We start from the raw sequence: 144,179 nt of genomic DNA, 5'->3' as shown, positions 1-144,179 counted from the left end.
CAGCATGTCGTTAATGCCATGTCTGAAAATGTTGAAGCAGCACATAAAGATGATGTATGGTACGTTGATTCAGGTGCTTCGAACCACATGAGAAGTCATGGGGGAGTGGTTCAAGAAGGAGATAGACCAAGTTTTATGGAAACAAGGGATGACATTGCTCATCCAATTGCCCATGTTGGAGATGTGCCATTGTCTATGCAGGATGGCAAAGTGAAGTACCTTGCAGATGTACTTCATGTTACGAACATAACAAAGAATCTGGTTTCAGTTGGCCAGATGATTGAGCAGGGTTTGCAGGTTCGGTTTAACCCTCTTGGTTGTTATGTTGAAGACTTTAAAGATAAGTGCAGGTTGGTTGCAAAAGGTAATAGAGTGGGCAGAATGTTTACATTGAATGTAAACATTCCTGAAGTGAGTGCTGCTATGTTTGCAAATGGTTCATGAATTGTTGCAGACACAGACATTTGGCATAAAAGAATTAGACATGTGAATGTGCAGAGAATGAAGTCTATGCAGGAATTGTGACAGGGCTGCCAAAGTTTAAAGTTAAAGGTATGCAGAAAATATGTGAAGCATGCCAATTTGGAAAGCAAACAAAGCATGTATTTCCACGTGACAGAAATGTGAGCAGAAATGCACTAGATGTTGTGCATTCAGATGTATGGGGTCCTATGTCAAAGACCATGTCTATGGTACTATGTGACATTTATTGATGACCACACAAGGAAAGTGTGGGTATACTTCATGAAGAAGAAGGGTGAGGTGTTCGCTCATTTTCAGAATTTCAGAGTTATGGTTGAAAAGCAAACAGGGAAACATGTAAAGTGTCTAAGGTCAGATGGAGGGGGAGAGTACTTCTCCAATGAGTTCTCTGAATTTTTGAAGAAGAATGGTATTCAAAGACAGATTACATGCAAATACACTCCGCAGCAAAATGGAGTTACTGAGCGGAAAAACAGGCACATTGCTGAGATTGCGCGAGCATTGCTAGGAGAGAAGAATATGCCGCATAGCTATTGGGATGAGGCTGTTTCTACAGCAATTTACATCATGAACAGGACTCCAACTCCAGCCATATATGATGTAACTCCACAGGAGAGGTTTACTGGCAGAAAACTTGATTTGTCTCATCTGAAAGTCTTTGGATGCATTGCATATGTGCATGTGCCAGATGAGCTGAGAACTAAGCTGGATCCAAAAGCTGAAAAATGTGTGTTTATTGGGTATTCCCTTGAGCAAAAGAGATACAGGTGTTATAACCCTGCTACACGTGAGTTGAGGGTAAGCAGGGATGTTGTTTTTTATGAGATAAGCAGGGATGTTGTTTTTGATGAGATGAGCAGCTGGTATGCTACTAAAAAAGAAGTTGTTGGGGCTGAAGTGAGTGAAAATGTGGTTGCATAAAATGCAAGTCAGCAATCACAGTCTTTGTGAGTGGACCAGGAGAGTCCTCATCTAGTGTTTCAATTGATAAACCATCGAGTGGCAGGCTGCGTCATAATACCAGTCCTACAAATGTGATTAGTACATCACATAAAGGCAAAGAGAAAGTGATTGAGCCCCTTAGTATACCTGACGTTGGCACATATGCCAAGCTGATCTCTCCTGCTGAGAGTCTCTCCTTGACATAGTGATAATGCACCTCAATGTGCTTTGTGCGAGCATGAAAAACTGGGTTTCTCGCAACTGCCAATGCACTATTGTCAGTGTAGATAGAGGTGGCAGACTCCTATCCAACACCCAAGTCATCCCCCATAAGCCGTCTGAGCCACACACACTCAACCGTAGCTGTGAAAGCTGCCCTGTACTCAGCTTCACAACTAGAAGTGGCCATAGTAGGTTGCTTCTTACTCAACCAAGATATGCATGAGCTACCGAGTATGAAACAAAAACCACTTTTTGTGGACACTCTTGTGTCATAGCAACCAGCCCAATCTGAGTCCGAAAAGGCATGTTAAAACTAGAGAGAGAGATAGCCAAGAAAAGCTCCCTCATTGATAACCCTCGAAAATCCCGATGAACCAGTCCTCATGGACATAACAAAAGAGCTTAGGGAAAAAGTCCAAAAAGTGTCACAAACCCACAGGGATGAGAGATGTAAACAAACCAGGAATCCAAAGGATGATCTAGGATATATCAAAATTGAAGACGTTCTTGAGCCTCTTTGGATAAGGAATGAGGGATGGAAAGTAATGACGGATCCATCTTGATGGGCTGGACAAGATCAACTGGCAGGCCACCCCCTTCGTTTCCACCTACAAGAAGTTTCACGTGGATGTATGCCAATGGGAAAACAAGGCCCGCGGCCACCAACCTGCACAAGCGCAACGAGCCAACATTGGTGGGACAATAGTTTGAAATCGATAAAAGTAAATATTCTGTGGATTAGTTAATACTACATCTCCCCGCAAAATTCCCATAATGATAGTGGGATCAGCATCACGCTCAATATTTTGCTTAATAAGGGTTGGTTCACCTAGGCTTAGGTCCTCAGATAGATTTATATCATATTGAAGCAATGAGAGGGTTAGTGTAGAGAAAAATAGTGTTTAAGAGTTTGAGGAGGGGGAGTTACTGGCAATTGGACCTATCTTTGAGGCTCGCTCAAGGAGTAGGTACATTTCATCTATAGACTCTTGTCTTTGACTTTGGTCCTGTATGGCCAGTTGTTCCAATTCTTGTAGATGGGAGTCATTGGTGCTAAGGAGGTTTAATATGGTTGTTTCTCGGACCATCCATGCAGCATCCAACTCCTCGAAGTGCCTTGTTGCTTCCTCCTGCGCACGTCTGGCACTAGCCTCTCTTTCCTGAGCTTCTGTGATTCTTTGAAGTCTTTCAGTAGCCAGTCTTTGACTATCTTGTAACTGTTGGGGGACTTGCACCATCGCCTTCTTGCTGTGCAATGACCATTCTCTACATCTTAACTTGATTGGTGCTAATGGTATCATTAAGGGCGCTCACCTTCTTTGCATGTGCCTTATTTGTCTGTTCCCTTTCTTGTTTGTTGCAAGTGTATAGCTTTGCTTTCTGCTTCCTTCACACTTAAGGATAACTGTTGGATCTGGCTTTGTAGCTCCTCCTCTTTGGCCAGGGACGTATGTTGGAGCTCTTGTACCTGCTGGGCATGAATGGTTGTTAGCTCGTGGTTGTGGGTAATTTCCTTCTGAAGTTGCTCTTTAGCCTGCTCCAGTTATGCCTTAAGATTTGTATTCTCTTTAATTCTTTGGACAATAGTTTGACTCAGAACTAAATTATTATTTTCCAACGCTTTGTACTTGGCCTCTTGCTCCTCGATGGCCTTTAAACTCTTCATGATCACATCTCGATGTGTGGACTCTGTTGCTGTCAGGTGTTCTTTTAAGGTTTGTACTTGTGTTGGACTCTTGAACTTGCTTCCAGAGTGTAGCATTACAATCATGAAGCATATGTGTTGTGAGGAGATGGCATCGCCATACTCATTTCTGCTGCTCCCAAAGTACTGCACTTGTGCCCGTTGCCCCTTCCAATCTAGCATGCGGCAGGTTTAATAGCCCATCCAAACCTTCCATAGTTTCCTACAAGAATTGTTCATAGTCTATATTGTATAGGAATGACAGCTATGGTATTCTTTCTTCGTCCTCCAGACGCCTTCTTTTGCTCGGACTGGGTGTATCTTCATCTCTTGGTCTTTTACCTGTATCCAGTGGCGCTGTGTGCTGAATCTTTCACTGGGATCGATGTTGCTATTTCAAGTTCTCAAGATTCTTCAGTTGGCACTACTTCTGTTGTTGTCTCTATCTCCATTCCCGCAGGTGTGTCTGTCATAGTAGAATCCTTGAGCGGAGACAGGTTTTTGAATATTAGTTGTGGGCTTTGAGGAGGAGTTATCTACTGTGTTTCTTCTTGTGTGTCCTCACACCACTTACAGTGGCTTCTTGCTGTTCAAGTACTTCTTGGTACGATTTGATCTTGGGCAATCAATCCGTTATGTTTCCTCAGCCACATATGGAATGACGCCCCTCATCTTTCTTCCAGGCTTCTTTTTTCTTCCTTTCTTAATCTCCTTCATTATAGCTTTTGTTTCCATGAGGACAGCTTGTCCTTCTTGCATCTATGTAGCAGTGAGTGCTAGTTGCTCTAAAAGGAGTGCCAATTGCATTTGCTCTTCTAGTTCAGGTTATGGAAGGGTCCTCTGAGCTTGTGTCATGAGGTATGGGTTGCATATCTTGGATTGATGTGCTTTGAGATAGTTCTCCATTTCCCAGTGTATGTAGTATACCCAGTCCTCCTCCTTCTCTTCATGGACTTTTGTGATTTTGTTCAGCAGTACCCTGTTGTATCGGTCCACTGGCTTCACTTGCATGATTAAAGACATCGCCTTGCATGCCTTCTCTGTTGCTTCATCTCTGATGTTCTCATATTCAGCTCCATTAGAATTATAGGAGCTCTTATTCAGCTCCATTAGAATTATAGGAGCTCTTATTCAGCTCCATTAGAATTATAGGAGCTCTTATTCAGCTCTTATTCAGCTCCATTAGAATTATAGGAGCTCTTATTCAGCTCCATTAGAATTATAGGAGCTCTTATTCAGCTCCATTAGAATTATAGGAGCTCTTATTCAGCATAGCATCCAGGGGCATCTTGTCAAAGGCATGGGCCTGTATCTTGACTGGTGGTGGGAGCTGTAGAGCTTCACGGATTAGATCTTCAGTGATCAGGACCTGCTCTGTGGTTCCATCAGCCTTCGTTATTACTGTACCCTGCTTGGTGGCTTTGTCATATGTATTTATGTATTCGATATTCCTGGGAAGAACCTGTGCCATTCTACCGAGACCCACCTTCTCTAGTTTGTCCTTTACTTCTACCTCTTCCAGAATCTGGAGGCACTTCGGGCTGTGATACTATGCCACCTTTCCATGTGCCGTATGTATCACCTTGCTGATGATGGCACCATGGAAGGCTTGGGCGTATGGGCCCAGGTAGTTCATCTTTGGTCCCTATGGTGTTGGCCTCTTCTTCTGGCTCACCGAGGAGCCCATAGCACTGGCCTGTGTTACCGTGGGGGTCTCTGTGGCTTATGGGTATGAGGTCAACATCTGTACATGTAAAAAAGATTAGTCTATAGACTGGTGGGTCATGTACCACCAGTCTATAGACTGGTGGGTCATATACCACTCCCTACCGTTGTTTTTCTTTTTCTTTTTCTTTTTCTTTTCTTTTTTGTATAAATGGAAAGAAGGTTAATTGTGATGAGAAGGGTGTTAGTGGTGTGAGAAATAAACAAGGTGTGTGAGTTGCGATATTGAAGAGGTCAAATTATGTAACGTGAAGGTGCAGGTGTTCAAAACCGTGAAAGTGTAGGTCGTGAGGAATAATCTCGTGAGTCGAGGAAAACCCGTGAGATGGATTTCCGTGAGAAGGAAATCCGTGAGATGGATTTTTGTGAGATGAAAATCCATGAGAGTTAATAGCGTGAAATGGATTTCCGTGAGATGGGAAATCCATGAGAGTTAATAGTGCGAAAGTTAATAGCATGAAATGGATTTTCATGAGATGGAAATCCATGAGAAGGATTTCCGTGAGACGAAAATCCGTGAGAGTTAATAGCGTGAAAGTTAATAGCATGAAATGGGTTTCCGTGAGACGAAAATCCATGAGAGTTAATAGCATGATAGCTCAGCCACCAGCAGGTGTTGGGATGCCCAGACCAGAAAACAAAGTTTGCAGGCTAAAGAAGGCATTGTACAGGCTGAAGAAGGCATTGTACGGGCTGAAATAGGCCCCAAGGGCATGGTATCACAAGATAGACCAATTTTTCAAAAATATTGGGTTTATAAGAAGTGCTTCTGATTCTAACTTGTATGTTCTAAAGGCATGGAAAGATTGTTTTGGTTGTCTTGTATGTAGATGACTTACATTAGGGAAAAAGGGAGCTCATTTTGGGGCCCTGTAAGAAATTCACTATTTTTTGATTTATTTCTCTCCTAAAAGACCTCAAAAATAGTAAAATATGGAAACGTGGCTCAGAGCTGTCAGTAAGGACTACCGAACTGTCAGTTCAGAAAGGAATAAGATAATCTTTTGTCTAACTAACACGATTTTGCATTAAATATCTCCTTAGTGATTTCATGGATACCGCCACACGGTCATGAAGTATTTATGTTTTGTTTTTCTTATAGATTTGATTAGTGCATGTTGGGATGATACCACCTAGTGGAGTTTAGAGCGAACGCAGAGCAAATAACAAGAAATCGTTTGATGAAAATGAAAGACGGTTGTTTGATGTGCAATGACTTTATGTGCCTGCTGAGAAATTCAATCGATTATGATCAAAGTTTGAAAAGATGAAAAGAAAAGAAAAATAAAGAAGCGCCCAAGCTCCCACCTCAATGCATGAATGTCCCAATTAGAGTTCGAAGAAGCGAGGATGGATGCGATGCAAGAAGATCAATTGTGTTTAAGCACACGATGGAAGGCTATCGCAAAATGAAAGAAAAAGGAAAGATTTTCGAATTTATGTCTTAGCCGTCAGACTGGGCGGCTACCTTAATGAAGAATGTCACATGTCATCCTACGAGTGGTCCGTGAAAAGTAACCGTTTCACGGCGTGAAGCACTTTGGACCAGTTCATGGTGTGAACTGTTTTGGATTAGCTCACGGTGTGAACCCTTTAAATTGGTTCATGGCGTGAACTTTTTCGGATCATGAGTGTGCAAGATTGATACCTTCTATTTTTCTTCATGCTTAGACATTCGCACATGCATATAAAGGAGTGAATGATACCCAGTTTTACCTTGTATCCATTTTGTGACTAATGGATACCTTGATCTTTTATTGCCATGTGAACTAAGGCGACACCTTGGCACTTCTAGGTAGATGTTGTTACATGCGTTTTAGTTCCGTGTGGGAGTGTTTGATTCTTCCCTCCACCCAATTGAACAGTTTCAGTACTGAGTCATGTGGATTGGGGATTTTATCCGTGTCCATTTGCTGAACTTCTTTTTTTCTTCCTTCTTCGTAGTTAGTGTTGAGTACTCCAAAAATCTGAAATCTTGGACAACAGTGTCAAAAAATTAGACTTGTTTGTTCTAGATGATATTCCCGAAACACCGGCCAACTACGAGGTGGTAGCACAAAGTTATTAATGGATTATAAGCCATGGGTGGCTAGAAGTCTACAATACTCTCTAGCCCTTAAACTTACGTGAGTCTTCTTTATATCACCCTTTTGGTATTCTAAAACTATACCATAATATCTATAAACATTTAGAATCCATGTTAACCAGTGTCCTTTTACACTTTTGATAACACCCATATTGAATATCCTAACATAAGTCCTAAGGATATAACTGAGCGTCAAGATTTTATGAAATCCTACAAACCTAGCCACCCACCCCTCTAGCTTAGGCCATGATTAGGAAGACACACCAACGTCATTATTTACCTAGTATATTCTAATGTAGCTAGTAAACTACTTAATCCATATCCTAATGCACCGCCTACTAACAAGTCTCAATCCGACTGCATTTTTTCTACTCTTTCTCAACATATAGAATTTTCCACTAACCCTCTCGCCCCCAAGGAGATACCAGCACCTGACCCGTCTCCCCTCCCAGGCAAACTCAAGAAGTAAGACATACTCTCCCCCAAGACGAAATTGAAGCTTTCATTGATGATACCATTTTGGAGTCGTTGTCTGGTGTAGAGTATGAAGGCTTCATACGAGCTGGCAATCCTCTACTAAAGCCAAAGCTAATGTTCAAGGTGTTAATATAAATAACACCATTTGAGCCGACTCGAAGGATTCTACCAGAGGCCTACTCCGATGTCACGCCAATAAAATAACATTATGTACCATACCCTCTACGAGCATCTCGCCCAGACTTAGAAGAACTACTACCTTTGGCTGGAGAGGGTACATTGTGGTCTAACGTGGTCCAGCAGACCAAATTAGCCAATCCACAATTGACCGACCTACTGGAAATCCGAGTAGTTACATTTATTATCAGTTATTGCTTCCGCAGGAGGTAGGTGGAGGAAAGCTCACCCAATCCACACACAAGGGGGCTATGCAACAATCGTCTCACAGATGATGCACAAGTTAGAAGATTTTGGAATACAACCAGACTGGAGAAAGGAATTCCTAACAATTCTAGAATACAGCCATGTGTATATGTGTGCGCCACCAACTCAATGAGTTGATCCCTTGTACATGCCACTAAAGAGAAGATGGACTCTGTTGGAGTTTCAAGAGGCCAAGCAGCGAGACTCGCATGTCTGTTATAGCTTCCCAATCTTCATGCCAGCAACATTTACAGACATAAGGGAGCAAAGAAAATAGATGCTGACTTGGATACAGGCATGGCGCTGTATCCCAGACCCAGCAATAGTGGCCAGTGTTAGATTCTTAAAATTGCTCGTGGTCATGATTGATCAACCTAAGGAACCATATGATGGATATGAAGCTGAACAACTGCAAATCGACATGAATCAAGGTCCATCTAACACGAGCATGATGTTGTACTATCATTGCCTAAGATGTCTTTCTGCCAATGCATGTCACATTCGAGGACATGGTGGACATAGGGTTCTGGAGATCACACTTAGCATTCAGAAGAATCGTCAAAAAGCTTCAATCATGCCAAAACTTTTACCGTCATGAGTTCAGTTTGACTAGATCTTTTGACCTCAATAATAGGTTCTGAGGACAGAACCTACATCAGGTAGGGAGGGATGTTAATCCCATTTTGGATTAACAAGTATGCTCCTTCAATTATGGACATTAATAAGTCTCATGTAAAGACACTATAAAAGATGTACATTATGAGATATTGGCCACCCAAGGCCTTAAGTAAGTTTTGGGTGCCCAAGTGTGAATAAGGGCCAAATGTATAATATAAGGCATTTTCTCATAATGAAAAGACACAATCCCCCTTTGTGCTATTGAGAGCTCCTCTTTGTGTCTTGAGAGAGATTGAAAGAGAGAATTCTAGCATTTGTGCCTCTTCTATTCTTGTATGTTTCATTCTTGTGTGGGAGAGTGAGAGAGAGTGATTGCCTTATGCGACAGTGCGAGCGACTCTACAATGACAGCATGGAGGTGGAGCAGCTTGGAGGTTTGGATCTTAATAAGTGAGCTTGGAGGCCTCAAGGGACTCAAGTTCAAAGCATTGGTAAGTGCCCTACTATAGTTGTGTTCTATTGTTCTTCCTTTATGTGAATGCATTAAATTCCCTCTTGGAGGTGTGGTATCCCCCTATAACAATATTTGCCACATGTTTTTGGTGGCTATACTCATTGCCTTGCTCCTCTATCTAGGATTGCAATCGTGGTCATGACCTTCAACTTGATTAGAATGGTGGCATTCATATCATCTCCTTTAAAAAGGAATTACCCACTACATTGACATGCATGTCTTTGTACACCTTCAACAGTAGGTTTTCATCAGTTTCTTAGTCATTAGTCTCACTCAGGTTTCCTCCTACATGTCCTTTAAAAATTATTTACCCACTACATTGACATGCATGTATTTGTACACCTTTAGTAGGTTTTCCTTGGTTTCTTGGTGGTTAATCTCACTCACTTCTACTACTGGGCTTAAGCTGATTTTTCATCCATTGGTGGACCTCATTCCAAGTTTCTGGTTTCCTTTTTAAGTATTCCATAGTTCCAAAGGACAGAGAGGATTTTTCTCAAAGCGCTCATTTCTTATTTAAGCTATAGCCTTATTGAAGGCACATTGGCTATGGTCATTGGTCATGTAGCACTCTTAGGTTTCCTACTTCTTCAAGCTCTAAAGGCTTCCTCTTTGTTTCTAAGCTCTTTTAGCACTTCCTCGTTTTCTTGTTGTTCTTGAGTGGTCCTTTGGTAGCTGATCTTTTAGCACTTCAATTTTTTTTGTCCTGATGAGTGGTCCTTTGATAGGTGACCTTTTTGTCCTGATGAGTGGTCCTTTGATAGGTGACCTTTTTGTGATTCTTAGCTCGAGATGTTGCCTACATGAGATACTTCTAGGATTGTCTCTAGAGGTCTCAGTGTAGGAATATTTTGTGGAAACAACATGATTGGTCTTGTGGGTCCCTTTATTTCTAGTTGGGTCTATTGTACCGAGTCTTGTTCTTCACGTAATCTCGAGATCTCCTCTCTCGGGTTAGGGTATTCTTGTAGCTTTTTAGAAAGGGGTTCCTTGTCACTTTGTATCATACTTCCATAGCTTTCTTGACCATTTCCAAGAGCTTGACTATCCTATCCATCAGGATGGATCCAAAAGCTTTTTAGGAAGGGTTTCCTCTTGTTTTAGTCACAGTTTGTATCATGATTCCACAACTTTCTTAGCCATTTCTAGGAGTTCATCTATCCTATACATCAAGATGGATCCGTCATTACTTTCCGTCCCTCGTTCCTTATCCAAAAAGAGGCTCAAGAACGTCTTCAATTTTGATATATCCTAGATCGTCCTTTGGATTCCTGGTTTGTTTGCATCTCTCATCCCTATGGGTTTGTGACACTTTTTGGACTTTTTCCCTAAGCTCTTTTGTTATGTCCATGAGGACTGGTTCATCGGGATTTTTGAGGGTTATCAATGAGGGATTCTCTCTATCTATTACCATCTCTAACTCTCTCTCTCTCTCTCTCTCTCTCTCTCTCTCTCTCTCTCTCTCTCTCTATGGTAGTAGATAGAAAGAGTGAGCAAAGATATGTATATATATATATATATATATATATATATATATATATATACATATCTTTGCTCACTCATATATATATATATATATATATATATATATATATACATATCTTTGCTCACTCTTTCTATCTACTACCATCTTTATATCTCTCTTCTCTCTCTCTCTCTCTCTCTCTCCCTCTCTCCTACCATCTCTCTCTCTCTCTCTCTCTCTCTCTCTCTCTATGATCAACATATTACATTCGTTTATGCATACAAGTTATGTGTGACATTTTTTCTTGTTGCAATTTTTCTTTTTTACCCTCATGTCAAGAGACCACATTATTTCGGCAAATCAAATTCATTTAAACGAATTTCACATTCAAGAGGACAAAGATGTAGTGAGTGTCCAAGAGTGATCAATACCATCATTATAAAAGCCACATAAATTGAAAACAATACAAGAGAGACAGGCAGATAGTGTTTATGATGCCCATTGAATTCGAGAAAGATTAAGACAAAGAAAAGGAATTTCACTTACACAATAAAAAACATGAAAATTTTGAATGCTTTCAAATTTCAATTAAGTAAAAACTATCTTACAAACTCAATTCATTTAGAGTAAACTTAACTACTACTTTATTTTCATCTACACAAACTACACGCAATCCTCTTGAATGAGATTCCTATGTAAAATCTCCACCACTAGCATATAGGTCAAGTACTAAATCCGATTCTCTTATGAAGGTATTTAGAATCAATGTCCATAGCTCTCTATCTCAATGCATTCCTCCTACAAATATCACCATTATGTTAGTATGAATGTAGTGCCATCAAATAATACATTCCTACAATGGGTACTTTTGAATCCCTTTAAGTCGTACCTGGCAAAACCCTTCCATCTATTGATTTCTTCCAAAGGGTAGGACGGCTAATATCATACTCAAAATCTAGCTTGGGATGCTCAATTTTGTGCTCTCCTAGGAGGCTTGTAAAATGGACACGCATGAGATTATAGGAGGCCTGATCAAGTGACACAATTATAGTGATTACAAATGCAATTAAGCATATATTATTAAAGCATGCAAATAACATGAAAATATTATGGTTCACCATAGATCCACAAATGCTCCCCACTTCAATGTTACAACCTACACTAAGAAGGTACCCTATTTTGTATCCCTTTGCATTTGCCTTGGAGCACATTTTTGTCACTTGATACATTGATATAACAAGTGCATCATTACAATGGATACAAGATTAAAAAACACTGCTCATTGCCCTCTGTAATGTAGTTTATAAACACTTTGTAAGTATGGTGAAATATTATTCCGATGCAATCTATTATCTTTAAAATCACTCACCACTAACCTCATTCCATGTGGGGGTTGTGTCTATATTAATACCAAACACAAGTGCACCAATGGGGGTAGCTTCATGATTATCATGTGACAGCCTATGCTTGAATCAATTCCTTGAATTTTGAAGGTGTCCATGATAGAGCAACATTACCTTGAAGGGCTTTGTGTGAAGGTTGATATATTCTTCATTTACTTTTGAATTTCTAATGGCCCATCCCATTTTGATAGGGTTTTTGACCAATGTCTTTGTTTTTCCTTGTGTCTAAAGTCTCAAAGTAAAGAAAAGCCATTTTGTAATTGATTTGCTGAAAACTCAATTGTTATTAGAATAGATATTAATATATATTCAAAAGTAAGCTTACTATTTTTTTCTCAAAATGGATTATTAAGAGATGGATGTTTCTATACGATCGTAGCAACAATATCGCAACCAATGTATAGTGTATGCTGGCCTTCTTGTGTAAACAATTAACTTTTGGTGAATTTCCTATACATTAAATGAATCCATTATACATCAATAAACATTCTCCAACTGTACTTGGTTAGTTTGACATGCTTACACCTTCCTCTAGTGCGTTTCTATTTTTGTGATGAGCTTCATGCCATACTTCTCAATTTAATGCCATAAAACCTCAATTTTTAACTAAACATACCATTGATCTCAGTGCTAGTTGTAAGCAAAAATAAGATCAATAAGCATTGGACCATACCTAATACACCACAAATGTAGTTAAATAATATATATAAATAAAATGAAAGGGCATGATAAGCAAGGGGACAACCAAAAGGGAGGAGTGTTACTATCGGGAGGAGGGGGCAACGACTGCCCCTCGGGAGAGATGATGGGCCAATCCTCTCCTTGGCTTATATGTATATGTATACGTGTATATATGTACATACATACATACATACATACATACATACATACATACACACAAGGTTGCTTCGTGCGCTCTCACTTTTTCTCTAAGCTACCCGCACTAAGCTCTTGTCTCAAGGACCTTTTCAATCAACCTGCAGCCCTCTAGCTAGAAACCCCCTCTTCTCCATCTAGGTAATCATCACATATATTCACAGCACTAAGAATATAAGAGCACAAAGACATTTCATCACACACCCACCCAAGGAGCCACAACTCCACCGAGCATGCACATGAATATCTATGAGGCCACAACCTCTTCACAGCAAGCACTTCAGCTCATCAGGCTTTACATATGATATCAAAGAATATACAATGTAACTTCAAATGCCTATGCTCTGCTGAATCCCACACCCTCTTCCTAGACACCACAAGAACTCCTTCCCTGGCGCCACGCAGGTGTGGACCTGCTGAGAGTAAGCCTCCTATCTCTGTAGGTCACTACGCAGGTGTAGCCCTGCCGTAGTTGTCTTCTCTCTTTGTAGGAACCCACGCAGGTGTGGACCTGCTGTGTTGAACCACCTCTGCAGCCCGTTCCCTACAATGAAGCTTCCAGCCCTAGAGCCATCGCTTAAGCCCCATGGCCTACTTCAATCTGTATGTTGACGTTGCCTGTGCCAAGCCACGACCTTGCAAGCCCTCCTTGCCTTGCCACAGCCCTGGTTGAAGACGCCTCAAGCCCACGACCTCCCTCTGGGGTGTAGAAGCCCACGATTGCACCCAATCGCTCACGCCTTGCACCAATGAAGGCCACGGTCTGTTTTGCTACAGCCGGGTCCTCAATGAGCACACAGTTATGCCACAGCACACACACGATCAGCACCACGGCATCAGTAAGAAGAAGGCGATGAAGACACGGCTGTTCTAGAGCAGCCCGCCATGGATAAACAGCCCGCGACCTTCAACGCCTGTGCGCCTAGCTCTGCGGATGCATCAATTAACATATTACCTCATCAATGGTGCACGCTTGCTCCGATTGCCAGCCGATTAGCGCTTCGCCCTCTCTCTGACATGTGCACTTCCCAGCCCGTGTGTTTTGCAACCGTCCTCCTTCGATTATGCCCAACCAACTCCTCCATTTAGTTGTTGGTCGGTTGGTGGAGAGGTGTCCCTTCACATCTCCAAGTTGGCCGCCGTCCATTCCAAGGCGCCCACCTCCTAGTTGGACATAGTGCCTCCACACTTTGCCCTTTTATCATGTCCAGCCAATATCCCCTTTTGACCGGATGGGTATGATGTCTCCACACCACGCCCTTGTGAACCTCAATTGCTTGAACCCCTAGTGAGCTCCCTAGGGCTAGTTCACATGCAGCTTCATACGCCTAGCCATCCGTTGCCAAGACGAAGCTCCATACCTACAGCTCCTCCGTTGGCTGCAGTAATGCGAGAACATTGTCCCGCGCGTCACTATGTGACCTTGCAACGAGCGTCCTCGTTACATCTCCCCCCTCGATTCCGGACCTCCTTTCCGGCGAGGCCGAATGATCGGGTGTTGTAAATTATACTGATTTACTATCTACTCGAACCTCCACAGAGTGGGGGCCTTTTGCCACGAATCCTCTTCGTTGCCTTTGCCTTTCCACCTGCAGAAATAGGTCCTGTTTGGTCCTGACTGGTTCCACCAGTCCTTATGCTTCAGAATCTGCTCCAGCTCGAAACCTTCCCCACGATCAAGCACCAAGGCTGGACCACGAACCGCTACCTTCCGTTGAGGGTCGTCATCCTTGGGTGCGGCTCGGAGCATGGAAATGTGGAATACGGGGTGTACCTGTATATGAGCTGGCAGCTCCAACCTGTATACAAGATCACTAATCTTCTCCACAATCCTGAAAGGACCGTCATAGCGCCGGGCTAGACGATCTGTCAAACCTGTAGGCAATGTAAAATGTCCTGGATCCATCTTTAGATAGACCTTCTCTCCGACGGAAAACACATCATGTCTCCTCTTCTTGTCTGCATACTTTTTATACCTGTTTTGAGCTTTCTCCAAAGTCCTCCTAGCCACCTGTAACCTCCCTTTCCATGACTCCAAGAAACTTCCACCTGAGGGTGCTGCCCTGGCCACAGGCTGCACAGCGAGGTCTCCGGGTGAAAAAGGTTGATACCCGCAGCTAAGTTCAAATGGAGAGAACCCAGTAGAGCTGTGTCGGTGAGAGTTGTATGAATATTCAGCTATGTCCAAGAACTGCGATCAGTTCTGTTGATCCAACTGTACATAATGCCTTAGGTAGTCTTCAAGGATCTGATTGATCCGCTCTGTTTGTCCATCCGTTTTCGGATGATAGGATGAGCTAAATTTTAGCATGGTACCTGCTAGAGCAAACAGAGTACTCCAGAAGTTTCCTGTAAACTTGGAATCTCTATCACTTACTATCTCCCTAGGTAGACCATGATACTTAAACACCCCTTAAAGAAGTGTCTGGCTGTATCCTCAGCCTCACATGGCGAACCAATCGGGATGAAGTGCGAGTATTTGGTGAGCCTGTCTACCACCACGAATATGCCTGTATACTGCCCTGAAGGAGGCAGACATGTTATGAAGTCCATGGAGACACTCTCCCATGGTCTCTCGGGAATCTGAAGTGGCTGCAGCAAACCTGCAGATCTCCTCCTGTCCGCTTTATCCTGTAGACACACATTGCAGGTGCGTACATAGGCATCTACATCTTTGTCCATGAGCGGCCAGTAGAACGATTGAGCCACCAGCTCCAAGGTCTTCTCCTGTCCAGGGTGTCCAGCCCACATGGTATCATGGTGCTCTTGCAGGAGCTCTCTCCGCAAGCCCCCAGTGGCTGGGACATAAAGGCGTCTCTGTTTGTAATAAACCAGCCCATCTCGCACAGTCACATGCTTTACCGGCTTCTGATCTGAACCTGTCAGGTAAGTTAGAGCCAGTTCATCCTCCGCATAGCCATTCCTAATGGCTTCCAGCAGCTCATATGATGACAGGATTTGGGCTGAGGCCAAATGAGCTCTCCTGCTCAAAGCATCCGCCACCACATTATCCTTCCCGGGCTTGTACTTCAACTCAAAATCAAACCCTGCCAGAAAATCCTGCCACCGAGCTTGCTTCGGTGTAAGCTTTGGTTGTGTCACAAAATAAGTCGTTGTGACATTATCGGTGTACACTATAAAATGCTTCCCCATCAGGTAGTGCTTCCATACCCGAAGGCAATGCACCACCGCTGTCATCTCCTTTTCATGAGTGGGGTACCTGGTTTCCCGATCAAGAAGCTTCCTGCTCTCATATGCTACTGGCTGCCCATTCTGCATCAGCACGCCTCCCACGGCATGGTCAGATGCATCAGTATGCACATCGAACGGCTCTTCGAAATTGGGCAAAGCCAAGCATGGTTCAGATGCTAGAATCTCCTTGATTTTGTCGAAGGCTACTTGGCACTTCAAGGTCCAGTTCCACTTATGACTGGCTCTTGTCAAGTTAGTAAGCGGGGTTGCCAAGCCCGCATATTCATCCACGAATATCCTGTAAAACTGTGCGAACCCATGAAATGACCTGACATCAAACACCGTTATATATATATATATATATATATATATTAGAGATATATATATATTAGAGATATATATATAATATATATAGATATATATATGCATGTGTGTGTGTGTGTGTATGTATACATACATATATATACATAATAAATAAATAAATAAATATATATATATATATATATATATATATATATATATATAGATATATATACATGTGTGTGTGTGTGTGTGTGTGTGTGGATATACGTATATATTCGGGAGCTCAGGATATGGTCCGCCACCCAACGACTATTTTCTACGCCCCTCGAAGATGGTCATTGGGGAAACCATATTCGGGCGCTTCAAATATGGTTGCCAAACATCCATATTTTGTGCCCCTGAATACCATATTCAGGGGAAGGGGGAGGGGGGTTTTCCCATCTCCCCTCTGCACTTGCCCACCCCCCACCTTTTGCCCTACATATAAGGGATGGATTAAATATTAGCAACATGGAGGTATCACAATTACTGGAACACATACATCCCCCGGTTCAATGTCAAAGGTTAGTTTAACTCCATATAAATTTTAATTGCATGATTGTGATTCTCAACACGATTTTAAATAAATTGTTAAGTTATCCATTTCTCTTCTAGATTTGGTGGTACGTACTTTTAGAAGCAATAGTATAGTATAAGGTGCGGAGTCTAGCATTTTAGATTTGAAGAGACAATGTGCTTTTTAGTTATTCCATGGCTAAGCTTTCAATGAGTCGAAGAAGTGTCGACGTATTTAAAATCTTACATGGCTAAGATTTGGATGAGTTGGAGAGGTGCTATGTATTTAAAATCTTCCATGGCCAAGCTTTAGATGAGTCAAAGAGGTGCCACGAGGCCTTCCTCAGCTTTAGACTTAGTGAATTGTATGCATCAAAAAAGGAGACAGTGATTTAAAAAAGTCTTGGGTTTACTTTGATCACGTCAAGCATGTGCAAGGATGGACAACAACAATGGCTATGCATGTGTATGATCCAAGGTACACTATGGTCTTATAGAACTCCTAAAATCTGTTAACTTCTTTACAAATGTTACAACTATTATATGATGATGGCATGCAACTTGCAAGAGCTTTTGATAATTACTTCTTGTTGTGAAAGGCAAGTTTTATTGAGGGGAGATGATCAATGATGTTGTGGTGCACAACTGCTTTCCCAAACCCAAATGTTTAGGGCTTTATGGCCGATGAGCCAGGAACTAAGGGTAGTAAGGATAGTCTACAATAATGGACTAGAAAATAAATTACAAGGTTGTGACCAGTCATGTCTTTTTCATTGGAACAAAGCTTAAATATCTATACAATTCAATATGTAGTCAAGAATTTTCAAGACAAGCACAATCGACTTTGCTGCATCAGTGGCATTGTGCATTTAGTGAAGAAGAGACACTTTTGAAGTACATACATGTACATAAGATCATGGTGGATGAACGGGAAAGTTACCGATGAAAACTTATCAGCCCATGGAGCTTAGTTGGTGGCATATAAGATACCCCCATTAAAGGCAGCACCTTGTAGGGGCAAGTATTACTTTTCTTGTTTTCAAAACATAGAGCTTACACTTTGGATCCTCATATGTTAATCTTTTGTTATAGGATGTGGATGATGCCACTTTCTCACACATGCCAACCCACCAATCTATCTGAAACAAAACATGCAAGCTACTTGGTAGGAGAGGGTTTCAAGGGAACCATCAATTTATATGATGCTACTGTTTCAGATCTTGCTAATGCCCTCTTAAAATCCATAAAGAAGCATAATTTCATGTAAGCAAAATATCATGGAGCAGGCCCTACAATATGTCAAGGATGGTTAGTTGGCCAAGATGGTAATGTAAGAAGAACATTAAAAATTGTGGATGAGGTGTTCCAACTCCTTCTTTCTATGGTATGAGAGACTATGTTCAGTTCATGTGGTTTTACAACAATAGCATGGATCACACTTGGATAGTATGTAATACTATCTATCAAAATCACCTATATAAGACCCCTAGTTGTATGGCCAGTTTGCTGGAAGAGACATAAACCTTACTTTTGATGAGATCCGAGCACTCGAGGAGGCTAGAGGATTTATGTTGCAAAAGAGATTACATCAAGAAGGAAATGATGCAGCCCATGTGGCATATCAAATATGGTGACTAAGAGGATAGATTCAAAATTTTTAATATAACTATTGTCTTTCGAGAATTTGGTCATAAAGGCCAGATAGAGGGAAGTGTTTATAATTGAGACTGAGGAATCACTACTACAAAGTGAAAAATATAGGGTGACGATGGTGGAAAGGATGCATCATGCACATGTCCAGATTTTTAATTAGGGTTAGGGGCTGGTAGATCATACTTTTCATGGAAGTACCTATATTTTATATATTTGTGTATTTTTTGGGTTATATGTTTATACATCAACCCACTCTAAAAAGGAGAACCTCATTAGAATGTCTAGCACTATGTGAGGAGGAACAATCTGAAAAGGAGCTCTTTTAGTTGGTATCTAGTTAAATGACAATATTAATGAGAAAACTATTTTTTTAGAATGTTTGCTTTGGCAAATTTACATGAGAATGCGTACATAGATTTGAACTCACACACACACACACACACACACACACACACACATTATAATGTGATATTGCTAGTATATAATGTCCTTAATATCACGTCACTATCAATTTCCTCTCTATGAAGGTATACATACTTTTCACTTTTTTAATATCTTTATAGGAAAATTGAACTGATACATGTTAAATGGTCTTTAATAGCTCTAACCTTATATATAATACTACATTATTGCTCATTTTTTCATGAACTTCCTTGAAATGTTATTTATGAAATTACATTACTTCTTTTTTCATGCACTTCCTTGAAACAAGGTATTAACCACTCTATAGATCAACATGGTTTTGCCCGCTCAACCTATCGTAAGGCACTTTGCCATCTTACCCACTCGAATGGGCACTTATCCTTTTGTAAGATGGTGTTGAGACATATAAAGCGCCCTTATCTTGTGCTTGATGTCAAATAGGAAAAGTCTAACGACCCCATGTATATACTTGCATTAAGACTTATAATAGAGGATGGACCATTTTTAAGTTTAGCTGGCCTAGTGTGAAAACTAATCACTTGTATATGTGTCATTTTTTGACCAATAAGTAATACATAATTATTCTCTTGGAATAGAATACTTTTGAGCTCCCCCTCTTCTCTACTCTTGCTTGCTTATATGCTATTGGATTTATGCATGTTAGATGTATGCTTGCTTAAATAGGTTTACTTGTAGGTTTCCCTTTTCCATTAGCATCTTCTTTCCGTGCTTTATGTGAGAGAGAACCACCACAAAGGACCATCACTATTTGCCTCCATCTAGGCAAAGAGAGCTCACCATTCCTCCCATTGGCAACAAGGAGCATTCTGGTGTGGCAAACGGAGTGAGGATGTGACAAACGAGCTAGTGCACCCACATCGGGAAGTTACATTTGTAACTTGAAGGCAAGGATCAAATGACACATGATTTGGCAAAGGCTAAGGTAATCTCTTGACTTGAACATATTTGGCATCACTACCAGGGGCTAGCCTAGGGCTTACATCTATCCATTCCAAGCTATTAAGATTATCTAATATTGCCCAATGGTTATTATAGGATGTCACACTCTGAAAAACATATGGTTTTGGAGTCATGGATGTGTTTAGTTTATTGTTTTTTATTTTTATTTGAAGTTTTTTTACATTAGGGCAATCTTTTTTCATATCTTGGAAGGAAAAAACCTTGGTTTCTTAGTGAAGTGCATGCCAACATTACACTATCATAGTAATAACAATTGATGGGTGCCAAGGCTCATGAACTTCACCATGGACTAATTTGATGGGAACACACTAGTTTGGATCCCAAAAAATAATCTCAAAGAAGCCCAACAAGCCCTCACAGAAGAAGAACCAAAAGTGAGGGGAAAAATTAATGTAAAAGAAGCAAGCATACAATAAAGAGGTGGGTACTTAATATATTGTTACAAGCTTAGGGATATTATGAGAATATACTCTCATTTGGTTGCCTAAACAAGCTCCAATCTCTCTCCCTTGGAAGGCTCCCCAGCAACAACCAAAGAAAGGCAAACACCAACTAGGGAACCAACCATTTTCACCCCTAAAATTCAACTAAGGTGTGTTAAAAGACTAAGGATAATATCATTATGTGGGTGCCGAAACAAAGCCAATAGAAGGAAACCTACCAAGGATTGTTGGACCAACTAAGGCACTAGCCTAAAAGTCAACTAAGGTGTGTTAAAAGACTTAAAGATAATACCATCACGTGGGTTCCCAAACAAAGCCATAAGAAGGAAACTAGGGATTGTTGATCAACACATTGCACAAAAGCCTCAAATAGTCTAGTGGCCAAAAGATAAGCAAGAATATCATAAGAACCTTCTCCAAGCAATGAGAAATGTCCTTAAAAGGAAATTACAAGGGCAAGAAAAATATATATTTTCCCACCACTCTAAAAGTGAAATAAATTTTAAAAACATACCATTAACTTCATATCTTTTGCAAGTGGAACCACAATAACCTACAATTAAAAAGGATGCAACACTCCAAGGACCTGCCTCACATGATGGAAATGCTTCAACTTCATTAGCAATCTCAACCCCAATTCCACTTAACACATTTGGCCTTTCAAGAATGTGGGTTTGTTGGCCTTTCAACCATGTGGGTTATGACCTCAAGAATCCTCTAATTTTTGCTAAGTTAGAGTGGATTTCTTCCATGGTTAAAAATAGATTATGTTTATTCCATCACTCCCATGAGACAAATAATTGAACAAATTAATCAATATAAAACATAAAAAAGGTTAATATTAGAAGCAAAGTTGTATATAATCCCCCCATCTTATCACACAAATCCACTCTTAAACACCCAAATAACATTCATAATCACACAAAACAACTCAAATTATACTTTAGAACACATCTCCTTGATATTTTACCAAGGATTACATACAAAGACAAGATAGAGTGAGAATAATGGAATATTTTTGGGTAGAAGATAGCTCTACTCCCTTACCTCATATTCAAGACTAATTAGTCCCTTGGCATCAGCCCCATTTGTTCATCTCAAGGACCTTCTTGTTCTCTAGCAAGGAACTATAGTGCTAGTGGTTAGACCACTTGTCTTGGATCATGGAAGTCCCTATTAGAGAAGCTAAAAAGTCAAAGGGGTGTGTCAATCCCTCTTTTTTGAGTCCTTCCTCTACTCTCAATCAACTAAGCAATCCTTCTAAAAGGCAATGGTAGAAATCTTGAACCACATTCTTCTCCAACCATGCTCAATCACACTCTCACTCAAGCTAGTAAGCATGCACACTCATTCTATCCACACACACAAGCATGCATTCTATAATCAAGTAAGAAAGAAGCTAAGAGCTCAAGAGAAGAATAAAGCTTTGCACTTGAGAAATGATTGATTCCCCATTCACATTATTAAAAGCTATATATATACAAATGGGCTTTGCCTAACCACACCTAAATGAAGTGGGTTTTCATTGCCTATCTCTACCCATATATACAAATGGGCTTTCCTTGACCACCCAAATGAAGTGGGTTCTCATTGCCTATCTCTACCCATATATACAAGGCTTATGCTGGCTTTTGAGACATCATTGGGCCCATGACCATACATAATGCGAATTAATCCTAGGCTAGAGGCATGAATTTTAGATGTACGAAAAAGAGTTAATCGTTTATCTTGTAAATACCTAACTCAACCACTTTTGGCATAATTGAAAATGTCATGGCCAAGTTGTATTTAATGCACTTGGCCAAATTAGTTAGGCTCATGGAAAAGTGTTGTAAAAGCTTATAATCATGGAAAAACTACAATACTTGGGCAGCCATCAATATAAGGGAGTAATGACCTACGTAGCTTAGTAAATTTTATCATATGTATATTAAGTTTAGAAATTTCATAAGTCTTTATTAATCAATTCATAATCACAAAGCACTAACAATTCATTCTCAGACAACTTTATGAAGAGTTAAAAAAAATGTAATTCAGATTTCTCATCAACATAGAAACAAGAATGCAATAACAATACTTCTCTATACATGTGTGTGTGAGTGGGGGGGAAAAAGGACCATACACAAGAGGTGGCAAAATTCTTTTCTTGAAATCAACTTGGTGTGAACTTTTGCATTGTATGCTCTCCAAATATCGATTGAAGTGGATTGAGTGGTGAGAATGCCTTGACCCATGGGATGAGTCTTTCGTGTTTTATTTTCAAGGACTAGTATCCTTGTGTATATAGATTTTATTGGTTTCCTAATCGTGGACTAGCCTTCTATCTCTCATATAGGGACTTTTGAGGATCATGGTATATGACCCTCTTCTTTCAAAATCCATCACCAAAAATGTGTGGTGGAATATTAGCTCAAAGGTATTAATGTTTGCATCCGAAAGGTTTAGCTGTGTTCTTTTTGGAAAGCTTGACTTCTTTAATAAGGTTTGTTCACACCCATAGAGGGTTTTCACACTAACTAACTAACTCCAAAATACCCACAATACTCCCCTTTGGAGAGTGATGGAGGTGATGACTAGTAGCCTTCAATAGTCTCTATACACGAACACTATTGAAACAAGACATGTTTTCGCTATTAACTCAAAGGCTCATGAGAATGGCTCAGAGTCATAAAAGTATGGCTCAAAGGCTCATGTAGCATGGCTCAGTGTGAGGGATTTAGAGGTCAAGTCCTACCTCGAGAGATAAAGACAACCAACATCATCATACCAAACCAACCACCCCCATACCCCCCTCTTGATTTAAGCAAGGTAAAGAGGGAATGATGGAGCATTATAACATGACTCAAAACATAATAAGAATTAGAAAATTTTAGAATGTTCAAAAACTTCCCCTTGAGCATCGGTGAGAAGAGTAGTCTCTTTCACATTTCCATGAAAACTTTGTTGTGGAAACACAAATGCTTGGACCTTCCATGGCATTGCAAAAGCTCCAATTTAATGTAGGAGGCTTGAATTTCTTCATATTTCAGAAAAGCCTAAAATTAAAAAAAACAATAAATTAGTAGCTTCAATTTGATGGGTGTTGTTGGGAAACTTCATGATGTGCGTTTATGCTTCTACATGGTGGTTGGACTTACATTTGCTTCATAGCCATTGTAGGAGTTGCATTTTTTACCAAGTGAGCATAAAGTTTTGTTGTAGGGCATAGTGGAACATCAATTAGCCTTCTCTTCTTTATGTTAATGGTTTTAGGTTTCAGTAATGTGCTTGCACTTAGGCTTCCCCAGAGGACTACCCTACTAGCTACAGTTAAGTTGCTATGCCGCCTTAAAGGTCAATTTGTTGCACTGAAGACATGCTATGTTTTTGCTCTATTGGCTACCTTGATGATTCTTATCTTTTGTTTGCAGATATCTTCTAGGAGAGCCTCCCTTTAGTCTTGTGTTTGGGATTGGATGCTACACCTATGGACTGGCTACCTTTTGATGGTGCTTTTTTTGATATGGTGTGAAAAAATGATAAGAGATGGCTGTGGGGCAGCAGGACCTCATGAAGAGGTACATGTGACATCATATAGTTTTAGAAAAGAAAATTCAACATAGGCTGAGAAAAACACAGAGCTTCATATGGATAAAAAAATCATATCATAGCATGAGAAAAATGCTTCATATGAGAAAAAAACACACAAAGGAGATGGCTATGGTGGCTTTGATACCATGTTAGCATTCATAGTGCTAGGATGGAGCATGTGCAAAGAGAGGGATAAAGGATCAAGCCATGCCTATGGATGGAGGATAGCCATGGCAAGTGTGTGTGTGGAGAGAGAGAGAGAGAGAGAGAGAGAGAGAGAGAGAGAGAGAGATGACAAATCTCAAGAGAGAAAGACTACATGATACTCCATGCTATCATAGAGAACCACCCAAGTATATGTTATCATAAACCACCCAACAAGTAGATGCTTTTAGGCATTAAACCTTATCTTTTGACCTAAACTTTAATAAGAGTTGCTCACACTCATAGAGGGTGTTCACACCAACTAACTCTGAAATACCCAAGATAAGACATCAAGCCTTATCTTTCAACCTAGACTTTAATAAGGGTTGTTCACACTCATAAAGAGTGTTCACACCAGCTAACTCCGAAATACCGAATAGGGTGTATTGTCATTTCCAACAATTATTCTAGATCAAGTTTGCATCAAGGGTTTCACTCTAGTGAAATGGGTCTCTAGCGCTTCCTGAAGAAGGTCTGAAACTGATTTTACCACGTCTATTCTACTCAACCTACAAAAGTACATTTTTTGAGTTTAAAGTTTTTTTTTTCAATAGGTTGGCTTGTGTTGTCTCATGTGTTTAACTCATGTATGTTGACTCGTGCCTCTAAAATCATGTCTTGAGGTGTATGTGTTGAGGTTCACGTCTCTAGGCTCACTGCTTATAGGCTCACATCTATAGGCTCATGCCTTTTTGTATGAAATATGCTCACGTACTTTATTTTTATGAAATATGCTCACGTACTTTATTTTTATGAAATAGGCCTAGCTAGGGTACATAATTTTATGTACTAGGCCCATGATAGGATTAGTGGGTAACAATTATACTTTAATGTCCCAATAGGGCTACCTGGGGTACATAATTTTATGTACTAGGCCTATCATAGGATTAGTGGGTAATAATTATACTTTAACGCCCCAATAATTACAAAAAAGCATAAGAATTTCCCTTGGAAATTATAGCTATTGGTATAGATATTGTATGATAAGAAAATCCTTAAAAGACCTGAGTAGTATGTCCTTACAAGTATTTAATGTAGGACCCTTAATCACCTCTCATCAAGTTCAAGAAACCTTCAAAAACTCCAAAAACCAATCCAAACGAGCTTTCGGGTGGTTGGAAGACGTAAGCCCATAGTCTTGTAAAAAAATACGTGACTCAAACACGTGAGTCAACACACACGTGGACAAGAGCCGTGAGCTGTGAGTCAACACACACGTGGACAAGAGCCGTGAGCTTTGAGTCTAGACACGTGGACCATGAGCTAGGAGACATGAGTTTAGAGGTAGGTATACCTAACATTATACCAGCAATTACTCATCCTAGTTATTATATGTAGGGTTTTTTGAACTTGATGGGAGGCGATTAAGGGTCCTCATCGTAGTTATTATATGTAAGTAATTAGGTGTTTTAAAATTATTTTTTGTTAGTTTTGCATGCTTCTAAGCTATTAATTCATACAATGCATGAAAATATATGAAATTTGTGAAAAAAAAATAAAACGCATGAAAAATATACAACACATGAAAAAATATAAAATGCATGAATAAAAATTCACTATCCCACTCTAATCCACACCTAGTAGAGCTTAATGCTTATGTTTTTGGAGTGGATTCCACTCCTAATCACAATTATTAAGCTATTTCTTGGTTTAATATACAATGAAATCTACGCCTTGTGGGCTCTAATCATGCAAATCACCAAGAAACCGGGGTTTTCCTCTTCCAAGATATAAAATTAAATGCCCTAATGTAAATAAACTTAAAATCAAAATCAAAAGCAACAAAATCTCTAAAATTATATATATTTTGGAGTCTGACCTCCTAATCAACACTAGATAATATTGGATAATCTCAAGCTGGAATGGGTGAATGAACAAAACTAAGTTCTAAGCTAATCTCTAACAGCAGTCCCAAATATGTTCAAGTCAAGAGCTTACCTTAGTCTTGCCAAAGCATATGTTGTTAGGTCTTAACTTTGAGCCGTAAACTATAACTTCCCTATGTGGGTGTGTAAGCTTGTCGCGTCCTCACTCCTTTGTCACATTGGAAAACAAATGTCATAGTAAATGCTGCTCTGTATTCAACTTCACAGGAGGACGATGTTGCCACACTGGTTTTCTTCATACTAAGCCAAGATATGCATAAATTGTCAAGAAAGAAGCGGTTTCAGGATGTGGATTGTCGTGTATCATAGTCACCTTAGAATCATTCAAGGCCTATAGTTCTAAAGCACCCCCCTTGGCATAGAACAATCCAAGATCTTGATTGCCTTGCAAGTATCGGAAGATACGTTTAACTACTTGCATTGCCAATGAAAGTCACCTCAAAATCATTCAAGGCCTATAGTTCTAAATCACCCCCCTTAGCATAGAACAATCCAAGATCTTGAGTGCCTTGCAAGTATCGAAAGATATGTTTAACTACTTGCATTGCCAATGCTTAGTGCTAGGCAATGCATAAAATTGAAAGTTGTGACACACCATACTAGATGTTTAACCATGAGTTGCATAAATAGATTAGGCATCCATAACAACTTGATCGTAAGTTGTTATGTCAAACGGTTAGACTAAACTTTACATCGGGTTTCATTGGTGTAGAGATTGTTTTACAACTTTCTATATCAAACCTTTTGAGCATTACCTTGATGTATTTTGATTTCTTAGTGACTATACCATCATTTTACTGTATAAACTGCATACCCCAGTAGTAGTAGTAGCGTAAAAGACCAAGATTTGACATCTCTTAATTTGAGGCAAGGTCAACCTTGAAAGCTGTAATGAAATCCTCATTAGTGCCTATCACTAGCATATCATCTACATAGAACAACAATAAGCAAATCTTGCTTGACCTCGTTCACATGTTGTCCACCATAGAACTGTCCAGTCAAGTAGGCATGAATCTTTTAGTACCAAGCTCTGGGAGCTTATTTTAAACCATATAAAGGTTTATTAAGCTTGCATATATTTTGTCATTGACTAGATTGAGTAAATCTAGCTAATTGATGTACATAAACTTCTTCTTGCAAGTCACCATTCATCAATAACGACGTTTTGATATCCGATTGATGCACTTTCCATGCATGATGATGGAAGCAATAACAAATTGGATACTAGATCATATTGGAAGTGGGAGAAAAAGTGTCATATGAATCAATACATTTCTATTAGGCATAACTTTTGCAACAAGTCGTACCTTGAATCTATCAAACAGATCCATCTACCTTTGAAAATCCACTTAGTACAAATAGCTTTCTTGTTAAGTGGTATATCCACTAAATCCCAACAAGTACCATTTTTTTGAATGGCACGAATTTTATCATGTATGGCCTTCACCCAATTGGTATCTTCTTGATCCTCTTCAAAAGATTCAGGTTTGTCTACATCATGTAAATAACTAAGAAATGTAAACTCAACAACATTCGCAAACATATGCTAAAGAAGTGCTTTTAGCACCAAATCTGGTTCTACTCTACAACAAAGGAGTATACAATTGTTATCCTACAAGGTGCTTCTAACCCATCTAGGCATAAGCCTAGATTCATTGATTGCAGAACTTTCAACATTTACTGCATCTTCTAACTGATGTGAAGTCGGTGCATCGAATCCTTGAGCATTCTCCCTTGCAACACAAACAAGGATCAATAGGTCAAATCTATGGAGAATTAACGAATACTAGCATAGGTAGTAACCCATCAAACATGTCTAGGGAATTAGCATAGGTATGTTTATTGAATTCCATAATTGGATAGAGAGAATCCTCTACATCCCTATTGACAATAATCTTCTTTGTAAGAGGATTGTAGAGACGACAACCTTTTCTTTCAACACTATAACCAATAAAATGCATTTCATTTCCTTGTCATCAAGCTTAGTTCTACTTTGTGCTAGCAAATGTACACATGCCAAATAACCAAAAACATGCATGTGTTCAATCTTAGGTTTTGGATTAAACCAAGCCTCATAAGGAGTGATTACAAAGCTTTAGTGGGGCACATGTTCACATAGGTAGCACAAAGAACTTCTTTCATCCAAAAATTGTGTGGGAGGTGCTGATCTTTAACCATGCATCACACTATCTCCATGAGAGTCATGTTTCATATCCTAGCAACACCATTTTATTGTGGTGTATAATGAGTTGTACGCTAATGCTTAATGCTTTTTTATGCCAAACAATACAATCTTTAAATACATTATATCCCCCCCTATGTCTGAATGGAGAGTTTGAACTTTTAAGCCAGTTTCATTTTTAACCATAGCAACAAAGTGTTAAAAATAAAAAATACCTCTAATTTTTCCTTCATAGGTAAGACTAGTTCTACTTTCTGTAGTCATAAATGAATGTAATAAAGCATAAGTTTTCGTAGAAAGAAATAGTCCTCATAGGACCACACACATCACTGTGTATGTGCTACAATTTGTGATCAGCTCTATGTGCTACATTCTTTGGGAAAGGTTGGCAAGAAAGTTTGCCAAGAATACATATCTTGGTGGTGGATCAAGTTGAGGAAGATCCTCTAACATCTCATGTTTTTACAAAAGCATCAAACCACCAATAGAAGTTTAGCTAAACCTAGCATGCCACAACTGGGCATCTTTCATTGCATTAGAAGTGTTGCCAGACAAGCAACATCACACTTGTCACATACATGTCTAATTCATATAAACCACCAGTGGTTAAAGATCTAGTAATAAGTACAATCTATTTATCTTGTTCTTTATCATGGGACAATGTATTTATCATTTATAAATTAAACATTGATACCCCCCTTGTTAAAGTGGGCATAGAAAGCATATTCTTTTGAATTCCTCGATCAAAAAGTGTATTTTGAAGACAAAGATCCTCACCACTAACTGTAGTGAGAACTATCTCACCAATATCTTTGATTGGGTAAGAGGCATTGTTGGCACACACACACTCGTAACCACCTTGTGCAATCACCAAATAGTTGATCAAACTTCTTTTAGAAGTTATGTGCTTAGAAGGACCACTGTCAAGAAACCAATTGTCAGTGGGACAATTGCACTGAGACATGCATCCTCTTTAGGATTAGGACTATATAAAAAAACCATTCGTGAGAAGTCTTCATGGACAAAGACATTGGTAGAGTTATCTTTTTATTAAGCTCTTATTACCAGAGACAGAACTGCTAGAATCTTTATTATATTTCTTTTTCTTCTTTTCCTTATTTTGAAGTTTGAAGCAATTTTCAATTGCATGGCTGAGCTTTTTTGTTGAAAACAATACACCAAAATATCATGCATGTGATGTTGGGGATAATGGCATAAGGTTTAATGGTCTATTAGCCTTAGAATAATTGGTAGACTATAGTCAAATGGTATCCAAGGGGACATAAACTAGGTGCCTAGCTCAAGTGGAGGAGGATCTCTCTTGAATTCAAATCTAGGTATTGGGTGTTCACTTCAAGCTTTTGTTAGGGTTTTTTTTAGGGGTTAATCATACCCTAATATCTTATACTCCATCCTATATAAGAGGATCACATATAATGCATGAGTACACACCTCTATTATTTTATTATTTGTGTCATTATGCTACTGTTTTCCACTTGTTTTTCGCGGTTCCCCGATGAAGCTGAAACTGAACGTACGAATAGATGAAGTGCTTCGATAGAATTTCCAGTAGACCCAACCTCATTCTCTGGCTTGACTATCGATCGCTAGATAGAGGAGTGTTACTTCAGGGCCCAGGCGGCGGGGGACCCGACCCCGATAACAGGCTTTGAGAGATTATCATGTGATTAGCCAATAATCTCTCTCTCTCTCTCTCTCTCTCTCTCTCTCATTTAGTTTGTTCAATGCTAGCACAATGAGCTCCATCATATTTCTCATGCCTCCTTAATGATAACATGGTATCATGGCTAGATTTTACTCTCCTAAGCTTACATTAGCCCTTGTTTATCATTTTCACTAATTAGGATTAGTGGCTCATCTATCTCCATGAAAATCATCTTAGGTCATCTTCTCCACCACAACCCATTGGAGTGAAGATCTTAGGATTAGTAGTAGCTAATCTATCTCCATGAAAATATTCATCTTAGGCCATCTTCTCCACAACCCATTGGAGTGAATATCTCTCCTTCCACACTCAACCAAACCCTGCATTTTCTTTTGGGTTCAACGCGAATCGTGCCTATAATAGCCTAGAGGAGTCAAAATTATAGTCATCCTCTTCTTTTTTTTTTTTTGGGGGGGGGGGGAATCATAAAATCAGCCTCCTCCCTTTAGTAGCTATTGTGAACATGCTAGTGAGCTCAAATTCACGAATGGCAATGGTTGAGAGAAGTTGGGCTGACTCTGTGCACTCCATAGAAAGCTACATTGCTTAAACATATATTAATCTATGTGTTTTAAGATTAATCAAGTGTTTTAAAGCTTCAACCCCATCTACTTCCATTTCTAAATCATGTAATTGAAGCACTTGATCTAATTGTTTGAAGAAGCTCCTCAATTCCATGCTCCAATGTAATGTAGTTTGGCTGCCCCAAAACAGTCAGTTTTCTCACTAATCCTTATCCTTGAAGGATTAAAACTTGATTAACATAGTTTAATCATGCCTTCATCATGTGAATCTTCTAATGCAAAACATCTAAAGCCCAAGAGGAAAGGCAAGAAGTCAAAAACCAAAAACTCAATAGATAAAAAATCATGGTACTATCATTATGTCAAAAGTTAAGGTTTTTTTGAGTTTTTGTCTTCTAAAATGCACCTCTATGGTGATGAGGGCTTTTAGTTTCTAGCATTTCATCAAAAATCTCCGTGTAGTAAGGGTTTAGACACTGCCCTTGTGTTTCCAAATCTAAGAGGTAAGACCTACCCAAAATGATGGCTAGTTCAACTAAACTCTATAAATTTGAAGGGTATAGTTTTCACACACAGCAAACTAAAATTAAGTTTACCAATATGAGAAAAGGGTTATAGGCTGTAACCAACAAGAAAGAAAAAATGCCAAACACCAGGGACGAAAAAATCGTATGGATCAACAAGGATGAGAAGGCTTTGGCTATCATAGCCTTAGGACTCAGTGACATTTATATCCATCACATAGATGGAAAGGACTCATCCAATGAGGCTTGGAACACCTTAGACACTCTCTTTGGGGCACAAGCAAAAACTAAAAAATAAGCCTCTTAATAAAAATAAACCCAGGAGAGTCACTTCTGACTCACCTAAATTATATGAAAAGTATTCTCACCCAGCTAGCTTGGATCAAGAGAAGAATATTGAAGAAGACGTAATCATAGCAGTCCTTGGAGTAAGTAACATCTTTTAGCACTCTCACTAACTTTCCAGCACCAAATCTGATAGATGTGGAAGCATCCCTTTTAGAAGAAGAAATCAAAGTCAAGTAGAGGCAAGGCAATTCAAATGGTGCTTTCTTCAATAAAGGAAAATAGTTCTTCAAAGGATAAAATGAAAAGAAGGACTTCCCTAAGAAATCTTGCAATTTTTGTGGGAAACCAGAGCATGAGGAAAAAGAGTATTTCTTTAGAAACAAGGCACAAAAATCTCTGCTTGCAAGGACAGATAGCTCAAGTGAAGAAGGAAAATAAGATAAAGAAGAAGGAGCCTCATTGGAGGCTAACTACATCGAGGACCATTGGGCTTTTTAGACTGCCTACCTGTAGTCACACCTAGTGAAATGTAAACATAACTAGATTCCTCATCATCCTTTTGGCATTGTAAACTACCATGAGTAAGACCTACAGGCACTTGGATGGTCATCATAACCAAAGTTATAAACAGTAACTAGAGCTAGCATTGTTATCTTAGTAGCCATGGATATTTTGTTGAGGGAGGGTCTTGAAACAATACACCAAAATATCATCCATGTGACATTGGTGATAATGGCATAAGGTTCAATGGTCTATTAGCCTTAGAAGAATTGGTAGACTATGGTCAAATGGTATCTAAAGGGGAATATTCCAGGCACCTAGCTCAAGTGGAGGAGGATCTCTCTTGCACCCAAATTTAGGCATTGGGTACTCACTTTAAGATTTTGTTAGGGTTTTGTTTAGGGACTAATCATACCCTAATCTCTTGTACTCCAAGCTATATAAGAGACTCACATCTAGTGCATGAGCACATACCTCCATTATCCTACTCCTTGTGTCATTATGCTACCTATTTAGATTATCATGTGATTCGCAATAATCTCTCTCTCTCATTTAATTTGTTCAATACTAGCACAATGAGCTCCATCATATTGTTCAACCTGAGAGAGTCACTTTCTACTTTCTCATGCCTCCTTAATTCTAACATTTTTGCAATATTCAGCATGTCAACTTCTTTAGTTATTTAGAATCACCCTTATCCTCAAAAGTTTTGTTTGAATTGGTCTTCCACTCAAATATCTTGCCCTTATCCTTGGCTGTTAGAGGCCTAGTCATTGCTAACACTCTTAGAGATATTCTTTTTGGACTGTTCTTGTTTCTCTTGCAATAGTAAGCTAACAAACTCCTCATAGGTAAGAGGGGCTGCATTGCCTCTCAAAGGAAGTCGGAGGGAAGTAAACCTAAATAATATTCAAATAGAGTGATGTCAATCATTTCCTTTTCAAGAATAACTTCATCAATATTGAGAAGTTTCTCTCTCAAGTTTTGTAATTTTGTTAAATGTTCATTCACGGATCCCTTTTCTTGCATATTTTCATTATTAAGGCAATCCTTGCAGTATTTTTAACATGATACATAATTTCTAGAGTGTTCCAAGTAAGCATGGATGTTTTGCAAGAGTGAATATGTAGAGCAATATACTTTTTAATTAACAAGGCAATCAATGCTAAAGTTTGAGCATCATGTGAATTCCATCTTCTTTGTAGTTTGAGGAACTTGAGGCTGAATTTGTTGACCTTGAACCCTTCGAGGAGTAGCAGGAGCAATTTTGCCAGAGTGGGGACTGACATAATCCCATAAGAGCCAATAAGGATACTTCTAACCATAAAACTCCAAAGGGAGTAATTTGACCCATCTAATTTTTTCTTGTTAGAAAGAATGCCAAACAAATCATTTGCAAAGTTGTTGGCCATACATGATTAGTGCTACATTTTAGAAGAAAATATGTAAAAAAAAGCTTGAATTGAAGTCAACATATATGCTACTGAAGTCAACACAGATGCTATTGAACAATTTGCAAATTGCTAAAAATTAGTAGTAGAATCAGATGATCCTTGAAAAAGTAGAATCGGTCAATCATCTCACAAAAGGTCGTATTGTGGATAGCAGAAAGTAGAATCAAATGATTCAAGAAAGTAGAATCAGTCGATCCAAAAAGTAGAATCGAACTATCCCAAAAAGTTGAATTAGTCAATCTGAAAAGTAAGGTCAGGCAAATCTCAAAATGTTGAATAATAGCAAAAAATAGAATGAGCGGATTCAAGAAAGTAAAATCGGTCGATTCGAATAGTAGAATCAAACTATCCCAAAAAGTTAAATTGATCGAGCCAAAAAGTAGAATTGGACGATCCTAAAAAGTTGAATTAGTCGATCCAAAAAGTGGAATCCAATGATCCTAAAAAGTAGGATTACAGAGGTTGGATTGTTGAGGTAGGAATCACTGGAGTAGGATCATTGCTTTTGGAATTGATTAATTAGACAAAGTGAAAATTAGAATCAGGTTAACGAAAAGTGGAATCGGTGTTGAACCAAGAATTATGGGTGATAAAATAGGAATTATTGATCAAAAAATGGAATTGATCAATTCGAATAATTGGATCAGCTGATTATAAACTTGAAATTGTTTATAGATTAAATTGATCACTAATTGGGCGATTCTATGTGCCTACCACGTGTTGCTTGTGCTGGTAAAGCGTAGTGGAAAGGTAGGATTGGATCATTTTGACGCTTATGTTGCTGAAATGACCCAAATATGGGACGTTTCAACTATTGTAATTTTATTCGATTGTGGGGAGTTGAATCGCTTTTGGAGCTGCTCACTAACATGAATCAATTTGCAAAAGTGTTGCGCTTAAAGTGGAAGAAACTTAAACAAGAGTTGATTAAAGAAGAAACTTAAACAAGAGTTGATTAAAGAAGAAACCACCTCCTTCACTATTCACAATGGTGGAAGCTTCAAGCTATGCTGATAAAAACTAAATAAAATAAGCTATGAAAAGCATGAACACAGTGTAGAGAAAATCATAAACTAAGCTATGGAAAGCTTGAACACAATGTAGAGAAAACCAAAAGTTAAGCTAGAAAAAAGATTTGCTCTGATACCACTGGTTAGCTCACACAGAATGGAGAAATGGATTCACCCACACACAATGCTCAAAGACAAGAACACAAGGGTGTAGAGTGTGAGAGAGAAGGGCAAGCTCAAGGGAGAGAGATAAATCTCTCTATAAGTACAAAAATGAGTAGCAACTCTAAATTGAGGGAGAGGTTGCTTATATACTAGTTAACCCTAAGGTACCCGTTCACACCTAGATGGATATGAGAAAAAACCTAGTGGGATAAAAGTACCCATGGCATAAATATATGTCCTCACAACATAGGACTACCATATATCTAGCACCAAGTACCAGTTTTTTTTAATTTCATCCTGCATGGCTTTCACCCAATTTGGATCTTGTCGAGCCTCTTCAAAAGACTTAGGTTCATCTACATCATGTAGAGAACTAAGAAATGCAAACTCAACAATATCTACTAAGTAAGTGATTCTAGCAATGGATCTGGTTCTAGTGTGTAAAGAAGCAAATAATTTGCTATCCCTTCTAACCCATCCATCACAAGATGCCCCAAATGTTGCCATCACAGCAGCCATCAAGTTCCTTGACACCATATGCATCTGCTTACACATATCTACTTACAAGACTTCAAAGAAGAGAAGGGCCCCATCATGTAGTGGCACAAATATGATGAATCACATGTGCAATATGGCCTCACCTTTGACATCAACCTCGGGCCCTCACTTTGCCAAATCTATGGGCTTTTTGCACGCATCCAATTTTTGAGAGCATTCAAGATGCAAGAGATATTCCTGGACAATAAGATGCCGGATATGAGAGTGCATGCTAGGAGAGTGCTGACAGCACTTAGCATGGATTATGAATGCATACATGCATGTTTAATGTGATTGTGTATTATTTAGGGGTGTTCACAAAGATGCAACCCAATGTTCGAAGTGTGGTGAGTCTCTTTACCGCAGTGATATGAGGGTGTATGCTAGGAGAGTGTTGATGGCACTTGGTATGGATTACGAATGCATGCATGTGTGTTCAATGATTATGTACTATTTAGGGGTGTTCACAAAGATGCAACCCAATGTCAAGAGTTTGGTGAGTCTCTTTATTGAAGTGATTTGTATGGTATGGTGGTTCCTCAAAAGGTACTAATGTTTTTCCTATCATACCCCGCATTCAATGCATGTTCTAAAGCAACTCTATTCCTAAGCTCACGCATGCCATGCACATAACTGCTCCACTAATGGAATGATGAGAAGAGAAGTGGTCGGAATTCAAGGAGGAGCCACATGACAACACATAGAAGAGAAGTGGTCGGAATTCAAGGAGGAGCCACATCACTTATACGGCTTGGATTGGAAATGGATGGATTCAATCCATTTGGTCTCAAATGAACTTTCATACGCATCCAATTTTAGGAAGCATTCAGGATGTGAGCCTTCGAAAGGATGTTCTCATCCAAGTTCATCCTTTTGGGCTGCAACTTTGTACTCACCTACAATAACAATGGGACACCACTCTAACATCTAAAGGTGGTGCAACACTTCCATATAATGAGGTCGTCTCGTGAAGATAATCTGAGGATCCTCACATCAACATGTCCTTCATTCACAGCTTCCAAAGACAAAAGCAAGTCTAGGGAGGGGGGAGATTGTTAACTCTTTTCGTACCTTCGAAATCCTTGCATCTATCCTAGGATTAGTTTATATTATGTATAGTCATGGGCCCAATGATGTATCAAAAGCCAGCCATAAGCCTTGCATATATGGGTATAGATAGGCTATGGGCACCCACTTAAGTTGGCCGACTGGGCAAAGTCCATTTGTACATATACAAATTTTGATGTGTGAATTCAATCATTTCTCAAGTGCAAAGATTTTTTCTTCTCTTGAGATCTTACCTTCTTACTTGCTTGTTTGTAAAATGCATGCTTGTGTGTGTGGATGGAATGTGTTGAGTGTGCATGCTTGCTAGCTTGAGTGAGAGTGCTATCCACCATCCCTCACTGCCAATCAAATGCAAGTGGTCTCCATGCATGATTCCATAAGAAACGTCCCACACCCATGTTCTCTTGTGAAGAGAGCACTTTGATGTGTGATCTGAAACTACTAAGACGGATTGTAAGCTAGTAGAAGCTAGGGAAAAAACTCACAGTGTGATGACCGATAAACTTTGTGGAGAAGGGGTTATTCGTGTATCTATATAGGAATACATGAGGCAGCCATCACACGACCACATAGGTCCATGGTCATAGTCAGTGCCATCATCTACAATGTAGACTTGCCCACCTCCCACTGTCATTCACACCGTCATTTAGGCTCATCTTGGGCCCCATTTGGACCCCACAATATTAGCACATGTCCAAGAGTAAAGTCTACCTACTTTATATGTTGACCGTTATGAGATAACAGTCTACCAAATCTAATCCAATCCGTCTCTAAATCATCTGGCCTCCTAGACCACCTTCCCGTGTAAATATTGGGATGCCCCAGGTGACGCCGCCGCCATCTCGTGGGGCTACTCAACTATGGCTACTCTGTACAAACATGAGCTAGCAAGTGCCTAGATAATATAATCTGAGAGTGGAGTAATGATATCCCAACACCCCCCTCAATATCCACTTGAAGGTGAACTATCTCTATGATCTAATGCTGAGTCATTGAAGATGTCACTCCATCTAGTCTCTGCTAAGAGCCTTTATGAAGATGTTTGCACAATTCTCTATTGATTGTCGTTGATGGGGTAGTAGGCCATATGGACCTCTCTAAACATGATGAGCTTTTGCACAAAGCGATAAAGAATCCCAATGTGTTTTCATGCAAGCCTACAACACACGATTCTAAGCAATGGTGGCCATGCAACTTTGGTTATCACATTACAACGTTGTGGGTTGCTTCTACACCACTCCCAATCAACCACAATGCCTCACATGATGCAACGCATGCACTATTGTACATATCCTTTGTTGATAAGAGTACAACAGTGGGCTATTTCTTACTAATCCAAAAAATGCATCTCAAACCAAGAGAAGAATATAACCTTGTTATTAGCGCTGCCTGGTGTTTGAATCACTTGCCCAATCTAAGTCACAAAAGCCACTGTGGATCTTGCTTGCAACATAGGTGATGTTGTACTCCTGAGTACATTGGATGCATAACACAACACCCACATACTTGCTTTCCAATTATTCTCATGAGGTTTATTGAAACTTGCTCAAAACACCAATAACAAAATTGATGTTTGGTCTGGTATTATACAAAAAGATAAGACTACCAGCCGGTTTTTCTGTATAAGGTCTCATCCACAAGGTATGAAGCGTTTGGTGGTAGACAGCTTCAGATTTACCTCCTCTATTGGGGTACAATTGCCTTGCATTCCATCACGCCAAATGCCTTGAGTATCTTGCCTACATATTTCTGCTAAGAGATGTAAATGTTCTCTAGCTTCTACCAAACCTCAATCCCCAAAAAATAATGCATGAGCCCAAGATCTATCATCTCAAACTCTACATTAAGCATCTACTATGTCTTCGAGACTTTTTTCTAGTGATCCCATGTCAAGATGAGGTCATATACAAAGAGGTCAAGATGAGGTCATCTACATATACTTTCCCTGCTCACAAAAAACATACAAAGTTTCATCAAAAGGGCTATGTAAAAGACCAATGCTCACAAAATAAGCATCAATCCTCTAGTGCCATGCTCGTGGGGCCTATTTCATCCCATAGAGTGCCTTCCATAACCTACAAACTTTAATTTTAGAATCAAAAACCATGAACCTTGGTGGTTGCTCCCCATATATACCTTCTCCTCGAGATTCTAGCCAAGAATAGCAAATTCTACGTCCATTTTGGAGAATATGTCACCCCCCTATGCCACCAAGAACAATGCGGATAGAAGTTAACCTGACTATTAGAGCAAAAGTTTAAAAGTCAAAGCCTTCAACCTATGTAAAACCTTTGGCATTTAGCTGCACCTTGTAATTTGTCGAAGTTATCATAAGATCCGTATTTTACCTTGTAAATCTACTTAGTGCCAGTTACCTTGCGTCATGGACGATTTACAAGGTCTCAAGTGCACGTTTTTTAGGATGGAGTCATATTCTACTAGCATGGCTACCATCTACTTCGGATCTACTTGTGCTTTTACAAAGATGGCAGGCACCTAAATCCTCTTAAAACCGTCATGAGATCGAAATTCACAAGATTCTTTCGATCCTTGTTTTGCTCTTCTAACCTTCTGGATCCACAAACATCTTGAGGAACATCCTCGATGGCCGGAGGTTTTGCTCCATCCAAAAGGTGCTTGCACCACTTAAGAAATGGCTTACCCTTTTGTGACACATCATGCTCTTGTTCTTCATCTTTAAAATCCATCTCTATAGGAAATGGTACGAACTGCCCTTCATTAAAATGCAAGGAAGTTTGTGCTATACACGGAGGTTGTGTTGCTCTAGTGATTTCCTTGTTGCATGATGATGAAGAAGAAAGCAACATGCTAGAATACCACATTGCCACTGAGTATGATCTTTTGCCTGAGGATCATAGACCGGATATTCCTCTGACTCCATGTTGTAACCCAAGAAGATGCATTTCTGGCTTTTGGCATCCAATTTGGTTCTCTAAGCATCTAGGAACATGTGCATATAACATTCACATTCAAAAACTATAGAGTATGCAGCTGAAGGTTTCTTACCCGAGTAGGCCTATAACGGAGCCATTCCCTTTGACATCCTTTGTGACACTCATGTTAAGAATGTATCAGCCATGTTTATTGCCTAAGTCCAATTGGATTTAGGTAGATTCATGCCATTAAGCATATTCCTTGCCTTCTCCACTTTCAGATAACTTCAATTTCTTGATTTATAGCATTATTTATAAGTTTCAATATCATCAAACAATTATTCTTACATCTTGACATATTATCTTTTCATACATTTTTATTAAATCATGAGGTTCAAAAGTGGATTTTCATATAGTTGATGATAAACATCACAATTGTGTGTTATCTTGTGATAAATCTCTACCTCCTTGATTCTTAAAGCACCATCAATTCATCTTTGCATTGATTGCACTTGTTTAGAGGGAGATTTATCTACTTTTATATCTTCATTTTTCTTTAGCCACTTCCAAGTACAATGTTCTAAACATCTATAAGAAAAACCTTGTTCCTTGACCTCTAATGAAGGAGTTAGAAACCTTGGCTCGGACCTCTCAAGTTTCCATGTGAGGTTAGGTTCCCTCCTGTTTTTTAAAGGTGAAATTCCTTTTAACTAATCCTCTAGGCTTATCCGAGCCTTGTCCCACTTTGCCCTTCCTCTTTGTATGATTCTAGATGTATACAAGTTTATGGTTTCTTCCAAAGATTTATAAGGGCCCTTCTTGTCCTCCAATTTACATTTTGAGTTGAGACCCTCTATGAATCCTATTACCTAGAATCATCCACCATTTATAAGGATAGCTTCCTCATGATAGACTAGCTTCCATCATTGATCCTTTGGCAAGATTTTCCTCAACCTATGGAAGGTAATAATAGAATCTTCTTCACCATTAGAGTTTGGGGGGTTTCAAATCTTTATAAAGGTTTGATGAAAGGGTGAGGCTAGAAGCGGTAGAAAGCTTTCAACCAAAAAGGCCTGCGCCTCAATATTAAGGGGTGTAGCCTTATTAGTTCAATATAAAGGTCTAAAATGTGTTGTGCACGTATGTGGAAACGATGCTAGTGTTTTTACGGTGCAAATGGTCTTGTGTTGCCGACTGGTGAGAGATGGACCCGCGCAAGCATATCAGCCATGTGTCGGTACTGGTTGCTAGCTATATTGGGCTGGGTGCTCTTGCAAAGAGTAAAGCACAAGAAGCAAAACGACATGAGCTTATGACTGTTGTGAAGGAGGAAAGCATTAAGTACAAAGCTTGTAAGAAAGGTCAGAAGGGTGCGTATTCACTCACAGGTTCACTAGTATGACATAACCTGAGAGATAGAGAGGACTTCCTTTTGCCATTAACCACCCAACCTTGCACTTAGACCCTCATTGCCTTCCCATGTAAAGTATCTCGACTCTTGCCAATGAGGTGATAGCTCAAGTGGTGAAGGTGTGCCTAGGATCAAGAGGTCCTAGGTTCAAAACCCCCTTGTGCTTCCTCAATGGCGGCATCGCCTATAGGCGGATAATTAAGAATCTACAGGCAGTGAAAAATCAGTAACTATGGAAGGATCTTGGACCCAAGGCTAGTTGGGAAAAAAAAGGTACCTCGACTCTTCAAGGTAGGGAGTCCATATGCCTCACATGGTAGTATGTTAGTCTTTCCCTAGTGCCCCCCAATGTTGATCCTTTCACAGGTTAAGCCTTAGGTTTCCCAAAGCATTTATGTTCCTAGGGAAATCCCATCAATACACAACATGTAACATCCAACTGCAACCTTCATACGGACGGTAATTATAACACTTCCGTTCGTATTTGTGTAAATGATCTTTGGTTACAGACAAGGGTGTTCTCTCCAGATACCTCTTAAAAATGGTTTCAAGCTTTTTTTCACAGGCAGATGTTGGCATAGAGGACTTCTTAATATCACTAGCATCTCTAAAGGTGTATGCAATCACAAAACGTTTCAAACCTGCAGCCAAATTCTACCTACATTAATGTCAATCCTAGAGAGAGTTTCTTGGCACACGCCACACAAATAGCTTGTAACAATAATCTAGCATTTGATGCCCAAATTTAGCCATTTTCTCTTGAAAAAAAAATAAAAATCATAGCTTCACCCAAAAAAAAAAAAAGAACTAGCCCCACGGAAAGCAGAACATATATTATAATGTACAAATAGATGAGAATGGAGTGGCTCATGGAGCTATACTAAAAAACAACTCTGTGCTGCCTTCCGTAACAAGTAATCATGTCTTACAAAATGAGAATCGAAAGCCATCTGTAGCATGAGCATAACAAAACCTGCTTTTCCTCATCATGCATTGTAGGAATTTTCATAGCTCTTCATTATCATCTCCATCTCTTGAATGCCTGGACAAAACTTCAACCAGCTAGAAAAAAAGGGGGGCTGAATTCAGGTCTTCTAAAAACTGGTTCTCCTTGAGAACTTGGAGCCACTCGTGCTCCTGTGAGAGGCTCACTATCTGTTTCAAGGGTGAGGCTCATTCAAGTGGTGTGGAATGTTGTAAGCATGTAATCTCAGTTGCCTCCCAGATTCACCAACACAAATTTGCAGAGACTTTAATACAGGGTTGGCCTTGCACCATCAATTTTTTTTATGCTTTCGCTTACTTGCGTTTTGGTGTTTTGAATACGCGTTTTGGTGTTTTGAATACCTGTTCCTTTTGTGTGCTCTTTCTTCTTGAGAACTGACTTCTTCTTCTTGCAATGTCTTCTTTGCTCTGTTTCTCTTTTTATTTCCTTTCTTTGGCCTCATCTGTTCACTATCAAACCCACCCCGTGGAAAATTTTGCTCTACTGCAACTGCATGTAGGTTCTTCTGGCTTTCCTGCATATACATATGCCCACGCTCATGCCAATAGGATACCTGTGACACAGATGAGAAACCCTTTTGTTCTGATGGTGTAGGAACTGAACTTTTTCGCGCAGCAAGTTTCTCATCCACCCTCACAATGCGTGCAAGCAGACCAGATTGCATTCTTGATTCACCACTATCACAGTTGGTAAGCAATCTGTGGGCCAGCATGAAAGCAAACCGCACCTGCAATAATCCCGGAGTCAGAATACAAAAAAGACAATCTCACCTTTGTAATGAAAATAAGAGAACCCTTTTTCCTACTCAAAGAATATCACAATCTGACCAAATGTGTATCTACATTGGAAGACATTCACGTACAGAACCCTGATTTGTGCTTCTTGACTTGTGAACTTAATGACAGCAGGAGATCAACCAGCACAGGAAAAATGTCCCTCAACCCTAGGCGATAATAGGTTTGAGGACAATACATTTGAATGAATCCCACACAGTTCAGTCAATCGAAAATCACAAGGCGAGGGCAGGAAATTATAGGTGAAAGGCAGGCTTTCAAAATCTGTGGTTCTTGAGATTCTTGGAAAGCTTTATATCACATGGTTTCAAACGCATGGTAGCCAGAAAAATGCTCCCAAAAAATAAGTTATGACCACTTGAAAATAGGGTTACCAGTTGTAAAGAAGAATTTGAAGCATAGCCAATGAAGATGCATTTCATCTATTTTCCTCCTCTCATCCGGTACATTTACATAACCATCAAAACCAAACACTTTCAAATGAGATATCTTAGGTTTGAATCCCAAGAAAACCTCCTGTGGAGTCAAAACCTCCTGTGGAGTCAGCCTTTGTTGGTGCCCTATTTTGAAGGTATGTGGCTGTTTGGACAGCTTCAGACCAAAAACTATCTTCAGGAATTCTTGCCTTTAGCATGCTTCTCGCACATTCAAGAAGTATGCGGTTGTTTCACTCCGCTACTCCATTTCGTTGAGTATATGCTGTTGTGAGTTGACGATGAATGCCATGCTCTTTACAATAATCATTGAATGCCTTTGAACACATTCAAGAAGTATGCGGTTCTTTCACTCCACTACTCCATTTTGTTGAGTAGTATATGCTGTTGTGAATTGATGATGAATGCCATGCTCTTTACAATAATCATTGAATGCCTTTGAATTGTATTCTCCACCTCTGTTCTCAAAGCCTTGATACGCCTTCCAAGCCTATTTTCCAGCTTTTCCTTTAATTCTTGAAAGCATTCAAAAGCTTCCAACTTGTGCTTAAAGAAGTAAATCCAACACTTAAGTCAGTAATCATAAATAAATGTAACATAATAAGATGATCCTCCAAGAGATCGTGTTGGTGAAGGATCGCAAGTATCACTATGAATGAGATCAGGTACTCCTTTTGACCTATATGCTTCATGTTTAGGAACAGAGACCTTGATTGCTTTCCCATCATACTTGGCTCACAAACACTTGAATTTGACACTTCTTTGGAAGTCCCATGACCATACCTTTGTCATGAAGAAGCTGAAGATTATCACAGCCTAAATGCCCAAATCACTCATGCCATAATTGATTCATGTCATCTTTTGAGGCCATCAAAGCATGCTGGTCCAAAATAGTGTCCAGCTAGTAGAGCTTTCTAACATCTCTCACACCACAAGCTACAACCTTGAAGTTCTTCTTCATGTCTTTGATGAGGCACTAATCATAGAACTGAATCTTCATGTCTTGATCTGCAATACAGCCCATGGAAAGCAAATTTCTTGCCGAGTTGGGAATTGGTACAGCATCCTTGATGTGACCTTTCATACTGGATGAAAGCTGAGTTGGTATGTCTCTATACCCTTCAACCCCTTGAGCACTATCATCACCAAGAATCACATTGGTTTTACAGCCCTCTACCACAAAGTTTGAAAACCAATCTGTACGATATGTCACATGAGAGGATGCCCCCGAATCAGGAAACCACTCACCATCATGTGTTGAGGTTTTGATTGCCATGAGAAGGACCTCAGCCTTTTGCTCTCTTTGCCCAACAAAATTTGATGCTTGCCTTCCATGATTGTGGAAACTTTGTCCTCTTGCTCTTCCTCCATTTCCTTGTGCTTGTTGCTTGATGTGGCATTTCCTCTCGATGTGTCCATCTTTCCAACAATAATAGCATGGACCTTTGCTTTGGATTGCATTATTGTTGGATAACCTGTAATTTCCTCTACCTCTAGAGTTGAAATTGAATCTTTGTTGTTATGGCTGTCCATATGATGACTTCTCACCTTGGCTTTGCATGGGACGGTTGGAAGAAAATCTGAAATTGCCTCTTCCACTACCACGTTCTCCTCTTCCTCTTAGAAAGTTTGGTCCCACATTATATGCTTCTTCATTCCCCTTGAACCCTTTTTTGGGGTCTTGCCTTTCCGGGTCATCTCCTCTTGAAGTAAGATACCCAAAAGCTCTTCAAAAGATGGAGTGGCTTCACGAACTCAATAGCTGCTAGACACTCCTTCTCTTTAGGTGTTGGTTCCTCATCATCAATCGACGAACCCTCTTTTACATCGATTGCCTTTCTTCTATGGGTCTTCCGTATGAGAGTATATAAAGCCTTTTTTCCAAACTGCTCTTAATTTCCTATAGGTCCTTTCAGACAAGAAAATTCTTCGTCTTTAACTTCCATATCTAATAATTTTACCATCCAACTTGCTATTCTCTAGGCAACACTAGGGCTTCAAGCTTCTCACCCATCTTCACAGGTTTGCTCACTAAAACAAGGGAGCAAGGTAGAGTATCTTGCCGGCAATGTGCTTGAGAAGGGCCATGGTCTCACACCAAACTTGAGGCTTATACGGGCGGAACACACAAAGATTTGCACGTTTGCTAATTCGGGCTTGTTTTTGAGGGGTTCTTTTCTCTTTGTTTCCCATCTCCAAGCCTCCAAATTGTGCTCACTTAGCTTGTAACTAGGGGAGAGGACACTTTTTTTTCGTACACACCCGGGGCCCACTCAAGTGGGTGGAGCCGATTTCCCCTTCCAACAATTAGCCAATTATCATGGTCGGGCAAGGGCCACGTACCATCGGGCAAGAGCCACGAATTAGGCATCCCCCATGACCACCGCGATGAGTCGAGCGCTAGAACAGCACAGGGGACAGGACACTTGTCGTCACCCTAGCTACACTGACTTCCCAATCCGGGGGGGGGTGGAATGGAAAGCTTGTGTGAAAGCCCCATTGTTTTTATGTTCAAATGGAGAAAAATAACCCAAAGCATGCTCTATGTTTGTATTTGCAAGTCGTAGGTCCGCACAAATTTGGGTAACCGGGCACTTCAAAAAGCTGTGTTACCACTTATATAAAGAAAAAAAAAATTGTGGGCGCCCGATCCATTAATAAAGGAGTGTCCTTGTTTTTTTTCCCCCCTCTACTCTGCCTGGTCACTCACCTTGGGGGCACCACCCTACGTGTTTTTTCTTTCTTTGTCCACACTGCCTACTTTATGGGTTTGCCCACACCTAAGGTTTAATAACCTTAGGCTTATGCCTTTAATAAGGTTTTTTCTTTTTCAAAGAAAAAACAGCAGTAGTCGTCACCTTCACACCTGCACCGCTGCCTTCTGTCCTCCACCTCCTCGCCACGCAGCTTGCATAGGAGAAGACTCCATGGTGTTGCGCTATAAGCAGTCGCTAACACCTGCTGCTCGAAACCTTGCTACATGTGCAATCAGCGCTTTCATCTCTTGCACGAATTACACCAGCAGCCAGCGCAGCCCCCTGTACGCAGCCCCTTCTCACCCTCTCTAGACACTTACTGAGTGTTGAAGGTATGTTAGGGACCATCTATTTGCAGAGGCCTTGTGGAACATTATGTATGCAGATGCAGAGCATATAGTGTCATTAGAGAGACATACACCACCATCTTCAATGGACATCCCTCGCTCCACCAGATCATGGAGTCCGTAGACCAGCGCAGATTTGGCCAATTCTTGCTAGAGACACAACGCCACAGAGAGACACTGATACGGACTCATACCACACGGAGAGGTTGTCGACAGGTCCAGCTCACTGATTTCTTCCAGAGATCAATCCTAGTGCCTACCCTGGCACAGGAGGGGGTTACACTTCAGCGCGCTGCGGACCTCCGAGCCAGACGGAGACCGAGAGCACCAAGCTACCAGACTCCCAGACTACATCAGAGGGAGATCACAGAGATACGGGCTCGACATCAGCACCATATCCAGGAGCGGCTAGCTCACTTACACTCACACCCGGAGATCATGCTCCGAGGTATTTTTGCCTCGCCATCGCCTATGTATCACATATTACACCCCATTATGGTACTGGTTGGAGCCAGACAGATCTGCATTGCATTCTTGTATACCCTACGCATATAGGTTGCATACTGAGCCTCTAGCAGTAGTGCTCCATCCATCACACCCCCCCACTAGCTCAATACTTTTATAGTTTATTTCATGTTCAGTTTGTCCTTTTTTTTTCTGGACATCAAGAAGACATTGACAGTTGTACATTGATTTGTCTCATAGGTCGAGTTCGGCCTCTAGTAGACGTTAATACAGCTTTCTTTCTTTCTCTCTCTAGAGAGAGGGCATACGTGCATCAGGGCAGGCAGGGTTCAGGAGAGGTTTCTCCACTCTTGACCATATCTTGACACTCAGAGCTATTATTGAGGAGGGCAGATTATATGGCAGGAGGATTTATTGTTGCTTTGTGGATTTCCGCAAAGCTTTTGACACAGTACCGAGAGCCAGACTAATGCGCAGACTACAGGAGATGGGAGTGCCCACAGAGCTGATTTGGGGAATCATGGCTTTATACAGGACAGTTGTGGGGCAGGTACGTACTACCCAGGGTATATCTGAGATGGTTCATTCCACTATTGGGGTGAAACAGGGCTGCCCCCTTTCCCCTACCTTATTTGGGATGTATGTGGATGAGGTTTCGGACTATGTAGAGCGGGAGGGTGACAGAGGAGCACAGCTAGCAGGGACATGGATTCCGCTGTTATTGTATGCTGATGATATTGTGCTGATCTCAGATTCTCCAGAGGGGATGCAGCGTCATTTGGATGCATTGCACATGTTTGCAGAGGACAGTGGATTGTCTGTTAACCTTGGTAAAACCAAGGTGATGGTGTTTAACACCACAGCACAGTGGGTTAGGAGGTCAATGCCCACCTTTACATATGGTCAGGAGACAGTGGAGTATACAGATGCATATACTTACCTTGGTGTGGTTTTTAGTGGCCCACTATTTTCCTTGAGGAGAGCAGCGGAAACCAGATTGACCAGAGCTTATGCAGCATTGGGGAGACTAGAGAGGATGTGTTCGCAGGTTCAGTTTCAGGAACCTCGAACAAAGCTGTGGCTCTTTGACACTTTGGTCACTTCAGCCATGCTGTATGGAGTGGAGATATGGGGACCCTCAGTGGATCACCACAGCCGAGCTGGTAGCACTGATGGATGGAGACGTATGGAGAGGTCCTTGGTTTCTATGATTTCCCGGATGATTAGGGCCAAGGCCTCCGTACCACATGATATTATCCGTGCAGAGATGGCTGCCCCCCCATTGGTAGTAGAGGCACTCACTCGATCAGTCTCCTTTATACATAGCACTTGGGCTCTCCCTAGAGACAGATATGCTCGCTTAGCCCTGGAGTCTTCACGACAGTTGGCATCACAGGGAGACGGATCATGTTAGTATGCACAAATGACAGCTTGGTTCCAACTGCATGGCTTTAGTATGGACAGGCTACCTCCATTTCAGTACTCCCTGGATGCACCCTCCCTCTCTCTCACACGGGCAGAGATTACCAGACTTATCAGGCAAGACTTGACTCAGCTGGACACTAGGAGGACATGGATACAGCCGACACACGAGCTTGGTACGAAGATGGCTTTCTATAGAGATCATCTTCTCCAGCTCACGGAGGATGGGTTTGTGATTAGACCCAGCTACATGGATACTCATCTTTCTCATGGGGTACGGTGTGCTATTGGTCAGATGCGCACATCCTCACACCAGCTAGAGATTGAGACTGGCAGATTCAGAGGAGTACCAGCTGAGGCCAGGATTTGTCAGCTATGCCAGATGGAGCCAGAGACAGAGTTACATTACATATGTCACTGTCCAGTATATTATGAGATACGAGGCCGTTTTCACTGCCTGTTCAGAGAGGGCTTTGGACCACTTTCTAGAGTCATGAGATACCAGGATCAGAGATGCCTCGGATTGTACTTGCTGGAGCTGCGTAGACATAGAGAGGGTCTCCTGAGAGGGAGGGGATCAGAGAGGGAGAGACACCTACAGAGGCAGATTACAGACTTCTTTCGACCAGAGATTGAGCAGTCAGGTCAGCAGGCATTGCAGCTAGCCCCAGAGTACAGCCGCACCAGAGGTACACTGATTGATCGGGCTATAGAGCTGGGGCGGTCCAGGCGCCCCAAGATGAGAGGCCCATCTCGACACCGGCGGAGACTACAACAGAGGATCAGGATCATACTAGCACGGCATGGGAGACGTCCAGTCAGAGTACTCACCATGGAGGACATTGAGGATATCCGCCATCGACCGATGAGAGACATCTTTGGATAGTGATGTGTATGATGCTTACCTTTGTTGCTGGAGTTTTCCTCCTAGATGTTATCCATTAGGCGTTCCTGGTACCGTACTTTTCCTCATAGTTGTTTCAGTTTCAGTTAGTTGTTTAGTTGTTTTTAGCTTTCCTTACACAGACATTGTATCAGATCCACCAATTGTTGTAACCTTTTTGGTCTCATAGGTCATTTTGGCCTTTTGAAGACGTTAATATATCATTTCATTTCATTTCATTTCTCTCTCTCTCTCTCTCTCTCTCTCACACACACACACACACACACACACACACATGGGGCTGAAAAATCTCTTCAAATTTTCTCCCATGGGGTTTTACAGAATTGCTCTCAGCAATTTCTTCTCCCACGAGCCTCAGAAAAATTGAACGTTCTGATACTAATTAAATGTCTAAAGATTCAGATTAATGCTTGAGCAATTAACACCATAAACCTTTCAATACTGCAATTAGACAGTTGACGGAGAGAAAGCACCATAGATTGCATGAATGAATGTATGATTACAATTGCATGTGTTAGAGAACGTACCTCTTCATGGCTGAAAGTTATTAAATGAGTTCACACCAAATAAATGTCCTAAAGTCGCTTCTAATGTCCATGCATTGAAAACTTGAATAAAACACTAATAAAAGAAAATGTTTTATGCATTCTATATGTCATCTCACACAGCCCTTGACAAGTGCCACACAATTCTTCGTAGTTGATCTGTGAATATGTGATCTTTATATCCATCATATATAAGAATGCGAGGCTAAACAATCTATGCCATGCTAGGGTTTCTCCACATTTGTGTGCTTGAGAGCTGAGTTAGGGTTAGAGTTTTGATGCCAAGAGGCCTTGACATTAAAAACGTGGTTTCTATTAGAAATGTATATATCAATGGAAGGCGGTACAATTTTGTTTTGTCTTTCTTTTTCGTGCCAAGAGATTGCGAGAAATCTTACAATCACCTCAACCCCTTATCTTTCCCATACTTTTGTTACAGGGGTATAGAATGTAATCATTTGCAACCATTCTGTGGTGCATCTTTGCAATCATTGGTGCATTTGATTTTGGTTTTCAAATTATGCCAAGGATCACAAAATCTAGGCCATTCAAATTTAAGAAGCATGTGACTCAGACGCCCAAGTTAGAGTTTTAAGAACAAGTGATCCAAGAATTGGTAGTTCATGTGTTCCATTGAAATTGCACTTAAGAAAGATTTGCGGCTAAGTACATCTGCTACCACATTATCTTTCCTAGGGCAGAATTTGATGTCGAAGTCATATTCTTGTAGAATTTCAATCCATCTCCTTTGACGCATGTTGAGGTTAGGCTGGGTGAAGATCCACTTTAGACTTTTGTGGTCAGTTACAAGCTGGAATTTGCCTCCCAAGAGATAATGTCTCCATAATTTGAGGCAATGAACATCTGCTAAGAGCTCTAAATCATGGGTGGCATAATTTGCTTCAGCTTGCGACGAGAAGTATAAGCGACTGGTCTTCCTTCTTGGCCTAAGACAACACCAAGTGCTAGACTACTGGCGGCATCAGTAACCACTTCAAATTCCTTGGTGAAATCAGGAAGTTTCAGGACTGGGGCAGAAGTAATAATGACCTTGAGGTGTATTTTCCTCTAACTGAAGAGGAAAATACACCTCAAGGGGAGGAATCTGTGCTTGTTGCCATCTTGACTCAACGTATTCATGCTCTCTATAATCCACTAAATGCTAATGGGCTGAGATCAAGGTCTTTCTGCTGAAACTGCATTAAACATCGGACTGTAAAATTCTGGATATTTTGTTTTGGTCTAAAGGCACACAAAGACCTCCATCTTCAAAGCTACTGACTTGGCTATATAGCAAAAATATGCATGATCCCAAGACAAATGTTGTGCAATGCATTATCTGTGCAAAGGTTAAGGATTACACCTTCTGGAAATTGAATGAGTTTTTGGCAATATCATTTGATGGGGCCTGCACATAGAAAACTGATTACCTTTTGTTTTGACAAATCATTCATGAGGTAGGTATAGCACAAACTTATGAGATAGGTGTCTTACTTGAGGATCCTCTACAGTCAGCAAATGGGGTTTCTTTGCATCAAAAAATCTACAGTAACAAGAATAACAGCACCATGGAAAAAACCATATCTTAGGAATTTGGAGGTGAAATCCTCGTCAATACAGACCATGCAGAGAAAATAGATGAACACCAAGCTATGGAAGAAAAAAACACAAAAAAGGGGGAGCAGTTTTCTCTTTCAAAAGATAAATGTCTAAGACTATCTTTGATTGCATCTAAATCAAGCAGATGCAACTGGAATTAAAGGGCAGTTTAATCTTAACTGCCCCAAGGCTCTGACTACCATCACAGTATCACACAGTACCGTTCAGAAATACAAATTTGGGACAAATATTACCCTCTTTCCTTCTTCTTGAAAAAACATCCCCCATCTCTGCACGAGATGCCAACATCTTTTATATTTAGAGAACGCCCATAAAATTCAAGAAATTCTATCTGCACTCAGCCAAAAGAGAAAATTGAGCATTCTTTAATACAGTTACAGAATGAAATTATATTAATAGCCTGCAAAAATTACTAAAATACGAAACATGAACCTCCAAAAAAATAGTGTACAAGCTTGGAAAGACCAGGATCTCCAACATGCAAATGATATATGATGTTGCAAGTACGTAATACGTGGTTAAGAATATCACCTCAACCCCGGAGGCCAAGGAGGCAAAAGCAGTTTCCTTGTCATGCTTCAAAAGAAGAGAATACTTGTACATAGAGTACATAGAGTAGAGGGTCATAATGGGCGTGGCGACTGAGCCCCCCCCCCCCCCCCCCCACCCTCGAGCCGCCCCTCCCTTCGTAAGGTTCAGCACCCCCGCCCCCCCCCCCCCCCCCCCCCCGCGTATCTGTGCGCCCCCCTCTTTGGTTGTTTTCTTTTCTTTTCTTTCTTTTCTTTTCTTTTTTTCCATCTCTTTTTTTCCCTTTTCTTTTTCTTTTTTTTCTTTTTTCTTCTTTTTTCTGTTCTTTTCCTTTTTCTTTTCTTTCTTTTTTTTCATTTTTTTCTTTCTTTTTCTTTTTCTTTTTCTTTTTTTCTTTTCCTTTTTTTCCCCTTTTTTCTTCTTTTTTTCCACTTTTTTCCATTTTCTTTTTCTTTTTCTTTTTCTTTTTCTTTTTTCTTTTTTTTCTTTTCTTTTCTATGCCACCCCCTCCTCTTTACCCTTCGCTCCTGCCGCCCTGCCTTGCCATTCTTCCTCTTCAACTTTCAGCCCTTTCTCCCCTCCCAGGCAGGCCAAGTTTTCAGTTTCTTCGGGGTTTTGTCGCTCATTTCAGCAAGCTTCAGTCTATTTCTCAGGACGACTCCATGGAAGCCGCTCCGTCATCCCCGACGCCGCCGTTGCTTGGATTTCCTTTTCCAAGCTGATCTTTAGATTCTCACGACCGTTGCCTCATTAGAGGCCTCCACCTTGGTTTGCAAAATTGTCGGTAGCTGCCCTGCGCACGGACAGCTCAAGGATCTTTTACAGGCGAGCCTCACTGGTGAGCCTGCAAAGATCACCGATATTCACCCTCTGGGGTGCAGATACTACCAGGTGGAGTTAGACTCGCCAACGGCGTCAGAACCGAGTCATGCTGCTAAGTCCCCTTGCACTACGTACGGCACAGGCCTTCTTTGCACGGTGGTAGCACGGTTTCGATCCTGCGTCTCGCCCTCTAGCTGGCATGTCGGGCTTCCCAATGACGGTTTGTTTCCCAGGCCTTAGGAAGGAGTACCTTCCTCTTCTCCCGGTGATTGGTGGTGCCATTGGGAGAGTGATGGAGCACCCCCCCCCCCCCCCCCAAAACTACTGCCTCGGCCCTCGCACAGGCAGCTGGGATTCCATCGGGAGAGTGATGGAGCACCCCCCCCCCCAAACTACTGCCTCGGCCCTCGCACAGGCAGCTGGGATTCCATCTCTTCGCAATTGTGTTGCCTCGCCAGATACTGTACCGCATTGTATATCTCTTCCTAGCCTCTGGGGCGACCCCATCTAGCAACGCGTGGAGTATTCAAGCCTTCCAGGTCAATGCTTCATTTGCAGGCAAATGGGTCATTTAGCCAGAGCTTGCCCTCGGCGGCGGTCCAGGAGGCCGCCTCCAATGGTCCCTCCCCTCGTTTCTCATTCAGATCCTCACCAGGGGGCAAGGAGAGAGACAGATTCTCAAGCCCTAACTGCAGAAGACCTTGCTACTGACGAGTGGCAGACAGTTGGCCCGGGCCCAGGCCACCAGCCGACCAGCAAAAATGAGCGCTGCCACCACGCGTGCCAAGCTTGCAGAGCTCAGGAGGATTCGGTTCTATCAGAGAACCGTTTTGAGCACTTATTTCAGCACCTTCCCGTCGGTGATGCGCCCTCTCTAGTCACGGAGCGGGCCCCTCCCGCCCCTTGAGTGTGGGGGCCGATGCCTTGTCGAGAACACCCCCCCCCCCCCGCCCCCGGACCCTACGTGCTCAGTGACCCCGCAACCTACCTCTTTGATAGATCTCTCACAGTAGCACCCCTCTCCGGCCTCTCTGCCTACCCCGCCTCCTCCTCCATCCTCGACACCGTCTGTATCCGCAGCAGTTCACTCTGCCCCACCCCCCCCCCCCCAATCCGCCTCTCTAGAGCACTCTTGTCGCCCCCTAGCAGCCCCCAACCCGGAGCGGAGGCAGCCAACGAGCTCCATCCGCAACTTGATTCACCGCTTTTCTGAGCCGGTTGAGATCACCATTGCTGCCTCCCCGGTGAGAGTGCTCCCGCCAGAGTCCCCAGGCGGGGTCCCCAAGATCTTGGGGCAGCCTATGGATTATAGTTTCTTCTGCTATCTGCCGACGGAAGGGACTGATATGTTTGAGGAAACAGTAGCCCCCATTCTGGTATGTGTGGTTTTTCACCACTCCAGACCCACTACACCAGATGGTGCGATGATCTTCTCTTTCCCATTGAGCGTAGCCCCAGGGACGGAGTGGGATTCTAAGTTGGTGGCAGCCACCATCCAGGGACAGGCAGTTGAGCTTTCCCACCATCTCCACGATCTTCACATCACCGACATTCTCACTCATTTTTGACCTTTGGCTAGGATGGAGCTTGGGGAGGTGTTGCTTTTTGTATTCATGCAATACCTCTTCCCCCTTCTTACAGATACCTCCATTGTGATCGATGGAGTCCGGAGTGCACTTTGGTCCCAAGGTTGTCGTTCTCTCTCATCGTCATGGCTCTCCATAGCAAGAAAATGCACTTCCTCTCCGGAGCCGCTCGCGCTCAGACAGAGTGGCGTCACATGGAGGACAAGATCAGTGCCCACCTGCCACGCCTTCGTCCCCAGACGGATTGTGACTATTCCCCGTCTAAACCCTCGCCCAAGGCTCTTCCAGTGTGGAGGGTAGTTCCGCTAGTGCCACATCACACAGAGATTGATATGAGAATTGTCTCATGGAACATTCAGGGTTTAGGGGGGCCTCAGTACATCCAGAAACAAGGCATCCTCAGAGGCAAGCTTCAGAGAGCCGTAGTTGGGGGACCCATCGACATTTTATTCCTCCAGAAGTATCACCTCTCAGAGGGGTGCATCCACCGATGCGGGAAGATTCTTCCAAGCAGGAGTCACACGTTCTGGTCCCCATCCTTCGGCCCCTTAGGCACGTAGGGAGGCGTGCGTGTTTCTGTCAGCAGTGAGCAGTTGTTGCCGACAGTGACACGCTCAAGAGTCATAGTCCCGGGGCGTGCCCAGTGGGTTACCATTCTAATCGGAGAGGATAGCGTTGGCTTCCTCAATGTTTATGCTCCGAACGCCGCTGTAGGTAGAGCCCTCTTTTGGAGCACAGTCCGACAGGCCCTCACCTAGGCTGACTTTTGGTGCTAGGGCAGTGACTTCAACATGATAGAGGCAGCAGAGGACAGACTTGGAGGTGGCACGACCAGAGTCTCAGGAGCAGAGTATCCGACCTGGGAGAAGATGATTCTAGCACTCATGGGACAGGACCCTTGGCATATTCCAGAGTTTGGGCGTAGCCTTGGGAGCCTTAGCTTCTCGAGATCGGATAGGAGCACCACGAGCCCCAACCTCTCTAGACTAGACAAGTCTTATGTTGATGAGTGGGCTTGTAGCCGCGGGAGCATGATCAGTATCCTGGCAGGCACTACCTATTCTGATCACGCCCCGGTTATTTTGTCCTTAGAGGGCCCCTAGATGCATGAAAAGCGTGCAAGCTCGAGGATTCCGGACAGCCTCATTCACGACCCCGAGATATGCAGCAGGATAGCACAGATATGGGCAGGATCAGACTTTATCTTAAGCTCTGTTGTGTGCACATTGGACTTGGGCCTAGGGGAGATCACCAGTGTCTTGTAGGAGGCAGCCCAGAGCCGATTGGAGGGATTCCACGAGCAGGAGAGGAGTTTGAGGAGTCGTCTAGCCTCTTTACAGCGGCTTCAGGAGAGGTCCTCAGATAGCCAGTGGATCGAGAGTCAACTAGCTGCTACCCGCACGGAGATCAGATCCATCGAGGAGAGGAGGGTGGAGTACAGGTATCATGCCAAGGCTTCATTTTGGACTCAGGCCGGTGACGGAGTCACAGGGGATTTCTTTGAGATAGCCAGCCCCCATAGGAGGAGAGATGGCATCCGGAGGCTGGTGGCACGCGAGGGAGGTGGTTCCCCCTTCTCTTCGGTCCTTCTTATTGACACCATTCACTGCCAAGGAGTTGGCAGAGGCATTGACGGCAATTCCTAGGGGCAAATGCCCCGAGCAAACGGGCTCCCAGTCTTTTTCTTTCTTCGTCATTGGGACACCATGGAAGGCGGCCTTCGAGCTGCCTTCAATGAGATCATGATCACAGGTGCCATGCAAAGAGGCTCTCAGAGGGCTTGATTCACTTGATTCCTAAGGAGGGTGGTGACAGATTGGAGATCCGACAATGGAGACCCATCATTCTTCCAGGTGGCGAATGGGCCCCCAGTCTTTCTTCGTCATTGGGACACCATGGAAAGCGGCCTTCGAGCCGCCTTCAATGAGATCATCATCACAGGTGCCATGCCAGAGAGGCTCTCATAGGGCTTGATTCCCAAGGAGGATGGTGACAGATTGGAGATCCAGTAGTGGAGACCCATCATTCTTCTAGGGACAGCCTATAAGATCTTGGCCAAGGCCTTTAGCAGGAGACTTCAGCCTTTCCTCCCATTCTTGATCCATGACACTCAGACCGGCTTTGTTCAGGATCGGAGCGTCTTAGACAACATCTTTACCTTCTGGGAGGAAATAGCTTCGGCTAGGATGCGGCAGCAGGACCTCATTGTGCTACTACTAGACTTTGAGAAAGCTTATGAGTGGGTAGATTGGAGCTTTTGGGAGGGCACGATGAGTCCGATTCGTGGAGTCTCAGGATTTTACTCAGCCTCCCACAACTAGGTTCTCATTCAAGGAGCCCGTGGCAACAAATTCCCCCTTTCCCGCTCGGTTCGACAGGGCTGTCCTTTGGCACCTTACCTCTTCTTGTTCGTCGCCAAATAGTTTTCTCTTAGCCCAGAAGACCACGCTTCAGGGATTGCGGCTTCCCCTCCGCACACAGGAGGAGCTGCTTGATTCAGAGTTTGCAGATGACACAGTAGCTTTCCTTTCACGAGATGTTGGGAATCTCCAAAGATTCGCGGAGGTGATAGAGATGTTCTGCCGCACATCAGGAGCGCAGATTAACTGGCACAAACCTTGTGGATTTTGGGTAGACTCAGCACCTGCCCTGACTTGGCGGCCAGTTGAGGCTTTCTAGTGGATCCCAAGGGGCACTTAAGTTCGTTATCTTGATTGCCAAGTGGGCATTGATATCTCTCCCGAGCAGCAGCTCACCCCGCTACTTCTAAGTATTCGAAAGAAGCTTTTATACAGGAGTTCAGTAAGGCTTTCCCTAGCATGCAGAGTGGTGGGTGTGGTGAACCAGGTACTTCTTGCCACCATGTGGTACATCACTTCGTGATGGGCCCTTTCTCGGGCATGTATTGGCCAGGCACGACGATTGATCCGGAACTTCTTATGGGCTGGCAGTGAGACGGGAGGCCAGCCAGGGCCAAAGCGGCATGGAGAGTGATCATTCAGCCATGTAGTGAGGACAGATTTGCAGCCAGCTTACTTCAAGCTTGGGATCACCTCAGGCCGGCCCTCAAACAAATAGCCCCAGTAGCCTCAGAGGAGCGGCTTCGGTAGCCTTTGGTCTGGAACCACCTGATCCGTCCACCCAGTGGCCACATGTTGGGGGCCCGACCGCACGTATCATGGGGCGCCTTGAGCATGGGACCTGCCAGGTCTCTTGGAGATTGGATCGCACACAAGCAGCTACCCCCGAAGGTGCCGGAGAGAGGTCTGACAAGGGTCCGGGGTAGAGATAGGCTCAACATCGACATCAACTAAGCTATCCCTCAGTAGTAGCTGACTCCTATGCCAGACCCGACCCTCCCAGTATGGCTAGGCATGTTTACTAGACACGATATTCTCATCGCGGTCCACGAAGCAGATGAGAGCAGTGGTCTGCTCAATTTTTCTATTGGATCCCATGGCAAACTACAAAGACCCGAGCTTCCCTTAGAGGATTTCAGTAGCTACACCTTGCAGAGGGCGAGGGTGATTGTTTTCGGGCACACGAGCGGCACATAGACCCAGCACCGGCCAAGGTGGCCAAGGAGAGATTCTAACGGCTATGGATATGGCAGTGCCGATCCCTCACGTGCCTACAGTGGGACCCGGGAGAGTGGACTTGGCATGACACCCGCAGATCCGGAGGAGACTCTGGATGCCCTCTTCTTTGCATACACAGCGCGGCTAGGCCACAGGATCCAGATGCCAGAGATAGATGGCACCCCGACAGCAGCAGCACATTGGCAGTCACAGGGCCTCTCACAGCGCTTCCTTTCAGCTTTATGGAAGAGGCGTTGGGACAGCTTTCGGCCTAGAAAGATCACTCTCTTTCTTTGGTTGATGGCACACAAGAGTTAGGCGGTCGGTACTTGGCTGGTAGTTGGGGGTCGGCCAATAGCTTGCCCGCAATGCGGCCACCCTCAGTGACATTGTCTTTCGGATTGCCCGAAGGCCCACCAGATTTGGCAGCAGATTCTCCACATCTTCACTATGGATAGGGCATTGACCCGGATCATCACATGGAGCACTGTTGCTTGGGCCACAGAGGCTGGAGTGGTCAGGGCTTATGAGGAGGATGGGGGAGGGCTAGCCCTTCACGTCTCTTACCATCGTATTACAGCAATACCAGTCACAGCCCCACCTATAGGCAACTGGCGGCCAAGCTCATGCCAGAGATGGGAGGTTTGTAGTAGCATAGCAACCTGGCACATTTGGCGAGCTAGATGCAGCGAGGCCATCGAGGGTACCCACACTCCGCCGACTGAGTCCATCAGGAGCATATGGCTCGATATCATTCACAACCTCCGCGGTCAGTGGGGGAAGTTAAAGGGAGGTTTTGACCGCATGCAGAAGCGGTGGGAAGCTTTCTTGAGGCTTTGGAGGCCTGGCCCATTTCTCACAGATAGAGGTGGTGACCCCACTTGGCATTACAGACCACCTGTGTGGTTGTCCCCCTCCCCCTGTATGAGACAGCCTTCTCCTCACAGAGCGGCCAGCCGGAGGAGAAGTGTCTCTTCCCATTTTCATCATTTGTTTCCCGCCCTTAAATGAGGTGAGTTTGTATTTAGCCCTTCGTGGTTGTATCTAGCCCTTTGTGGCTGCTTTTTCATTAACTAATAGAAGGATCTTTGCCTCTAGCTCCTTGAATGAAAACTTGGCTGTGTAAAGCCGAGTAGAGCCCAGAAACACCTCGGACCCCCTCCTCAGGGAATCCCATCTGGTATATCATCCCCTCCAGAAAGCTCCATCTTAACCTTCTTGCCAAATCTTGCCAAAATAAGAATCAGTTTTGCATAGTCCCAGTAAATGATAGAAATCACTGGTTACGTAAGTAAAACGTACCTTATTAAGTTCATCCATGCAATTAAGAGCATTGGCGATCTGATTTCGATTTACTGAAGGGTATCTCATCTCAAAATCAAACTCTTTCATAAGCTTTGCCCACCCACCTTTACCCTTAAGATGATTACGATCAAACACAAACTTCAAAGGTTTCGGCGATCTGATTTCGACTTACTGAAGGGTATCTCATCTCGAAATCAAACTCTTTCATAAGCTTTGCCCACCCACCTTTACCCTTAAGATGATTATTATCAAACACAAACTTTAGAGTTCCACAATCTGTTGTGATTTCAAACTTGGCTCCATATAAATAGTGCACCCAATCTTTTAATGCGTGAGTAACAACATACCACACCTTCTCAGAAACAGAGTACTTTAATTGGACAGGAGAAAGACCAGCAAGAGGTGAGATACAACATGATGGGGAAGAGAACCTTGTTAACCACCACTGCCCCTCCTGCAAAGGAGAGCCGAGCACATGAGCTTCTAGCAAATGCTTGCAAAGATGGGTCACCACCTGCTGTTCTGGAGATACATTGAAACCCACATGGCAGCCAATATATCTCACTGGACTTCCTCTAGGAATCCACCTGAGCCACACCCCTTTGCTACCTAAGCTGCTTCGAGATTCTATCTGGTTCGCAGCAATTTGACATAAGACTCTCCAAAACATACTTACTAAATAGAAGAGGCAACACTGCATGGTGGTCAATCTGAGACCCTCAGTTACAGAACTGGATACCTTGAGAGGTCTTACAACAACAGTACAACTTTCCCGATTTGATACAGAAATCTTGAATTCCAGATTTGACATGGTTCAAAAAAAGCTTTTGATTTCTTAAATTTCAAATGGCCCACAGTGCTTCTGCTTTAAAAATATTCTATATCTTATGAGTCTTCCCACATACATCACCATGTGAAATCTCCTTCCAAGAGAATTTAGTACTGTGAAAAGGAATTATTAGGCATTGAACAAAATCCCACAATGATTTTTTCCTTTGGAAAAAATTTAATTTCTTTATGTTGATATTCACATATTTATATATTTACTATTTTCCCTTTTTTTACATAAAAGAAGGAATAAATGGATAACATACCAGCAAGACTCCCAAGTTCTGCTCTAGCCTACTTTGTTCATGTGAATGTCCATGGATCAGTTTGCTTGCATGCGTCTAAGTACTCCCACACCAAAAAAGGGGAAAACAAGAAGTCACCATTAAAGAAAGTAGCGAAAGTTAGCAATTTGAAAAGGAAAAGTATGTGAATCTTAAGAACCTACCTGAAGATAAGTTAGAAGCATCACAAGCAGAGCATAAGAACCAATGCCACCACTATAAACCTGTCCACCACCAGATTACATTCAAATAAAGTATGCCATTGTTTAAAAGAAGCTTTTGCGGCCTAAGTTCGCAAACTTTGGATAGTAAAAAAATAAGGTAAACCCAAATCACTTTTAAAATCCTCTATGTATGAACTCAAGCTAAAAAACATGGAATCACAGAGAACACAAACAAATAATAAAAGAAATAAGAGGAGCATGGGCTGATGAACGTACACAGGGCTAATAATGAATCCATCATAGGAAACTAAAAGGAAGTGCTCTCTACAGAACTGGAGTTTCGTGGAGAGCTCCGGTGGGGGCATCCATGTGCGGCTCCTGCGGGAGGCTGTGAGTTCATGATGAATAAGGCCATCGATCTCTTGCCGGGAGATGCAAAAAAGGTGAGTCAAGACTATACTCGAAGGGGGGCTGAAGGCCATGCCGGTCAAACCAGCTCAGTACCTGACCACCCGCATACTAGGATGTGCTCTGTCCCTCTCGTGTAAGCCCCATGGACAACTCAAGGGCCACCAACCATGGGAGGTGGTCTCCATCCACTGTGTATACATGATGTATTTGGGCCATGCTCTGAAAAAGAAAATCTTTCACCAGAAGAACACTCCAAACTCAGCCACGATGATCTCAAGTGGTGCTGATGGCTTACTCCAGATCATGCGTGAAAGCATCATCACCAGCAATCTCTTTCCTCCTCCAATCCTCTTCTCCTAGATCTGGTCCCCAGAAAGGGGCACCGTACATCAGTGCTGCATCTAGACTGTACTAGAAGGGTGGCAAGCAGTCCATGTGAAGCCCCTGTGAGAGATACCATCGATTGACCCTAGCATACCATGGCCTATCATGTCCTTGCTCATCAAAGCAATTCAATCCGCCAGAGATTGTACCTATCAAAGATGTAGATGCGGTACAGGTATGTCACTCTCTGGAAAAGTACATCTAGGTAACAGTGCTGCTCGAGACTCTTGTAGAAGGATGGGGTGTTTTCTAGCCTCTCAATCCTCTGCCCCAAAATCTGGCCCCTAAAATGAGGATCCTTCCATCACTGCCAAAATCGCTAAGGTATAGTCACCCCTTAACGATAGGTTCCTGGAAGTGTCTAAAGGCACTCTCTCGAGGAGGAGGACCAAGATCCCCTCCTCAACCTATCTAGGACAGTCACCTACATGATAAAAATCAGCTACATAAATAAGATATCTGACCTCCTTGACAGACTAAGTGGTACAGGCTTTCCACTCTCACACACATCAATCTCAATCTTACTATATGCAAATGATGTAGTGCGTATCTTGGATTCGGCTGAAGGGTTACAGATACATCTTGATGCATTGCAGGCATTTTGTGAGCAGCCGGACCTTGTAATGAACCCTGGCTAGATCAAGGTCAACACATCACACCCACTGGTATCTAGACATCATTTCACATGTGTATGGGATCTTGTGGATGTAGTCACATCATATCTTTACTTGAGAGTTACCTTTACTAGCAGCCCAAATAGCATCGGGGAGAGAGGGCAACCCAGTTTCACCCAATCGTGCTAAAAATCTCCTATGACATGCCTCATCACACTCTGAGCCGCCCTGTAACTAGTCTATGACTCCCCATATCATCTCCGATGGTAGACATCTCTGGTCTCAGCGCCCCGGTTTCTCCACCTGCCGGCTCAAGTGAGGTCATGGAAGCCATGTGCTTACTGCTGCTTTGTGGATTTCCAAAAAGCCTTTGATACAGTCCCTGGAGCATGCCTTCTTAGGTGCCTTTAGGAACTGGGTGTGGCTCTCAAATGGACACATGCTCTCAAATGGACATTTATACTCAGACTTGCAGATCAGCTATGGAGAGACGTGTGGCACTAATCAAGAGTTTCGTAATGATATATAGGATACATAGGACATTTTCTTTAGTTAGTATCTTATTCAAGTTTGAATGTATGGACATTTACAAGTGACTTTAGGACATTTGTCAGGTGTGTGAATACTTTTAAACTTTCAGACATGAAGAGGTACGTGCATCAACTTGGAAATTGTAATCGATTCAACCAATGCAATCTATGGTGCTGTCTTGGCGTTTAGCCCATTGCATATTTTGACAAATAAGGCCATGGATTCTTTGTGGACCAAAGCTGAAACAAAATCCTTTTGAAGCATTGAGACTTTATGCTAGCAAAGGACCGGTATTGGTTATTCTAGACCTTTTTGTGGTTGAACATGATGAGATTGCATTGGAGCAGTCTTGAACCAAGCAAGCCATGTTGTGGCCGATGAATGTCAAAGACAATAAGGAAGCAGATGCATTATCTCGGAGACCCTTGAGACATGTGGTTTCTATGGGTTACCATATGGATTTCACTTTGATGAAGGATCCTTATGCTACCAAAGAGGATTTCAAAGATGTTTTGGAACAGATTGCAGATTAGAGATTTAGTGACTTTTTATGTCATCAAGTAGGGTTTTCTTATGATGCAAACCCAAGCTATGTGTGACGCAACGAATTGAGACCAAAGTAATGGAAGAGTGCCATGCTCCTCCCTACATGGGACATAGAGACACCTTGATTACACTTCAAGCTTTGGAGAGCTACTTTTTATTGACCTAGTATGAGAAAGGACATTGAGTTATATATTCGAGAATGTTTGGTTTTGTCAGAAAGACAAGTTTGACCAACAAAATCTAGCAGGATTATTGCACTATTGCTATGGATTTTATCTTTGGATTGCCAAAGTTAGGGAATGATGATATATGGACCTTGTAGATTACCAAGAAGATCAACCATGTATGTCATTGGCTGGACCTTTTAGATCATTGGAGGATGCCTTCCATGACAATTTATAGAAACCATGTACAGGGTACCCCCAGAGGTACTTGTATTGAAGGTCTTCAACGACTTCGTTCACGTCTTCCTCTTTGGAAGTTTGATCCCACATTATATGCCTCTTTGCTCCCCCTTGACCCATTTTGGGGTCTTGCCTTTTTGGGTCATCTCCTGAAGTAAGATACCCGAAAGCTCTTCAAAGGATGGAGTAGTTTCCCGAACCATAAAAGCTGTATGCAAACTTCGATAGCTTGGAGGAAGAGCCTTGGAACACGATGCTTACATATCCACATGATCACCAATCCCACGCAGCTCGTCACACACCTCTTTGAGGCCTGTCAAGAAGGATGCCACCGACTCGTGCTCGTGCATCTCCAAGTTGTGAAACTTTTGCTTTGAGTAAAGCAACCTAGTTGTGTTCGTTGCTTCATACGTGCTGCGGAGGGTCTCCCATGCCTCCAACAGGGAACTGGCAGTAATTGTGTGGAAGAAGATGATCTTGCACTGACATGCTAATCATGCACAACGCCGTTTGGGCTTCATGATCAAACTCATGTGATTTTTGTTGAATTTCAGCATCAATGGCCGTTTGCCTCTCCTTCTCTTCGGGTGTTAGTTCCTCATCATCAATGGATGAACCCTTTTTTACCTCAATTGTCTTCCCCCTATAGGTCTTCCTTATAGGAGTATGAGGCATTTTCTCAACACCGATAGTAATCTCCCATAGGTCCTTTAAGACCAATAGATTTTTCATCTTAAAGTTGAATTCGGAGCAATCCAAAAGTTGGGTGGAAAATATTTGATAATATTTTCCACCCAATTTGTTGCTGTCCGGCAACACCAAGGCATCCAACTTCTCATCAATCTTAACAAATAAGATTATTCAAACAATGGGGCAAGGTGAAGAATTTGGCTGGCAATGTAGTTGAGGAGGGCCACTGACACTCGCCCCTCCATCGCAAACCACTCGTCGAACTTCCTGGCATGATGTCAATCTGATGATCTTCAGATCTCTCTGGCATCTTTGCCTTCCTTTCCCTTACTTGTCCCGAGGAAGCTACATGTGAGAGAGTAGGCCTAGGAGTAGCTTCCCTGTCTCCTCCATAAGAAATAGAACGGGTAGCTCTAGATCCTTTTGCAATGGTGACTCGAAGATAGGCTTTAGCAGCTTCAAATCCTTCGACTCCAGTGGCTCAATCCTTGATGAAATCTGCAAACATTTGAGCCCTTCTTTGGTCTTGTTCTCTCTTGGTTCTCCAAGAAAGAAATTCTTCGTCTCCGAGAGGTTGTCTGAACTGTTGAAAGTCATGGTACACTTCTGATGTCATGGCCGCGGTTTCATGATAAATAGATTGACGGTCTTGGGTCCCATTTTGAAGTCTTGTATAGGCCTTATAGTTTTTTCCTTCATTAGGTCCTTGGTCTCCCTCTACTCTCGACATGGTACACTTCTGATGTCATGGCCGCGGTTTCATGATAAATAGATTGACAGTCTTGGGTCCCATTTTGAAGTCTTGTATTGGCCTTATAGTTTTTCCCTTCATTAGGTCCTTGATCTCCCTCTACTCTCGACATGGCTCTGCCATCCCAAGAAAGTTTCTTCAAGAGAAATCCTACTCTAATACCACTGTAAGCCCAACGGGGCATGTCGTGACAGACTCAACCACATGTCCAATAGATAAAGATATAGAGAGAGAGAGGAGAGAGAGAAAGAAAGAAAGATATATTAACGTCTCCAAAAGGCCAAAATTGGCCTATGAGACAAACAAGTAGTACAATGATGTTCCTCCAGTCATCAAGAGGAAAATGTGGAGTGAGAATAAAATGTACAAGTATGACAACACGACCATAGGGGACTCAATGGTGGTGTACAAATGAGAGGGTGTGGATGGAGTACTAGGGCTACTAATGCATCTCTATATGCTGAAGGGGTGATACAAGTATGATATGTTATCTACTCCTAACTCCATCCAGTCCCATAGTCTGGGTACAATATGTCATACATCCGATCTGAGGATGCCGTAAATGTCTGGAACATGCGTCCTGGATCAGAGCGAAAATGTGCCAGCTGCTCCTCGATCTCCTTCTGGTGTCAAGACCGGATGGCCGCGATCTCTCTGTGGTGTAGCCGTGGTGTCTGGTAGCCGGCTAGTCTGGGTCGTCGCCTAGCTCGAATCTCCTCCGCTCGCTGAGATGTCACTCCCAATGTATGTGGCTGGGCTACTGGTGCCAATCTCTGGAAGAAGTCAGACAACTGGGACTGTCTTCCTCCGCTATGATGTGCGGGTGTCTGAAGTAAGATCTCCCTGTGTCTCTGTAGTGCTAGTAGTAGTCTGCCTAGCTGTCTCTGGTTCGATCTCTCCCAAATCTGTCTAAGTGATGTGGTCCCTCTAAAAACCTCAGGATAGCATGCCCTGATCTCCTGCAAAGCACCACACTGGCAAACAAAATGCTCCTCTGTCTCTACCCCCGTCTGGCATAATCTGCAAATGCGCTCTGCTCGAGGGATGCGTGCTGCTCTCCCAGTCTCGATCTCTAGTTGGTGTGATGAGACCCTTAGTCGCCCAATGGCTACTCTGGCTCCATGTGATAAGTGGACCTCCAAGTATCGTGGTCGCTGGATGAAGCCGTCTGTGGAGGTGCTCAAGAAGTGGTCTCTGTAGTAGAGCATCTTCGTCGGGAGTGGCTGACTGGGAGATAGCCAAGTCTCCTATATGTGGCCTTGCCAAATGTCATGTCTCATGACTCTGTTCCTCTCTGTCTGAGAGAGGCGTCTGTGTGGTGCAGCTAGGTCATACTGTAAGGGTGGTAATCTGTCAATATCAATCCTGTGTGATGATATCCACTGTACCACCTGGGAGTACCATGACCAGGTATGTCCCTCCTCAGCAAGCTGTCTGGATGCCTCAAAAGCAGCCCGAGATACCCGATTTAGTGGGAGCTCCTGCATCCTGTGTATAAAAGATATAGTTTGCAACATGGCCTCTACTAACATAGGTGGTACAGCAAACTCCGCTCGAAGGATATCATGTGGTACTGAAGGTTTGCTGTGGATCATCCGTGAGAGCATCAAAATCTGAGGGCGCTCTATCTGTGTCCATGAGGATGTAGCCAAACCTAGTGCCCATACTGTTGCTGCATACATCAATGCTGGAGTAACTCCTTAGTACCCCTTACTGTTGCTGCATACATCAATGCTGGAGTAACTCCTTAGTACGGGGCTCCTGGAAGTGTCCCTGGTGACACTGGCGTTCCAAAATTGCTAGTGCTGTGTACCCTCGTGTCACTCTGTCTCTGGCTGCCTGTGCCATAGAGAATCTCCCTGATGAGCTGGTAAATGTGACCCCAAGGTATACATATGAGCCCACCACCTCTACCTGTCCCCGGACTAGTGTAAGGATAGTCTAGCATCTGACTGCTGCTGATGTATGAAAGACCGTAACCTTGGTTTTCCCAAGGTTCACTGTGAGTCCTCGCTCCGCACAGAAAGTATCCAGAGCCTGTAGATGCCTTTGTAGCCCTGTCCGAGTATCCGACACAAGAATGATATCATCCGCATATAATAGAATGTGTACAGTCGTACCTGAGATGTTAATCCCAGAGCCTCCTCCGTGTATGATGTAGTCTGCTACCTCATCGATGTATAAGCCAAAGAGTGTCGGGGAGAGAGGACAGCCCTGCTTCACACCAATGGTGCTGGCAATCATATCTGATAGTCCCCCTGGGCATCTAACTCGTCCAAACACTCGCTCATATAATCTGTAAATCCCCCACATCATGTCGGGTGGTATGCCCAGTGTCTGTAAGCGGTGGAAGAGGCGCTCTCTCGGGACTGTGTCGAAGGCTTTGCGGAAGTCCACAAAACAGCAATAGAGTCTCTGTCTCCGTGCCCGAGTTTGGTCAATCAGGCATCTCAGGGTGAAAATGTGATCAATAGTAGAGAAGGCTCGCCGAAAACCTGCCTGACCAGGGGCACGAAGCCCCTCCCTCTTAGCGTGTGTGCTCAATTCTGCCTCCAGGATAGCCCCATAGAGTTTGGCCCATGATAGTCCTGTAATTACCGGGGTCCAACATGTCCCAGCTTTGTGGATCTTGCACACATAGTTGTCAGGTACGAAAAGTTCGATTCGATACGGTACGTTCAAATACGGTCTCAGAACACACCGCTAAATTTTAAAAATAAAAATACGATGGACATACGGTCCATTTAAAAATACTTAATAATATAAATATAGATGCAAAACTTAGAGAAGTTACAACTTACAACTTTATAAGTTATAACTTACCCAAAACATAAAAATTTAGAATGTTGCAACTTGCAAGTTGCATAGAAAATGAAAGTAGACAAATGTACATGTGACATATCAAAGAGTCATGAATATATATAAAGCCGCAAAAGTCGGCATGCCACATGGGCACGTACAAAAAGGTGAGTACAAAAATGCAAAAAGCCCATAGAGGACTATAGAGGCTAAAAGCCTATGTCACCATCTATGTCAGGAGTCGAGACTCAGAGCTATCGCTAGGCTCTTCAATATCCTCTTTGATGAGGGGTTGGAGTTGGTGAAGGGGGAGAAGGATGCGGAGAATGATGAAGAGGATGTATCCCTTGCCGGCGGGATGACTTCGTCTTGAGTGGTGGCAATGGCAAGGAAGACTCTTCCACTATCACTTGCTTTGCCAAGCAAGGAGTACTTCTTCACAATGCCATCGAAAATGTCTTGAGGGATCATCTTGCAAGGTGCAATTTGCCCCCCCATCTTGGAGAGATGTGCAAGAAGCCTAGTGGCACTACTAGTGTAGGCCTTGCCACAACACTTGCAACTCCACTTCCATGCCCCCAACTTTCCCTTGTTCTTCTCATGGGTAATGGCATGCAAAGTAAATGCTTCATGCTTTTCTCTCGTGGTGAAAGAGGAGAGAAGCAAAGGGAGAGGTAGGGAGAGGCTTGAGGAAGAGGGGGAGAGAGAGAGAGAGGGAGAGACTTGAGGAAGACTAGCAATGAGAACTTGTGAGGATGGGGTTGGGGGAGGGCCTATTATATAGATAATAGGGAGAGCCTAGAGACTCAAGTCTCAAGCAAAGACAAGTTGGCAACCCAAGGACCAAGTTGCCAACTTGCCAAGCCTCAAACCTCAAGCCTCAAGCCTCAAGGCAAGCAAGCAAGAGCCCCAAAAAACGCCCATCAAACGGCTCTCCAAACGGCCAAAAAATGGTAGAAAAAATGGGCAGAAAATGGCCCGAAAAAAAACGGTAACTTCAAGACCGAACCAAACCGCGCCGTACTGAATCGAACCAGATCGAACCGAACCGAACGAATCGAACTTATCCGGCAGTGCGCAAACCGGGTGCAACTATGCTTGCACAGTACACCACATTGAACAGGGAACAAGCCCTGTTCCCTTTCAGGAATTTATTCAGGAACAATCCACGGGCACGTTGGCCATACAAAACAGACAGATATGCCAATGCCAATGTCGATGCACGAGATCTCTGATGTCGTGCACACCACGAGGATGACCCACAAGTATCTCTCACTGGGCTAGTACCAAATCCAATGTATATGTCTAAGTTCCATATTCATGTCCAAGTTTCATGCTCAAGCTCAATGTCCAAGATCCATGCCCAAGCTCTATGTCCAAGTTCTCCATGTCTATGCTCCATGTCCAAGCTCCATGTTCCATATCCAAGCTCTATGTCCAAGTTCAAGTAGAGTCCAAGTTCCCATGAGTAATCTCCACAACTCCTACAACCTTGTTGATGAAGAAAACCATGGAAAAGCTCTTTCTAGCAAGAAAATTGATATAAAACCTATTTTAATGATTTTTGGGTGATAAAAACATCCAAAAAACAGTTTTTGGAACGGTTTTAGGGTTTTTGAAATTTATGTCCATACATGTCCGTACAGCTCCATACACACGTCCATATCGCCCATGCATATGCCCATACAAGTCTAGAGCTGACCGTACATCTAAAAAGCAAGTTGGAGAAGGTACTGATGGTGAAGAAGCTCTCCATGATCATAATGATGCCCACACACACTCCACGATCTCCTTGATGATGCTACAAGAGAGGTTCAAGCCTTTTTATACTTGAAAAGTGCTCTGCTTTTGGTCAAAAGCTTGTCCATGCTTTTGCTTTGCCTTTTTATGCTTTGCTTTTTACTTTTTGCCAAAAGCTTTTGCTCTTTTTACTTTTATTAATAAAATATTACTCAACTTTTGGTGCTTTGCTTTTTTGGCTTTAAGGCCTTGCTTTTTGGCCTTGGAGCTGCTTTTTGAGAAAACGCCTTTTAGCTTTTTGGTCCGGCTCAGTCTCCTCTTTCCAATGGTGCCCTTGGCTCGCGGTCAACCCTATTTGACTTTTTGCTTTTTTGACCAAGAATGGTGCTTTTTCTTAATCAAATCTTATGGACCCTGTCCCCATGTCTTCTTCCACCTATCTGATGTCCGGGCATGGGTTTCAACATGTGAAATAGAGCTAGGAGGGCCAAATAGTTACACATATAGAGCAAAGGGAGTGCTTGATTTGATTCATAGTGACGTTTGGGGACCCTCTCCAACCCCATCTCATGGATGACTACTCACGCAAGTGTTGGGTGTATTTTTTGAAGCATAAATCGAAGGCTTTGGAGTGTTTTCAAGAGCTCAAAGCAAAGCTGGAAAATCTGCAAGGAAGAAAAGCGAAGGCATTGAGAACCGATCGAGGTGAAGAACATAACTCAAAAGCATTTAATGAGTTTTGCAAAGAGCATGGGATACATCATCAACTTACAACAGCCTATACTCCTCAACAAACTCGAGTAGTGGAGAGAAAGAATCATACTCTACTTGAGTGTGCGAGAAGCATGTTGAAGGCAAGTACATTAAGTGATGGTTTTTGGACCGAAACTATCCAAACAGCTGTATACGTGGAAAATAGATCACCAACAAGAGCTTTGGAAGGTATCACACCTCAAGAAGCTTTCTCCAGTATATATTTCACTTGAAAGTTTTTGGTTGTGATGCATATGTTCATGCAACGGATGAGAGGAGAAGAAGGTTGTAGCTGCCAACAGGAAAGACAAGCACAATAGTTGCAATCACAGCAAGGTTGGGGTGACAAGCATCAGGGAGGACAAGCTTTCAAAGGTGGAACTTAATCATACTGGCATGAAATTAACCTTAAGGTGTCCTTCAAACAATCAAACAAGAAATACAAACAGGCATGCTTTAAAAATGCAATCAGAAAAAGTTCCAATGAATATGTTTGAAGCAAAAACCCATTGCAAGATAAAATTTACCAACAGTATTTAGCAAGTACCTCATTTAGCTCTCGCTGCTGTAAAAATATCTTCAACACTAGGCATAAAGGCTTCAAAGGAGGAACAGCATCTAATGCATCCTGAAGAGCAGTAAAGAAGAAAAGAACTTAAGAAAGCCATCACTTTTCAAGACTTTAACTACATATGGGTATTAACATTAAGTACAACAAACACCATTGTGATTGTAAAATTAAAAACACAAAAACCAAGGAAATAGAAGATGACCAAAAATAAGCCAACTTCTCTGATAAAGACTAAGTTTACACCGAATGCTGGGGCATGATTCAAGAAACCAGGTTTCCTGCGACAAGTCCTGCTTGTGTGCCCTATGGTATGGAACCGTAAACAGCAGTTTTCACGCCCATACTGAGCCCTTTTTGTCAATGATTATCCCCCCACCTTCCCAGTTTGGCCCTCCTTGGCTTCTGGTTTGGAGTAAGCTTGGGTGTGGTCTTGGTGGTTTGGAGCTAGAAGCTACCGAACCCTGCATTCGCGGTGGACCCCCAAGGTCGGCACTTTATTGCCAATATTCAATGGCTTGGGCGCAAAAGGTTGGGAAGGTGCACTGTATTGGGATTACCATGATTATACGTCATTTCAACATTTTGAGCAAGCTCGACGGCACACTCGTAGTCTTCTGCTGAAAAACCTGAGTTTCCACTGAAGTTGAGAGTCCTACCCTTCAAGGAGAGCTCCTAGCCTCTCAGCATCCTTCTTACACAACTGTAAGGCCAAATTCGCGACCTTGTTTGCATACTTGATCTCACTGGTAGTGCATTCTGACACAACCCATATTGTAGTGGCAAGAACTGTCATTTAAAATCAGAAATGAACTGAATCCAATGGAACTGGCATTGAGCAACTACATCGGTGTGGGCCCGGAGGTCTCTACTTTGTCTTCGCATCTCCGAGAACGCCAACGCCTAGTGGAGGTGGAGATTGCACGCACCATTATTGAGTGCAATCTCTCATTCCATGTGCTTAAAGTAGAGCACTGGAAGACAATGGTCAAAGCCATTGCGAATGTGGGCCCAAGTGAAGGATGGACCGGCGTAGGCTACTCCGACATGCGCACTAAGAGTCTCAATGAAGAGAAGGAGAGAATCGATAGGTCTCTCGATACCGTGCGAGCAAGATGGGCCAAGTACGGGTGTAGCATCCTCTCCGATGAATGGAGCAACGGGAAGAAGAGAGGTATCATAAACATACTGGTCTCTTGCCCTCTTGGCACTTACTTTGTGTGGGCCGTGGATTCCAGAATGGAAGACCCTACGCGAGTTCATATATTGCCATATCAAGCAAGCAATTATAAAGGTGAGTTACAAAATTTCATGACGATGTCGCACTTGCATCCATAATTCCATTCACATAATGATGTATGTTGTAACTTATGGACAGTGGTATGTAGGTCAGCCCGGAGAATGTGGTGCAAGTCATCACCGACAATGCATCAAATTGTCGTCTGATGGGACGCCTAATCAAGCAAGGCTACCCCTCCATAATGTGGACCCCATGTGACTCCCATTGCAATGACTTGCTCATGGAAGACATGGGCAAGTTAATGTAGACACTTCATCCATTGTCACCTTCTAGTGAAGGTGCTTACTATGTTCTGCAAGCATACCAAGCTAGAGTTGAAGAAGCCGTCGTCCACACGCGTTGCCTACATGTGGCTTTTATTGGAGCGGCTCTATGATGTCAAGCCTCCCCTTCGCCAAACGGTGGTCTCAACAATGTGGAACAAATGGGATGAGCGGGAATCGGAGGAGACCAAAGCCATGCAACGGCTTTGCCTAAAGTAAGAGTTTTGGCAAGCCAGGTGCACCATCATCATTGCAATCACGCCCTTCTATACAGTTTTGCACATGATGGACATAGGGCCTCCTCGTTCACTTCATGAGAGAGGCCATCGCGGACATAGTTGCCAGGCGTTTCAGAAACGGCAGGTATGAAACGGGTTTCATACGTTTTGAAACGTTTCATAAAAGGTAAGAAACGGGTACAAAAAGGTTTCATACAAAATAGAAAAAACATGTATATTTTTAACTTGAAATATAGAAAAGAAAAAACTGTTGACATAACTTATAAGAGACCACATTGAATTCATTTCAATAAAAACAAAATACATGTAAGATATGATGATATCACAAATCACGTGGGTGATCACTGATGACTAAGCAGAAATCAAAAGGATCACCACGTGGGTGATGAGTCATGACTCAAAATCCAAGATCAAAATAAATAGCATGTCCAAAGTTCAAACTAAATAACATGTCCAAATAAAATGATACTGCTAGCTACTATCTGCATCCTCATCTGTATCTTTTGCCTTTGCAGCCTCACTCTCAAGGTCACTGCCGGTAGCCGAGTCCTCAAATGCCTCATCCTCTAGAGGTGCAGGTGCACCACTAGTACTAGCCTCTCGAGAAGATCGTGTAGTGCGAGCCGGAGCCATGATCTCCTCATAGAGCATAGAATAGATGTCTCTCTCCTCCTGAGGAATGTCGGGAATCTCCTTGCACTTCATGATATCAATCTTATCTGGATTCACTTGGCGAGGCTCAATGGGATGACCCTTTTGTTCTAGCAATCAGAGATTGCAATGACAAAAGACCAGCCTCTCCAATTGTGCTGAGGAGAGTCTATTTCTCATTTTCGTGTGAAAAAGAGCCCATGTCTCCAGTTTCTCTCACAAGGCCCTGAACTGCAATCCTGGGAGAGAACTCTCAATGCAATCCGTTTCTACATTGTACACCAAAAAAAAAAATTAAAAAATTAAAAAAATAAAAAAATAAAAAAATAAAAAAATAAAAAAAATTGGATGATGAAAAAAACGCGTTTCATACAGGACGAAACGTTTCGAAACGTTTCGTACGTTTCGAACCTGTATGAAACGCGTTTCTATGCAACTGTGATCGCGGAGTTGCGCGCTTCTCCTTCCATCGATGAGGAGAAGAGCAAAGATATTTTGGCCATAGCGGGGAAGAGGTGGAAATGGATGCAAAGATATATCCCTGGTCTAGCCGCCTTCTTGCATCCGGCCTACAAATCACCGGCCCTCTTCAGCGACGTAGAGTTGCTTGAGGACCGCGATGTTGTCTTGCCGAACGCATTGCCAGAGGAGAATCATGGAAAGTTCCTGGAGGAACTCATTAGCTACAACGGCCAAAGGGGAGGGAGCCGCAATTGCATCTCCCACATGCCGAAAGATGGAATCAATGGTGAAGCCTCTCTTTAGGTGGGAGACATTTGGGTATGTGCATAGCCGCCTCCAAAGGGTGGCTTTGAGGCTCTTAGCACAATATTGCTCTTCGGGTACATGTGAAAGGAACTAGAGTTTATACGCACGAAGATACGCTATCGCTTGAGCATGCAATAGTTAGAGCGGCTAGTGTATGGCCGCGCTAATATGCGCATGGTGCATGCCATGCACAAAATGGAATCGGCAAGGTAGGTATAAGGCTTGTCAAGTTGTCATATTGCAATTTGCAATGTATTTACTAATATGTGTATAATCATTAATGTGATTCACTGAATATGTAATTTGTAAACTATAGGTGAATGTGGATGCATTCAAGCTGACAAGGGACACTCTTGAGAGTGTCCATAAAGAGCACGATGAGGAGGAGAAGTGGATCTAGCAGAGATCTATAGAGAGCTTGAGGTGGTTGATCGACGACTTACTCATACTCGTCGCAGGTGTGTACCTAGTAGGAGAGGAGTGCGAGTAGGCACCCATGGATGCACCATTCGTCGCGGTTCGAGGGAGACGGTACAAACCTACATGCAGCACGATTCCGGTAGCTCTTCAACCGCTCTTGAAGATGAGAATGCTCCCCTTGGCTTCTCACATGAGGTTAGAGAGCCCGAGTTTGACGAGGACAACAACCTCCTTGGCGATGGTGACTTCAACAGCGGCTTGGAGGTGCCCTCTTCTCCGACAAATCATCTCAACGACAGCTCCGATAGTGATGCGGCGCTGCCTTCTCCATCTAGGTCCTAGGATTTAGATTCTAGCCTCCGCCCTCTTATCCATTCTTTTGTACTCACTTTTTTGTACTTGCGCCTAGCACATTGCACCAATCTTACGGTCTAGCCAGCCACCGCCCTTAGGACTATGCTTTTTACTCTTGTTTGTAACTTGTTTTTGATGGAATTTTGGTTTGTAACAACCTCTAAGCTCTCTATCCTTTCAAATTGATAATCTATAAATTTATAAGTGTTTTTTTTTAACATACTTTACCGTATTGTATTCCAAAATTTCATACGGTACAGTAAATTCCCGTACGATATCGTACCATACCGTATTGTATAACTGTATGCCAACTGTCACCAGCCTGGACATTTCCCAGTCTGAAAGGGGTCTGGTGGACTCCAGGATGTTTAAATATTTGGAAAGTACAAGCTTTGGGAATGGGGGATTATCCTAGAATACAAAGGACCACACTCCTAAAATTTAGGAGAGTTGCTATTTTTGGCCCGACTCTGATGGAAATTATGTTCGCGTCATTACATCTGGAATTGAGCAGCAAGGAGGTGGACCAAAGTAAGACAAGTGGCCTGACACTTGTTAGAAAGTGGATCAAAGTGAGACAAGTGGCCTCACACTTGTCACTTCAGCTATTGTGTGGCTCTCCACTTGTCATCGTAGCCATCTCTTGCCATTTTAGCTCATGTTACAGGCTGCCCTAATGATGGCTACTCTCTTTCTCTCTCTCTTGAAGGCTGCCCATGAAGAATACCGGCTGTTGGGGACTGTTTTGGAGGCTTCCATCGCGAAGAAATACTGAAGGCAAGGGTATTTAATCATTTATTATGATTTCTAGCCATTGTACTTGTTGTACCAGCATTTGTACTTGCTGTACCAGCCCTTGCACTCGCTGTACCAGCTTCTGTACTTGCTATACCACCCATTGTACCGACTGTACCAACTTTTGTACTTGCTGTACCCGCTGTACCAGCCACCGTACCGGCTATACCAGCCACTGTACCTGCTGTATCAGCCCTTGTACTGGCTGTACCAGCTTCTGTACTTGTTGTATCACCCATTGTACCGACTGTACCAGCTTCTGTACTTCTTGTACCTACTGTACCAACCATCGTACCTGCTATACCAGCCACTGTACTGATTGTACCAGCCATTGTACCTGCTGTACCGGCTGAATGGAGAGTTGTACTTGCTGTACCCTTTCTATTGCATGAAGACCCGTGGTTTTTGGGGAAGAATCAGTACCCACACGGAGGTATATGGACTATATTGTTGGCTCAGCATTTCTACAGCCTATGTTCCGGCTTGGTTGCCTTGTGTTGGGCTGTGTTATGGCATTTGTATAGGGATAATCCGGCATCTCCCGTGGGGAGAGTAAGGCCCTCAAAGCTTGTACATGATATTATTCTCCTTGGGTAATAAAATACTCCAAGGGGGGGGTCGGCCCATTCCAGCCTCTATGCGGTCACACGTGCAAGCTCCATTTTCAGCATTTGTGGATGTTTTGTCCAGCTTTATGTTTTATGCAAAGTGATGATGGATATGTGTTAAGGCTGTGGCCATGTTTAAGTGTTTTAATATGCATTGATGGTATCAACAAGTGTGTGTCAAAGGCCCTAGTCCCCCGGGCACCCGCCGCAAGTTACACCAACAACTATGCATGGGAGGACTTTAAAGAGAGGTTTTTTGCACAACTCTAGCCTCCCAATGCTGTGGAATAAGATAGAGTAGGACCATGAGTCTACGCAAGTTTTCTTGGAGGTCTTGCCATTCTTGTTAAAGGAAGTTCAAGTTTGGACTTCAACCGGTCTACAAGTCCGGTCTTGATACTCATCACAATGCTACCTTGTAGGAACATAGCAGCCGCTTTGCCGCCGAGCAACTGTTGGAGCATAAATTAGTAATTACAGCATTCTGGCAAGGGAGACCATGCCTTCAAGGGCAAAGAGAGGGATGGTGATGACTCATAATATGCAAAAGGGTGGACAGCATTCTAACCCTTTGTGAAAGATGTAAAGAGAGGGAAGGTTGAAATATGCAGCCCAAGAATGTCTCTCAGAAAAAGCACCAATTCTGGCTAACGCCTAAGCAAAGGGAGCTATATGCTAAACAGGGGAAATGCTTCTCATGTGGAAGCCAAGATCAAATGTTTCATGATTGTCCAAAACGCAAGAATAAGGACAATGAGAAGCAACAAAAGACAAATGTGCATGACATTCCCGATGTGCAAGGCAATATAGGAAAGGATGGCAAAGAGAGGATGGTTTGCAAAGCTTGGAAACAGCTCAAGGATCAGCCTGCACTCTTTATGTTTGATCAGTGCACTACACACAACTTCATTTCTGTGGAGATGGCTTCCGCACTGAACATTGATGTAGTGGACATGGGACCCCATATTGAGGCGGAGGCCGCTTTTGTGGGCAATCAAGTGCAAGTGACCCCTATCTTTGGAAAGTTGCGCGTACACATCCAAGGGTATCTTGATCATGAGAACTCGGTTGCACCATTGCAGGGATGTGACGTATTGCTGGGAAAGTCGTGGCATCACCGCATTGAGCCGCACAAGGAGTACAAAACAAAAAGGATTACTTTTATGCATAAGGGCTGCATGCATGTTATTGATGCTAGCCAAGAGGGAGACTCCATCCCAGTTGTATCTCAGAACCGGATTATAAAGCATTGAAAAAGAGTGTTTCTACATACTTGGTTTTTGTACGTGACATTGTTATATGTGATGATGTAAATGTAGGCACTCTTACGAGTGACAGGCTGAAATTTTTAGATGCATACAAGGATTGTTTTGCAAATGCATTGCCAAGAGAGTTACCTCCTGAGAGACCCGAGGATCACTACAAGTACGTGTGGCACCATAGGATGTAAACAAAACGGCATTCGGGACATCGTTTAGTTTGTATGAGTTTTTACTTATGCCGTTTGGACCCACGAATGCATCAACCACATTTAACAAAATGATGGATCGCATTTTCCGTGAGCATTGAAAATTCACACGTGTGTTTTTCAATGACATCTTGGTATTCTCCAAGAATGAGAAGGAACAGCGCCAACACTTGGCTATTGTGTTTGAAGAGCTTCGTAAGCACAAGCGCTTTATCAATGCGAAGAAGAGTGAATTTTTCCTATTAGAGTTTCATTATTTGGGGCACATTGTGTTGAACGATGGCGTCAAGATGGATCCTGCAAAGATAGAAGCCATTCGAAATTAGCCTGAGCTATCTTCCATACATGAAGTACGAAGCTTTTTGGGTTTATGGTCATATTACAGGCATTTTATCAAGCACTTTGCATGGATTGCTTCGCCATTGCATGAGCTCACTAAGAAGAAGGCAGTATTCAAATTGATAGTTGGAAGAGAATGAGGCTTTCTTTCGCCTCAAGGAAACCATTATGAATGGACCTATGTTAGTCATCCCAAAATTGCAAAAACCTTTCTATATGGAGTGTCATGCATCCTTCGGGTTGTCCTAAAGGACATGCCGTAGCTTATGAAAGCCGTCGTTTCATAATGCCGAGCTTTCTTTGGGCATCTATGAGGAGGAGTTGGCTGTAATTCATGCCTTCTCTATTTGGAAATACTACCTTCTTGGAGCTGATTTTACGATCAAGACACATCATCAATGCCTAAGGTACTTCTTGACACAAACAAAGCTTTCGGAGAAGCATATGAGGATGGCAAACTTCTTGTCTATATTTCATTTTCAGATTATGTACACTCCAAGAAAGAAGAATGTGGTGGCGGATGCATTGTCCACAAAGCCATATGTGGTTGCAGTGTCAGTTGCCTCACATGGGGACTTGTCTGCCATGCATGAATTGTACCATACATATGTTGATTTTGGGCATATATGGACTGATTTAGTGGCTGAACATGCACATGCCTCTTATATGATCACATGCCTCTTATATGATCAAAGAGAGGTATCGCATAAGGGATAACTGTCTGTTGTGTCAAACATGAGGCAAAAGGTCATTGATGAGTGTCATGCTCCTCCGTATGCAAGACATAGAGGTATCATACCTTCTATGCGCATGATTGGGCGCTATTGCTTTTGGCCTAGTATGCGCAAGGATATTGAGGCATATGTACGTCCATGTATCACATGCCAAAAGGTCAGGTTTGATACGCAAAAGGCTCCAGCTATTGCCTATGCCCTCGCAACCATGGGAAAGTATTGCAATGGACTTTATCATGGATTTGCCTCGTACTCAGCAAGGCAATGATGCTACCATTGTTGACAAGTTTAACAAGCAGGCTCACTTCTTGCCCGTTAAGAAGACCATTAAGCCTGAGCATATGGTCAAGATATTTGTGGCACAAGCGTTCAAACACCATGGTATGCCAAAGTCCATTGTGGGGAATAGAGATCCCAAGACTGCAAGCCTCTTTTTGAGAGCTTTGTTTGACAATATGGGCACTAAGTTGGACTTTTCATCCCATAACCTTGGTTTTGCCCAAATTGATCGTAAGGTCTTTCTCCTTGCAAAATCTGTTCAATGCATTTAAGTTTTTCTGTAAATCCTCGGCTGAATCTGAGATCAAGACAATGTCGTCAGCATATAGCAATATGGGCACTACTGTCTGAGCCAATGGTGAACCTCTTCCTCAGAAACTATCCACAAATATTGCGATCTCATCAATGTATAGGCCAAAGAGTGTAGGTGAGAGTGGGCAGCCTTGCTTAACCCCAATAGTGCTACATATATCTCCCGAGGTCCCACCAGGTGCACGTACTCGGCCGAGTACTGCCTCATATAGTGCCATTACACCCCATATCATCTCATGTGAGAATTGGAGCTCTTGCAAGTGTCCTATGAGACGGGATCGAGGGATGGAGTGAAATGCTTTGCAGAAATCCACAAAGCAGCAATACACATGTCTCTTTGAAAACCTTGCCTCCTGTATGATAGCCCGTAAAGTAAAGATATGGTCCAGCGTGGAGAATTTTCTCCTAAAGCTTGCCTGGTATGATGCTCTGTTTCCCATCCTCTTTGCCATAGAGCTCATCATGTCCTCTAGTACTGCCCCATAGATTTTGGCCATTGTGTGACTAATCATGATAGTCCTGTAGTTACTTGGGTCTCTTGCTTTGTGGATGGGGATAATGGTGTTGGTAGTCTAGGAGGCTGGGAAGCCTTCACAGAGTGCTCTGTTTAAAAGACTAGCAAGAATGGGAGCCAATACGTGGTGCCCATGGGCAAACTGTTCCGTGTGTAGATCCTCATGATCTTTTGCTCTCCCATTATGCAGCTTTTTAAGAGCCCTAGTGACATTGGGGGAACCTGGTAGAGAGCTTAGGACGTGCTCCTTCCTTTCGTGGCCTCTTACGGAGTCTTGCTTTCTCAAAGTTCAACAATACCCAATCACTCTTTGATATCCACCTCTCTGCTATGCTTGTCGGCAGCCCTCTTATGCTTATCTTGTGAACGAGCAATGGCTGTTCGCACTTGTGCAAAGGCAACATCAAGATCTCTAACATACTCATCAGCTGCAAAGATCTCATCCTTAGTGCGTAGGATAGGTGGCAATATCACCTTGCCATTCAACACACCTTATGCAATCGCCTCACGATTTTCTTTCATATATAGAGATGCCCCAATGGAGATTGTGCGGAAGTATGTGTACCTAGGAGTCACTTTTATAGGCCCTTTGTTTTGCATGACCACAGTTGCCACTGACCAACTTGCGAGGGGGTATGCCTCCCTAGCCTGTATGGAGAGACAGTGTTTCCAGGCACATTTCCAAGAACCTCGCACTAAGTGCTAGCTCTTCGATACTCTAGTACGACCAGCGGCTATGCATGGTGCAGGCTTTTGGGGGCCAAGCCTAGGGAAGGATCACTGGAGGAACACAGAGAGGCTACAAGTGATGATGTTGTCCCACATGATCAGGAGTAAGCCATCTGTACCACGTGACATTCTACATGCAGAGTTTGAGGTGGCCCCACTGGTTACTGATGCCTTTTTTCAGACTATCACTTATATTCAGCATGTATACACGTTTGATAGAGATCGCCTCCCACGCCTAGCACTAGAGTCCTCTATGCAATTATACCACGATAGGTACAGGAAGCAATTGAGACGAGCTGGACTGCCCTCCTCCTCAGCAACACCGCCACCACCATTACCGACACATGCATGGTACTCTGAGGTAGTCGAGTGGTTTCATGCACATCGCATACAGATGGACCATTCCCCCCCGTTTCAGTATAGCCTGGATTCCCCCTACCTTGATCTCTCACGACAGGAGACCAACCGGATCATCCGATTAGATCTACTTGGGCTACACATACACCAGACATAGGTGTCTCCGTCAGAGATTGGTAAGAAGTGTGAGTTCTACACAGATCACTTCTTGAGACTCTCCGAGGATGGATTCTTTGAGATACCGGGATACATACAAATACACACGTCACATGCTATGCATATCACGATGGGCCACCTCAGGGTATCCTCCCACCGCCTCTCAGAGTAGAGACTGGCAGAGCTCAAGATATCCCACATGAGGAGAGGATATACATAGTATGCATCACAGGAGCAGTAGAGGATGAGGCCCATTATATGTTCAGTTGCCCGGCTTACTATGAGATACGGGGGAGATTCCACTGCCACTTCCGAGAGGGATTTGGACCACTCACACAGGTGATACAATTTGAGGATCAGGGGTGCTTGGGCATGTACTTGATGGAGATTAGACGACACAAGGATGTAGTGTTGAGGCAGCATGCTGAGAGACAGCCCCGGCTCTGACAAGACACCTCAGAGAGAGCCATCACAGATTTCTTTGTGGTACACACATCCACATCGGAATCCACTGCCCACAACAGTTCCTCTACTACGACATCAGAGCCCACCACCCGTACCCACGCGCCCCAGAGGAGTTCTTAGCGAGAGATCTCGATCCAATCTACGAGCCAGACGTCCCTGACCCTGAGCATTAGGACCCTCCACCACACAGAGACGGACTCGTGAGGTTCTCCGTCGACATGACACGCTCCCATCACAGAGGCCTGACATTCACTCCACCATCAGATCGGCTTTAGCCGAGGCAGGTATTGTCATTAGCTGATCACAGCTTATCTCACTCTACACAGGATAATCTATTGATCACATGTACTGTCAGATGTTTCCATTTTACTTTTCTTTCAGTTTTCCATGGCTCACTATATCCATGGTACCATTGTATTACTTTTGGTCTCACAAACCCTTGGGGTCTTCCGTAGACGTTAATACAACTTTCTTTTTCAAATACGTTTGGATGTTGGTGCATCATCTCTCTCTCTCTCTCTCTCTCTCTCTCTCTCTCTCTCTCTCTTTAATCTGCAAGTCGACCATCATCCAAGAGCACTTGTTTGTTGCCGTACAACTACACAACCTATTCCTATTGCCGTACTGCAGCCGTACAGCCCTCTTGTTGTGGTGGTGTACCTCTCACACAGTGTAGCACGCGTCGAGCTAGGACCGTGTGAAACAATGAAGCATTTTTTTAAACTTGAGTTTAGTGAGTCTTTTGCAATCCTTTAAAACAACATACATGAATCTAAAAGAGATGTAGTAGAGACGACACCAAATGGGATCCCGAATTACTCACTGAAGGGGGCCCCCCTTGCAAGTAGGAGTATTTGCTTTATTTCTTCTTCTGGAGAACTGTATACAAGCTGAACTGTGTCCACAAACTGAGCGGGACAAAGCGACGGAACGCTAGGCAGAACTGTGCATAAGCTTTAGGCGACTTTGAAGCTATCTTCGAAGGGTGAAGGGGAATAGTTAAGAGAAGTAGTGGAAAAATGGATCAAGGCAATGGAAGAGTATTTTGATGTAACTGGTTATAACGAGAAGAACAAGATGGCTCTCGCCAGATTAAAACTTGTGGAAACAGCCAGGGTCGCATGGAGGAACCATTGCGAGACAAACCGTCGACCGAAATACCCAGACTTGGTCAGATCTTGAAGCTTACCTCCGGAAGAGGTTCTATCCTTCGGGCTTCCTAGAAACCAAAATGAATGAGTTCTTGGAACTGAAGCAGGATAGCCGGATGATTGAAGAATACCATCTGGCATTTGCCCTTCTCCTCAAATATTCTCCACTTGTGGATGAAGAGTAGCTAATGGCCAGATTCATACGAGCGATGAGCGAGCCATTGGACACTTCAGTGAAAAATGCTAAAACAGTCTCAATGGCAGAAGCTGTCAGAATGGCAAAGGACTTTGCCAAAGCATTTTTTGTTAAGGTCCCGCCGAAGCCTGCACCCTCAAACTTTAAAAGGTTCCAAACCCCGGGAAGTGCTTCAAACTTTCCACCCCCAAAGAGGCAGCAAGGAGCACAAGTATGGCTGTAAGTATGCACAGGCAAGAGCCTAGGCACACATGCTTGACTTCTGATAATAATCTCTGGTTTATGTCTAATGATTTATGGAGTGATCTGAACCTGTCCTTTTATATGCTTCAGGGTGCCCAGCCGGCTGCCCTTAAAGCATGTCGGCTGGCATCAACTGGCTTAAATGCCAAGTCGGCTGCCTTGGCTGGTCGGCTGGCTACTAGACGTGGCCTACACGAGCCCCAAGACCTCAAGGGCCTCCTTAGCCTCCAGATATGGAGTCGGCTGAGCCTAAAGGTGGCTAGGGGGTTGGCTACCCCCTTGCAAGGCAATGCCCATGCTAAGGCTGCTTGGGGCTGGCCTTAGGGCTGGCCCCCTTCTACATGGAATGCAACTGAGTGCCTATGATGCATCTACTGCTATGACTGGCATCTACATGCATCTGAATGATGAAAACTTGCTGAATTCTCCACAGTGGGTTAAGAGGACTGACCTGAAACTCAGGCTGGGAGACTGACCTACATAGCTCGTGCCTGACATGTCCCGGACTGGGCTCACAGAGGGGTCACTGCATATGACAAATAAATCCTAAAAGGTACTACTTCTCTACATGATTCTTGCATTGTTGATAAGCTACTTTGTCACCGTGTACCACAGTGCATGGGTGCGCGTGACACACTGCCCTACTGTTTACCTCTGTCATACCTGCACGTGCTGCTGTTCCTACTGCTGTGGGCTGACTAAAGCTGCCGTACAGCCCAGTTATCTGCTGTACTTTCTGTACCAGTTGTTGAACTGGCTGTAGCTTTTGTAACAGTAGTGGTACCTGCAGCTGTTTTTTGTGTACCTGCTGTTGCATATGTTGTAACTGCAAAACCTTCTGTTCTTGCTCTCAAAAGTGCTGTACCACCTAGACTGTCAGCTGTAGCTGTTGTACTTGCATCTGCACTTGCTGAAACAGTTGCTGTGCGTACAATAGTACATGTAGTACTTGCAACAGTATCTACTGTACTTGCTTTGGTACTTGTACCAATTGTACCAGCTGGACACCTAGTTGTACCTGCTGAATATCATCCTATATCTATAGTACCAGATGTATGTGCTGTGAACCGGCACCAAGTGTACCTGTTTGAGTACATGCTATTGGAAACCGTGTCCTAGTACCTATTCGTGTACATGTACATGTTCGTGCACCTGTACCTGTTTGTGTACTCGTACTAGGGAGGCTTGAGCCACGGTCTCTGCAAGGGTGTGAGCCAGGCTCTAGTACGAGAGCGCACGTTTGTGAATGGTCTCACAACAGCAGTTTCGCGTGCACTTCCCTCCAAGTGTATGAGATTGGTGACCAGGCTTCTTTGACTCATTTGACAAGTCCAACAACGGCAATCTAACATACTTTTGTTTGGGTAACTTGTCTTCATATTTGCATTGCATTGGATTATTTGGCTAGCAAGCCCTTGGCTTTGTACAAATTAAATACTCCAAGAATATACTTCAATATTGACGGCGGGCCGGTGGGGGGGTTGTCAAATCGCGGCCCCAATGGTGGTGTATTGTGCAGTGCTTGTCTCTTGCAGATTATCTTGTGCAATGATGTATCATTCAGTTGTTTTCTGCATTGTGGCTATCACATTTTAAGTGTTGACGCATGTATCGTTCACGAGACGGGGCCCCAAGGATGTTCACACCTAGCTGGTGTAGTTACACCACCTGCAACTGATCACTGACAGCCTACAGCTGCTCCAAGTCCGTCCTCAGTTCCCCTTCCTCCATTGTATGGTCCTTTACAATGGCCTTTCTACTCGTAGTCCCCCTTATCACTGGGGCAGACTTTTCGTTCGAAGCAATATTGGGCTTTGTGGTCCTTACTTAACACTTGCCTTTCACGGCCCAAGTGGTGGTGTACTGTGCAGTGCTTGTCTCTTGCAGATTATCTTGTGCAGTGATGTATCGTTCAGTTGTTTTCTGCATTGTGGCTATCGCATTTTAAGTGTTGACGCATGTATTGTTCACGAGACGGGGCCCCATGGATATTCACACCCAGCTGGTGTAGTTACACCACCTGCAACTTATCACTCGCAGCCTACATCTGCTCCAAGTCCGCCCTCAGTTCCCCTCCCTCCACTGTATGGTCCTTTACAATGGCCTTTCTACCCGTAGTTCCCCTTATCATTGGGGCAGGCTTTTCGTTCGAAGCAATATTGGGCTTTGTGGTCCTTACTTAACACTTGCCTTCCTTGAAGTAGGCATGCTTTTTCTCCTCCGTCAATCCCTAACTGGACCGTTTGCCCCTTGGCTTCTTTTTCAGAAGCTATATTTCGCTTTTTGAAGTCCTTGAAATCCTTCTACATTGGTTGTACACGATTTTACTGATTTTGGATAGCATTGTCCCTCCCTTTGGCGATGCTAGAGTCAATCGTCTTGCACAACCAATCGACATGAAAATTTTTGGTGGCGAGACCAGAACTACTCAACTGCTGCATAATGCTATTGGGTACAACTCTAAGCCTTTTTGTATGATAGGCGAGAGTCTTGATTCGAACTTCTACTTCTTATCATTGTTTGTGATCTTCATGAAAGGAGTGACCCGTAGAAGTACCCTTTTAAAGTTATTGATGTAAGAAGTGATGGACTCGTCCTCCTTTTGGGAAAGCCAATTGACGAGGAGTTCGGTCTTGACCATCATCATCAGCTAGAGGAATTTCAGACTTAGGCCAGTATCGGGTCTTGTGCATAGAAGATTCTTGTCGTGAAACTGCTAAAGCCTCTCTCGATGAATCACGGACTTGATTCTGTCCTTTGGGGCTTGCAAAGAATTCAATGGAATGGACTTCCTCAAGAAGAACTCACCATCCTGGTCCTTAAAATATCTCCAGTCTTTGCTAGGACAAAGCTAGTTCACGGGGTTCAATCCCATGTCCTTGGCATGCTCCATGAAACTCTCATCATCCAACTCTTGATGCTTGCTGGCATCCAAAATCTGCTTAATCTCTGGGGTTCTACGACATAACGTTCTTAGCTCGGACCTCTCTGCACAAGACCTCTCCTTCAGCCCCTAAAACGATAGCTTGTACTTCCACAAGAGAGGTCCCTGCCACATGTGTCTGAATGGCTTGCCATAAAGCTTAATCCCATTGAATAGAAAAGAAAAATTCCTTTTTGGACTGTCTTCTAATTCACAAAAGGTGAGGAAACAAGACTCTGATACCAATGTAGCCTGTCGGGGGTGTTTAAGGAATCAACTTTAAGCATGAATTATGACAAGATGACAAATTGATAAACTATTCCAACATTCACATCAACGACAACAAGAAAATATAATGAGATACTGGACACCACACTAGGGGCGATCCCCCTTTGTAATACTCATATCAGCAAGGGAGTATTTATGTGCACATGATGGCGGGACCCCTTTTCGATTTTCTTCAGCCACAAATATTGGATCATGTGGTTCTGTGATTTGGGCAGCATCTAATGCTCCACCTCAACCAAAAACAAGGCAATCTACTCTGCATACTTCTTGGCACCCACAAAGGAAGGCCTAGGTGGATGTTGCAGTTGCCGCGTTTTTTTACTCATATGGGATGCAGAGGCAGGTGAGACAAAAAACAGCCCCTATAATCTGAGAGGTGGAGTGACGGTGTGGAGTATGTGGGACCAAAGAATGTGGTGAAGTTTGTCTCCATTATGTTTCCTCCGCTTTGAAGCCTTTGTGGAGCAATTTCAGCAATATACTTACCAAGATGAGGAATCGCCTTGGGACCCAAAGAGCTAATCATCTCATGTTTGTTAATGCAAACTTACGTTTGCTAACCAAGAGGAAGAATGAGTACACACATGATAAGTACATCGGCTTCCACAAATCATAGATAGACACAAGCTCTACTATTCCTCCCATTCTTAAGGAGCCGGATGGGGATGAAGATAACGATGAGACAGTGGTAAAAAATGAGCAGGAGGACAAGGAAGACGAGGAGGTGGCACTTGAAGTCCCAGATTACATGGCATTCCTTGCAGATTGAGACATCATTCATGACTCTATTTGTATTTTCAGCTTTTAGTATTCTTATGTGATTTGTTTTGTGATGCATTTAGTACGCAGTTACCAGCACCAGAGCTTTATGTAAACAGCATGATGGCTTTTGGATTATGGGGAGTTACAACTTAAAACTCTTGACTCTTGACTCGTGAGTGATAAAAGCCTTGAGTCATGGATGGTTCTTATTTACTGTAAAGTTTTAAACTTGATTCTCAGAGGCGGCATGGGGACAACAAGAACCGACTTCATGTGAATGTAGTTCCTAATGTCAAGGGGGACACAGGTCATGCCCCATAGGATTGACACATCTGCAAGGCTTGGGAACAAATTAGAATCATCCCGCACGTTTTCTATTTGATGATTGTTCCACGGATAACTTTATCTCTACGGAGATGGCTGCTTCTCTGGGTTTGAAGATGGATTACAAACGTCCAGAGATTCATGCATATTCAGCTTTTGTTGGAAAAGTGACATTGACTTGATCAAGAATCATTGAGACTTCTCAACTAGCTCATTTGGGAGCTTGTAACAGGTTTTAGCTATTAACACAATGGCATTACCCCATAGGTGTTTTGATTGATAACTAGCCAGCCAGATGTAATTTCATGGGGGTTTTCTAATTCTCTAAAGCTTAAGAGTTATTTTTAGACAATACACGCTAGACAAAATGTCATGAACATGAGGATGCTTCTAACGACAGGCTTTCCTAGTTTCTAGTAATATAAAAGTAAATGTTAAGTGAAAAATGCTAAAGCATAAATCAACAAGGCCCCAATCAATCATGCCATCTGTGGAGAAGCAAGAGCTTTATACCTTGATGAATTTAGCAGCTTCTGGTCCACTTTGCAAGTCAAAACTGCAACGGCCATCACAATGAATATATAAAAGTCGAGATTTTGCAAGATCTCATAAATGCTCACTTTTTCCATTTTGTATGCACATAACTGCTAATCAACTTTTAAACTAACATAAATTGGAACGCTTAAATACAGGAAGAATCTGACCATAAAACTTTAAAAGTTTTTCTCCAACGCTTAAAAGCAGGAAGAATCTGATCATAAAACTTTAAAAGTTTTTCTCCAAATTTCTTGTTTATACAGTCCTTCAACGTACAAATATCTTCATGGATATCCAAATAGGAAAACTCCTCCCTGTTGTGAGTACTGATTCTCCCCACAACAGGTCTTTAACAGAGATAAACGTGGGGCATTTAAATATTTACCTATACATGTGCAGAAATAGCCAGTCCAAAATACAGTAGTAGCACAAAAAGATATGGTACAGTTGGTTCAGCAGCAACAGCACAAGGAATGTACCGTCAAATGAGGTCGTTTGTGCAACCTGTACCTTAAGAGCACAGGCAAGTACAGCAGCCACAATGGGATCATCAACAGCACGGCCAGATACAGTCGAGTACAGCTGATGGTACAGCACAATCAGTAGGTTCAGCCCAGGTACAACAGTGATAGCACTGTGTACAGATGATGTACGGCCTGGTACAGCAGTATTGCCAGTTTTTGAGCAGCAGTATCATGTATGGCCATGACCAGACACGTGCAGCAGTACAGCTGGGCTTGGAAGAAAGAAGACGCTTTTAAAAGCATCCCCCCCTGCCGCATCTAAACCTTTAAAAAGATACCCATATCAATACTTGAAAGCTGCTAACCTGAGAACCAATGATTCTGATGGAAAAGAAGGATAAATCCACGCGATTATAAATCAAATATCTAGTTTTTAACAGGATAGTGCTTAAGGACAAGTATTCTTCCATGATTTCATATCAAATACATGGTGCAATGTGCTTCACCAAAAGCAACCTACAACCTGCAGATCCAGATAAGGGAGGAAGATGTTCCTAAGATGGCACTTAGGACAAGGTTAGGTAAAATGAGTTCTTAGTGTTGCCTTTCAGACTAGCCCAACAAGAAGCCCTCCTTCATTCAGCCCCTAAAGTATTTAAAAAATGATTATGAGCACCTTGCTGAAATTTATGAGGCAATTTCATTCTAGCTTCAACGTTTCAACATCGAAAACTGAGGAATTTGTTCTCAATCACTACAGGAGAAGAACCTTCATGTTTTACCAGAAAGAGTTCGACTAATGTTCACCTATCAAGATATTGACAACTCACCCTGGATTACACTCAATAAAGCACTTTTTAATCAGAGAATTTATATTTGACTCTCAAGTAGTGTAAAGATGTACGTTTTGCCTCCCTGTGCCAAAGAAGTCTACTAAAAATATCATATACCTGACATCAAATGATATCGTACTCTCAGTCTCTACGAACTTCACGATTGGGACCCGAGCCTTTCCAATTACCTACACACACAAGCACCTATGAATAGTGACCTATGAATAATGAGTCATCACCATGCAAAAAGCTTTCGTCAATCTTCTCTAAAAAAGAAACATAGATGCATTCTCTCTCTCAACTATATATGGCATGACACCAATCTGTCACTCAAATTCAGCAACCTGCATGTTTTTAGCAACCCCCTCTTTTGTCAAAGCTTTTGCAAGAGCTTTCAAGCCTGACTGGGTGTGACTGCAACCAGAATCAAGAACCACAATCTACACCACACAAGCGAGCCATTATGTTATTTTCAACACGAAGATAAAAAAATTAATGCAAAGTAAGGCACTATCACAGGAAAAAGTTGTTTTGAATGAAATCAGTAAAAGAATTATGCGAAACTTTGGAAGTGCTAAAGCACTCCCCACCCCCAACCCCCCCACCCACCCCCAAAAAAAAAAAAACAAAGGACTCCAAGTCAATAAGTATAACATCCTGAATCCAACCATGCAAAATAAAGGCTTACATCAATATCACTTGCAGGCAAATACAACTCTGTTGCAAAAGACCCAAAGACATTCACCTGCCAAACAAAGTGAGTAGAAACCAAATAAAACTATCATTTTATGACAACACATCTATCATTCTCAAGTACTTGCAAAAATTTACTTTTACTTGATGGCGTAGTTCACATCTATCACAAGGTGCTTTAGAAAATTTAGCATACTTGACATTGCTTCCAAATAGACTTGATAACTTTAGTAACCCGTTGAACTGCCATTGCTCGTAATTGATGCTCCTCTGATGTGGGTGAAATCAGCTCACAGAAGTCCACAATCTCTAGCATCAACATCCAAGAATAAGATTGACTTTCAGTATTGTACAACTGCCCCCCTTGCCAACAATTAACTAAAAAGAATTCAAGTCCAAACCATCAGAAACTTTATGAATTTTACCATTATTGATTCTGTTTAGCCTCACTACTGAACACATTATGCAATTAGATACATTTAAGCACTAAGAAAATACATTTTGAGCACTTGTGTGTTCAGCACAGCCAGGCCAGCGCATAGCCAGGCTTGGGCGCACAGAAAACAGTCCCAACGAGTTGGTTGTGCGCCCGCAAACCCCCCCTCCCCTTGCTCGTCGTTGCTGCCTGCGCCCCCTCTCCTTCCCCCTTCGCCACCCTACTCATGCCTGCACCCCCTCCCTTTGCCGCACGTCGCACCCCCCCCCCTTCCCCCTGTCCTGCCCGCATGCGCCCCCCTTCTCTCCCCCTGCTCCCGCCTTCGCCCCCTCCTGCTCCCGCCTACGCACCCCCCCCCCCCCCCCCGGCTCATGCCTCTTGTCTTGTCGCCTCCCCTTCTTCTGTCGTCGTCAGCAGCGCCCTCAGCTTGTGGCCTTTTCTTTATTTTCGGCAAGTTTTGACCTCTTCTGGTCTTCGCCCCCAGGTGGACTCCATGGCAGCCGCTCCATCTCCCCCGACCGAGGCCACCGTTACCAGGCCTTCTTTGCAAGATGGCAACACAACTTCAACCTGGCATCCGACCCTCTAACTGGAGTTTCAGGCTTTCCCATGACAGTCTGCTTTCCAAGCCTCAAGAAGGAATACCTTCCTCTTCTCCATGTGATTGGTGGTGCCATCGGGAGAGTGATGGAATCCCCTCCCACCGTTGCCTCGGCCCTCGCATGAGCAGCCGGGATTCCATCTCTCCGCATTTGTGTTAGATGGTGACCTCCAGCCTGGAGGTGCTACTTTTTGTGTTCATGCATACCTCTATCGCAGTACCTCTGATATATTCGGTAAGCTGTACCCTAATCCTCAAAATTAATTATCTTCATTGTGATCGATGGAGCACGGAGTATGCATACTAAACAGAGTGGCAGCACATGGAGGGCAGGATCCACGCCCACTTGGCGCAATTTCGCACAAGGATGGATTGTGACTATTCCCCATCTAAACCCGCACCCAAAACTCTTCAAGTGGAGGGTGAGAGGAGAGCTTCAGTGAGCTATGGTGGGGGGACCTTGTCATGTGCACAGTGTGTATCTACCGTGTGCTACACGCACACAAGACTAGTTTCGAGGCTTGGGGAAGCTTGGAACTAGGCAGGCTAATTGACGAGCTGAGTTAGGGATATAATAACGAGCGGGCACCCAAGTATGGACGGACGGGCACCCAAGTGTGGACGCCCGATGACCGGCCAAGAGCCTATAAAAGGGTGGCCAAGGTTAGTTATTGGGATATAGAGAGTCTCGCGAGTTTGTGAGAGCTCTATGGTCTTGGAGCCTGGATCTACTGCAGACGTGCACCTGCTTTATGCAGCCGAGGCCGGCAGCAGTCTCGAGGCCCGCGAGGATAGCTTCGTGGCGGTATGGGACGTCGCGAGGAGGAGATTGGTCGGTACGCCATCCTAGTTAGCTTAGCTCGTGGCTCGGTGGGGGCAGCCAAAACTGTGGGCTTCCCCACAGCTGTCATGGTTGGGAGGTGAGTCAAGCCTGCACCCCCTTGTTTGTTTGTTTGTTTGTTCGTTTGTTTGCAGGATTCGAGTCTCGAACCAAGAACGATCACGAGGAGATCCGTGGGGATTTGACAGTAGTATCAAAGCATACCTCGTGAACGAGCAAGTCGGTAGGTAGAGAAGATGAGGTCGAAGAAAGGTATGTGTTAAAAAGCTTGCTGTTTTTTTCTATGCATACTGCTGTTTTCAGAAATAGTATGTGTTTTTCTTCATCAAAGAAACCCATGTTGATGGGGATGGTAGATGGTAGGGTCGTTTGCTTTGCAAAGAAGAGAAGAGATTTGTTTGTGCAGTCGCATGAACTGCAGGGAGAGAGAACAGAAAAGCACGATGCTTTTTTGGTTGAACGCGTAAGCGAGTGCTGGTTGACGTGTTGCTGGCGGGTGTGCATACTGGTCGAGTTGAGCAAGGTTGACAGTCGCCCAAGAGTTGAACGAGGCCCTACTGGCGGGCGCCCAGGCTTGTGTAGGCAGGTGAGTAGTCAGGCGGCCAGGCCTGCATGACCAGGGGCCAGGCCTGCGTAGCCAGCCAAAGGTACCGATGCCGATCTTTTTGACGATTTTGTGTCAAAATCAGATTTCCAAGAGTTCAAAGTAGCTCTCGAAGCTTCTTCATCGGAACGTCAGGCACAAATCGCAGCTCAAATGCAAGCTTTGCAAAACTCCATCGCTCTATTGACCACTACCCTCTCTACTTTTTCGGGTATGGATACCTTGGCTTCAGCTTTAGGCCCCAACATTACTCCGGAACCGTTCGGGGGCGAGCAAAAGCAGCGCACCAAGGAGATAGTGGACACTTGGCTACATAAGTGGCAAGTTCACTTTCAGTTTCATACATATGATGATGGAAAGAAGATCCAGTTAGCAGCAGGTTTCCTGTCTGGCAAAGCTTTGCTTTGGTGGAAGGAACTCAACCCTAAGCCAATGACTTGGGCACAATTCGAAGACGTCTTCAAGAAGGAATTCCTCAAGAAAGAGGATGATTATGATGTTGTTGCTCGGTTTTCAGCTTTGACCATGACCTCGCAACACCTCACTTATGAGGTCTACCTCCAGAAGTTTCGAGACTTGCAGATGAAAGCTACAAAGATGGATCCCACTACTCTTTTGGGGTTTTTCGTAGCTAGTTTACCAGACTCCTACCGTTTACAGGTTAAAAATAACAAATGTAAAACATTGGACGAGGCCATTCATTCAGCTCGTATCTATGATGATACGATGGTCTCTTCCAAGTCAAAACCCGTTACCGAGCAGGGAAACAAGCATAAAAGAAAGTTCTCCGCACCTATGGCTAACACGATAGAAGGAAAGTCTTTGGACCAACCTTCGAAGAATTCCACTTCAACACCAGCGAAGAAGAAACGACTCCTTAGGGCTTTAAAGCTCAAGAAGGAAGGACGTTGTTTTATCTGCGAAGAAAAAGGACACATGCGTAACGAGTGCCCAAAGCAAAAGGGTACCAAGACAAACGCAGGACCCAAGCCAAAGGCAGCTAATCAGTTGTCTTTGACAGGTACGTCAATTACTGTACTTTCTCGCCCTAGTACTTGTTCTGATTGTCTGTTCAATTCTAAAGTATTTGGCTTGCATGATCTTCTCTGAGTTTATGGAGAAGTGAATGGCCATAAGATTCACATTCTTTTAGACCCTCGCAGTTCACACAACTTTGTTAACTACAAGCTTGTACAGAAATTGAGTCTTGATACGACACTCAGCGACCATACCTATGAGGTACGCCTACCTACAGGAAGGCAAGTTTGGGATCGCAAGGTGGAGATGCTTCCAATCCAGATTCAGGACTACAAAGATACTCTGGAATGCTATGTAATGCATCTAGAAAATGCAGACTTGTTATTAGGGATTGAGTGGTTTAAGACTCTTGAAGTCCAGATAGATTGGTCTAGTCATATTTTTTCTTTTCAACATAGGGACACCAAGTATAGTATTTTAGATGATTGTATTCATCCCTCTCAGGGACCTCTTGTAAATACAATTGATTTTAGAAATATAATGGATTCTTCTTTGTATACCGCTTTCCATTGTGTATTGATTCCACTTTCTTCTTTCCTCATCCCTTCCATGGATGTAAATGAATTAAGTGTGTTTGAAAGCAAAGAATTACAAAAGATACTTGATTCGTTTCAAGACGTATTTCCTAAGGAACTGCCATCGGGTTTACCACCTGAACGGGCAGTAGATCATCGTATTGACTTGATCCCTGGTGCTCATCCTGTGAGTACTCCACCTTATAGGATGAGCCAAGCCAAGAAAGATGAGTTGGCTAAACAACTCGAAGATTACTTGAGGATGGGCCAGATCCGTCCAAGTAAATCACCTTGGGGTGCACCTTTTTTTTTTTCCGAGAAAAGATCCTTCCATTAGTTATATAAAAACGCCCGTAGGGCTACAAAAGATCCTCTCCTGCTCACAAGAAAAACAGAGCAGTGAACAACGCAAGGCAGCCCGGGAGACTCTCCCTAGGTGCTGAAAAGTACAAGCATCAGTACAAAGAACTGAGGGGCTAAATCATACAATAGGAGGGGGGAAAAGCCAAACAGGTGGCCTGTAATGCCAACGGGGGGACCCCGCGTGAAGGGTATAGAAGGGGCCGCTACGCCAGGTGGTGTGAAAGGCCTGGCGCCGCAAGATCGCCTCATCCGAGTCGCCCCGGATGCGGTCATACTGTCCTCGCAAGGTGTGGATCAACAACTGCCAAATCCCCCGTACAGTCTCTGCTGGTGGCTCCAGTCTCCCCTCAAAGGCCCTGAAACACCGGGCCCTCCAGGTGAACCAGATGGTAAGGCTGCTGAGTTCCCATCATAGATCCCTCTCCTGTGTCCAGCTGGCGGACGAGAAATCCGGTGAAGGAACAAGGCGAGGCTGGCCCCTAATGAATCTGATGGTCTGACTGTCCCGCTCCGTCTCATAGCCCATAGCAGGCCCTGACGAAGTCGACCAAGCAGCGGCACCCCACGTATACATACCCTCTGGAGAGAGGGGGGCCAGAATACGCAGCATCCGCAGCCAAATCTGCTGCGCCTGAGGGCAATCCCATAGGCAATGTCTCTGTGTCTCCATAGGGTGGCCGCATCGGACGCAGGCCGCCAGAAGACCGCTGTAGACAAGCCAGGTGCCAACTGCTGAGCCCCTGTGGGCGACCAGCCACTGGAAAGTCGAGATCATGCGGGCCTGTCGACTAGCCCAGAGCCGGGCCCAAAAATCCTCCAGGAACTCCTGTGAGAGTCCCTGTAGCCGCCAGTGCCCCGCTGCAACTGGAGAGACCATCCTCCTCGCGGTCAAAATATGCCGCCCCAACCGAACAGTATACTGGAAAAAGGTGATCTCTGTGGCCTCAAGGGATGCATAAGGATCATGCCACTCGTACTCCCCAGGGTCCCACTGTAGCCGGGCCAAGGGGCGCACTGCATATGCCCATATGCGCCAATCCGGGAGCACATCTGCAGGGTCTGGGTCAATATGCCACTTCCGAGAAGCGACGGCCACTACCCGTATCCTCTGAAAGGTGCACTCTGCAACCAACGGCGACTCCACCTCCACTCTCTGAAGTCTGCCCTCATCCTGAATCTCATAGTAGAGGCATCTGCCATCCTCAATGCAAGCTCTGACAGCAATCAGGATCTCCAACTGTGTAAAGGCTCCCATCCATCGTGGGGCCACAAGCTCGAGAGGCGTGAACCACTCCTCTGTGAGTGCCTCCTGAATGTCATCCCTCATAATCAACCCCCCTCTGAAGTGACTCAGCCTCTCCACTTGGATCTCCTCTGGGAGACTGCAAAAGGCCTGCCAGTCTCCAAAGCTACGTGCTGGGCCTGCCGCCAAAGGTCCCCAGGCTAGACGAGGCCGAGAACCCAACATATGACCCTGCTCTGTGCGAACCGCTGGGCTCCAGATGAGCGGCTGTCTGGTCCGCTCCTCAACACAAGAAGGAGGTCTCTCAGAGAGCCCCGGTCTCAGCAGCTCCCAAGCTCTCAAGATGCTCAAGGCAAATCTGTCCTCCCACCCTCTATTGAGGCCTGTCCTCCTCATCTCTATGAAGATCCATCGAATCTCTGGTGCCCAAGTGCCCCCTGCTGGGGGAGCCCGAGCCTGCAGCCGCTGCAAAAGAAGCTCTTTCCAAGGCTCAGCGCCTGGAAGCAGCCCCCGAACAATAAGCTTCCCCAATAAGGCTCTACTCTGATCGACTGGATCTATAATGCCCAAGCCTTCCTGGGCCAGCGGAAGTGTAATAACTGCCCAAGCAACCTTTGCCCGAGCTGACTGACCGTCCCGCCCGGACGAAAGAAAGTTCCTGATCAGCCTCTGCACCTGGCTGATGCAAGAGCTCGAGAAGATCCAGCAAGACATAATGTACCACATGGTCGCTAAAAGCACCTGATTTGCCACCACCACCCTCCCAGCCAAGGATAGCCGAGCTGTACTCCAATACAAAAATTTCTTCCGAATGCTCAGAAGAAGCGGGGCAATCTGCTGCTCAGGTGACAAATCTAGTCCAATCTGGCATCCCAAATATCGCACTGCTGTGCCATGAGGAATCCATCTAAAACCGGGGTCTGGGCTCCATGTCGGAGTGGGAGCGCTACTGATCCAAAAGGCCACTGTCTTGCGCCAATTGATCAATGCTCCCGAAGCTGCACTAAAAACCTGGAGCGACTGCTCTGCCCGAAGAAGATTGGCCTCCTGGCCATGCAAAAATAAGCCCGTGTCATCAGCAAACTCAGCATCGAGGAGGTCCTCCCCCCGGACTGGGAGCTGGAGTCCTCTCAAACCAACCTCCTCTGCCGTCAAATACATGCTCATAGCCTCAGCAAAGAAGAGAAATAGAAACGGGGCGAGAGGACACCCCTGACGGACTGATCTGGTCAGCTCAAAACTCGGCCCTCGTCCTCCTGCAATCAACACCTGGCTACGAGCTGTGGAATACAGAGCCGCCACCCCTCTAATCCAACCTGGCTCAAAGCCCAGGCGAAGCATAGTGCCCTCTAGGAAACCCCAATCAACTCTATCGTATGCCTTCTCAAAATCGAGAAGCATCACGACCAAGTCCTCACCAAGAAATCTAGCTCGGGCCGTCGCCTCCCAGAAGGTGAAAATGTTGTCAAGGATACTACGCTCCTTGACGAATCCTGTCTGGGTAGCATGAATCAACTCCCCCAGGAAGGGCTGGATCCTCAAACTCAAGGCCTTTGCTAAGACCTTGTAGACAGTATTGAGGATCGTAATAGGTCTCCAATGCCGAATCATCTGATACTCCCTCCCCCTTGGGGATAAGAAAGATCAAGCCCTCTAAAAAGGGCTGTGGCATCACCCCAGTGTCCAAAACATACTGAAAGCCCCTGCGGAGGCCTGGTCCCAAAAGGTCCCACTAGCGCATAAAAAAGGCAGGCGTCAATCCGTCCTCCCCTGGGCAACTATGGCGCGGCGGGACCCTCAAGGCCTCAGCAAGCTCAACCTCTGAAAGAGGCTCACCCAGAACTGTACGCATACGATCTGTGACCCTCCTCTGCACATGGGCCCACACAGTCTGCCTGCAAGCATCCCGAGCCTCAGTGGCTGGCTCCGCTGAAAGCAAGTCTCTATAGAACCCAGTGGCAATGTCTCTGATCTCCCCGAGCTCAGTAGTTGCCGATCCGTCCGGCCTCCCAAGCTGACGGACTCCTGCTCGAGCATGGCGGGGTCCAGTGATCTCAAAAAACTCCCCAATCACTCTATCACCAAGCTGCGTCCACTGAGAGGCCTGGCGACGATAATAAAACTCATGTCTCTGCTCCTCTGCCTCTCTAACCTCCTGGCATGCCTGGCTCAGCTAGGACGCCACCCACTCACATGCAGGCTGCTGCTCCTGAAGGCGCTGAAGCGAAGCAAGGCTGCATCTCAGCCGATGCTCCCAATCGCGAGTCTCTCTCAGCCGTGTCAAAGCTGCAGAGTGCAGAAAAGAGCTAAGCTCGATGAGTCCCTGGGCACACTGGCCTGCTGCATCCTGGTCAGAGCACTGACTATCATGCCAGATCCTCTCAATGTCCTCAGCGAGACTAGGATCTATAAGTACCCTCTCTGGGATCCTCAACTGCAGGCTGGGCTCCCGTGTCCGCTCCTCAAATGTCAAAATAACTGGCGCATGGTCTGAAAATGAGGTGCCAGCGAGACTGCCAACGGAGCCACCTCGCTCCCCTAACTAGTCGCCCACATAAAAGCGATCAATCCGTGATAGATTAGTCCCTCCCTGCCGGCAATATGACCGAGAGAAACTAAGACTGTCCTGAGAGCGGGAGAAGGCCCCATGCTGCCATGCATCAGTGATCCTCAGTGACATGCAAAATCGCTCCCAAGCTGCAAGCTCCGTGCCGTGCACTGTAACATGACTGCCTCCCACCCTATCGGCCGGGTCCTCAAGCATGTTGAAGTCTCCCCCAACACACCAATGTGCAACCTCTGGCAATGCATCCGTAACCTGGGTCCAGAACTCTGCTCTGGCACTAGCATGGTTGGGCGCGTAGACGTTGAGCACGCCCAAGAGCTCATCATGCATCCTCAGAATGACATACTGTGCTCTCCCAGGCACAATGATCCCTCGATCCACAATGGCCTGCCGCCATACATCTGCAATGACCATGCATACTCCTCCCTGTCCACCCAAAGGGCCAAACCCTGCAGACCAAAAGGTGTCCCATCTACCAGGCATCACCGAACCATACCTCCGGATCCTGCTCTCACCCAAGTGGTGCTCCTGCATCATCAAAATATCAATACTGCCACCAACCAAGCATCTCTGTAGCTCCTGCCTCAAGCAACCACGATAGCGTATATAATGTGCTCCGCCAAGGCCCTGTACATTCCATGAGATGATCCTCATGGATGACCTGCTGAGGTGGATGCTGTCTCAGCCATACGGCGGGCCTTCGCAAGCGGCTTGGATGGAGAATAGTCCCCATCCGAGCGGCTACGAATCTGCCCACCCGGTGTGCTACAAGAATCACGGATCAGGCGCCAGTGGCTATGTCCCATGGCGACTGCCTCCCGCTCAGACAAAGCAACCTCGTGTATGCATACATATCCAGGGTCGCGTGCTAAGTCTGCCACTATGCGAACAACCAAATGACGAATCCCTGAGGCATCCACACTCCCGGGATCCAAGAAAAAATGAGCCAACTCCCATAGTCGGCCTATCACATCTGTCACCTCCAGATCGCTCACATGGTGGGAAAACTCAACTGCCTGAGTCTTCAAAGTGCTAAGAGTGAGCTCCATAGTCCACTCCCGGTTGCATGGGCCACAGAGAGGGAACGAGAAGGCCACCGCTGACTCAAGTGCCTCCTCCCCGCGGGCTGGTGGTATCACTACGTGAACTCGGATGGGTGCTGGCTCATGGGGGGCCTCTGCTCCAAAAAGCCGTGTGAAGGAGTAATCAAAAGCCTCCGAGCGCTGTCTAGTGCCGAGACGACTTAGTCGACTGCGGATACATGATATCCGTGAAGCCCGAATCGGCATGGTAAGTCTCCTCTGCGGTGCTCGATCAAGGTCGGCGCTCAGAGCCCTCCGGACTGCAGGTGAACGCCAAGGGACTGCCAGGGCCTCCCGGGGAGCTGAGGCGGGCGGGGGGGGAGGAGGGGGGGGCGATGGGGGTGGAGAAGGAACCGCTGCCGAAACCGGAGCGGGGGCGGGAGGTGGCGAAGGTGGAAGCGAGGCGGTAGGGAGGGACAGGGGTGGGGGGGGGGTGAAGGAGGGGCATCTCCTGGTCCGCAGTCGTCGCAGGGGTCTCCTCCTGGAGGGGAGCAAAGCTATTCCTCACGGGAACCCAGTGATGCTGAGACTGTGGCTGCTGCTGCATTGGTCTCTGGGCGTGCTGCTGAGGTCGTCTCCCTCGACGGCGCCCCTGTCCAGGCTGCCACTCCGAGGTCTCGGTGGCCTGAGCAGGTGTCCCGGAGGCTACCTGCCGAGTCGCATCTGTGGGCGTGCCATCAGGGGCCTGCTGCTGCGGTGAGGGTCGGGGTCTCCTGCGAGGATAGGCCTTGGCCAGGTGGCCGACCTGCCTGCACATAAAGCACTGGTTCGGGAGCCCCGAGAACTCCACTCTCTGATCAATCCATCCCCCCCCTATCCTAGGTAGCTGAATGACCTTCGGAAGGGAGATGTCAGGGACCAACACTCTGACTCTGACCGACGGTAGCCTAGCTGCTCTGGCCACCACTGAAGTTGCTGTGGGGCCAGTCTCTAGCACCGAACCCACCAATGCTCCTAGCCTAGAAAGGAGCGGTAGGTACTCGCGGCGGAGTCCAGGGAAGCAAACTGTAACATGGAAAAGGCGCTCTCCCTGCTCGGCCGCTGCTGGGTCAAAGCCATGCTGCCAAGGTCTAAAGAATGCCCGAGCACCCCTGATGTCTAAGGGACTCATGGCTAGGACCTTGGCCGCGCTCTGGGCTGTCTCGAACTCGATCTGGTAGTGATCACGGCCCAGTAGCTGAACGTCCAGGATTTGCCCACATCTGCAAGAAGGCGGGCCTGGAGAAGATCCCGGATCTCCCCTCTGCTCGGGCGAGTGCCGACTATATGGCAGATGGTGGAATGTGCCTTGAGGCGTTCCACCTCTGCAGCGAGGCTCGCTTCCTCTTCTGGCGAAAGAGAAAGCCTGATGGGGGTATCCTCAGAGGCGGGCGAGGGGACTGCGGGAGAGTCCCTCTGAGGTGGGGCGGGAGGAGCCTCCATCAGTGTCTGAAGCTAAGTCGAAGGCGGAGCGAAAGCGGAAAGTCCTGCAAGAGCCGAGCTGCACACAAAGGACGGAGGGGGAAGGCGGAAGGCAAAAAGAAGGAGATCCCAGGGGGCGAAAAAATCAGAAAAAAAAAGGGGGGGGGAAGCAAGGCGGCGAAGACAAAAAAAAGCCCCTAGGGAGAGGCGGAAACAGCACGAAACAGGGGGCGGGGGAAAGATAAGGTGACGGCAGCGAAAAGGGGGGAGGGGCGCTGAAGGAAGATGGGAGGGCGCGAAGGAGAGGAGAAGGAGCTGGGGGGCGGCGGGCACTGCAACGCACGGTCGCGCAGCCAGGCGGGGGAGAAGGGGGCAGACGCGAGAGCGGGGGGGGGGGGGGGGGGGGCAAATGCGATGGCGGGAGAGAGGGGGGAAGCGTGCAGACAGCGCGAGCGGGGGGGGGGGGGGGTGAGCTTCAGCGAGCCGGTCAAGTGGAATCCTCCTTTGAAAGCATGGCTATCTTAGTCCAACCACACCTTGGGGTGCACTTGTGTTGCTTAGGAGAAAGAAGGACAGTACCTAGAGAATGTGTATAGATTACAAGAGATTGAACAAGCTGACCATTAAGAACCGTTATCCTCTCCCTAGATCAAATGACCTGATATATAGTCGTACTCTTGAGGATCATGTCAGACACCTCACGATTGTCTTATCTATTTTAAGACAGAATCGACTATATGCTAAGTTAAGTAAATGTGAGTTCTTTATGACCAACATCATTTACTTGGGACACAAGATCACTATCTACAGATGGATTGAGCATTGACTATGACTGCGTTCAGAAGGTTCTGGACTGGCCTATACCGCGAACAGTGAAACAACTTCGTTCTTTTCTCGGTTTTGTAGTTTTTCTTCGGAAATCTGTACGGGAGTACTCTCAGCTCACACTACCGATGACCGACTTATTGAAAGGTCGTGGACGTAAGTCAAATCAGCCTATCACTTGGAATAACGATTTGGATATGGCCTTCAGACTTTTGAAAGATAAAGTCAAGGAAGCACCTATCTTAGCATTACCTGATCCTAGTCGGCCTGATGTTCTTGAAACTCATGCCAGTGACTGTGCTATCGGGGCTGCTTTATTTCAAGATGGTAGACCGGTTGCTTTTGAAAGTAAAAAGCTAGACGACACTCAATCTCGTTGGCCAACCCTTGAGAAGGAGCTTTATGCTATGATTCATGCTCTCAAGGTTTGGAGACATTATTTATATGGCTCCAAGTTTGTGGTATTGACTGATCATCAGTCAATCAAGTATGTGTGTGATGCGGATGATTTGAGAGGCAGGAAAGCTCGTTGGGCAGAGTTAATGCAAGATTTTGATTTTGAGATCCGTTATCGGAAAGGGTCCATGAATAGTGTTGCAGATGCGCTTAGTCGAATTAGAGAGGTGAATTCTTTGTCGTTCACCGAGATTTCTACTGACTTATTTCAGTCATTGAGAGGGCTTTGCAGGACTGATAATTATTTTGGTCCATTTTGGCAGAAGATCCAGGACGGGAGCTCATTGATTGACCAAGACTCATGACTGAGCAGTCTACCATTCAGACTGCAGGAGGCAAGTGGATTATTCGGAATGGTTTACTATTCCGTAATGACAAAATTTGTGTACCACAGATCCCGGACATTAGGTCCAAGATTCTTAACGAGTGTCACGACGCCCCTTCTGCTGGACACCCTGGGGTACACACAGGACACTTTCGTTAGTGAAACACACTTTTTATTGGCCAAAGATGAAAGTGTATGTAGAAGATTATGTTCTCAAGTGTCAAATTTGTCAGGCAAATAAAGCTGAACGCTTTAGACAGGCTGGGTTGTTGCATCCTTTGCAAATCCCAGGTAATAAATGGGAAAGTATTTCCGAGTCAAGGAGGGCATCATATTGCTCACAAGGATCAACTACTGTTACGGTGGGATGCCAAGTCCTGGAAACCTGCTGAAGACCACTCAAGACCTTCAAAAACCTGTAAACCATCCCCTCTGAATCCAGAACCACAAAGCCTAGAGAATGTGCGGCATCCACCTCCTCCTACAAGTAATCAACTGCCACCTGCCTGGCCTTCCAATATGTCGTGTGCATAAAATGCCATGGACATTCTCAGATGCTAGTCCAGAAGAGGCAGCCAGAAAAAGAGTATAAGAACCAAAAGTAAGAGCACAAAGTGCTGTTTGGCAGTGATGGACTTGGATCAAGGCATGGAAAACAAGGAAGGGGTGCTGTCGGCTGCTTACAAGAGGCGTCGGTTGTACCAGATCATGGCGGCTGCAGCAAGCGCTTTAGCGTTTATGAGAACAAGCCTGCCGTGCAGGATAGTGCACACCTCACCTTAGACTCCTGTGCAGGACAATGCACACCTGACCTTGGGACATCTGAGATGGATCCTTGGCTGACTCGTCTCGGACTGGGCTCACATGGGACCAGTTCACCATCCCAGGTCCTGCACCTTCTGTACAGAAATGTCTACGTAGCATCCAAGTGCAGGATGCACGTGACATCTTCCTCAACTATAGGAATTTCTTTGTCCCGAATGCTACGAGACATCAAAGCATAGGTTACCTGTAAAGTTTCCTCTGACTGACGAACACAAGAACTACCAACATCTGTACTGGAAAGTTCCTGCCAACTGCTGCCATCATCTGGCAAGCCATCCACCATCTGGTCTGGGAAAGCCTACACCTGCAGCGTATCCACACTTAAGTGGCCATTATGAGACTGCCACTCTTCACAAAACTGAGGACCTGGGAGAGAGAGTGCTGAAAGTTTGTAAGCTCCATTCTCCACTCCGCCTTCCCACACTACCTAGCCTGTTGCTTTGTCTCGGAAAGCAACAAAATGCTCATCAAACTCCACCCGTATGCCAACCTTGCAAACCTGATGCATTGACAGCAGATGAAAACCAAGTGATGGAACATACAACACTTGGGAGGAATGCTTCCCCTCTCCCCCATCAGGAACTATCTCCAACCTGCCCTCACTATGAACTGGGATAGTGGATGTATCCCCAATAAGGATGCGACAAGAATACCTGCAAAGATCCTATAAGGCCGCGCGAGAAGGAGTCATGTGCCTGGAATCACCACTGTCTAGAATCCACTCCCGAGTATACCCATAGTGGAGAGTCCTCCAACCTCCTCCCTGCACAAAGAAGATGAAACACCGGTGTCCATAGCCTCCAGGTGCACAAAAGCTGGAGTCTTCACGGTTGCTGAGGATTCTGCACCCTTCTCGGTGTTCCGCTTAGGACACTGCCTCCAATAGTAGCCTTTCTCGCCACAATCATTACAGGTCCTCTCTGCCTTCAGTTTCTCTCGGTCTGAGTCGAGCTTCTTCTCAGAAGACTTCTCCAATGAAGCCTTCCCTTCGCTCTTGTTGTTACGGCCTTTCGACCGTTGGCCAGTTAAGGCCTCAGAACCTCCGCCCTGTGGAGGGTTCGTGAATCTTTCCTCCTGGTCCAAGACCATGGGCACAAGCTCCTCCCATGTGATGGTGCTGAGCCTGTCCACTGGTAATCAACAAAGAGTGAAAAACTGAGAACTGAGAGGAAAAATGTGACAGCAACGTTATGGCCATATCCTCTGATGATATATCTTTCCCAACCTTGAGAACTTCCTGCTGGAGAGCTTGCAGCTTGTTGATGTGCTCCCGCATCGTCGACGACTTTGCAGGATTCATCACCCGCATCTAAACTTCCAAGGAGATCCTCTTCATGGGCGAATAGAGAAAAATATAGAGAGTGGAGAAAAATGAGAAAACACCTAAATCGGGCAAGCACACCCACAATAGAGACCCTAGTGTAAGTATACAAACAGGAGATGACTGCTAACATTTCCTTTCTCCTTGCATTTCCTCTGTTTGGCACTCTGTTGATAGCACTCTTTTATGAACTTAAAGAAGACAACCTAGACCACCTCAAATCTCTCTCTCTCTCTCGGATATAATGCTGCTTTGTGGATTTCCGCAAAGCTTTTGATACCGTCCCACGGGCCAGCCTGATGAGGAGACTGCAGGATATGGGAGTGCCAACAGAGATGCTTTGGGGGATCATTACACTCTGAGTCAGTCATAGGCAGAGTACGGGCTCCAAGAGGTGACTCAAAGATCATACACAGCACTATAGGGGTGAGCAAGGCTGCCCCTTGTCTCCTACTCTATTTGGTTTATACATTGACGAGATCTCAAATTACATAGACAGACAGGGAGGACCAGGAGCACATTTAGCAGGAGTCCTGATAGTGATCCTCTTGTATGCAGATGATATTGTTCTTATTTCTGATTCACCAGAGGGACTGCAGAGGCATTTGGATGCATTACGGGCCTTTTGTGAGGACCGGGACCTCATTGTGAACCTTGGAAAGACCAAGGTCATGATCTTTAACACCTCCCCACAGCGGACAGGCAGATCTACAATACAGTTTACATTCAGTGGAGAGCCTACGGGAGTATGTTACCTCATATGTATACCTTGGGATCACTTTTGCTAGACCTCAATTCTCAATGCGGAAGGCGGCTGAAGCTAGATTGATGAGGGGATATGCAACCCTTGGCTCGCTAGAGAGGCAATGCTCACAAATACAGTTTCAGGAGCCGAGGACGAAGCTTTGCTATTTGATACTCTAGTTACACCTACACTACTGTATGGTGCCCCCATCTAGGGTCCAGCTTATACCACAAGAGGACACAGAGAAGAGAGCCAACCGAGACAAATACAAAGGCGTTATATGAAGGAAGCCGATGGAGGGGCCCCTAGTGGCAATGATCTCGCGCATGATTACGAGTAAGCCATCAATGCCACATGAGATTGTGCGAGTAGAAATGAGGGCTGCACCGATAGTGACAGAGGCTCTATTCCAGACAATGACATACTGGCACAGGCTATGGGAGCTTCCACTAGATAGATAGCCCCGGCTAGCCCTGGAGTCCTCGAGACAGTTGACACTCGAGGGAGATACAGAGTGCTGGTATGCACAGGTAGGCACTTGGTTTGGCATTCACGGTATGCAAATGGAGGCACTCCCCCCGTTCCAGTAGTACAGCATAGAGGCCCCGTCATTTGCTCTCAGCCGCACAGAGCAGAACAGGGTTATCAGGAAGGACATTGTCAAACTGGATACTCAGAGGACATGGAGTTCACCTAGTCGTCCGCTTGGGACGAAGATGGCCTTCTACAAAGATCACCTCCTATGCCCGACAGAGAATGGTTTCATCATCCGCCCACGCTACATGGACACACACCTATCTTTTGGGGTGAGATGTGCGATCGGCCAGATCCGCACCTCGTCCCACCAGCTGAGATTGGAGACTGCCGGATATGAGCCCAGGGCGGCCGCACCAGATGACAGGATATGCAAGCTCTATCACACAAAGCCCAAGACAGAGGATCGTTACATATGAATATGCCCTATATACTATGAGATTTGGGGAAGGTTCCACTGCCTCTCCCGAGCTAGGTTCGGACCACTTTCTAGACTTCCAGGATCAGAGATGCCTGGGAATTTTTCTAGAGCTCCATAGACACAAGGAGTCCTTAGTAAGATCCAGATCAGTTGTACTTGCTCGAGGACAAGCACAAAGAGCTCTCACCGACTTCTTCCATACCAACACTCCGAGGGCCGATCCACCCACCATATCCGGACCACATGCTAGTGTAGGAGCTCGGCCGAGAGGTGTGACCCTCGAGAGAGCCGCTGAGTTATGCAAAGCTCGACGACCCAAACCCCATGGCTGTCACGACCTTGTGTTTTTCTCTGGACAATATGCAGGTGTGCACGGGGACATGGTGGACAGTGTTAATGGCATCAGTTTGGGGCAATAACTTCATGGACAGATTGGTACAACTCTTGGGGTCGAAAAGGGAATTAATGTTGATAATCCCATGTGTGGACAACCCCAAGTGTGAAGGAGACAAAGAGAATTAAAGTTTAAAACGTTTTATAACCTTTGGTGGCCCCTAGGCTAATTATGGAGGCTACACCACTTTTGGAGACACACCTCTCTTTCTCTCTCATGCTTTTTGGGAAAGGGCTGCTGGCGGGCAGCGCTACACTATGGCTTTTTGGAAAAACAGCTGCTGGCGGGTCTGTGCTGCTAGTGATCTCTTGCTTTTTGGAAGGAGTTACAGGCGGGCTGCACTGTAGTGTATACAGGCACTGCTGAATACAGGCCCTGGTCTACCTTTTGGAGAGTGAAGGCTAGTTGGCTGCTGTGCTGCACTACAGAGAACACATGCCTCCTTTCTCTCTCTCTTTTTGGCTTTTGAAGGACAGGTTGGCTGCTGTGCTGCTGCTGCTGAATATACAAGCGCCTGCAGAATCATCTCCTTCTCTTCTCCTTTGCTTTTGGCGAGAAGCTGACTGTCAGCTGAACTGTTGTTCGTACAAACCGTGCTGGACATAGAAGCATGGACTGTAGGAGGGGAATACAGGGCTGGACATCAGGTTCATCCACAGGTGTTCTCTCTCTTGGCTGCAAGACAAGAGGCGCATGGCTGAGCAGGTCTCTCTCTGTCTTTCTCTCTCTCTTGGAAGGGAAGGAGCGGTCTGAAGGAGCGGTCTGAAGGAGGCGCATAACCGGGACTGTTTTGAGACTGTTTATGGGTTGTTTTGCTTAGCTGCAAGTACACTGTGTACATGGGTTATTGGCTGCAAGTACAAGGTCACCTGGTTATGTTTCTTGGCATGGGAGCGACGCAAGCTCTCATGGGTGCATACCCATGGAGAGATTGCTTTCTTTCTATTTGGAAGGGACAGAGGGACCTGCAGTTTTGGACATACCTATGTAACATAGTTGAGGGGCAGAAATACAACCAGACATATTCAGTAAGACCTCTCTCTTTTGTTTGTGTGTTGCGTTGGCACTACATTTGAGTATGTGCCAAGAATATTTTCTCGTGGAAATAGGACATGGGTTTCATGCTCGGCCAGACCAGATGTTTAATGGGGAAACAGGTCACCCGATGTTTACTGAAACAGGTCTTTGTTTCATGTGGAAACATGTTTTTGGGTTTCTCCAAGAGATAGGTCACATGCAGGCGCAGTGGTCACAAGAGTGAACACACGTTTGGTACAGCCTTGCTACTGATTGGTCAGGGGACAGGGAATCCATGACTGAGATGGATAGTACCCTTGGAAGGTAGAGGGAGTGTACAGGTGTGTCTACCGTATGGTATGTTGTGCTATGATAAGAGTTCTCTTTTGGGAAACAGTTTGGGAGTCTGTGTTGTGATGCAGGATGTGTCAGGGTGTGATGTTGTTCATAGGATGAGAGGCCATAGATGGTTGTGGCAGCCTTGACCGAGGGAGAAAGCTTCTGTGTGCAGGACTCATGTGAAAGAGTCTTTTGATGTAGACAACGGTGGCTGGACTTGTTTGTGGATGCCGAGTGGATATGAAGCCATGATGCAAGGTCTTTGCAGGCTTCAGGATTTCTACTATGACGGCTGAGTTTCCAGCCCTATTGTAATCAAAGCTCTCTTATAATCAATTAAAGAAATACCGCAAGGGACGCCAGTGCGTTTTGAGGTCAATCGGTGTCCGTGTACTGTTTGCAGGAGCACTCTAGCTCCCCCTATTTGTTTTCCTTTTCTTGGTCCTCAAAGGTGTTGAAGTGTTTTGTGTGCAAGTTTGTTTTTGCACTGCCATTTGGTTTTGTCTGAAGACCGAGGCCAGTTTACAATGGCCCTCGCCCACGGCCACACCACCACAGGAGGATCCGGGCCATCATCTCCCATCATCGTAGAACCTTCTCGCGCCGGCTCAGTTTTACCACCTTGAGCACCATGTCACAGCAGCCCATGAGGGATGTATTAGGGTGATATGAGAGCTCTCTGCTCATGTACCTAGATCAGATTTTATAGTTCTAGATTTTTGTTATCTTTTATTATCTCTCTTTATTACTATTTTGTACCCAGGATGATGTACCTCATGGATATGATCTAACCTTTTGGTCTCATAGGTCATGTTGGCCTTTTGAAGACTTTAATACAACTCTCTCTCTCTGCCTGCCAGTACAAAAGTGGGACCAGGTAGCTATTTTTTAACTGCCTCCTTACTAGGACCCCATAAATCAACACATCAAACGAGGCAGCATGTTTGTACGTTCTCGGTGACTTACACAGAGATAATTTCAACGGAAGGCTGGGAACGAGTCTAACCTCGATGAAGCTCTAGTAGAGGACTACGTACGGATGTCTGTCTGCAAGAACCTTGGCGTTTCCATGGAGGTTCTTCTTCGAGAGAGCGATGAGGATGCTGCATGGACCTGCCTTCGTGTTTGACGGTAGGCAGCCCCGTTGTGACGGCTTTGAGGTGGTAATCATCGTCTTCTTCGTCTCCGTCCATGGAGAGAGGAAGGTACTCAACTTCCTCGTCTTCTTCTTCCTGGAGGGAGATGGAGAGGGAGGCGCTGCCGACATCGTGGATGACTCTACGAAGCACCACAGAGCTTGTGTCCAGGAGCAGACCTCCGTCCTCCCCTGAAGAGATGCTCGTCAATCCGGATTCGTAGTACGCGTGTGGGGAAGATGAACCCAAAGGGGGTGCTGCGTCATACGCGATAGTGCTCCCGTCGGCTTCCATCATGACACAATTGCAACGTTAGGGCGCTCAGGGAAATAACTAGTTTGGTTACTGGTAAAGTCTCCTATGACATATTTTTATGTCTTGTTAATTAAAAAAAATCATAGAAATTTGGTGACAATTTTTCCAAGGATAAATAACACCTCAATCATCTCCATCTCAATGCCAAATCAAGAATTCACTTTCCATCTTAGATTCTAAAACTGTTGAAAAAAGGATGACGTAACCTCGACGTAAGATTTTTTTCTTCGCATGCCAGTTGTTTTTTCATTAAACCACCTTTAAAATCAATATTGCATTTTAACAAGGAATATACGTACAAAGTTCAGTTAGCTAAGCTTCTTTTTTATGCAAGCAATTTTAGCTCTTGGGGCTACAAAAAATGTATGAAATTTAATCTTGTAATCCTATATGGATGAGGGGGGAGCATGACTCTTTTTATTTGGTGTGTATGGTTAAGAGTTCTAAAGTTAGTTGACTTTTAAAAGAGTGAAGAAAGGTGAAACAACATAGAGTCTGATGATACTATCCACAATGTATTTGGGTTGATGTCATAGCCACATGGGTGGTGTAGATGGCATGCTACATGCTTTCTAGAGGTAGCCATAAAATGAGGTACTTGGACTTACATTTGTGTGAGGTTACGATGAATGCAATTTTATGTTTTGAGTTAAATTCTCTTACTTATAGGTGTGTGTTTCAATCCTCGTTTCATTATTGTTGCTAATTGGGTTTAGCATTATGTTATGAACCTTCCTAATCTCCCACGTTTTTTAGGCGATATCAAAGTAGATAGCATAGCTAGGATTGTTTCCTATGAGAAAGGAGGCGAGAGAGTAGTTGCTTCAAATTCAAATTTTGAAATGGCCAAATATGTGACTAGGTAGCCAATAGTAATGTGTTGACACTCTTAATGTGTCTGCTTATAAGCCATGACCTCACCCATTACTCTCCTTAATGGGTTGACACTCTTAACGTGTTGACACTCTTAATGTGTTGACACTCTTAATGTGTCTGCTTAAGCCATGACCTCACCCATTACTCTCCTTGTGCGCTCAACTAGGTGATCTACAACATCATATGACCTCACTGCACTAGCTTAAGCCATGACCTCACCCATTACTCTCCTTGTGCGCTCAGCTAGGTGGTGACCTAGATCTACAACATCATATGACCTCATTACTAGCTTAAGCCACATTACTAAACAAACTCTAAGATCTGCACTCGCTTAAGCCACATTACTAAACAAACTCTAAGAAAAACCAGTTTCGTGTGTGTAGACAAACTATTATGTGGGCCTCCTCTTACTAGTCTCATTTCTACATAATGGCTCTTATTTTCTTGTACGTGTGATCAAGAGTCTAAAAACCACTTTCATGTGTGTAGACGGACTATGATTTGTGCCTCCTCTTACCAGCCTCATTTCTTTTTTTTGGGAACAATGATATATTAATATCTACAAACTTACAATAGTCCTTTGCAAAAGGCTTTCAGCCACTTGCATATTCCCTCTAATCCCAATCCCTATTAAGAAGATCACATACCAGTCTCATTTCTTTTTTGGGGGGAACAATAGTTAAATATATTAATATTTACAAAAGATGCCCTTTACAAAAAGTCCTTTTCTCCTACTAACACCTCCCTTCTCTTAATTACATCAAGTAAAGACTTTGAAGCCAATAGACAACAGCAAAATTTAGAAACCTTCCATTTCATAATTGAGTAATCTACAAATCATGTCCCGCCTTCCATCCTCCCCCTATCATGTCCCACCTTCCATCCTCCCCCTAGACAAAGGAAAACTGTACAAGCAACAATCATGGCCTCATAAGTGCAGCCCTTAGGAAATTGTTTCTCCAAGACCTCCCCTCTTGTCCAGATTTTCACCATTGGCCTAGTTCCCAAGGGGTCTTGAATGCCACAAAAGTGTAGACCAGCTTCTTTTCTTTCAAGTACCACTTGTTTTTTGCCCAAACTTAGGCTGCTTTGCTTTCACATCAAAACCTGAGTATCCATGTTACATAATGACAACTATTAGGGTGGCCTAGTATCTACAAGAGTCTCCTAAACTATAGAGCAGATCATCTAATCCCAACTTGAACCGCCTGAATTAACTGTACTATAGCATCATCATTCAATTTATTAACATAATATACTGACCAACACATGTGTGCACAATTATACAACAATTCAAGCACATTTACCCCAAGACTGAAAAATTATACTATTTCTAGAATTCCATATCTCCCACATGCAACAAAAGCTAATCATGTTAAAGACCAAGTCAACAACCCTATCAGTAGCTACCAATCTACCAAGGCCCCAATACCATTGCTCCCCTATGTTACTTGAAATCCATCTCATTTCTATGCAATGGCTCTTATTTTCTTATACGTGTGATAAGAGTCTTATAAGCCTAAGAAGAAAGGTAAATGCAACTATAAACCAAAGGTAAATTAAGCCCAGTATTCAAGCAAGGATGCTAAGAAGGGGAATGATAAGCCTAAGAAGAAAGGTAATTATGATCGGTCTTAAGATCAAGCGGCTTCCAAAAATCACCTCTACAAGTCTACCACTAAAAATTAGGGGTTAGCCATGGTATATGTAGTGAAGAAGTACAAGCATTATTGGATGCCAAATTTGTTTTCTTTGTCAACCATCATGCATTGTTGTATTTGGGATGTTACACACTTGTACCATGACCACCTTCTTTTGTCTAGTGGGCAACCAAAATTGGTAATCACATTCTTGTAGAGGAAGTTGGCAATAGCTCTCGCATATCAAATTTTTACATAGCTTTAACCTCGGCCCATTTCGTGAAATAATATATGGCAATGATGATGAATAAGCTGCTACTAATAGGGGAGCTCCTTCCTAATAAGGCATCTCTCTCTATCCTTTTTTATGCAGCGGTCGATTAAAAATACATTGGCTAAGAAGTAGGTAATGTCTTCACTCCATTCTGGTATGTCATCAATGTGGAGTAGTGGAGCATTGAGAAGATGATCTTCCAATCCTAGAGGGACTTCTCCATTTGGATTTCTAGAAAGGTGCTTGACATGGACATGTATAGATCCCTTTCACACAATGATGGTGGACTCCTTTTTCCAAGTCTTTGGGAGGAAATAAAAGAAATCACTCTCTTATACTTTGTATCAACAAACACTTCTTTGGGGTGTCCAATCAAACTCCAAAAGAATAAGCAACCATCTGGTGATGTGCCCCATGTGGCAAGGCTTATTCACACAACCATGGGGATGTGGCTTTGAATAAAGAACCTTAATAACCTCTATTACACCAACGTCCCTAACCCTGCTATAGTCATTATGCCACCTTCCAGTTCTTCCAGCTCATCATCCTCATCCTTGAGGAAGCACCCAAGAACCAATCGGAGTAATTAGTCTTTGACCTAATGAAGGTCCCATATAAAAAATGATTTATATACATGCTTTTGTTCACACTAGGCCAATTAAAACTTAAAAGTGGTCCGACCACTATTACTAGTCTTAAGCAAGTATATATAAAAAGTCCTTTAGAGTTTCCCTATTTGACATTAAGCTCATGGTAAGGCCTCCTTTATATATTCTATCGCCATCTTTAGGTGTCTTTTTGTGAATATAAGATAGCAAAGTGCCTTACGGTAGGTGGGGGTGAAGACATGTTAACCTATGAAGTGTTTACTTCATAGAGTCTTACTAAACACCGAGCAACCTTTTCCAAGCGAGGTGAAAATTGGAGCGAAACTTGCTAACAAACCCTTAAGAATTGGAATTAACTTGACAAACTCTTAAAACAGAAATATACCTAGGAAATAATGCAACATTGTTCGCTAATCTGATGAGCACAAGACATAAGCAGTTACATTATTTTCCATTCACGTGTAGGATAATCTTTGATTGAAGCAACACATTTCCTATCATTGAAATACATATGAAGATCACGTCAATCACTAGATTTGCACATCATCAAAACACAATATTCACATGTTAACCATAGAAATTTGAAATACTATACCAACTACAGTTTTGCAACTGCACGGAACATGACCCACTCTTAATGGACTCCAAAAAATGTAGAGCTCAACAATATCTACATCCAAACCAACTCCATACCGCACATGGTCCTCAGATAGTGTATCCCACGGGGGCTTAGAGTCTTCGGCACCATCTAGTACTCCACAGAAAGGGAGGTCCAAAAATATCAAATCAAAGAAACTGATCTCCCATTCCTTGCATAGTGTTTACCCTTAGGTGCAAATTTTCGCATGTGCTCATCAATGAACTATGGTATAAGATGCATTCTTTGCACCAATCATAAAATTCTTGCCAATAGCAATATAATCCCCACTAACAACCAAACACTTTGGACCATCCCCAATAGCACATGTAAGGGGTTTTTTAAATACCCCTTGAATGCACATGATACATAGGGTTTCTTAGTAGTGCACCCCCCGAGAAAGGTGAGTAGAAGGGCACTCTTCCTATACAAAATACTCGCTCTCCATGTTAACAAATTTATGTAAAAAATGTAACCTCTTTTAAGGATTTAGGTGCGTGATAAAGCAAGGTCTGCCTTCTCTTACTTTTGGTGGACCCGTATCCTTTACCCTAAAGAAGAATAATAGTCTTTCTTGAGTTGGCGCTATAGTTGTCGTAATTGAAGGTCCGCTGCCAAAGGGGAAATAGAGGGGGTCCATGCAGTGGACCTGGGATGAGTTTGCTAAAAAAAGAAAAACCAACCCGGATTACTACCCAACCTCGCTACTCCTACACGTCAGCTCTTTTTCTTGCTTACCTCCTCCCCAGGCCAAATTTTACTGCTTCTTACTTCCAACGACGGGGTTGCTTTCCACAACACAGAGCCAAATCCCTGACACGGGCACCATGCCACTGGCTTTGCTTCACCTTCACTCTGCCTCCTTCTCTCCATGTTTTACTAAGCTATACTTTCAATTTGCAGCATGCAAACACCTCCTTAGGCATGAGATGCCATGTCTTTATTACAAAAATAGGTGGAACAGTGTGACCAGTGATGTGTATTTTGAATGTCCTTGGAAGGGCAAGATGGAAATGGCTAATGCGAAGGCCAGTTGGGCGTAGGGCTAAGTGGGTGTGCTAGTGGGCAAGGCTAATAGGAGGGGGGCTAGGCATTGATGCATTTCATCTAGTTTGAAATAATCCAAGTGATAATGAGTTGGTAATATACTAGACTAGAAGCTTGAGATCCATAAAGACAAAAAAGGTAGAAACAATTTGGAGGTGAATTGGAAGCTCATTCAAAAGGGTGTGGAAAATAGCGTGATCTGTGAAGCGTTGAATGTAAGGAGTCTTGTCCAAGGCATTGTTAGGATCATGAGGCCAGCAATGAAAGGTGGTAAGGGCATGGTTAATGGCCACTACACCTGCCTTTTTTACGTGGCCTTCGCTAGCATGCTCCTTTGCCTTATAGGCTTCATACTGTAATCACCAACCACCGGTCTCTGCGCTGCAAGCCTCCCGCTCTGCCATGGATGTTGCAAAGCTCGTGGTGGTAAGCCATCCCTTCCTCCCCAGAGGTGCTACCACTAGCTCCGATGGTGGCAACAGAAGATTTCTTGCATTCAAGCAAGTCTTTAGAGGGCCACCAGTCAGTTCATACAAAAAAAAAAGGCCCGAGGAGGCCGCGTCGCCATGGCCTCCTTAAGCCATAATTTTTTAATAGATTTTTTTGAGGCCATAATTTTAGTAGTTTGTACAAAAAAAAGGCCTAAGGAGGCGATGCCGGCGGCCATACTTTTTTGGTTTACGGCGGCCATACCTTTTTTGTATAAACCAAAAAAGTATGGCCGCCTTAGGCCATACTTTTTTTGTATAAACCACTGAAAAATATGGTCTCAAAAAAACATATACAAAAAAAATTATGGCTAGAGGAGGCTGCACCACATCATATAAGACCCATCTTTTTTCATAAAATTTTTAGTGGTTTATACAAAAAAATAATGGCCTGAGGAGGCCGCGCTAATGCGGCCTCCTCAGGTCTTTTTTTTTGTATATATTTTTACAATAGTCTCTAAAAGGCACAAAAGTGGATTTTTTTCTATTCTTAGAAGTGGATTTTTTTCTATAAGATAGTGTTAAAGCCCTTCTTACAAAGCATCTCTATTGGGGCACGTGTAAAGTGAGATTATTGAAGTGTGGTGAAAATCAAATGATTGAGCTCCTTTTTGTGATAGTGCATGGTGGTACCAACATTCACTAGTTTTCGAGTCCGTGGACCCAGTCTTATAGTGTTTTGGTCACAAAACTCTATAAGAAGCATGAAATATTGTTTTTCACATCTTGTAACAATAGTATTAATTAAATGGCACCTAATGTATATTAACCTTAGGTATCTTCTCTCTGTAACTCCTTCCACCAAGTTGTAATGTGATTTTTCACACATGGTAAATTGTAAGGTAACCTAAAGTTGCCGTGTCACAAGATCCGCCACCTCCCAGTTGAAGCCCCTCATGAGGAAGATCGCCACCCACAACTCCCCAGTGTTGAAGGCCCAATACCCATCGATTAAAGTTCTAGAATGTAATCCTCGCATCCCTAGCCTCACCGTCGTGTGAGAACTTGCAATTCTGATTGAGAGCCATGACCTAAATGTCTCTCTACCAACTTAGATTGCAGTTCTCTCTTTTTTTAAAAATACATAGATTGCAATAACCTCTCATCAAGGTTTTAGAGACAAATAAGAGGAAGAGATACAATTGGCTCACACCACCATGTAGGTTAGGTCTATTACAGAGAGCACATATTGAGAAACATGAATATTTAAAAAAAAGGCCTAAGGAGGTCACACCGGCACGGCCTCCTTAGGCCTTTTTTTTTGCATAAACCATTAAAAACTTATGGCCTGAAAAAAAAGGCGCACTGACACGTCCTTCTCGGGCCATATTTTGTAAATATTTTTTTAAGGCCATAATTTTAGTGATTTAGTCTTTTTAAAAAACATGAAAATTATATAAAGAGGTTTAGCCTTTAAAAAATATAAAAATATAAAAAATATTTAAAATAGCCTTAAAAAATACACGAAAATACAAAAAATATCTTTTAAAAATACCAAAAAATGGCATGAGGAGGCCGCGCCTGCGGCCTTTTTTTTTGTATAAACCCTGTCTCTTGGAGTGCACTAGGACCAAAAGTCCTCGACGGTGGAGAAGTTGTAGACAGGGGCGGAGGGAGCTGCCCCACCTCTTCTGCTTGGACTTGGCGCTGTAGTTGTCATACCAGAAGGTCCAGGAGTGCTCCAGTCGTTGCTTCGGGGCTCTCGGAATCTCCCTTTCCTCAAGCTCCACCTCGCTTGTGTTCGCCATAGCCTTAGATAGAATGATCTCGAAAAGAGGAACAGAGTGTGTGCAAGTGTGTGTTTTGTTTAGTGTGTGTAAGAGAGGAGGAGAGAGAGGAGGGAGAGTGTGTTTGGTTTAGTGGCCACACACGACTCTCTACACTGCTTACTTCGAGCTCAACAATCAGGTGGTGGTAGCATTCAAGCCCTGTTTGACCTAGCTTTGCACTCATAAAGTTCCACACTAGCCAGGCTCTGACAAGGGTCTTCTATCTTCATACGTATAACCATTGCTTCTACCTAAGAGGCAAGGAGGTTAGGGGAAGGCTAGCAGTTCACAAGATTGGGATGATGATATTGATAAGCGTGTGGGAAAGAATCCATATTGATGACCCATGAAGAATTGTGACTCAACTAAATTTGTTACGGTGTATATGGTGGACAATGCAACACATGTTTTCGTGTTTGCTTGCAAGCCATGATTAGCGATTTTGTTTCGCTCTTATTTAATGCAGATATTGTTGAGCTCTACATTTTTTGGAGCCCATTGAGAGTGGGTCATGTTCCGTGCAGTCGCAAAATGGTAGTTGGTGTAGTATTTCAAATTTCTATGGTTATGTAAATATTGTGTTTTGATGTGCAAATCTAGTTATTGACATGATCTATTTCAAAAGTTTGTCAAGTTAATTCCAATTTTTTGGGTTTTATTGCCAAGTTTTGCTCTAATTTTCACCTCACTAGGAAAAGGTTGCTCAGTGTTAAGTAAGACTCAATTCATAGGTTAACATATCCCCTTCTTAATGGTGACTTCCATCATCAAATCGATCTTTATGGCATAGTCAAATACTTCCATGACCATAGATTGGTCACTTTTGAAGACATTCCAAGTTTTGGAAGCCCTTTAAGATCATACGCTGATTTGGTTGATGACTTTCTTGTAAGCCCTCCATCACCTCTTCTACGAGGTTTTTTCCCCCGTGCAAATGTACACCCTCTTATCTACTCATTTTGGGGTGTATACTTATCTTTTGTATTGCACACATTTGTTCATCCGAATCTAGTAAGTTTGTGTGCTCTTAAGCTTCTCTATCTTGTGTGTGTGTGCATTGTTGCAACCCTAACCCTAATTCCAACAATTGGTATCACAGCTAGCTTCCTTAACACTTGATCTAGTAGTCTACCTACCTCTTCACGACCCTGTTTTCCTATCTCCAATTGAGATACCCTCTTAGGAGAAGAAGGTATATATTGTAGTGTGTTGTATACAAAGTATACTAATTTTGAGGGTTCGCGACGTGATTCCGGTGCATTTTGGGCACCACAAGGTTTTTGCAGAGATTCTGGAGAGGCATCATATTGGATTGGTTCTGCTACATTTTGGGTGTTTGGGTTGTGCAGCGGTAAAGATTTGGTGTGTAGCAGCATCTACAAGTCTTCAACAACATCGACCATCATACTTTTGCTAGTAACACTCTATTCTCTACTTTGTGATATTTTTCATACACTTTGCAGGTGATTCAGTCAGTTGGTAGCCATCCGGGGTTGCATCATTCAATGAAAACTGAGTACTTGTAGTGTGTTGAAAGATTTTGCATTTGGCAGATAGTCATTATTGGTAGTAGTGATGTATTCAACATGTCTACTGAGAGGACAAACTTGATGAGAATAACTACCCAATGTGGTCCTATATGATAAGGCATGTACTGGTTGCTAAAGACCTTTGGAATGTGGTCAGTGGTAGTGAAACTCATCTTGTTTGACAACTACCAGTGCAACCAGGTGCTACAGGTACATCTGAAGTAGAATCTGATACTAATGTGGCTCCTCCACATGCACCACCAGTACCTCCCACTACTAGATGGAAGAGATGCAGAGGCACATGCATTGCTTGCACTTTTTGTGAAGCGAAGCATTATTCCTCATATTCGGTCATGTAAGACTTCAAAACAGGAATGGAATGCACTTGCTACATTGTACCAGGTACGCAATGAAGCATGTGTTGCATATCTGTGCAAATAGTTGGAGTCTAAGCACATGAATGAGGGAAAATCGATGGATAGCTTCTTGACCAAGATCAAAGACTTTAAGGAGCAGCTCGTCGCTAGTGTGGATGAGATATTTCCTGATAGTGCATTGGTGCCCATAGTTCTCAATGCATTGCCGGATTCTTATTAGAGTTTTTCCTCTACCCTTAGACTCTCAATGAAGGGAAATCCAAATGCCCTTACATTCGATGAGCTAGTTTCAGTACTCTTGCAAGAAGAGCAGTCTAGGCAAAGCAAATCTATTATGCGAGTTGGTGACCAAGATATTGTTGCCAACAATGCCTCTTACCCAATCAAAGATATTGGTGAGATAGTTCTCACTGTAGTTAGTGGTGAGGATCTTTGTCTGCAAAGTATACTTTTTGATCGAGGAATTCAAAAGAATCTGCTTTCTATGCCCACTTTAACAAGGGGAGTATCAATGTTTAATTTATAAATGATAAATACATTGTCCCATGATAAAGAACAAGATAAACAGATTGTACTTATTACTGGATCTTTAACCATTGGTGGTTTATACGAATTAGACATATATGTGACAAGTGTGATGTTGCTTGTATGGCAACACTTCTAATGCAATGAAAGATGCCTAGTTGTGGCATGCTAGGTTTAGCTAAACTTCTATTGGTGGTTTGATGCTTTTGTAAAAACATGGGATGTTAGAGGATCTTCCTCAACTTGATCCACCACCAAGATATGTATTCTTGGCAAACTTTCTTGCCAACCTTTCCCAAAGAATGTAGCACATAGAGCTGATCACAAAGTTAAAACATACACAGTGATGTGTGTGCTATGAGGACTATTTCTTTCTACGGAAACTTATGCTTTATTACATTCATTTATGACTACAGAAAGTAGAACTAGTCTTACCTATGAAGGAAAAATTAGAGGTATTTTTTATTTTTAACACTTTGTTGCTATGGTTAAAAATGAAACTGGCTTAAAAGTTCAAACTCTCCATTCAGACATAGGGGGGGATATAATGTATTTAAAGATTGTATTGTTTGGCATAAAAAAGCATTAAGCATTAGTGTACAACTCATTATACACCACAATAAAATGGTGTTGCTAGGATATGAAACATGACTCTCATGGAGATAGTGTGATGCATGGTTAAAGATCAGCACCTCCCACATAATTTTTGGATGAAAGAAGTTGTGCTACCTATGTGAACATGTGCCCCACTAAAGCTTTGTAATCACTCCTTATGAGGCTTTTTTTAATCCAAAACCTAAGATTGAACACATGCATGTTTTTGGTTATTTGGCATGTGTACATGTGCTAGCACAAAGTAGAACTAAGCTTGATGACAAGGCAATGAAATGCATTTTATTGGTTATAGTGTTGAAAGAAAAGGTTGTCGTCTCTACAATCCTCTCACAAAGAAGATTATTGTTAATAGGGATGTGGAGGATTCTCTCTATCCAATTATGGAATTCAATAAACATACCTATGCTAATTCCCTAGACATGTTTGATGGGTTACTACCTGTGCTAGTATTCGTTAATTCTCCATAGACTTAACCTATTGATCCTTGTTTGTGTTGCAAAGGGAGAATGCTCAAGGATTCGATGCACCGACTTCACATCAGTTGGAAGATGCAGTAAATGTTGAAAGTTCTGCAATCAATGAATCTAGGCTTATGCCTAGATGGGTTAGAAGCACCTTGTAGGATAACAATTGTATATTCCTTTTTGTAGAGTAGAACCAGATTTGGTGCTAAAAGCACTTCTTTAGCATATGTTTGCGAATGTTGTTGAGTTTACATTTCTTAGTTATTTACATGATGTAGACAAACCTGAATCTTTTGAAGAGGATCAAGAAGATACCAATTGGGTGAAGGCCATACATGATAAAATTCGTGCCATTCAAAAAAATGGTACTTGGGATTTAGTGGATATACCACTTAACAAGAAAGCTATTTGTACTAAGTGGATTTTCAAAGGTAGATGGATCTGTTTGATAGATTCAAGGTATGACTTGTTGCAAAAGTTATGCCTAATAGAAATGTATTGATTCATATGACACTTTTTCTCCCACTTCCAATATGATCTAGTATCCAATTTGTTATTGCTTCCATCATCATGCATGGAAAGTGCATCAATCGGATATCAAAACGTCGTTATTGATGAATGGTGACTTGCAAGAAGAAGTTTATGTACATCAATTAGCTAGATTTACTCAATCTAGTCAATGACAAAATATATGCAAGCTTAATAAACCTTTATATGGTTTAAAATAAGCTCCCAGAGCTTGGTACTAAAAGATTCATGCCTACTTGACTGGATAGTTCCATGGTGGACAACATGTGAACGAGGTCAAGCAAGATTTGCTTATTGTTGTTCTATGTAGATGATATGCTAGTGATAGGCACTAATGAGGATTTCATTACAGCTTTCAAGGTTGACCTTGCCTCAAATTAAGAGATGTCAAATCTTGGTCTTTTACGCTACTACTATTGGGGTATGCAGTTTATACAGTAAGATGATGGTATAGTCACTAAGAAATCAAAATACATCAAGGTAATGCACAAAAGGTTCAATATAGAAAGTTGTAAAACAATCTCTACACCAATGAAACCCGATGTAAAGCTTAGTCTAACCGTTTGACATAACAACTTACGATCAAGTTGTTATGGATGCCTAATCTATTTATGCAACTCATGGTTAAACATCTAGTATGGTGTGTCACAACTTTCAATTTTATGCATTGCCTAGCACTAAGCATTGGCAATGCAAGTAGTTAAACATATCTTTCGATACTTGCAAGGCACTCAAGATCTTGGATTGTTCTATGCCAAGGGGGGTGATTTAGAACTATAGGCCTTGAATGATTTTGAGGTGACTTTCATTGGCAATGCAAGTAGTTAAACGTATCTTCTGATACTTGCAAGGCAATCAAGATCTTGGATTGTTCTATGCCAAGGGGGGTGCTTTAGAACTACAGGCCTTGAATGATTCTAAGGTGACTATGGTACACGACAATCCACATCCTGAAACTACTTCTTTCTTGACAATTTATGCATATCTTGGCTTAGTAAGAAGAAAACCACTGTGGCAACATCGTCCTCCTGTGAAGTTGAATACGGAGCAGCATCATATGCTTTGGCAAGACTAAGGTAAGCTCTTGACTTGAACATATTTGGGACTGCTGTTAGAGATTAGCTTAGAACTTAGTTTTGTTCATTCACCCATTCCAACTTGAGATTATCCAATATTATCTAGTGTTGATTAGGAGGTCAGACTCCAAAATATATATAATTTTAGAGATTTTTGTTGCTTTTGATTTTGATTTTAAGTTTATTTACATTAGGGCATTTAATTTTATAACTTGGAAGAGAAAAACCCTGGTTTCTTGGTGATTTGCATGTTTATAGCCCACAAGGCGTAGATTTCATTATATTAAACCAAGAAATAGCTTAATAATTATGATTAGCAGTGGAATCCACTCCAAAAACATAAGCATTAAGCTCTATTAGGTGTGGATTAGAGTGAGATAGTGAATTTTTATTCATGCATTTCATAATTTTTCACGTGTTGTATATTTTTCATGCATTTCATATTTTTCCATGCGTTTTATATTTTTTTTTCACAAATTTCATATTTTTTCATGCATTGAATGAATTAATAGCTTAGAAGCATGCAAAACTAACAAAAAATAATTTTAAAACACTTAATTACTTACATATAATAACTACGATGAGGACCCTTAATCGCCTCCCATCAAGTTCAAAAAACCCTACATAATAACTAGGATGAGTAGTTGTTGGTACAATGTTAGGTATACCTACCTCTAAACTCACGTCTCCTAGCTCATGGTCCACGTGTCTAGACTCATAGCTCACGGCTCTTGTCCACGTGTGTGTTGACTCACAGCTCACGGCTCTTGTCCACGTGTGTATTGACTCACGTGTTTGACTCACGTATTTTTTTACGAGACTATGGGCTTACGTCTTCCAACCACCTGAAAGCTCGTTTGGATTGGTTTTTGGAGTTTTTGAAGGTTTCTTGAACTTGATGAGAGGTGATTAAGGGTCCTACATTAAATACTTGTAAGGACATACTACTCAGGTCCTTTAAGGATTTTCTTATCATACAATATCTAGACCAATAGCTATAATTTCCAAGGGAAATTCTTATGCTTTGTAATTATTGGGGCGTTAAAGTATAATTATTACCCACTAATCCTATGATAGGCCTAGTACATAAAATTATGTACCCCAAGTAGCCCTATTGGGACATTAAAGTATAATTGTTACCCACTAATCCTATCATGGGCCTAGTACATAAAATTATGTACCCTAGCTAGGCCTATTTCATAAAAATAAAGTACGTGAGCATATTTCATACAAAAAGGCATGAGCCTATAGATGTGAGCCTATAAGCAGTGAGCTTACAAACGTGAGCCTAGAGACATGAACCTCGACACATACACCTCAAGATGTGATTTTAGAGGCATGAGTCAACAACATACATGAGTTAAACACATGAGACAACACAAGCCAACCTATTGAAAAAAAAAACTTTAAACTCAAAAAATGTACTTTTGTAGGTTGAGTAGAATAGACATGGTAAAATCAGTTTCAGACACCTTCTTCAGGAAGCGCTAGAGACCCATTTCACCAGAGTGAAACCCTTGATGCAAACTTGATCTAGAATAATTGTTGGAAATGACAATACAGCCTATTCGGTATTTCGGAGTTAGCTGGTGTGAACACTCTTTATGAGTGTGAACAACCCTTATTAAAGTCTAGGTTGAAAGATAAGGCTGGATGTCTTATCTTGGGTATTTCAGAGTTAGTTGGTGTGAACACCCTCTATGAGTTTGAGCAACTCTTATTAAAGTTTAGGTCAAAAGATAAGGCTTAATGCCTAAAAGCATCTACTTGTTGGGTGGTTTATGATAACATATACTTGGGTGGTTCTCTATGATAGCATGGAGTATCATGTAGTCTTTCTCTCTTGAGATTTGTCATCTCTCTCTCTCTCTCTCTCTCTCTCTCTCTCTCTCTCTCTCTCCACACACACACACTTGCCATGGCTATCCTCCATCCATAGGCATGGCTTGATCCTTTATCCCTCTCTTTGCACATGCTCCATCCTAGCACTATGAATGTTAACATGGTATCAAAGCCACCATAGCCATCTCCTTTGTGTGTTTTTTTCTCATATGAAGCATTTTTCTCATGCTATGATATGATTTTTTTATCCATATGAAGCTCTGTGTTTTTCTCAGCCTATGTTGAATTTTCTTTTCTAAAACTATTTGATGTCACATGTACCTCTTCATGAGGTCCTGCTGCCCCATAGCCATCTCTTATCATTTTTTCACACCATATCAAAGGCAACCAGTCCATAGGTGTAGCATCCAATCCCAAACACAAGACTAAAGGGAGGCTCTCCTAGAAGATATCTGCAAACAAAAGATAAGAATCATCAAGGTAGCCAATAGAGCAAAAACATAGCATGTCTTCAGTGCAACAAATTGACCTTTAAGGCGGCATAGCAACTTAAATGTAGCTAGTAGGGTAGTCCTCTGGGGAAGCCTAAGTGCAAGTACATTACTGAAACCTAAAACCATTAACATAAAGAAGAGAAGGCTAATTGATGTTCCACTATGCCCTACAACAAAACTTTATGCTCACTTGGTAAAAAATGCAACTCCTACAATGGCTATGAAGCAAATGTAAGTCCAACCACCATGTAGAAGCATAACAGCACATCATGAAGTTTCCCAACAACACCCATCAAATTGAAGCTACTAATTTATTTATTTTTTAATTTTAGGCTTTTCTGAAATATGAAGAAATTCAAGCCTCCTACATTAAATTGGAGCTTTTGCAATGCCATGGAAAGTCCAAGCATCTGTGTTTCCACAACAAAGTTTTCATGGAAATGTGAAAGAGACTACTCCACCGATGCTCGAGGGGAAGTTTTTGAACATTCTAATTTTTTTTAATTCTTATTATGTTTTGAGTCATGTTATAATACTCCATCATTGCCTCTTTACCTTGCTTAAATCAAGAGGGGGGAGGGGGTGGTTGGTTTGGTATGATGATGTTGGTTGTCTTTATCTCTCGAGGTAGGACTTGACCTCTAAATCCCTCACACTGAGCCATGCTACATGAGCCTTTGAGCCATACTTTTATGACTCTGAGCCATTCTCATGAGCCTTTGAGTTAATAGCGGAAACATGTCTTGTTTCAGTAGTGTTCGTGTATAGAGACTATTGAAGGCTACTAGTCATCATCTCCATCACTCCAAAGGGGAGTATTGTGGGTATTTTGGAGTTAGTTAGTGTGAAAACCCTCTATGGGTGTGAACAAACCTTATTAAAGAGGTCAAGCTTTCCAAAAAGAACATAGCTAAACCTTTCGGATGCAAACATTAATACCTTTGAGCTAATATTCCACCACACATTTTTGGTGATGGATTTTCAAAGAAGAGGGTCATATACCATGATCCTCAAAAGTCCCTATATGAGAGATAGAAGGCTAGTCCACGATTAGGAAACCAATAAAATCTATATACACAAGGGTACTAGTCCTTGAAAATAAAACACGAAAGACTCATCCCATGGGTCAAGGCATTCTCACCACTCAATCCGCTTCAATCGATATTTGGAGAGCATACAATGCAAAAGTTCACACCAAGTTGATTTCAAGAAAAGAATTTTGCCACCTCTTGTGTATGGTCCTTTTCCCCCCCCACTCACACACATGTATAGAGAAGTATTGTTATTGCATTCTTGTTTCTATGTTGATGAGAAATCTAAATTACATTTTTTTTAAACTTTTCATAAAGTTGTCTATGATTCTACACAGTAATATTGAGAATGAATTGTTAGTGCCTTGTGATTATGAATTGATTAATAAAGACTTATGAAATTTCTAAACTTAATATACATATGATAAAATTTACTAAGTTGCGTAGGGCATTACTCAATAAGCACATTACGCTACTCTTGAATATGTGCATATCCCTTATATTGATGGCTGCCCAAGTATTGTAGTTTTTCCATGATTATAAGCTTTTATAACACTTTTCCATGAGCCTACCTAATTTGGCCAAGTGCATTAAATACAACTTGGCCATAACATTTTCAATTATGCCAAAAGTGGTTGAGTTAGGTATTTACAAGATAAACTATTAACTCTTTTTCGTACATCTAAAATTCATGCCTCTAGCCTAGGATTAATTCGCATTATGTATGGTCATGGGCCCAATGATGTCTCAAAAGCCAGCATAAGCCTTGTATATATGGGTAGAGATAGGCAATGAGAACCCACTTCATTTGGGTGGTCAAGGAAAGCCCATTTGTATATATGGGTAGAGATAGGCAATGAGAACCCACTTCATTTAGGTGTGGTTAGGCAAAGCCCATTTGTATATATATAGCTTTTAATAATGTGAATGGGGAATCAATCATTTCTCAAGTGCAAAGCTTTATTCTTCTCTTGAGCTCTTAGCTTCTTTCTTACTTGATTATAGAATGCATGCTTGTGTGTGTGGATAGAATGAGTGTGCATGCTTACTAGCTTGAGTGAGAGTGTGCATGCTTACTAGCTTGAGTGAGAGTGTGATTGAGCATGGTTGGAGAAGAATGTGGTTCAAGATTTCTACCATTGCCTTTTAGAAGGATTGCTTAGTTGATTGAGAGTAGAGGAAGGACTCAAAAAAGAGGGATTGGCACACCCCTTTGACTTTTTAGCTTCTCTAATAGGGACTTCCATGATCCAAGACAAGTGGTCTAACCACTAGCACTATAGTTCCTTGCTAGAGAACAAGAAGGTCCTTGAGATGAACAAATGGGGCTGATGCCAAGGGACTAATTAGTCTTGAATATGAGGTAAGGAAGTAGAGCTATCTTCTACCCAAAAATATTCCATTATTCTCACTCTACCTTGTCTTTGTATGTAATCCTTGGTAAAATATCAAGGAGATGTGTTCTAAAGTATAATTTGAGTTGTTTTGTGTGATTATGTGTTATTTAGGTGTTTAAGAGTGGATTTGTGTGATAAGATGGGGGATTATATACAACTTTGCTTCTAATATTAACCTTTTTTATGTTTTATATTGATTAATTTGTTCAATTATTTGTCTCATGGGAGTGATGGAATAAACATAATCTATTTTTAACCATGGAAGAAATCCACTCTAACTTAGCAAAAATTAGAGGATTCTTGAGGTCATAACCCACATGGTTGAAAGGCCAACAAACCCACATTCTTGAAAGGCCAAATGTGTTAAGTGGACTTGGGGTTGAGATTGCTAATGAAGTTGAAGCATTTCCATCATGTGAGGCAGGTACTTGGAGTGTTGCATCCTTTTTAATTGTAGGTTATTGTGGTTCCACTTGCAAAAGATATGAAGTTAATGGTATGTTTTTAAAATTTATTTCACTTTTAGAGTGGTGGGAAAATATATATTTTTCTTGCCCTTGTAATTTCCTTTTAAGGACATTTCTCATTGCTTGGAGAAGGTTCTTATGATATTCTTGCTTATCTTTTGGCCACCACTAGACTATTTGAGGCTTTTGTGCAATGTGTTGATAAACAATCCCTAGTTTCCTTCTTATGGCTTGGAGAAGGTTCTTATGATATTCTTGCTTATCTTTTGGCCACCACTAGACTATTTGAGGCTTTTGTGCAATGTGTTGATCAACAATCCCTAGTTTCCTTCTTATGGCTTTGTTTGGGAACCCATGTGATGGTATTATCTTTAAGTCTTTTAACACACCTTAGTTGACTTTTAGGCTAGTGCCTTAGTTGGTCCAACAATCCTTGGTAGGTTTCCTTCTATTGGCTTTGTTTCGGCACCCACATAATGATATTATCCTTAGTCTTTTAACACACCTTAGTTGAATTTTAGGGGTGAAAATGGTTGGTTCCCTAGTTGGTTGTTTCTGTGGAGCCTTCCAAGGGAGAGAGATTGGAGCTTGTTTAGGCAACCAAATGAGAGTATATTCTCATAATATCCCTAAGCTTGTAACAATATATTAAGTACCCACCTCTTTATTGTATGCTTGCTTCTTTTACATTAATTTTTCCCCTCACTTTTGGTTCTTCTTCTGTGAGGGCTTGTTGGGCTTCTTTGAGATTTTTTTTGGGATCCAAACTAGTGTGTTCCCATCAAATTAGTCCATGGTGAAGTTCATGAGCCTTGGCACCCATCAATTGTGATAGTGTAATGTTGGCATGCACTTCACTAAGAAACCAAGGTTTTTTCCTTCCAAGATATGAAAAAAGATTGCCCTAATGTAAATAAACTTCAAATAAAAATAAAAAACAATAAACTAAACACATCCATGACTCCAAAACCATATGTTTTTCAGAGTGTGACATCCTAATAACCATTAGGCAATATTAGATAATCCTAATAGCTTGGAATGGATCGATGTAAGCCCTAGGCTAGCCCCTGGTAGTGATGCCAAATATGTTCAAGTCAAGAGATTACCTTAGCCTTTGCCAAATCATGTGTCATTTGATCCTTGCCTTCAAGTTACAAATGTAACTTCCCGATGTGGGTGCACTAGCTCGTTTGTCCATAGTGCTCAAGAACCAGGGATACATCCCATGAGTCTTTCATTTCCAAATTCTCTGACTGTTTTCTCAATGAGTTACCTCCTGGACTCCCTAGATCACGTCCTGAATATCATCACATAAACATTATTCTAGGTAGTGCACTGCCTTGTAGAGCACCTTATAGAGTTAACCCTCTTGAGCAAAGCGAAATTCAGACTCAAATCAAGGAACTACTTTCTCAGGGACTTATTAGACCAAGTAGTTCACCATATGGAGCACCAGTTCTTCTTGTAAAAAAGAAAGATGGTAGTTATCATGTGTGTAGACTACAGGGCTCTCAACAAGAACACTATCAAGAATAGATTTTCAATTCCTAGAGTTGATGATCTACTTGATAAATTAAGGGAAGCCAGCATCTTTAGCAAAATTGAGCTAAAATCTGGATATCATCAAGTAAGAATGGCCGAGCAAGATATCTATAAGACTGCTTTTAGAACTTAGACTGGTCACTTTGAGTTTTTAGTGATGCCATTCGGTCTTACTAATGCTCCTGGGACTTTTAGTCGTATGATGAATAGAATCTTTCTTGAACATCAAAACTTTGTGGTTGTCTTTTTCGATGATATCTTAGTTTTTAGTAAATTTGAAGAAGAGCACAAAAAACACTTGGAAATTGTATTTAATTTGCTCAAGGAAAATGAACTTTACATTAATCCCAAAAAGAGTAGTTTCTTCTAGAGTGAGATTGAGTATTTGGGGCATATAGTTTCTGCTAAGTAGTTTCTTCTAGAGTGAGATTGAGTATTTGGGGCATATAGTTTCTTCTAGAGTGAGATTGAGTATTTGGGGCATACATGTTGACCCCAAGAAAATAGAAACTATTGCGACATGGCCACGTCCTAAGAACCTTCATGAATTATGATCTTTTCTAGGGTTGTGTAGTGATTATCGCAAATTTATCTGTAATTTTGCATATAAGGCGCACTATCTCAGTGAACTTCTCAAGAAAACCAAACCTTATGAATGGATCGAACTTCAAGAGAAATCTTTTCTTGCATTAAAAAATGCACTTACTCATGCACCTGTGTTACAATTACCTGATTTTTCACGTCCTCTCTTTGTGGTTGTAACCGATGCTAGTGGTAAGGGCATTGGTGCTGTTTTAATGCAAGATGGTCATCCTATTGCTTTTTCGAGAGTAGAAAACTTCATCCTGCTGAAAGTAAGTATAGCACCTATGACAAGGAGTTGTTTGCTGTAGTCCCCATGCATTGAAAATTTGGAAACATTATTTTATGTGCTCATAATTTCTTATAAAGACTGATCAACAGAGTATCAAACATTTGCTTTCTCAACCACTTATTTCGGATAGACATATTAAATGGGCAACTTTTATTCAAAGTTTTTAGCCTATTATTCAATACCAACCTGGTAAATAAAATGTAGTTGCTGATGCTTTGAGTAGAAGATCGTCCATTCAAAATATTTCTGTGAGGATTGAGAATACATCTTTTGACTCTATGTGTGAGACTTATAACCACCAAGACCCTAACTTTAGTGATATTTGGGTCTAGATTGAGAGAAAATCATTGGACTCCTTTTGTTGAGTATTCCTACGATGTTGGATATCTTTTCTTCCAAAAAGATTATGCATTACTCGACCTTTTAGACATTCTATTTTAAAGGAATTACATCAGCCATCTTATGCGGGGCATCGAGGTGTTTCATCTACATTCCAGACTCTCTAATGACTTTTATTGGCCTAAAATGGAAAATGATGTAGCTAAATTTGTGTCTAAATGTGATGTTTGTCAAAAAGTGAAAAGTTATAAGGGTAAGAAACTTGATTTACTCATGCCACTTCCTATCCCTAACACTCCTTGTTGGGAACAGATTTCTATGGATTTTATCATTGGTTTTCCATTAACTACTACGAACCATAATGATATGGTTTGGACCATTGTTGATAGGTTTAACAAACAAGCATATTTTCTTCCTTGTAAAAAGACTCTTACTGCACATCAAGCTGCACATTTGTTTGTTAAACACATTTTCACACATCATGGTTTATTTCAAGTGATTGTTTCTGATAGAGATTCTAAGTTTTGCAGTGATTTCTGATATCTTTTGACCTTCAAAAATCATCCTCGTGAAAATGCTAAATGGATGTCTGAGCGGTTTTTCCGCACCTATCCTGACATCATCCAATCTTACTTTCAACATGGGCCAGTTGATATAATGCAACTGAGGAAAGTTGCTATCCCGAGCAGAAGGGATGTTACGGTTTGTCCGTCCATCCTTCTGTGGTTAATTGGGGACGCCTAATTACCACTATGTTCAAAGCATGGCACTTGGGTGATTCCAAATATTCCATGTGTAGGACATATGAAATTAGGGATAGCTGGAACTAAGTGTGGATTTATTACTTATGTGCTGTCGCGGACTTGTAGCATGTGTTGCTAACTCATAGTGTGTTTGAATGGATAACCTTGTAGGTTGGTGAGATTGACGTAATGGTGGTGATATGGTGCGATCTATAACCGACTCTTCATCATGGCTAGTTTGGAGACCAAAAAATCCCCATGGGATATCAATGATACCACTAGATCTAGTTTTGGGGAGGGTGGTTTCTCCTCTTTCCCAAACCCAGAGTATCGCAACCCTTCTTCCATGGATTCTTCACTACCTACTAGTTTCAACGGTGGTCAGATTCCTTAAGACACTTAAGTGAGTGCTTACTGAGTGGCGTGAATCCACACTTTTTTGATAGGAAGATCTTGCGTGATTTGATGCGCTATCGTCAGGTGTAAGGTCATCTCCGATGAGCTTTTCAGACCTTAAGTGCATGTATGTATATTTGATAAGCTATTTTGTTGGCCTGAATCCACACTTTTTTGATAGGAAGATCTTGGGTGATTTGATGCGCTATCGTCAGGTGTAAGGTCATCTCCGATGAGCTTTTCAGACCTTAAGTGCATGTATGTATATTCGATAAGCTATTTTGAGCAGATTCTATTGACCTGTTTCTGAGGCCGTGAGATTGCAGAGAACAGTTCACAACGTGAAGTGTCAGAAAATAGTTCACGTCTCGTGCACGATTTTTTACACCTTCACGTGTTTAATTTTTTTTCTTTTGGAATCAGAATTCCACGTTACCTTGTTATAGGTTTCAATTTTTTCAAGACTTCCTTAGCCTTAATCTGACTATACCAAGTTCATGAGTTTGATTTGATTAAGGCGTGAGATTGCAAAAAAAGTTCACGCGGTGAAGATAAGGTTTCAAGTTGTGAAAAGTAATTGGTTCATGTCGTGAACTAAAAAATAGTTCATGCCGTGAAGGGTTCTAAAATGGTTCACATCGTGAACTAAAAATAGTTCACGCCATGAAGGTTCTAAAATGGTTCACATCGTGAACTAAAAATGGTTCACGCCGTGAAGTGTTCTGAAATAGTTCACGTTGTGAACGATTTTCTGCACATTCACGATTCTTAATTTTATTAGACCTCATGGTGTCAAAGGTGTCAGGATAAGGCTACCTATTTTTGGCAAGGTAATCCCATGAATTACAGCGTTAATCAGACGTTGATGCCAGGAGTGGTTCATGGCTTGAAGTTGTAGAAAACGGTTCACATCGTGAACGATTTTCCTGCAATTTCACGTGGGAACTTCCCGCATCGACTAATGTAATTCTAGGTGCAAAATACTTATCCAACTGTTCTCAAAATGATTGTGCCACGCCTAAGGAGTGTAATACAAGTTCAAGGCACAGTCAATGGCTTCTTATTTTTTCTTATTTTTTTGAATTTTTGAAAAGAAGAAAAAACAGAAGACCAACTTGCTCATTCACGTTGATGATTCCAGTGATGCAAAGATCAAAATTAACTAGAAAAAACAATGAAGCTCTCTTCCAAGACCACTACTCCACCACACAAATACACAACAAACACAGCCATTTTCTCACGATTTTTTACTTTCATACAAATCTTATCCATTCATTTCCTACACAATGCACTACCAGAATGCAAAGGCAATCATGAATCTTATGCAATGGGAGCTGAAACTCCAAGAGGAATGAAAAAACAAAGGTGTTTCCATGACACAGCGGCACCAAAAATGTTATAGGCTACCACACCTCCAAGAGGGAACTCAATGCATTCACCTAAAGGAAGAACAATAGAACACAACTGTCGTATGAGGCCTCCAAGCTCACTTGTTAAGCTCCAAACCTCCAAGCTCCACCTCCTTGCTATCACCGTAGAGTCGCTCACACCATCGCATATAGGGCAATCACTCTCTCTCTCTCTCCCACACAAGCATGAAACATACAAGCATAGAAGAGGCACAAATGCTAGAATTCTCTCTCTCAATCTCTCTCAAGACACAAAGAGGATCTCTCAATAGCACAAAGGGGGATTATGTCTTTTTATTATGAGAAAATGCCTATATACATTTGGCCCTTATTCACACTTGGGCGCCCAAAACTTACTTAACTAAGGCCTTGGGTGGCTAATATCTCATAATGTACAACTTTGATAGTGCCTTTACATGAAACTTATTAATGTCCTCAATTGGAGGAGCATACTTGTTAATCCAAAATGTGATTAACAAAGATGGGGGAGAAAGCCCCTAAAATCTTAAAAAATTATCCTCAAATTAGCCCTTAAATTAGTCGATGGCAATTTAGGAATGCCCATAGAAATCTTAAAAGAAGTGGAAGTGATGTCATGTGGCCTAGCCTAGCCTATGAGCAAGGCCCACCAATTACAATGTGATTATTGGGTACCCTGGTACCCTTATATGTCAAATGATGTTAACCCATGACTAGGGAAGAGATGACATCTACCTCCCTAGGAGGACAGTACCATCAAGGTGAACCTAAAGAACCATTCCTATATAAAGATATAACCAAGACGCATATCAATGACTTAGGGTCTAATACGACATCATGCTCTAAGAGATTAAACTTATGTCATTTAAATGAGCATAGTGATAAAAGGTGTGAGCATGTTCAGGGAATTTCCATTACTTCATTGTCGGACCCTAAAGAGAAGGCAAACTGGCACCTATTGGCTACAATGAGCACGTTTCCTAGAACTACAAGAACTTAGTTGTGTGACAAAGATGGAAATAACATTGTTCCTATTAAAACCATATCTTCCATGCTCTTAGAATCAAAAGGGGTTAAACCAATTGAAAACCACAAAGAAACAACTCCTAGAAATTGCAAAGTCTATCACCTAAGAAGCTTTATTGCAAGCTTCAAGCCAAGCTTTGCCTCAAGTTTAGAAAATAATGATGGAGATGATGAGGAGAGGTGTTAGAGGAACACCATGCACTCCTTAGAGAAGTCCTAAAAAGGAGGGAAGATTTTGTGAAATATCTAATGCATGTTAGAATGGGGGACCCACCTAGCCTCAAGGATGAAGAGTACTATTTTCATTATGTAGCCTTGAGCTACATAGGAGTTATGTTCTATAATTGGAAGGATCTAATGAAGAAACCAAGTCATAATGTTTTGAAAATAGATCTTGAAATTGCTAAAACTTTAGCAAATAAAAAATTCCATGGATTTAGTCAACTCCAAAAAGACTTCCAAGTTTAGACGGAGAAGATGATACAAAGCTATATTAGGGAATAATCTTAAGAAGCAAGTTCCAATGGCCAAGAAGAGGGCTCGAGACAAGTTTCTTCACACTTCAGGAAGTATAACATTGAGAACAAGAAGGTGTGTGCACTAACATTAAAAAGAGAGAAACCAAAAGAGACGGGTGTCTTATGTGATAGACCAGAAGACGCTAAACAAATTGACCTACCTAGTACCACAAGGGAAAGAGCCCAAGAAGGTTTGAATCTCTACTAAGCTAACCCATGAGGTGGAGATTGAATTAACAAAGTTTCTCAAAGAGTACATGGATGTATTCATTTGGAGTTACATGGATTGTAAGGAAACCCCTCCATAAGTCTACCAGCGTGTAATTCCATTGGTGGATGTATTCATTTGGAGTTACATGGATTGTAAGGAAACCCCTCCATAAGTCTACCAGCGTGTAATTCCATTGGTGGATGGTGCAGGGCCATTTCTAGAGAAATCTGAGGGGGCCTACTAATGGGGGGGTAGAGGGATCAAGGAAGGCAGGGGATCAGAGGAATTGGAGGAGGCAAAAAGAGGCTTTTTTAACGATTCCATGAGGAATATATTGTAAGGATTTCATCCCCGTGTGACAACATACCTCAGGGCTTTGATAATTGGCAACAAGAAATGAGGAGCTAGGTGGAAGGAGGCAGAGGAGAGAGGCGAGTAATTAGAGGAGAGGAATCACGGGGGAGGAATTAGTTAAGAGGAAGCAACACCGAGGGAGGAGAAGGAAGGAGTCAATGAGAGGAGTCAGGAGAGAGAGGCGAGTAATTAGAGGAGAGGAATCACGGGGGAGGAATTAGTTAAGAGGAAGCAACACCGAGGGAGGAGAAGGAAGGAGTCAATGAGAGGAGTCAGGAGAGAGGCGAGTAATTAGAGGAGAGGAATCACGGGGGAGGAATTAGTTAAGAGGAAGCAACACCGAGGGAGGAGAAGGAAGGAGTCAATGAGAGGAGTGAGGAGAGAGGCGAGTAATTAGAGGAGAGGAATCACGGGGGAGGAATTAGTTAAGAGGAAGCAACACCAAGGGAGGAGAAGGAAGGAATCAATGAGAGGAGTCAGGGAGAGGAAGTAGAAGGGAGGAATAAGGAACACAAATCAGAGAAGAGGAGTCCGAAGCATGAGGTATAGGAGTCAGATGAAGTAGAGGAATTAAAGTTGAGGATTCAGGAGGTTCATAGGCACTAAGAAGAAGGATAGAGATAACATTGTGGCTACATAATTGGGGAGGGAGGAGAGAGGAGAGCAATGGAGACCAGATTGACCAGAGCTTATGCAGCAGCATTGGGGAGACTAGAGAGGATGTGTTCGCAGGTTCAGTTTTAGGAACCTCAAACAAAGCTCTGGCTCTTTGACACTTTGGTCAGCCATGCTGTATGGAGTGGAGATATGGGGACCCTCAGTGGATCACCACAGTCGAGAGGAGCTGGTAGCACTGATGGATGGAGATGTATGGAGAGGCCCTTGGTTTCTATGATTTCCTAGATGATTAGGGCCAAGCCACATGATATTATCCGTGCAGAGATGGCTGCCCCCCATTGGTAGTAGAGACACTCACTCGACCAGTCTCCTTTATACATAGCACTTGGACTCTCCCTAGAGACAGATATGCTCGCTTAGCCCTGGAGTCTTAACGACAGTTGTTGGCATCACAAGGAGACGGATCATGTTGGTATGCACAGATGACAGTTTGGTTCCAACTGCATGGCTTTAGTATGGACAGACTACCTCCATTTCAGTACTCCCTGGGATGCACCCTCCCTCTCTCTCACACGAGCAGAGATTACCAGACTTATCAAGCAGGACTTGACTCAGCTGGACACTAGGAGGACATGGATACAGCCGACACACGAGCTTGGTACGAAGATGGCTTTATATAGAGATCATCTTCTCCAGCTCAACACGGAGGATGGGTTTGTGATTAGACCCAGCTACATGGATACTAATCTTTCTCATGGGGTACGGTGTGCTATTAGTCAGATGCGCACATCCTCACACCAGCTAGAGATTGAGACTGGCAGATTCAGAGGAGTACTACCAGCAGCAGCAGCTGAGGCCAAGATTTGTCGATTGTGCCAGATGGAGCCAGAGACATTGTTACATTACATATGTCACTGTCCAGTATATTATGAGATACAAGGCCATTTTCACTGCCTATTCAGAGAGGGTTTCGGACCACTCTCCAAAGTCATGAGATACCAGGATCAGAGATGCCTCAGATTATACTTGCTCGAGCTACGTAGACATAGAAAGGGTCTCTTGAGAGGGAGGGGATCAGAGAGGGTCTCTTGAGAGGGAGGGGATCAGAGAGGGAGGGGATCAGAGAGGGAGGGGATCAGAGAGGGAGAGACACCTACAGAGCTGCGTAGACATAGAGAGGGTCTCTTGAGAGGGAGGGGATCAGAGAGGGAGAGACACCTACAAAGGCAGATTACAGACTTCTTTTGACCAGTACCACCAAATTGGAGGGAAAGAAAATGGAGTTACCCACCACTGAATCCACTAAATCCGAGAGAGGGATGGAAAGGAAGTCCGCCACACACAAGAAACACACTTGGAAAGAGAGATTATCAAAAAATCAAGAGGAAAGGAGAATTACATGGGAAGATTGCATACTTGGCTGCCTTCCACACTTGAACATGTATCAAATTCCGTGAGTGCAAGCTAAGGTGCACCAAACCATAGAAAAGCGTGATTTGGTTAGCTAAACAAGTGTGAAGGGTGTCACTGGTTACAAAACATTAGAGAAACGAGTATGACTTAACTTAACAATTATGAGGATGAATAGAAGGAAGCCAGATTGGTGTTCAATAGGATATTTGCAAGGTTAGTATCAGAACCAAGAGTGACTGACACATTGGTGCTGAAGGTTGATGGACGGTGGAAGAGGAGGATGGTATTCGTAAGTGGAACAAGGAGAGGTGGCAAGTGAAGACGGAGAGCTCAAAGTTGAAGGTGGTATGGAAGGCATATTAGAATGTGTGAAATGGTGGGTAAAGAAGAAGAGTAGCTGTCATCAGAAGAGGGGGTGGGCAAAGGAGATCTGTATCTGATGAAATGTTTAGGAGTGGAAGGAGAAAATCAAGGGGAAGCAGTTGATGAGCGGAGGAAGGAGATTATTACAGATGGAATGAAAACTGAAAACCCCTTTTTGTGAGGATCGGAAGGGGTGGCTATGATGAAGTGGAAATGATAGGGGCATCCTCTAGATGATAAGCCTTGATTTTAGAGGCATTAACTAAGGGAAGTAGTAGGCCATCAAGAGTGCAAAGTTGGACGACGCCGTAGAGGAACAAGGATATGATCGTAGAGGGACAAGGCCACCATGTTTGTTGTGCAGTCTTTGGTGGCTTTGGCCTTCCACCCACTTGGTCGGCATAATCAGTTTTGGCGACTAGAATGTATCTCCATCGACTTAGGTGTGCCACTGGGCCAATGGGCCTCGTAAAATAAAGACATCATTTCTCCAATGGTGACCAAGAGGAGAGGGAGATTTGGAGGGCTCGATGATTCTAACATTTGGATTTGGGTCTGCACCGTTTAGCAGGTATCGTAAGATTTGGCAAACTAAATGGAATCTTTAAACATTGTGAGAGCCACCACATGCCATGTTGAAACAGAAAAGTGCCCAAGATGTGGCCAGGATAGTGACCACCACACCTAAGTGAGCATCTTCGACGAGGTGGGCACTTCATGCGGACTGATGTAACAGCGTAAGACAACGTCAATGACTCGCCCTGTATAGTTGGCTAGGTGACGAATTGGAATGATCGGCTCTTAATCAAAAGCCGATGCTTGCCCTTCAGGCTAGTCATCGATGCTTGCCCTTCAGGCTAGTCATCGATGCGACTCGAAACTATCCTATGGAAAGCAGAGAGAGAGAGAGAGAGAGAGAGAGAGAGAGAGAGAGAGAGAGAGAGAGAGAGAGAGAGAGAGAGAGAGAGAGAGAGAGAGAGAGAGAGAGAGAGAATAAAGAAAGATAGAGAGAGAGGAGAGAGAGAGAGAGAGAGAGAGAGAGAGAGAGAGAGAGAGAGAGAGAGAGAGAGAGAGGGAAAGAGAAAGAAAGAGAGGGAGAGAGAGCGAGAGAGGAGAGAAAAATTGCTTAAAGAAGGAAAAAATTAGAGAGGGGGGGAAGATTTTTTTAAAATTTTTTTACCAACAAGCCAATAAATAAGAGGGAAATTTTTCATTGGGAGAAAATGCAAAGAAAAAGAGGGGGGCTTACAAGTAAAGTAAAAAAACAAGGTTAATAAAAATCAAATTAGAAAAAGAATAAAATATTACTATATCTACACTAGGTAAAAGACATCCTAGGTCCCTTCTTTGTCCTTTGTGCACACGTGGGAAGATTCTTTCACTTTTAAATTGGATGTAAGTTAGCTAGAGTCCCCACTCATGTACAACCCTTATGACACTTGTGGTACCCTCTTCTTGGATTTGGTCTTACGCTCGTATCTTGGTTGATTCGTTGTAGTATTTCTTGATGATATTTTGATCCTTAGTCGCACCGAAGATTAGTGTTCAAATTGCTAAGGCAAAACACATAGGAAGATGGTTGGCCGCCCATGTACATGACTATTACACGGCCAGACTGTGGAGCTAGTGAAACAGTTTATGCAAAGCTCTAGAAAGCCTAATTTGGACGCATTGAGATGGATCATGTGTTTATGTCAAGACCACTGCACATTATGATCTTCTTTATGTGCATGGTAAAGGCTTAGATGTATATGGCTACACATATGCAGATTGGACAGGTATCTCTTATGACAGGAGATCTACTAGTGGTTATGCCTTTACATTTGGGAGTGTCGTGGGTGAGTTGGAGTAGCAAGAAGCAAACCACTATTGCTTTATCTAGTACAGAGGCTAAGTACAGAGGAGAAGCCATAGCTACATGTGAAGGACTATGGTTAAACAAAATCCTGGTGGCTGATTTGGGTGAGCCTATTGAGGGCAAGGTTATCATACATTGTGACAACATGAGCAGCATACAATTGGCCAATAATCCAATTTTTCATGCGCGGACCAAACATATAGAGGTCCACTATCACTTTGTCAAGGAGGATGGTATAATGGACTTGAAGTATGTGAAGACTGAAGAGCAGGTTGCTGACATATTTATGAAGCCACTTGGGAGAGAGAAGTTTGAGTACTTACGTACCATGTTGGGAGTGCATGCGATGAGCTTGAGGGGGAGTGTTGATAGCCCAATCTCGTCTTCATCTATGGCGATACATCATGAGCTTGACAGGGGCTGTTGAGATTACAAGCTTGATGACAGCTAGAGCCAGGCACGATATGTGCTAGCATGGTAGACAGTAGTATGTGTGTGACAATAAATTGCCGCGTCTAGCTGGCCACAGTGTGTAGACATTAGATAGGATTATTTGGTGTGTGAACACAACACATGTAGTGTGTAGTGTGTAGTCTTTTTCTATTATGCAGCATTGTGTGGAGAGTCCAGATGGCTTCCCTCTCTATGGTTAGGGTTAGGGTTACATTAATGAATTAGGGTTTGCTCTCATGTGTGTGTGCTCTCTCATTATCAATCTTTTATCAAAGATTGTATCACAAAGAGGCAAAATTAGTGAAAGGATTAACTTTCATTAATCCTTAATGGCTTGTTTACACAACTCATTAGAAGTTAACCAATAAAATTGTGATGCCCATGGCGAATTGCTAAGCCTAATGAAGACCCTGGCGAGGTAGTCAGCAAGCTGATGCTCTACCTCACTGGCTTCACTAGCGCTAAGCTTATAAGGAGGCTTGTAGACTGGTTTAGCATCCTTGAGCACTTTAATGGCATGCTAGACATTGCACTCAAGGGGCAAACCAGACGGCAAGTCTCTTGGAAACACATCATGGAATTCAACCAAAAGACTTCACAAAGAATTAGAAACTTGTTGAGTGAGCTTAGGAAAAATTTTAGTTTGTTCATTATTATGCATAGCACTAGCATGTTGTTCACATATGATAGAATTGAGAGATTCAATACTCAAACTGGAATTAAAGTCACCACCACTAGCATCATCATGAGACAAAATTGAAGGAGACATGTAACACAAAAAGAGATTTTCTATTTGATGAACATGTACAAGGCGGTCCACTTCAGCAGAAAAAATGAGTGGATATAGGGGCACATCACGTTCACCTTACAAACAAACTTGTTTACCATTGACCTCAAAATCAGAAGTATTATCTAGATAACTACAAGAAAGACATGGTCCTAAATGAAACAACCATTCACAACCCAAAATAACATTAGCTCTCATAATATGCATAACCTGAAAATCTAAGTGCATTTCATGTCCCTGAATAGTGAGTGGTACTTGCTTAACCACCGTGTCCCATACATGCTTATCATGCCCATTAGCAAGAGATACCATGTATTTATGATCACTAGGGCTCTGTGTCAATTTTAATTTTTTAACTAAGTGATAATTCAAAAAGTTATGTATACCCCCATCATCAATCATGACATGAACTCTTCGTCTGTTTGATGTGTCCATGCACCCCGAACCAAATCATAAGGCCTCAAAAGAGGGTACCCACATCGTTAGAGGTTACACAACACTCATGCATGGCATCGGTATGGCATACTTGAACTTCAAAAAACTTTTGAGAAGCTTCAAGTGGCAAGCCTTGCACTATGTGCACTGCCTTACTGCCGCCCTTATCGACATCTTTGCCACGGTTCTTTGAACAATTCTGTTTATTGTGATCAGCATCCATTTTTTAGCTCGCTCATAATCTTGCAGACAAGGGACCCCTTTGCCCCTTATCCTTCTTAATCACATCATTGCCTTGTTTAACCCCCTTCCGTTTGTTCCCCTTAGAACTACAGAAGTCAGATCCTCCAACCCAAGGTGTCTTGACTGTGCGTTTCTTCTCAATATTATCATCAAATATCTATGCAGTTTTAATGGCCTCTTCTAAAGTTTTAGGATATTATTGAGTTTTAATCTTAGTCTTATATTCATTATCTAAACCATGCAGAAAACCTCGTACTTTCTGAAAATCATGCAAACCTTCAAGCTTGAGAATTATCTCGCGATACTTAGAAATATATTGGGTCAACGTAAGACCTTCCATCTTAAAATTGTCCCAAGCATCCCAGTTGCGATCCTTCTCATTCTCAAGTAAGAGTTCTTTTCGAAAAAGTGCCTCTAAAGTAGCCCATGTTGTAGGTCAATTTCTCTCACTGAAACTCATCCACCACTTATAGGCCTTTCCCTCGAGTGTGAGACTTGCCTCAAGCATGCAAACAGCATCAGGAGAATGCTTCAAAAGGTGCGCATCCGTCCACTTTTGTAAAAGTGTTTATTGCATCTTTATTACGCTCCTTCTCTTCCTCGCGGAACACAAAAGGCTTCATGCTCTTGAGCATAGCTGCCACTTCCTGATTCCCGAGTGTTTCGGTGTCTTGAGTTGACCCCCTAGGAAAAGATGCCCCTAGAGTATCAACCGGGACACTCCGAAACCCTGAACCAGCAACCAACTGCTTAAGAGTCTCTTGCATGGTCTATAAACTTTGAGAAAGAACAAGTAAACTTTGCTCAATACGTTGTGTGGGTGATTCTAATAAAGTATGTGTATGTAAATCCACAAATCCGTGATCACCTATATCCAGATCAACCATATTGATATCCAAAGATGGATGATCGCCATGCTGCGGACCCTGGGGGTGCTCAGAATCTTCTGAGGTGATGGTAACGAATCAAATTCGAGTGCAACGAGCAAAGCGGATGGGTCAACGATTCTCCACCCTTATGCAAAAAACCGCATGCACGGTAAACCTCCAACCTTAGCCCATGTAACGTAGCACTCCCCGCTCAAGTGTACAGTCACTACCTTCATCGGGAATGACAAAAAAGCACAGAAAGCCCAAAAACATATTAAGAATCGTCAAAAAACAACTAAAAACACACATGCGCACCCAATGCACACACATATTCACATTTGCACACTTGCACCCACACACGTGCACCCGTGTTTTCACTTTTTTACACGTACACCACACCCGTGCACACACACACATCCCACGCACATTTGCACATGCGTGCACCTACTCTTACACATACACCCACTCCCCATTTGTATTTGCATATGCACTTCGATATGCCCCCACCTGCTCTTACACATGTTTCCCATTCGTATTTGCACATGCATGTCGTAAGTGGACATAAGTGTGTGTTTATATGACGTGTGCACCCGCTCTTACACATAATCTCCATTCGTATTTACATATGCGCGTCATTTACACACACTTGCACCCACGCACATGTACCTCAGTTATATTTGCACATTTGCATGCACACCCCTTTGCACGTGCACGTATGCACACACCCTTGCATCTAAACATGTATCCCACACTTGCATCTAGTGTGAAAGTGCACCCACATTCCCACTTGCACGTGCGCACACATCCACACGCACACTTAAGCACACGCACTATGCTTACATTTACACCCCACCCACCATGCGTGCACTTTCATTAATTCGCCCGTGCGCACACACTTGCACACTGTGTACCCCGCCCGTGCACATGCACCCACTTTCACATTCCCATTTGCACGTGCACAGTCTCAAATTCACGCATGTGCACACCCGTTCACTACATTTACGGGTTCTCTCTAAACCTAGAGACCAAAGTTGATTGTAAACATAGAAACTTGGAAAAAATATGAGAATTAGCTTTAGATGGTAGGATCTTTTGCAAAATTAAGGTAGAACCATTCTCTTCATAATCGAGGAATAAGACACCGCGTTAAGCCCAAGGGAGCCATCGATGCCTCTTCTTTGTGGAGAATCATACTCAATTTCTACTATAAGGCCTATTCCATCCATCTATGTTGAGAAAGTTGTCGGATTACTAAGATATTGATGTATGGAGGCCCCAAGTGAGAAAATTGTTGGATTACTAAGATATTTATGTATGGGGCCCCAAGTGAGTTTTCTCTACCCTTAGTAAGGGGTCGGGGTCTCACCTTTGATATCACAGCGCAGTTGTGAAAATAAAACTTATAGTACCTTACTAGGTTTCTTTTTTTAAGATGGCATAGTAGATGATTTGATGGCACTTTTTCCCTCACTAGGAGGGTTTTCTCCCCGTGCATTGTATATATTCCCATCACTTCTAGGGGTTGTTATCTTTTGCACATTTGCACTCATAATACACCACTATGTTAAGCTTCTCCTTTGTTTTTGTTTTTTTTATTCTCTTCTTATTTGTTTATCTATATACATCTCTCTCTCTCTCTCTCTCTCTCTCTCTCTCTCTCTCTCTCTAAAATATATCCTCTTCCTTCTTTTTTCTTTTTTCTTGCTTCTTTTTTAGTATTATTTTTACATATATATATATATATGTCTCTCTCAAAAATCCTCTTCCTTCTTTTTCTTTTTAGGGTAGGGGTAGAAATTTGAAAATACACTCTTGTAGAGGGACCCATCACGTAAGGACTCCAAACTCCTTCCTTACTACCATTGCACTAACATCCATTGGCATCTTTTTAATATATATACATATTTATCATTCTCTCTCCATATATATATCAAAAAAATCCTCTTCCTTCTATCTTCTTTTTTCTTTTTTGTATTTTCAATTATTTATGCATATATATTTACATATATAAGCCAAAAATAAAAACAAAAAAGGCCCAAGCTACATTTTCGCTGTGATCTTTAATCGGTTCTGGCTCCCCACGCTCAAGCCAAACACTGTCACCCTCAAGATCTCTCAAAAGCTCTCAAGCCGACAGGTGTGGATTAATTGTGCTGCCGCAATGCAGACCTTAGGCAAACCACTCATATGCTTTAACATGCAAAGATGCCATAGGTGATACAAGCCTCAAGCTAAGTTCACAGACACAGCCCTATGCCAAAACTAGAAGCAACGGGCTTTTTCTCAATTCAGTGTCATAGGGTTTATTGTTGTTAAGGGTTTAAGGGTGGGTTTAGAATTTAAAATTCATGACTTGTAATTTAAGCTTTAAAATTAAGGGTTTAGATGCAATTTGGACATAGTTAGAACCGATTCCACCTAAAACTGGGTCTAATTCAACCCAAATGGATCTTTGACCTACTTGCATGTCTACAAAGTTATGGTCATGAACAAGTGCTCAATAACGCCAAATCCCTTAAGCCCCAACGGTCACCCAGCTCCATTGAAGCTCTAGGCACATCCTTGCGCAAAGTCCATTGTCGTGCCTCAAACATAGTACTAATCTTAACTCTCCCGAAAAGGACTGTCAAGTAAATGTCAAAGAAACCAGCAAGAGAGTCGAAGACAATAGTTGATTTGGATAAGTGCACCCACGTGGACACACCTTTCACCCATTGCCCATGTATGTCACCTACATATTTCACTACGAACATCACAATTTTTTTCACTTGTCGCATCTCACGTCACGCACAAACACATTCACCTGCAACTAATCTCGTCAACTCCAACACTCCAGATACATCTCTTGATGAAGGAACCATGGTAGGCGCAAGCCTCGCATCTCACGTCACGCACAAACACATTCACCTGCAACTAATCTCGTCAACTCCAACACTCCAGATACATCTCTTGATGGAGGAACCATGGTAGGTGCAAGCCTCGCCCATGATACGACCCATCGCCTGGAGAACCCTTGACCTTGTTGGTACCTCCAAAGCTCTTCAATGCATATAACCTCTCCAAGTCAACACCAACAACACCTCGCCCTAACGTATTCGCCACCACGAAAAAGCCAGTTGTCTAAGCATCACAGTATGAACTCGGCATAATACCTTGTCATCCATCCATGCAAATCATTACACGGTGATCTTGGCACTCATTTTGCCATTCATAGGATATGGACTGCTTCTACCACACTACCTCATGATGAAGGATCTATGCCACTTTCAAAACCAACAAAGGCCTTGCATGAAGAACCTCTATATCACCTATCACTTTATATGCCGCCTTGACAAGTTGTTTGCCAAGGCTCTTGAAAGCTTCACATCACTTTGCCCTGTATTAGGTTACGAATAGATCCCAAGTTCTACCACTTAATCTCAACTATCAACTTCATGATGTATCCTGGACCATCCACACCTTCTACCCCAACAACACCTTTCACCATTAACTTGGATGACGCAAGGACATGGTCACCCATTAGGAAGGAGGCATGTTGACCACTTCATAGGTTACCCGTAAGGCAC

At 43.1% G+C, this 144,179-nt stretch overlaps 1 protein-coding gene and 1 pseudogene across 1 annotated transcript; both read right to left on the bottom strand.

Annotated features, from left to right (window-relative positions):
- Positions 1 to 41,231: 41,231 nt before the first annotated feature.
- Positions 41,232 to 108,529, bottom strand: LOC147634178 (Nucleotidyltransferase family protein). Its single transcript, XM_086805331.1, has 13 exons — positions 108,055 to 108,529; positions 89,353 to 89,465; positions 89,152 to 89,208; positions 88,808 to 88,903; positions 88,581 to 88,651; positions 87,143 to 87,185; positions 69,971 to 70,051; positions 59,801 to 59,860; positions 59,619 to 59,693; positions 50,939 to 51,036; positions 50,580 to 50,628; positions 50,449 to 50,493; positions 41,232 to 42,145 (listed from the first exon to the last, which is right to left on the bottom strand). Exons 1-13 carry the CDS (start codon positions 108,479 to 108,481, stop codon positions 41,690 to 41,692), a joined length of 1,671 nt encoding a protein of 556 aa, XP_086661457.1. The 5' UTR covers positions 108,482 to 108,529; the 3' UTR covers positions 41,232 to 41,689.
- On the bottom strand, positions 64,429 to 65,813 carry LOC147634179 (uncharacterized; annotated as a pseudogene).
- Positions 108,530 to 144,179: the final 35,650 nt, after the last annotated feature.

The sequence above is a fragment of the Cibotium barometz genome, chromosome 11 (assembly GCF_041138505.1).
Source record: "Cibotium barometz isolate CiBa-2024 chromosome 11, ASM4113850v1, whole genome shotgun sequence".
NCBI classification, from domain to species: Eukaryota; Viridiplantae; Streptophyta; class Polypodiopsida; order Cyatheales; family Cibotiaceae; genus Cibotium; species Cibotium barometz.
Note: the sequence above shows the minus strand (reverse complement) of the source record. Positions and strands in the feature narration are given on the sequence as shown.

Excerpts from the sequence above, each read along its gene's own strand:
- LOC147634178 (XM_086805331.1), bottom strand. The coding sequence starts at position 108,481 with ATGATGGAAGCCGACGGGAGCACTATCGCGTATGACGCAGCACCCCCT. Across the intron at positions 59,694-59,800 it reads TGCTTCTAACTTATCTTCAG|ACGCATGCAAGCAAACTGAT; the intron begins GTAGGTTCTTAA and ends GGGAGTACTTAG. Across the intron at positions 51,037-59,618 it reads AGAACTTGGGAGTCTTGCTG|ATAGAATTTCTTGAATTTTA; the intron begins GTATGTTATCCA and ends GGCTGAGTGCAG.